Source organism: Strongylocentrotus purpuratus, unplaced genomic scaffold (assembly GCF_000002235.5).
Source record: "Strongylocentrotus purpuratus isolate Spur 01 unplaced genomic scaffold, Spur_5.0 spur5_contig_839, whole genome shotgun sequence".
NCBI lineage: Eukaryota > Metazoa > Echinodermata > Echinoidea > Camarodonta > Strongylocentrotidae > Strongylocentrotus > Strongylocentrotus purpuratus.
The window spans coordinates 1424101-1539115 of record NW_022145545.1 but is presented as its reverse complement, the minus strand read 5'-3'; the positions used below and the strand labels follow the sequence as shown (position 1 = coordinate 1539115).

At 37.8% G+C, this 115015-nt stretch overlaps 7 protein-coding genes across 11 annotated transcripts; 4 read left to right on the top strand and 3 right to left on the bottom strand.

Moving 5' to 3' along the window:
* Nucleotides 1-7302: 7302 nt before the first annotated feature.
* Nucleotides 7303-17955, bottom strand: LOC115924973 (E3 ubiquitin-protein ligase UHRF1-like). The gene is made up of 8 exons (XM_030988034.1): nt 17452-17955; nt 13338-13496; nt 12274-12394; nt 11742-11915; nt 10921-11004; nt 10063-10170; nt 9034-9227; nt 7303-7676 (listed from the first exon to the last, which is right to left on the bottom strand). The coding sequence occupies exons 1-8, from the start codon at nt 17542-17544 to the stop codon at nt 7596-7598; spliced, it is 1014 nt and encodes a 337-aa protein (XP_030843894.1). The 5' UTR covers nt 17545-17955; the 3' UTR covers nt 7303-7595.
* A 6714-nt stretch (nt 17956-24669) lies between these two features.
* LOC582838 (sodium/potassium-transporting ATPase subunit beta-1-interacting protein 1) lies at nt 24670-44717 on the bottom strand. Of its 2 annotated transcripts, XM_011669400.2 has the most exons (8): nt 44497-44716; nt 39025-39162; nt 35317-35400; nt 31688-31888; nt 30889-30949; nt 28681-28774; nt 26223-26231; nt 24670-24799 (listed from the first exon to the last, which is right to left on the bottom strand). In XM_011669400.2, the coding sequence occupies exons 1-8, from the start codon at nt 44548-44550 to the stop codon at nt 24781-24783; spliced, it is 660 nt and encodes a 219-aa protein (XP_011667702.2). In that variant the 5' UTR covers nt 44551-44716; the 3' UTR covers nt 24670-24780. The 2 variants fall into 2 exon arrangements, with proteins under 2 accessions (XP_011667702.2, XP_787869.3); XM_782776.5 differs by lacking the exon at nt 26223-26231 and having other exon boundaries at nt 44497-44717.
* A 4348-nt stretch (nt 44718-49065) lies between these two features.
* Nucleotides 49066-60315, top strand: LOC115918702 (cytochrome P450 2C15-like). The gene is made up of 8 exons (XM_030987412.1): nt 49066-49261; nt 54894-55209; nt 55890-56041; nt 56690-57083; nt 57462-57522; nt 57635-57901; nt 58409-58739; nt 59413-60315. The coding sequence occupies exons 2-8, from the start codon at nt 54974-54976 to the stop codon at nt 59589-59591; spliced, it is 1620 nt and encodes a 539-aa protein (XP_030843272.1). The 5' UTR covers nt 49066-49261; nt 54894-54973; the 3' UTR covers nt 59592-60315.
* A 7827-nt stretch (nt 60316-68142) lies between these two features.
* LOC115924967 lies at nt 68143-69040 on the bottom strand. The gene is made up of 2 exons (XM_030988010.1): nt 68786-69040; nt 68143-68543 (listed from the first exon to the last, which is right to left on the bottom strand). The coding sequence occupies exons 1-2, from the start codon at nt 68949-68951 to the stop codon at nt 68401-68403; spliced, it is 309 nt and encodes a 102-aa protein (XP_030843870.1). The 5' UTR covers nt 68952-69040; the 3' UTR covers nt 68143-68400.
* A 3485-nt stretch (nt 69041-72525) lies between these two features.
* LOC100889167 lies at nt 72526-91106 on the top strand. Of its 2 annotated transcripts, none has more exons than XM_030987986.1 (5): nt 72526-73057; nt 85488-85626; nt 87946-88194; nt 90113-90320; nt 90721-91106. In XM_030987986.1, exons 1-5 carry the CDS (start codon nt 73022-73024, stop codon nt 90953-90955), a joined length of 867 nt encoding a protein of 288 aa, XP_030843846.1. In that variant the 5' UTR covers nt 72526-73021; the 3' UTR covers nt 90956-91106. The 2 variants fall into 2 exon arrangements, with proteins under 2 accessions (XP_030843846.1, XP_030843844.1); XM_030987984.1 differs by lacking the exon at nt 72526-73057 and adding an exon at nt 83462-83698.
* LOC115924964 lies at nt 77921-81372 on the top strand. Of its 2 annotated transcripts, XR_004064512.1 has the most exons (4): nt 77921-78137; nt 78323-78374; nt 79457-79907; nt 81006-81372. XR_004064512.1 is itself a non-coding variant. In XM_030987998.1 (3 exons), exons 1-3 carry the CDS (start codon nt 78029-78031, stop codon nt 79602-79604), a joined length of 309 nt encoding a protein of 102 aa, XP_030843858.1. In that variant the 5' UTR covers nt 77921-78028; the 3' UTR covers nt 79605-80134. The 2 variants fall into 2 exon arrangements, 1 of the variants encoding a protein (XP_030843858.1); XM_030987998.1 differs by lacking the exon at nt 81006-81372 and having other exon boundaries at nt 79457-80134.
* A 3929-nt stretch (nt 91107-95035) lies between the features above and the next one.
* On the top strand, nt 95036-105904 carry LOC115924956 (cytochrome P450 2C15-like). Of its 2 annotated transcripts, none has more exons than XM_030987975.1 (7): nt 95036-95125; nt 96890-97147; nt 98165-98316; nt 102015-102252; nt 102766-103168; nt 103390-103717; nt 104244-105904. In XM_030987975.1, exons 2-7 carry the CDS (start codon nt 96915-96917, stop codon nt 104420-104422), a joined length of 1533 nt encoding a protein of 510 aa, XP_030843835.1. In that variant the 5' UTR covers nt 95036-95125; nt 96890-96914; the 3' UTR covers nt 104423-105904. The 2 variants fall into 2 exon arrangements, with proteins under 2 accessions (XP_030843835.1, XP_030843827.1); XM_030987967.1 differs by having other exon boundaries at nt 96781-97147.
* The last annotated feature ends 9111 nt before the right edge of the window (nt 105905-115015 follow it).

Below are 115015 nucleotides of genomic sequence, written 5' to 3'. Positions count from 1 at the left end.
TCACTTACATGTAAGAAAATCGAAATGAATGCTATAATTGAACAAACTTTCTACAAATGTTATAATGTGTCACTCTCTCCTATATATTTTCTTGTTCCGCCTGTGTTTTAAAGGGGAAAACCAAGCAAACTTTCATAATATTTGTGTTCAATATTTCAAAAAAATAAGTTTCAAAACCTGACAGCATATCTCCAAATGAGGACGATTATCTTAAAATGAGATGCAAACATTCGCAACACCGTCATGATATGTTTATAGTGCTTTACAGTTTTCAAATAGAGCGTCAGAATTTTAGAGATTAATTGGTATATTGTAAGACAGCATAAAGGTTAAGTTCAATGTCAATTGTAATTCGTGAGAAAAAGGTACCGGTATAGAGAAAATCTGCTATCTAATACTGATGTGGACACACTAAGCTATGTCTGATAGCTTCTTTAAGATGGTGATAGATACAATTGCGATATTTAATTTAATTCCTAGATGTGTAAGCTATAAAGAAGTCCCCATTCACTAGCATTAATTGTTCCTGTCTGTGATGGGCAAAGTTTTCCGAAACTGGATGTGCGTAGAGCCCGCCCGCCCCCCCCCCCCCCCCAACTCCGGGGTCGTAATGACCGCATGCGTGTTACCAAAATGTCCAGTAAAGGGGTACTTTTTACGCACCAAAGTCCGGCTCGTAGTACACAAAATTAACTTTACACACCGGACTTAAGGGGTGTTTTCACAAGGAGGGAACACGCATATTCGTACCCTAAATAACGCTGAGTGGGGGGGGGGGGGGGGGGGGGGGGGGGGGGGGGGGGGGGGGGGGGCGGGGCGTAGAGTGGAAAGTTAGAACGGACTGGTATTTTGTTATATGCTTATATTAGATGAAGTTAATTGAGTAAACTTTACATAATCGAACAAAATGATGCAATAAGAAAGCATGCTTAGATATATCTAAAATGTATGTTCTTGTTAGTGCGATGAATAGAATAAAAGTAAATAGAAGTGCCTTATAGCAAGACCATAATCCACAGACATGACCATTTTTGACGATTACTAATTGTCCAAATTACAGGACCAATTTTGGGATATCAAATCTACTCTTACAACATTTTTGCTCGTAGAAAAAAAATGGATGATTTGTTATGTCATAATAACGAACAGAACACCTTAAGTTTTATGAATTAAGCATCAAGAATTGAAATTTTCTCCTGTTTTCTGAGTAAAAACTGGACTCGTTACATTATGAAAAATCTACACAAAACTTCAGATTAAGATAACTTAGGGGGTGATACCACTTTAAATGTGTAGTACATTTTTTTGGTGCCGTTGTTTTTCTCTAAGGAAACAGGCATGTAAATGAGTTTTCATCAATGAACCCGATTTTTTTTTTATTTCCTAAAAATTATAGAATTTAGGGAGCCTTGATGATGGTATAGACATTTTCAAATTTTGAAATGGATTTACACATGTATTTATTTCACAAATGAAAAATAATTTTGGAGGCTTTTAGGACTGAATAATTTGTTTAAATCAACGCAATGCTGTATATTTCTCTCTGTTTCTAAAGTCTGCTTAATATTATGCTTCTATCTCTGTTTCAATCCAGTAGTTTCAGTAATACGAATTTGTCATTATTTTTTTTTTAAATATTACTAAGTACGTGAAAATATAAATTTATGATAGAAGTTAGATGAATGTTCCTCCTATGACCAGCTTCAGTAATCTTTAGACGTGCAATGACTTCTGTATCAAATAGGAATCGACTGCGCATGTGCAATATCTCTGTACACTAATTTCTGTATCAATAAAAAGATAACTTTCTTTACTTTCGATAATAAAATTCATGGTTGGTAAACATTTTTTTGTTTTGTTTTATGTGATGTGTGCTTTGTGCATTTAAAATTTTATCGACCTTTCTAAACATTCCGTTTATTAACAAATAATTGAGCATTGTAAAGATTGATGTTGACCTAATCATACATACCCAATCACAGTTTATACGCTTGTCCCCCCCCCCCCCATAATCATAAGATGAGATCCTATTTATATTACTGCATAAATATTGAACGCATCTGATAACGGTTTGCCCACCGCCCCCCCCCCCCGCCCCCCACAATAAAAAAAATATTAAAAAAAAATCATAAAATGAGATCTTATTTATATTCCTGCATACATTGAACGCTTGTGATGCCCGTTAGCCCATCACCCCCCCCCCCCCAATATAATCACAGGATGAGTTTCTATGCAGTGTACTGAATGCTTCTGATGCCCGTTAGCCCATCACGGGCCCATCACCCCCCCCCCCCCATATAATCACAAGATGAGTTTCTATGCAGTGTAGTGAATGCTTCTGATGACTTTTAGCCCTTGCCCCCCCCCCCCCATATAATCACAAGATGAGTTTCTATGCAGTGTAGTAAATGCTTCTGATGCCCGTTAGCCAATCCCCCCCCCCCCATAATCACAGATGAGTTTCTTTGCAGTGCAGTGAATGCTTCTGATGCCCGTTAGCCAATCCCCCCCCCCCCCCCATATAATCATAGGATGAGTTTCTATGCAGTGTAGTGAATGCTTCTGATGACTGTTAGCCAATCCCCCCCCCCCCCATATAATCATAGGATGAGTTTCTATGTAGTGTAGTGAATGCTTCTGATGACTGTTAGCCAATCCCCCCCCCCCCCATATAATCATAGGATGAGTTTCTATGCAGTGTAGTGAATGCTTCTGATGACTGTTAGCCCATCGCCCCCCTCATATAATCACAAGATGAGTTTCTATGCAGTGTAGTGAATGCTTCTGATGACTGTTAGCCAATCCCCCCCCCCCATATAATCATAGGATGAGTTTCTATGCAGTGTAGTGAATGCTTCTGATGACTGTTAGCCCATCGCCCCCCTCGTATAATCACAAGATGAGTTTCTATGCAGTGTAGTAAATGCTTCTGATGACTGTTAGCCAATCCCCCCCCCCCCCCCCATATAATCACAAGATGAGTTGCTATGCAGTGTAGTGAATGCTTCTGATGACTGTTAGCCCATCACCCCCCCCCCCCATATAATCACAAGATGAGTTTCTATGCAGTGTAGTGAATGCTTCTGATGACTTTTAGCCCTTGCCCCCCCCCCCCCATATAATCACAAGATGAGTTTCTATGCAGTGTAGTAAATGCTTCTGATGCCCGTTAGCCAAATCCCCCCCCCCCCCATATAATCATAGGATGAGTTTCTATGCAGTGTAGTGAGTGCTTCTGATGACTGTTAGCCAATCCCCCCCCCCCCCCATATAATCACAAGATGAGTTGCTATGCAGTGTAGTGAATGCTTCTGATGACTGTTAGCCCATCGCCCCCCCCCCCCCCTCCATATAATCACAAGATGAGTTTCTATGCAGTGTAGTGAATGCTTCTGATGACTGTTCGCCCACCCCCACCCCTCATAATCACAAGAAGAGTTTCTTTGCAGTGCAGTGAATGCTTCTGATGACTGTTCGCCCATCACCCCGCCCCCATATAATCACAGGATGAGTTTCTATGCAGTGTAGTGAATGCTTCTGATGACTGTTAGCCCATCGCCCCCCCCCCCCCATATAATCACAAGATGAGTTTCTATGCAGTGTAGTGAATGCTTCTGATGAATGTTCGCCACCCCCCCCCCCCAAGCAGATAAAGTAGATCGACATGGTAAAATTGTTATATGTAAATTACATATATTTGGGGAAAAGCAAAGAAAAAAACCTCTGATCATCATACACAGATTTATCAGTTAGTAGCTTTCTGAAGCCCCTCCTCTTCTCTTTCTCTATACATGTCTTCCTTACAAATGTATGTTCTCCATTTTGAATCTTTCTCTCTTCATCATCCTACTGCCCTCTCTATCTGAGAATAATCCCTCCCCATCAGTGGCATAGAAAGAATGAGAAAGGGAGAGGAAGGAATAATGAAAAAGTTTGCATCCCCTTACCCACCCAAGCCCCACTTATTGTCTTTCTTCTTTAGCATTTTATTTACTTAGCAAGTCCCCCTCTCTACCTGAAAACAGTATCCTATCATTGGCTGGACTCATGCTACGACACTGATTGCAATACATAAGGAGATTGGACAAAAAATGAAAACTTGAACATGTTGTTTAACAAAAATCATTGAATTGTTTATTATCAAAAGAGACATATAGCCAGAGGTAAAATCTAAAATTTAAAAAAAAATGTCTTCATAAGAACACCCATTGTTATTTGTCCATTGATTGCCTAATTAGTGCATTAAAAGTCACATTATAACATCATAATTCAGCCATGCTGCACAACAAAAATTGGCAAAATTCAAGTAAGAACAAAACAAATGCACTGTATTGAAATGGGGATAAACATAAACCCACGATTACCTGCAGATTAAGTCATAGTCTGTTCTCTAAAAAGTCTGGAAATAAATGTAAAATATTTCAATGGTATTAAAAAAACAAAAATAGCAGAAACATGCACAAACTTCTGTATGTTGACAAAAATGACAATGCAAGATAACCTGGCTAAAATAAATTGAAATTGGGCAATTAAACACCGAAAAGCAAATTACATATTAATGAGCAATAGCAACATATTAAAATATCAGAACCATTCTGTATGGCCAACCTTGGAACTAATGAAAATACAAATTCTTCAGAACAATACAAAATTTCACATAATTATGCATACTAGTACATCAAACAAACTCACATTTAAGTACTGTTTAAAAAATGGTAAAATGTACCTCTGCTTATGTAATACAAAATTCAATCATGTTTGAAATAGCAACAGTTTTCTAAATGTAAGTACATACATGCATACTCAAATATAGTTGAAACGTTGAACTCTTGAACATGTAGATCCACAAGTATGGAAATGGACCGAATTGGATGCATGCACTAAACATCTTATCATTTTAACACAAACTTGAACACCACCTCTTAAAAAATAGAATTCAATTTAACTTGGCACATAAGAAGTAATATTTGGCAATTGTCTTATTTACAACAGTTGTTCTACATCTCAGAGAAACTCTGATTTACCTCCTAAAGTCTGACATTTCTCTACGACTACCAATCATATATTCTGAAGCAGTGTGCGTAACAAATTTGCTTGGAGATGTCACCTTTATGTCCTCTTAGTTTTCAAGAAGTATTTCATATAATTTTAAGTACTGGTTATTACTCTAAGCACCATGATCAACCCAATATGCAGCAACAATAAAGTATGATTCCAAACGTTGCATGAATTGTACTTCGTTGAATTTGAAGTTTAAAATAACAGTTCCTACAACTACTTACTACAGCTCGTAACTAGAAAATGACATATAGAGAAATTGAAAACAAACCACTACAAATCTACTCATAAAATCTACTCATGCTTTATACAGACAATATTTACTTCTTCAAGACTGTACATTTAAAAATCTATTGAAGATATCAAAGGGTGAATAGGCTCATATGCATCAAGCAACAGGAAAGGCCCTCAAAATCATCACCTCCATTATTAAGAAATGGGCTCCTAAAGATAATGACTTATGAACACCAAAGACTTGATAAAATGCATAACAGACACATTGCTTGGAAACATCTAACAAGATCTAATGGTAAACACACCACACTGTAACCAAACAACATTTGGTGCAAGGTGAAATAGATTAATGCATTGTCTAATTGGAGAAAGAGCCCAGTGACTCACCATCATCAAAATTGCTAGAGATAGGGTTCCCCCCATACTAGTCAAGCCCCATTACAACAATTAACAATTCGCAAGATCAATGAAACTGTGATAAGAAAGAAAAGATAATAACCCCTCCCCCTAAAATTGCTATTGATAGGGTTCTCCAATAGTGGTCAAAGGTCCGTAACATCAATTAACAATTTGCAGGATCAATGAAACTGCGGTAAGAAAGATAAGATAATACCCCCCCCCCCCCCCCCCGCTAAAATTGCTATTGATAGGGTTCCCCAGTAGTGGTCAAATAGCCCCATAGCAACAATTAACAATTTGCAGGATCGATAAAACAGTGATGAGAAAGATCAGATAATACAAGAACATTTATCAAATCTTACTTTCAGCCACTGCTTCGTTTATCTTGTCACTTGGGTATACAGTGCGTGGAGCAAAACCTAAACTACATCTACATCTATGTACAAATATACAACACACATTATGTCATCTCCTGAGCATTAGAAGGGCATTAACTCGCATCACTTTACAGAGACTGATTTAAACACCCTTCTAGCTCTCAGCACCGGACAATATTTCAAGAAAACATATCCATAATAATTCTAGTAGTAATACTGGAAGACATGAATATATAACCACCTGGCAGTGAATGGTTAGCTGGCTGAATACAAACATAGTTTATATATATATACATACATTCACAGGATTGGTGTCAGTTACATAGCAAAGATTATAAAAGGAAAGTCCTAAAATTATCAACTAAAAGCAGTGGGTATAAAAGCAAGTGGTATTTATGTAGGGTAAGGCATTTACTTTCCAATTAACTGTTTTTATTTTGAAGAGTATTTTGAAAATATCAGACCAGGATTCTGTTATGATCCCTAATTTCCAGCAAACATCTAACTGTTCATAACTCTGCAAAATTCTGAGCATGACAAAACAATCTACATTAACCCCCCCCCCTTCCCCGCCAAAGAAAAAATGACCCGATTTCATGTAACTGATTTGCCTTGTGTGTGTGCATTGACATGAATGAGTGCTAAATGTATGCACAGTACTGCCTACTACCCTATCTGACTGGAAAGTTTCTGTAATCGTATCAAATGAATCTGGCACCAACCCTGTATCAAGCTACATACGGTAATGCAATTTTTATGAAGGAAGACAATATTTGAAATATAGGTATCTTTCATCATGAGTTCTAAAATAACATACATGTATACCGTAAAAACTGGAAGTTTGGTATAAAATCCAATAGAGACAATATAAGAGAGATTGAAAGAACTGGACACAAAGGGTGAAATAAGAGAGAGAGAGAGAGAGATAAAGATGGTACATAATGAAATTTAGAACAGATAAAATTCAAACACAAATATGAACAATCAGTGGTTGGCATATATTATAGAAGACCCCCTTCCCAACCCCCCCCCCCCTCCTGTTTTCCCCCTTTTTTGACAGGCAAAGAGTGAAAATGAAGGGGGAAAATGAGCAAAAGAAGAGAACGAATCGAGGAACGGTGTAAAAAAAAGAAAATACAACTTCTTACCCATTCCTTTCAGATCCTCATATTTTTGTGTATCTATTAAAACCAGGTCCCCCCCCCCCCCCCCCTCTCCCTCTCCTGACCAAACCTACACTACACTATTGAACAACACATACATGAAACAGAAATTGGAAGACATAATGATCATAGAAAGATTGATAAAATGATAAAAACGCAGGCTTTCCAATAACATCTAACTTACTGTTGATGTAATGATGGCCAATATCAAATAATGATATCATTACTGATTAGTACTTAATTACACTCAACCTAATCATAACACAAACAATTGACCAATCACAGCTGCTCGCTTGCTGGTGATGCCATAACATTTAGACCAATCATAGCTCCATAAATGATGACATTATAACAGTTTGACCAATCAGTGACTGCTCTGAGGGCTGCTGGCTGGTGAGAGTTCACTGATGTCCTCGGCAGTCTCACTACTCTTGTCCTCTTCAACCTGAAAAAATCAAAGAGACAAATTATCCATACAGATCCTTGAAATTCTTCAAGTGAAGCCCACCACACACCTTACAAGCCAACTGTGATCGATTTTGAAAGAAACGGAAACTAGTTTGAAGTAGTATGTAATTAATTGTTATTTTGGAGCCAAAAGAGCATTAAAGAGAGAGTTAATTTCTATTGCAGAGGGCGCTACACAAAATAATTTTTTATGTGAGATAATGAAAAGCTGAGCATCAAATTTGAAAGAACATACAATTTAAATGACAAAATCATCTTTGTTTGATCAAAATAGGTTCAATGACGGCTGAAAGATCCATAAATATAACGATTTCTAATATTTGTGTACCATCACAAATATTTGATAATTTGAAAAAGCTGTTGAAAAAAACGAAATAGCGCCTTTTACTTTGTATTTCAGCCAATGCCGATGTTGGCTTTTTCGTGTTGGTTATATTAAGCACAACCAGCCGGCCCATGTATTGTTATTTTTAATTAATTAATTAATTAATGTTCACCTTTTTTAGTTGAAAGTGGAGCTGAATTGGTATGATCGTAATGGCTAAATTTCACATATTTTGGGGTCTCAAATTACTTTCCTAGCAATTTAAGGTCCTAAAAGGACAGTAGAAATGTCATAGAATAAGAGCAATAACCATGCACTTTGAAGGCATTTGCGGTCTGAGAACAGAACTAACTATCCCTTTAACACTGCATTGAAGTATATGAGTCAATGCCCTTCTGGCTCTAAACAGACAAAATGGAAGACTATTTTTCTTCCTGATCGAAGTCTTGAACTAGCATACGAATAGCAATATCAAAATTACAGGGTGTTGCAAGCCTTCCAGTCAGATATAAGGCCAGATCAACTGAAATGTAGTGACACCATACTAATTGCGCCACTGGCCACCAACTGGTAGCTGATTTATCCAACACAGGAAATATTACATCAAAGGATACAATGAAACACATTAACTAACAAGTGCTTTACCACTAGAAATTATGATTTTTGTAATATTTTTGTAAATTCTGAAGAGTGGTTCTCAAGCTCTCCACATTTTGAGTGACTTGAAATATTCCTTGTCTAACCTCGACCCCCAAAATACAATTCTTAATCTATCACTGCTTTTAAAACCTTGTAATGCAAAGGAATTAAATAACTGCATTTGTTTTGTTAATCAATGACCGAATTGACAGTAGGGCATTTCAACTTCGACACTATATAATCGATCATATCTAACCTTCATCCTAACCTCAAACCCAACTGCAACTCTAATCCCAATACCTTGCAAAGAATAAAAACCCCAAGCAATTCTAGCTGGAGAGAATACTGGGCTATCAACAGATCATTATACCTTCACTTGATCTCCCTCCGAATGTTCTGTGAAGCCACTATCCGATGAACACTCCTCCTTCTCTCTCTTCTCTTCATCCTGATCCACCTCCCATGGGGGCGGGGCCTGGTCGGGACATCGCTTGAAGGCAAACTTGTAAACCCCAAACCCAGAGAGACCTGTGGTGAACCAGAACTTCTCTACGGAGTACAGACCTGGATCGTAAAGAGAGGGGTATAAATTGATAGCTTGAAGTACTTTCAGCTAGATATCGAGATTTGGGGTGGTACTCAAATTGGATGAAACGTTTTCAAAATAATGCTTGAAATAAATCAAACTTTGGGCACAGGAGTAGAGATCATGGTTTTATAAAATTTTACCAAACTACACAAATTTGAAAGGACATGGCCACATTAAGACTGGAAACTATGTGTATTTATCTTTTATATCTAAGGCAGGGATTTTTAATGGTCGTAACAAATCTAAATTGTAAATTTCATTAGTGTTTGTACAGACGACTTCCATATTGGCAGCCACCTATGCGCAGTAATAAAAATGTCTGTCCCCTATGTAAAAGCTATGCCACCCTTGGTTCGTGTCCCCAATAGAAAAATAAGAATAAGGCGAGAAACGTAAGGGAGGTGGGCAGGGAGGATGAAGAATGGTGATGAAATGCCAACTGTTTTAACATTTCATGAAAATTTCCACTACAAATAAAAAAAAAAACAGAATTCGTATCTAGAGTAGTCTAGTATCATATTCTTACCATGCCGTGGTCGAGTGGTAAGTCACCGGACTGTCGATCACAAGGTCTGCGGTTCGAGACCCGCCACGGCACTAATGTCCTTTGGCAAGACATTGATCTACATTTGCCACACTCAACCTAGGTGATGTAAATGGGTACCTGTCAGGAATTAATTCCTTGAAATGCTAGATAGCGTAATGGCAGCACGGATAAAGCCGGGGTAATAATCTCCAAGTTTGGAAGCGCTTAGTGATTGTAATAAGCGCTATATAAAAACTGAGTATTATTATTATTATTATTGTTACCATCATAACGATATCCATCCTCTGGAGCGTAGGGACTTGACGACTTGTAACCTCTGATGACTCGGACAGGATTCCCCATTTCTACATTCTTGCTTAAGGCTAGATTCCCTGAAAGGAAAAATTGAAATTGTAGACGTTAACATCAGGTTCACAAGTTAGAGATCGAAAAAGCTAATTTTGATAATTGATTGAATTAAGCTAATGGCATCATCTTAAAATCTACAAATTAGTGCAAAATGACAAAGTAGGAGGTCATTTTACTTGTTCCTTGTCTTCGCTGATTGAGATGGCCTCCGATCGTTACCAAAAAATAAGTATAATTTGACTATTAATGTTCACATTTTGTTCAAACACTTTTGAATGACCTAATTACATTGTTGCATGTAACCCAAGTTGATCTGCAAATAAATATTATTTGAAATAAGTGAGGTATTGGTCCCAATCTACATCAGTATCACACAGTGTACTACATGTATGTGTAAATGTCAGAAAAATTTTCAGCACGTTTTGTTAGTTATTTTGTTTATATATTGGTCCACCCAACTTTACTACACTGTATGCGGAGGTGTTACTGCTGTGGTGCAGTGGTTCATTCACTTCACTCTCAATCCAAGGATTGATGGTTCAAATCTTGACCCGGCACAAACGTCTTTTGACAAGACACTATTCCACACTTGCCACTCTCCACCCAGGTGTAAACAGGTACCTACAGTAAACACAATTGCAGGGCCTCAAGAAGAACAGCTGATTTTCAGTGTTAAACAAATTGTTGATATCATATTACTATTCAGGATCACTTATTCCTGGTATACAATAAGTTTGGGAAAGATATCTCTTTTTTGATAAAAGTACACCTACCTCTTTCTAAGGTCTGATCCTTGGACTGTGGCGCTGTTCTCAGGTTCTTAGGATTATTCTTGGTACCTTTAAGGTCTCTTCCACCTGATCAATACAGAGAAAGGATCATCAGTATCACAATGAAAGCTTTTTATATATGTTCACTGATATATAGAAATATATAACGATATAACCACTGAAGATCATTTCTGGATTCATAGGCCCGAATTCTCAAAGGAGGTTTAAATTTAACCCATGGTTTCAACCCTCATTTACATAACCCATGGTTTGAAATTTATAAGCACAAAATAAGCGTGACACAAGTCAGAGGTCCGATATTAGATGCACGCCAGGCAAGGTACGCCTCAATTTTCGCAATTTTAAACCATGGGTTATGTAAATGAGGATTTAAACCATGGGTTAGATTTAAACCTCCTTTGTGAATTTGGGCCCTCATCTTCAAAAAAAATATTCAATACAGTAAGAAGCTATTTACAAATCGGAGTGCTCTACAGAGGTTAGGATCATGAATTGGAAATGTGTAGATAACATCTTTGGTGCCAATAATGAGTACAGGTATGTGTGGGGGGGGGGGGGGGGGAGGGAGGAGTGTGTACAGAGAAAAAAGTACCACAGGCAAATCTTGCCACAAGTTATCAACATGGGCACATATCTGTCAATCATTTACTTTCAGCCTTCTCCAAAATCAACCCAAGATTAATGCAAGACCATATTTCACTTGATGTAGACCAAGGATAATAAACTTTCTGCAAAAAAAAGCATGGTGCTACAATATATCTTTTACCAAAAGAATGCTTTTTTCAATTAAACCTATAACCTACCCTGTCCTGTGAAGGTAAAGCATTCACCCATGTCCACATCATCTTCATAGCCACCGGACAACGCGACCGAGTAACAACCATCTTCGTTACCATGGATACCAGAGACGGTAGGTCGATGCACCCCATCCCTGGAGCACTCCATTCTCATCTCCCAAGTTGTTCCAATTTCAATACCTTGAGGGAAGCAACAACAAAAAATGTGTTAATAAGAAAAAAAAATGGATAACATTTCTACAGATAAATTTTCCAATACGATAGCTTTGTTTACACAATTGTATTTCACTTCACCACTTAAAAGCTCACATAAGAAGGCCTCGAAAATGAACTACATCCATGATTAATAGGTTCACTATAAAAGTTTCTCCAAGAATATGAAATCAAAAACCAACTTCCAACACATAATATAAAATTATTCAACTGGGGAAGGGGTGGGTGAAACCATTCAAAAGCTTGTACACAAATTTTAGATTTTAGATGATAATGCCTCTAATGGCAACTTAGTCTGAACCATGTCTTCAAAGTACATTGATACCTGGTATGGATCCAAAGGTGTTATCTCTGGGAGCTCTCTTGACTGGTTTGTAGTCTGCATCTTGGTGATCAAGGCTGTGTTCCAATGCTTCAAGATCAACATCACCACCTTCCATCGGTTGCTATGGAAACAAACACAGAAGGATGTGGCATAGGAATAGAAATATACCTGGGTAACCTGGTACTGTGAAAACAAACGAATCGCCATGTGTGCACGGCTTTGTAGGAACACGTGTGAGATTTAGGTCTGCTGTACTTACACAAAGACTGGCAGCTTTTATTACGTGTTCTTTCATTCACTTAATTTCAATGGGAATCATTGACGGAAAGTCTAAATATCTGGCACATGTGGAAAACATGAGGGTATATTCAACAAGTTTCACTCTAATTTCTTGTCAATTACCAAAACTTGTCAGAGAATGTATACATGTCTTGGATGATATGAGCGCTATAAATATATCCAATATTACTTTTTTATCAAAAAGGCTTAAAGATAAAGGTGAGTTCTGGTTAAAAAAAAAAAGAATTCTCACGGAATCAAACAAAACTTACACTGAATGTTCAAGATTACAAATAAATGTGATTTGCCCAACAATTTTGGTAGAAAATGTATACTGGCTGAGTAAAGAGCATAGAAAGATTAGGAAATCAAGGTTAGTAGCCCCCTGACACCATTTGTGTAGTCCAATACATGTATACATCTTTCTGTGTACAGTGCTTGTTAGTTTACCAAGACTGGGCCAAATTTATTATGATTTTGATGATTCCAGAACTTTGCAGTTCACACCAAAACTTACATGCTACGTGATCAACTTTTTCTGATCCATTCCACACCTTTTTCTTTCACAATGCAATCGGATGACCAGAACTCACCTTTATCTTTAACATTTGTAATGACCATATATTTTGTGTGTGTCATACAATTTCAGTGATATTCCTCCCCCCCCCCCCCCTACAAGCCTAAGAATCCTGGAATTGTCACTGAAAGATCTAGATTCCTAAGCATACAAGTAGATCCTAAGCCTTGGTGGAATGAGTCAATTTTTGTCAGCAAAAGAAACTTACACTTCCCCGCAACCTGCGAGACTGCCTTCTGCCAAAGGGTGAATAGTCGCTGCCTCCATCAGGTCCAGCGTCTGTCAGGCGTGGTGTCTTGGGTGTTCTTGGTGATGCAGTAGATGGACGTTTCCTCTTGATTCCACTTGTCTTCTTTGGAGCAATGAACTGTGGAAGTGAAATAAAATGAGTTTTTACTTGAATTATCTAGTAATAATAATAATAAAATATTGGCCAAATTCTTGACTAATAACATTAATGATGCAGTGCTGACCCTTTTATCTAGTCTAACTTTGTTTTTTGCACACTATCACTATATCAGACCGAAAGCTGCTGTGAATTCCTCAATCATATCAACAGTTTTTCCAACAAGACTGTGGCTTGCTCCACTGACTGCCTCTATAGACTACAACCATTACAGAAACTGAACTTCAGTAGTGCGTTTTGCAGTGCGGTGAGGGGAACTTACGTCAGTGCAGTCAAAGTGTGATTGCTGCATGCATTGGTCTCATCATTCATTCACTACAGATTCATAAAACTGGTACAAAAGTTCAACAAATTGATTGTTCGATTCACACCACCTGTCTGCAGGTATGACAATTAAGGTCCATCCTGTTTACGGTACTTCATGCAGCCATTAGACCCTATAATAATATTAAGAGTACCCGAGACTAGGGCTATTATTTATTGCCGTACTATTTATTTCTTTATTATTAAATGGGAATGCAATGTAGACCGGTGTTTGGTTAGGTCGCCCCCAAGCCGGTCGCCTCCTAAACGCAGTCGCCTCCTATACGCAGTCGCCTCCTAACGTAGTCGCCCCCAAATTATGTGGTCGAGTCGCCTCCTATACACAGTCGCCCCCTATACACAGTCGCCCCCTACGTACAAAGGCAGTACGCTAGCGCAGCGGTCAGAAGCTATTAGAGAAAGTTTCATTCTTTCTATTACTCTAGATAACTATTTTGTCCTAAAGTATAATGTGAGAAACGTTTCATTTTATTTTGATGCAACAGAGATTTACATTTAAAGGTTTTACTTTTTATAATTGTACAGTGAAATTCTTCTCATTTCGACATTATCAGCCGCTGGTTCTCTATTTTGTTCCCTTAAAGGTATGTAAGAGGGGGGGGGGGGTAGAAAGTTGGACGTAGCCTATAGATCCTACTGTATTTATTGTTATGATATTTGTCTCTCCTCCGATCACCCCCCCCCCCCCCCCCCCCCCCGGGCACTGATTTTGTTCTTTAGTTTATCTCTTTGGGTTTGATTATATCATTTTGCTAAAGTAATGTCCGACGTATGTTATAATAATCTCAAGGAAGGGATGATGCCGGCATATACAAGCAAATGGCGGAAAAGACAACATTATGGAAGATGAAGATGGACAAAGATGAAGATGGACATAAACAGAGAGAGGGGGAGAGAGTGGGTTGGCGGGAGATAGAAAGTTGGACGTATTCTGTACTGTATTTAATATTATGATATTTTTCTCTTAATCCTTGCCTGAATTCAGTTTTCCCCTCACCGCGCTGACGTTTCATTAAATTATTAGAGAACGGTTTTCGACTCTTAATCCTTGTCTGAAATAAGTTCCCCCATCCCGCGTGAAGCGCGCGCGGAAGCTTTGACGTTTCATTAATTATTAGTTAGAGAAAGAACAAAAAAGAAGATTCATTGCACCGACTCTTAATCATTGTTTGAATTATCAAAAATGTTTCTTTGTTACTATTATTGTTTCGTCGCTTTTATCCTCCGCGCGCTTTATAATAATGAAGGACAAAAGCGCCGCGACATCAGAAGGTATGTATTTGAAAGAATAACTGCTTTTTATTTAAGCACAGATTAAAATAAAGTGACATTTATACAAAAAACAAACACAAATTATTATACAGGTTAAGGTTGGAACCTACTAGTGCTTTCGAATACTTGAAAAGATGAGCAGGTGTTCATGTTGGTCACGCATGGTCGTCCCTTACAATATTCTTTAAACAAAATCACGCACTTATAGAATGAATTGAGAGTAAAATTAGATAACGTTTCGTTCATTTGGGTCTACCGCCGAAAGCTTATATTTCGATTTATTTGCTTCATAATAAACTTATATAAGTCATATCAATTATAGCTCACTTTTAATTCAATGTAAAAACATTCTCTTCTGTTAGTTTGTTGGGCAATTTATTGTTTATTATTTAATTACATGAATTTTGTAAATCATCTGATGTCCTTTCATTTATACTTTTTGCAGACGATTCTAATTTATTTTATTCCCATAGAAATCCAAATTCTCTAGTCAATGTTGTAAATTCTGAACTTGAAAAAGTCACCCAATGAATAAAAGCAAACAAACTATCCCTTAACCTCCAAAAAAAAACAAATATAGTAAAAATTGGTAATTGTATGAACACACTGCCCAAGAATATCATTTTGACGATACCCCCTTGAGTTGTTTCATTATTTACGTTTTTAGGCATAACTGTTGATAACAAACTTTCGTGGAAATACCATATAGATAATACATGTAAGATCATTTCACGGAATATTGGCATAATATAATATTTATTTATTTATTTAAAATGATTTATTTCATTAAAAACATTCGCGGCCCGAGAGCCGAATCAGTTTCTTTTACAAAGTATACATCAGTGACAAAGTAAAATTACACGTAAAACATTATGCATGGTATAGCGTTATAGTAAAATTGCAATTCTTTTGTACAATTGTGCTTCAACGACCTTGGCAAATTGCTTGGTACAAATATAGAAATCTGAATTGCAATACCATATTTGCAATGAAATTATATATTAAACTTATACAATATGTGAATAGTAATACATTTTTGATATTCAAAATAATTAAATGTTTTGGTTGGAAAGTGCATAGCCAGATGGGTAAGGTATGGTTATGGTGTTTTCTTCAATAACATAAACCGAATCCAGGAATTATAAAATCAAATAGATGCTACAATGATTTAAACAAATTATACATTGTAGGTAAAATGCAGAACATTTTGTATTTGGGCCAATTTACTAAAAGGTACATGTAGAATATTGCATATAAGTTTCGCATAGAAACATGGGTAAAAGGTTGCCATTGTAATATTCGATATAATGTGCATCATCTTGGGAATCATGTTAAACAGTCAAACAGGATTTTGTACGATTAAATCTGATTTAGTTTAAAAAAGTAAAATTATATAGTAACATTATTCAAAAATGCATTCACATGTCACCCTTTTATTTAGGAAGTTATACCAGAGAAATAGAGAGAGAGAGAGAGAGAGAGAGAAAGAAGGAGAGTGAGAAAAGGGAGAGAGAGGGGAGGTGGGAGAGAGATCGGGAGAGAAAGAGAGATAGAGGAAGAGAGGAGAGAGAGAGAGAGAGAGAGAGAGGAGGGGGGGGGGGGACAAAGACGGTGAATAACAAGAGAGTGAGCTAGCCAAAAAGCCATGAAGAGGGTCTCCCTGCTCCACAGGCGCATCACAGCACTGTCAGAGAGGAGACAATAGGGGTATTGAGAGAGTGATCGATGTGGTAGTACGCAAGCTGGTGGAAACTTATATGCAAATATCCTCGAAAATATGCAGTTACAATAGAAAATTCGAGGAAAATTTTCAATATTTAGTAATAACATAGTACTGAGATGCCAGGAACTAAAAATGGCTTGACTTTGAACTTGTAAAAGACATCAAATTACAACAACAAATTAGGGGGCGAAATGACCAAAAAAGTGGGGGCGAGCTGACCAAGAATCCCAAAGTCGGCAAAAAAAATCGGGAGGCGAGATGACCAATTGAGGGCGAATTTGTAAGGGGGCGGGCTGACATTAGGCGACCTGACATGGAACCTGTAGACCTAGTACTAGTAGATCTAGTTCGAGTTGCAGTTTGGAGACTTTGCCTTTGCTTTGGCCATGTTGGCTGATGAGTGATGATCATTGAGCACGAGCTCCTATTCCCAAGACTGTCTAGAACTAGACCCCTATGAATCATCTTTGTTGGATCGTAATTAATGTAACGACATGTTAATGTTATATTTCCGATCTATTCCCATCCGCATACTGACTGTTATTTACTCCTAAAAGTTAAAACAAAGTAAAAAAATAAAATGGAAATTAAACTGACCGGTTTCAGAATGCCAAGTCCAGCTAAAACTCGCTTGTTTTCTTCGATATTCTTCAATCGACGCTTTTCATACTCTGATAATTCTCCTGGCATGATGATTGATTTTAAGAAAAGTGGCAAAGCAAAACAGAACAGAAGACAGAAGTTGGTGTTCAGTGAGATGGAAGCTGCGGATTCAGAGCACTGGACTGCTGGCGTGAAGCCCCCGTTTGCTGATCCGCAAAAGTTTGGCGGGTCTAGTCTCTAGATCACAAGTCACAACAACACGCAAATTTATGTTGACATAAATTTTCAATCTAATTTTAAACTAAAAACGAATATGACACACGCTCCCTGAATACGATCAGGACCTTCCTGGATTACCAGACAAACGTCTAAGCAGAAAGATATAGTATGACAGTTATCAGCATGTAGATTTTCAGAAAACAAATTCAAGACACGTTCTCCGTTGACAGCATCCCACTTGTTTCACCGCGCACGTGTGAGAATGTTGATGTGTTGTTAAATGGAAATTAGCATACAAACACGTTATCAGCTGATCAAGTTTTCGCGGGAAACAGAAAAAAGACTGGTAAAAATCTCTTCTCGTAAACCCCGCTTGGATGCACTGCGCACGCTACTTTTGCTGAAGTTTGATTTCAGTCATTGAACCCTGGACCTCCCTCTGAACAAGTCACAGTGTACCTGGATAAGGGACGTAAATAAAAACAAACTGGGAACACGACGAATTAGTTTACCTAGATTTATTGGTTAAATATCTCCACCACAGCAGGAGTAAATCCAAAATTTGGATTCCTCAAAAAAAAAAATTATAATCTAAGCCACTTTCGGTTAAAATGTGTGCAAACATATAGTTCAATATACCTGTTGTTTCGAAGGGAGGGGTCCGAACCCCCCCCCCCTTGTCAGTTTCTCTCACTATCTCTAGTGCCCCATTTAAACTTTCTTTAAACTTTTTTCAGTGAACGCTATCTAATCATTTTAATTGAACAATCTAGGTGATTTACGATATCAATGTCATTCAATATGTCATTCTCTAAGCTTTAAACTTGATCAATGACTGGCAGAAACGCCATCATCATCCATGGATAGACTGAATTCGACACAACCTGGAAATCCATTTAATAATTACAGAGAAATGCTCCACTCCCCTACCCACCCACATCCCCCCCCCCCCAAAAAAAGACGAAACATTACATACATATTTGTTGTTATTTCTTGGCGATACAGGCGTTCTATGAAAAGCATTTCAGGAGTCTATCTATTCCTTATAATGTTGTCATTTTATTTTTTCAATGTGTGAATCTGTAGTGTGTATACAATGGAACCTCGTTATAAAGAACACTGTTAAAAGAAAAAGAAACTGTCCTTATAATGACTTAATTTGCTGTTCTCACTTCTTTTTTATTCTACCGTTTGGTTTTTTTAAGCCTAAGAGTCTAAGTTATAAGCTACATATCATACCGAAGCTGTGACGCCATAAAAATTTATTTTGAGAATTTCTCAATTTTTTTCTTCATTTTCCGAAAGAGCATAACAAATAACGTCCAAATGTCGAAAACCAATTTAATATGTTGAGTATTGGCTGAGATATAACCATCTGAATAAATATATTTCCTATAGGAACTCCGTGTTATATGCTCTGGCTCCATTAGGTATGATAAAACCGCTCGTGGGCCACTCTGCTAAAACAAAAAAGATAAACAAAAGAACAAAAAAGAACTTTTTTGTACGAATCGATCAATTTATTTTACAATTACATTGATAATATAGAACAATATATACATTTGCATTGCACATTTACATCCATCTGTACAGTTTTATAAAGAGATCATTAAATTAAGATTATGTAAATGAGAGCATGCATACCATGCACGATAAGGTATATCAAATGTCATTAATTTTTTAATTAAATATAAATATAATTCATTCATTCACCCCAATAGGTATTAAATGAATACACAATGCACACAGTAATTGCTACAACATATTTTTCAGTTAGCAACATAAAATACACAAATTTCACACATGTTAAGGACTTCATTCATAAGATTGGAAGTCTGTTTACATTATTAAGAGAATACTACTTATAGTTTCATTGTGGTCGAGTAAGACTAAGAAGTTAAAATGTTCCTCAGTTTACATCTAGGTTAATTCTTAAAAGAGTAAGCAAGCATAACTGGTTTTGTCTTTAAAAAGTGCCTTTTTCACATTTGAATAAAAATCAGCAATGAACTTGATAAGCATACACTACGTTTTAACTGGTTGTTATCCAAAACATTTTATTACAGCGTATATGAATAGCAGTGCTGGTCAAAGTAAGCTGTGAATTATTCATTTGAATGCAGGATGAACCATGTAAAAGCAAAAACAATATTCCACTTACACAGATTTATTTCAGTACAAAATAATAATAATAAAATAAAATCTTAAGGACAATATGTGCAGAGTTTGGAACAAAGTTACTCAATATATCATTTTTTTTTTATTACTACTAATCATTTATGTCAACAAAGTAACAATGTATACTCATTTTGTCAGTTATTGGTATTTGCCTATGATTCAATGTACAAAAAAAAAAGAGTATTGTTTTAAAAAAAATCACACATATTAATGCACCCTTATAATCCCTTGGGATAGCAATATAAAAAGAGCAATACAAATAACACTCAAAGGCAGCATTGAAGCCTATCCTTGTTGTATCAACTTGCATCTCAAATACACATACAATCAAACCTGTCTTAGTGGCCACCTCTCTACAGTGACCATGTATTTTGTCTCCCTTGATAAAGAAATGTGTGTTGTAGAAACTGTCTAGAAAGGCCACCTGTCTACAATGGCCAGTCTTCTGTTGCCAATGGGTGACATTCATAGACAGGTTTGACTGTATTTGTGAACAAAAATCTTTTGCAATATATTTCCTAGCCCTTATTATAAATGATTTGATAACCTATTCTTGATTTTGAAGATGACGAAGTATACACCTTGCCAATAATTGATATATGACAAAGACAAGTATGTGAAACCTAAGTGATTCAGCATTTTCCCCTTTGATTCCAGCTCAAATATTCATACAATGATTGGAAATTCAAATAAATATATATGGCTTTGTGTAAACTACTTGACACCTTTTATTACGACATATCAGTTATTTCAAAATCACAACTACACTAAATTTATATTCAGGCTAGATTAAAAACCTTTTTGAAATTCCTTATTGGATGTGAGCTAAGTGACCTTCACAATTTAAAAAACATATGGTGAATGCAGAGAAGCCTAGATAAATTTTGATGCCGATGATGGTAGCACATGATAATTACATAGGCCTACCAGTGCTGTGAGCTAACATAAGCTCTAAATATCATACGGTACTTGGTCTCACTTACATTGTACGAATACGTCCTTGTCCGTATAAGCCCCACGTGCAATGGAAATTCTGCATTATATTTCTGGTGAATGTTTATGGTGTATCGGTGAAAGCAATTGGTACAAAATAAAAACGAAACAATTAGTGCAAAAAATTACAAACAAACACACACTGAAGCACCATCATTAAAAATACTAATCGAGCTAAACTAGCTAAGCTAAACTTTCACATATAATTTTAAGTCTGTGTAACTACATAAAATACAATAAAAATAATGCTTAGTTTTTATGGTAATGGTACACCACATCGGTCTTGATGTATGTGGTGTATTAAAAATTAAAACTGGATTTAATTTCAGCTCAAGCAATCCAAGGTATACATTTTACCAGATACCCACTTGGTACAGCCCAATTGAGAGACAACTGTAGATAACCTGCCTTGTTTATTAAATGTAGAGGAAGGGTTACTGGTTTCAACCCTCCAGCTATTGCTTAAAGAGAAGGTTGAGTTCTGGGAAGAGGTGAAAACTAATGTGTGAGCGTTATCATTGCTATTATGCAAGGGTGAAAGAACATCAGATAAAACATGGTCATGTTGTTAAGCTTGGCTCTTCAAATGCCTTCATGTTCTAAATATATCATGAAACATCGTAAAAATCTGTCCCGATTTTTACGCCACGTGTTCGTGGGTCCAAGACTTGGCCAAATTTCTTATCATTTTGATGATTCTACAACCTTGCAATACACACAAATTCTTATATGCTAGATGATCAACCTTTTCTGGTCGATTCCACACTGTTTCTTTCACAATGCAATCGCATGACCAGAACTCAACTTCATCTTTAAATTTCATAACAAAGCTAATGTTTGCTGACATATTCATACAATAATATAAAATAATATAACAAAATAAATACATATCCACACTAAGTACAGCCATGAAATCAGTAAATTAACTTACGGTACTATAAAAGTTGACGTGATGGGATAAACTGTGCACCTTACATAATTTGTTTAGAAGAAGAAAAAAATACATTTTTAATTTAAATCAAGGTTTTTACCTAACCTAGCACTATAAAGAAATTGCATCTGTGTGGCAGCTACATGTAATGTAAATATATATATTTCCAAAATAAATAACACATACGTTTGACATCTTAAATCCACGTCATAGAGCGAAATTTGCAAAGATGTAGTCTAATACGTGTACGGTACGTCTAAATATACAAAATCACAAATACACCTGAAGTGCATCTCATCTCTCACATTAAAAAAAATTAACAGGACAAAAATTCTTGTCCTGGAAAAATGTACTGAAATAATACAGCAAAATTCCTGTTTTTAGTTAGTAATTTTTGGAGAAAAAAATACATTTCGAACATAAGTCTTTGTGTGAAATTCATTTTCACCATACACTAGTTCAATTTGGGAAAAAAAGAAAACAACATATTCCAAGCAGCATACAATTTTTTTTTTTTTAAATTGGAAAAAAGAAGAGATGGCGAAGTTTCTGGGTAATACAAACGAGTAAGTATCTCATTGCAAAGGCAATGGAAAGATATACAGGTACTTCTCTTTGTTATGACTAGAGTGATAATATATGTATTGTTACAGCAGTAGAAAGAGATCAAATATCATCATCTCCCAGGTTATGTTACACTTGTAATGTGACCTTATGATAAGCAAGGCATGGTCCTGTTATATTGGCAATGTCTAAGTTCAGGGGCAGATGGGGGTGACCATTCATCAATCATGCATAATTATATTCATGTTTGACAATGCTGCACTGTGTGCAATACAAATGGAGGGATTCCGTTTTTTCAATCATGCATCGCCCAGCAAATTTGAGATCTGCAATTATTTGCCAGGGTAACCTACCAGCAAAATGTTAACAAACATGACATCAAAAGATATGTATCACTCTAGTCACAAACGGTCTGTTAGAATAGAAATTTCCACAACAGTTTTGTTTTGTTGGGGGGGGGGGGGGGGGGAGCGGGTCCATATCAGGATTATAGCGAGAGGTAGCAACAATTTACTATTTTTTGCATCATCCTCAAGCAACCTGAGTAACCTTGAATATATTTCAAGTAATAACACTAATATATTTATGATTGAGGCAGTATTTTTTCATACACTTAAAAATCAGTGTATTTAAACTTTATATCATATAGTATACGGTATAAAGAAAAGTACTCCTATTTGTTTAAGTGTCAGTTGTAAAATCCCTGTAGTGTCTTTACAAGAACTCAAGAACAGAGTTTAACGAGACCCCACAATGTTTATCCTACATCAGGCTAGTAGTTTCCTGAAGACCTTTTGATTTTTATGTGGGTCTCTCTGAGATAGTAAGGTACATGTAGTACTTGTCTTCAATTAATAAGTGATACATTTTGATAATACAAGGCACATTGTGCTCAAGGACATTACAAAAAATAGTATCAAAATTTCTCAAAACCCTGAAAAGATCAGTCAATCTTGAGTATCATTTTAAAGATCCCAGTTATACAACTGTACATTCACACTTTAAGAGAACACCAGTATACAATGCTAGGCAAAACAGTTTTTAAGAAAATATGTATATATTTAAATATGTAAATATTTATATCAAAGGGAGTGTAGCCTGGCAATTACTGGTTAACGCCATCTACGTCTTCTTTTGGACAACTGCACATAAACGAATGGACTTGGTTAACGGTACCAACAACTTAATCTCTACATGGTCAGCGTTTGCAAAATAGACCGAAGATCTCCTCACGCTTAGGTTTCGCGTATGTTGCTTTTTACCGGAACAATTCAGTGATGGCCTTCTTACAGGCAGAGGGGGATTTGTCTTGATAAACCTTCAGAAGCATGGACCTACCAGTGGACATATACCTGAAAATTGCCCTCACAGATAGTTGGTACACACTTATAGAGAAGGTTGAGTTCTGGGAAGAGGTGAACATTATTTGTGAGTGTTATCATTGTATTATGCAGGTGTGGAAGAACATCAGATAAAAAATGTTTTTCGAAAAGCATGGCTCAAACGCCTTATTATTCTAAATATGGCATGTAACATCATAAAAATCTGGACAGAATTTTATGCCACATGTTTGTGTAGTCCCATATACATCTTTCTGTGTACGGTGCTTGTGACGTTACCAAGACTGGGCCAAATTTCTTATCATTTTGATGATTCCAATATCTTGCAATGCACACCAATACTTATTTGCTAGATGATTAACCTTTTCTTGTCCATTCCACAACATTTCTTTCACAATGCAATCGCATGACCAGAACTCAACTTTACTCTTACATGTATGTAAATGAGTGCCCTATTCCTTTTCAACTCCAAACAAATCTCAAATCACCAAATAAGGCTTACATAGATTACCACCATTCTCTGGTAGGGCATTTCCATAATTTCTATAAGCATTTCACGCAGAAACAGAAGATTCCTTCAAAAGCCGTGCTCAAGACTCGAGGTATGATGTCTTTCCTTCAGAGGCCTGTGAGGTGAAGGAGCTGAGGATTGGGCTTGCAGTATGTTCCCACTGCATACATACATGTAGGCAGTACTTTGTTACAACGATCCTCTGAAACGCTCAGAGGTTGGAGAATACACATGGTGTGCAAGTGAGGTGAAAGGGCAGCTGAACGGCAATCCAGAGTGTTTACATTCACAGAAATGTGTTCCCACTGCAGACGTCGGCAATACTTAATTATATAAAATTTCCTCAAAAAAATATTCATCGACTTTTGTCATGAAAGTCATATCATTGCGTTACATGTCAACGCATATACCTTCTTAAGCCAATGGCTGTTCTTTACCTAGCCTCGCTAGGTACACTCAACTTTTAAGACTTTTCATGAAATTGTTTTCAATAATTTGGCAAGCAAGTTGACACTCTTGTAATTTCTTGTTCATTATCTGTCGCTCGGTGCATTCACTCTGGCCGAGTGCCTCACATTTTCAGTTTGTCAACGGAGCCCCCTGTGCCTGTAACAAACAAGAGACGTGTAGGAGAAAAAAGACACAAACATGGGTTACTAAAAAATTGGATATTTAATCAATAAATTAAAAATTAAAAAATATTATTGTGTACTTTACGGTACTCAAATTAATTTTCAAGACTCTTCACACATGCACCAACTATATAAAACAGTATCATCACATTGTGTACATTCGTGCAGCTATGATGACCCGACCCCCAATTCAATCTGCAAAATCCATTAAAGGGCAATCTAACCCTTGTAATAAATTCATATGAATGAAAGCAGTAAATTCAGAGAAACAAAAATGGCGAAAGTTTGAAATAAATCAGGCAAATTTCAAGAAAGTTATGAATGTTTGAAATATATGACCACAACATCTATGCGAACCTCAAATTGGCAATTTTGTCAATGGATTGTGACGTAGGGACGGATAACTCTCCCGTTTGTCATATACAACAATATAACAAATAAATTTTTTTGTCCCAATTGGCTTCACCTTTGGAGCATTATTATGGAGAGTATATTGATACAGGTCCTCTTAAAATTAAAGATCATCCTGAGTCAAACATTTTTGAAAAATTTAAATTTTAGTCATTTTGTGTTTGAACAAATGGAAAGGTTGTCTGCATCACAGAGACATTACCGATCTAGCCAATTTGAAGTGATCGTATCCTTAGTGATTGCAACCATAAAAAAATCATAACTTTCTCATTTTATATCTGATTTAATTCAAACTTTTACCAGTATGCTTCTATAACTGTTCTCTTTGCTTCTAGAGTAGTTTCCTATCAAGGCTGGATTTCCCTTTAAAATTTGAATTAATAAGCCTCAAAGAGTTGATGGTATCATGGTATGAAAAATTGAAAATACATCAAATAATCATTCATATTAATCAATGACACGCTTCATTTGTCAGAATGGACTACTTCTTTTTTCTCTCCCTCTTTTCATTAACAAATAGTGGATCCAATTACACGGTTAATAATTCAGATCTACCAAACTAGCTCCCTCCTTTGTTATTCCAAAGCCATGTTTGTAAACATACTGGCTTTATGATCTTTAAAGTTGCATCAGGGACAAGGAAAAATCTTCCTTTCTATCGAACAAATTTTCGCTTCATTGGACAACTTCAAATGGCCTCTGCAAACGTATATCATATATGCATATGAATATGGAGAGTTCCTTGCACCCATGGAAAAAGGTGCTTTTACATGAGTTAAATGTTATCAATATACATGTAAGTATTATTCATTTTTTAAAAGTTATTGTCAGATACCCATGTCCTATATACATATATTAGGGATGAGGGGTATAATAACATTCCACTTCAATGGGAGGGGGATACAGATAATGGTCAGGAACATGTGAGATTAAAATACTGAGATAAGGATCAAATGTTCTGAAAGTTTTGGGTAACGTCTCCTCACCTGGCGTCTCTGTAGAGATGTATTGAACAAGAGTACAACATCAGCAAGGCAGCAGACAAAGACATGCAGTCATCATGCAAAGAATCACAGCACACATAGAGATAGAGAGAGATAGATAGAGAGAGAGAGAGAGAGAGAGAGAAGAGAGATAGATAGAGATAGAGATAGAGAGAGAGAGAAAGAGAGAGAGAGAGAGAGAGAAGAGGGTATGAGAGAGAGAGAGAGAGAGAGAGAGAGAGAGAGAAATGGGAAAAACAGTAAGAAAAAAGGGAAGAGATAGAGGAATAGACATGCAGTGAGGTTGACGGAACAGAGGCAGATTAAAAGAGAAAAGAGATAATGAAGATGAAGGTATTTATAATGAGAAAGAGGTGAAGGGGTAAAGAGATAAATATGTGATAAATAACCATGCAAAAACCATAATAAAATCATTCACTAGCATTCAATACTTTATGCAACTACATCCAGTAAACTTTTACTTCAATGCATAACGCAAAAGCAAGCTGGCTTCATTAAGAATTCAGTGTTTTGACTTCTTACCCCCCCCCCCCCCCCCCCCCCCCCCCTCTTGAAAAAAAAAAAGAATTCCAGACTCAGCAGTAAGCAGGTATTTTTCTTTTCACATCAAAGCAAGAACCACTGCAATAGCAAATCTAAATATACTTCTTTTTCCTTCCTTCACTACAATAGTGCCTTTAAAATTCATACTACAAGTACATGGACAAATTGTTTGTCTGAATTATTATCTTTTGAATCACTTCCGCATGCACGTAACTTGCGAAATACACAGGACAAGCTGCTTCTAAAGCTATCTCGCATAAAAACTAAAGTAACCCTTGGGAGATCATGCTTTCAGTTGCGCCACTCTATAGCTTTGGAATAACCTGATCCTAGACGTGAGAAAAACCTCATTTGTCGCTGTCTTCAAAGTTTTGTTGAAGACGCACTTGTTTTAGGAGCTTTTTAATGGATTTTTACATTTTATATTGTGATTTTGTAAAGTAGCAGTACATTTATATAGGAGCTGCACTATATAAATTGATCTAATTATTATTATTATGTACTTAGATTTCATTGCATGAGAGGGAATCACTTCTTTTAGCACTGATATTGATTCTTATATTAAAAGCATGGTGCTACCCTAGAAATCAACTGTTGATAAAATCCAAAACTTGATAAAATCATTTTGTATTTTCTTGAGTTTCATTAATATTATTCAAATGACTAATCACTAAGAGATTATGGAACTATTTCACCTTTTTCTCTTTCATTTATAAATACCAGCCAATCAAGGATGCATAAAATCAAAAAGTAAATATTTCCCCCTAATAAAACAAAAATAATATCAAACAAATGACCTTATGTGTGGGCACATTATTTACTTAAAGCACCTACGGTAGCATTGGTAACTATTTGACATCCGGCATGCACCTATTATAAACAACCTAGTAGCTACAATCAAAACGCAAAGCACACAACAACAACTATCTGCCCAAGGGATATTGGTCAACATTCTAAAAAAATATTAGGAATCAAGTTAAAATGAAAACATAAAAATAAAAGATATATTAAGTCCGAATGAAGATTAGTGAAAGATAAGTCAACACATGATGTACATGTATGGTAGTACATGTTAAAAGATATTTTAATTTACATTAAGAACTCCTATTAATAGGAACCATATTACACGCCAGTTAGTTTCAACAAAGGTGGGAGTATATGAGACCAACAGATGAATATGTATATAAATCATATCAAAAATCGAAGGAGGGTGGGCAACATAGCAAAGTTTCATACATTATAGCAGTCATATAAAAATAACTTTATTATCAAATTTAATATTGAATAGTTCCTGCATTCAAATTTGAAAAACATCTTATCGTCTTCTCAAGCAGATATACTCATAACAGTGTATGTATATTACATTAATGAATTGGATATTGGAATAGTATAAAACAATCACACATACCATTTTGTACTGTGTGAATTGTGAAATGAGGACGATTACCCTGATTAAATTTCTATTTCTATGCCTGTAAGATAAATCAATGCAGGGAACCTTACTTGATACTTACCGGTAATCTTTTATCTCAATTTTTATTTTATTTTACCAGACCAGCTTAGTGTCTATTTTTATGACTGTCTTGGCTGCTTCTAAAACTTAGGGATAGATGTGTATGATGTCATTCTAAATGTCGAATAGGACAATAAAAAGCATCCCCAAAACAACAAATTGAAACAACAAAACTACTATTTAAAGCAAAAACGGACAAAACCACAAACCAAACAATACTTACATACTTAAAATATATTTCCCCACACGTTTTCAATGAAAAAACACAAATATGAACTTATATTCTTTATCTGTGTGAACACGCACAAGATTCAAAACACAGAAATATGAAGAAAACACAACTCTGTTCACACCCACGTTCTAAATTGCTTTAATACTACTTACACATAAATTGGTTCCAATTGCATTGTGGCAGGTGGCTTTTGTGCATGTGAGTTGTAGGCAGTGTACGAAGAATCAAAGCCACCGATAAAATCAACTACAAAACGAGAAAACAAAAATATAAAGAAAGGAACCAAAATAATATAGGAAAAAGAAGAGTGCTCAACAATAACATAAAAATGGGGGGAAAAAACAAATCATAAAACATAAATGAAAAGGCAATAAATAATATTCAAAATGGAGGAAAGGAGTGAGGAAATGAAAGGGTACAGAAAGAAAAGTGATGTCAAGTTATAAATCACTATCGTAGTCTATACCCTTGTATGTGAATGACTAGGAAAAGTTCCTTTACAACTAAACAAATTTGTATTCTGAATCATGGAAGTCAAAAATACACAGGGCTTCAAGAAAATATGCAAATAATTACAATGACAATTCTTAACATCATACATGAACATGTACTGTAGTAGAATAACAAATCTGCAGCCATGGGCTCATGAGAACCTCCCCCCCCCCCTTCCCACAAACACAGATTTACACCATATTACATTCCCAAACTACGTCAGATTGTGAACCCATAAAGAAGTGCTATGATTCTATAACTCTATAACTACAAGATTGTTGACTTGAAATATTCCTGTCAATAGCATACTTGATGTGTAATCAGAAAGTTAAGATAATCCCAAAAAGTAGCACAGCATTCCAAAAGACCTATTGGTAAGGTCTAGCATTCAATCCATGCATTTGAGGAATTAAAAGAATATTCAGGCTTTTTTAGAGTTTGTTGAACTCATTCAGTAAAACATTATAAACTGTGTAACCACTTACATGTAAGTTAATAAGACTGCCAATCCCCTAATGACCCATAAAACCGGTCTAGAAAAGTGATTTATGGGGTAAAATTAGCTTTTTTGGCAGATTAAATTAGCCCCAGAAATATATTGAGCATTTGGCTACCTCTAAATGGAGACTGCCTCTGTAACTGTACATGTAGGTACATGTATATTTAATTTTGAAAAAAAAAAAAAAAAAAAATAGGAGAAGTAAAAGAATGAAAAGGAAAAGAAGAAGAAAAAAAGTAGAAGAGAAGAGGTAAAATAAGAAGAGAAAAAAGAGAGAGAAAGAGGAGGAGTAGGAAAAGAAGGAGAAGAAGAGAGAAGAAGAAAGAGGAGGAGAAGAGAAGAAGAAGAAAGAGAAGAGGAAGAAGAAGCTACATGTACATGTACAATGCACCTGTCCAAAATTGTGAGTTCCCTTCCATTAATCATATAAAAAGCTTTATACTAAACATATTTTCATGTACATGTCTGACCTTGGTTTCTAAGTGTACATCCAAGCATTACATTACATACAATTACTTAGTACATCTCGTAAGGACTCCGGTTGATTGAGTAGGTAATTAAACTTTAGGAAGAGCATGCGATTGTGACGCATTACCCACAGACATAAATGATTCCCAGGGTGTAGTTTAATTACAGTGCACATTATGTATGGACTATGGATCCCCTGTATATTTCTTCTGTCATGTTGGCAAAGTTATGTCCTAAATTTATGTTGTTGTTCATAATAATTGAGACACCCCCCCCCCCAAAAAAAAAAAAAAAGAGGGGGGGGGGGGAGAAGGAGTTTGAGGGTTTGTAGGCTTATAATTTCTCATTTATAATGCCCATTCTGATCACTTCTCCTGAATATGGATAAGTGTTCAATCACGCTACTTCTTTATGTACACATGTACATGTTTGTAGGTGACCGACGCAACACATGAAGAAATAGTGTTGCAGAAGGAGGCAAAGATGTATGCATGAATACAGAATTGATACATATCTGCTTGAAAAGGGCAACCTTATTTTTATCAAGGATTTAAGATCATACACAAATTTTGCTACTCTCCTAAAAAGGCTTACAGAATGGACTTGATGTACTGTAACATCTGACACTTACAGTAACTATTCCATCTAAATGTAGCAGAATACTTTTTACATGATTTAGAAAGAAAAAAAATTGATTGAGGTAGTTGTTTAATGAGAAAGAAAGAGCTCCTCCCTCCATTACAATAGAAAGAAAGCTAAAAAGTACAAGAAACTGCACAAGAAAGTAGTCATCTGCAGTGTGCTTGAAAGAATGCATTATGAATGGTTCCACACACAGTATTCATGCAGCTTTCAACAGCCTATGCGTATCTAGTAGGCAAGACGGTATTAGTATACTTACAGCTGTCTTCTTCTTCATTGAATTTCTTTACCATGACCATAGCCCCAGCGATACCCAAGACCTGGATTAGGGGAAGAGGGATGGGAGGAGTAAAGAGAAGGGGGGGGGTAGAGAATAGAAGAGGAGGAGAGAAAGGTCAAGGGGACAGATAGAAAAGAATTAAATGAAGATGAAGACAGTGGAAGAAAACAAGACAAAAAAAATAGTTCATGAAGTTATTCTAGAGTTCTGGTTATGGAATGAAACATTAGTTTCCTCATCTCCCTATGGTTATTTTCAATTTTAATAAATATTTACCAACCAAGCTGTTTACATGAGTAGAACTGCATTTAATGACTGTTCAGAATCAAAAGGGCATGTGTTAAAATATATGAGGTTAATAATATGAGCCATTCTGTTAAATATCACCTGTACTCCATGCTGAGGTTTCAGGATGGAAAGCATTTATTGTTGGAGGCTTCAAATTTCACTTTAAAATCATAATCAAACACCGTAGCAATTTCTGAAGGCAATTAATGGCTCAGTATTTGTGCCACTCTGAAATTGATATTTTCCACAAATATGGAGACAGCGCAGAAGGATCTCTGATATTACAAGAGAAAGGCTGGATTCTGAGAGATTTCTCCTGCACAAGAACAATTTAAAAGAAAATAAATTTTGTGGGGATTTTTGCAATACTTGTAGGCTCACAGTTGAGCATTTTTGTTTTTGTATGGTACAACAGCCATTCCCTTCATCTGGTCCTATTTTGTGTGTGTGTGTGGCAGGGGGGGTGTAGGAACTGTTACATAACACTTACACATAAAAAGCATTGAACTGCAGCATGGATGACCTCTATGTATCTGTAGTCAAGGAGGCAGCCCGTGACTCCTATCCTCTCCGACGTACTGATACCTGAAGGCAACGTGGTGATGTTGTACGTCACAGAGCAGTTGAAACCGTGCTCGATCCACCAGCTTTCACTGCTGCTAGTGTTAAATGTTAACATATATTGGTGTTGCTGCGGAGATAGAATGGGAAGAGAGAAATTGTCATGATTTAATAGTGATTTCTAATGCTACCTCTGTGCCTTCATACATGTACAATATGTACATTGCAATATAATAACAAAGGTTACTTCAACTGTGAGTGCCATTAGTTTGACTAGGCAATCACTGACATGCTAAAATACTGCACTGTTCTACATGTACATGTATGTATCTACATTGTAAATGTTTGATTGTTAGTCCCAATTTGTATTGCTTCCAACAACCACTCCCCCTTCCCACCTACCTCCCCTTCTTCTTGACCCCTCCCCCAGGTAATGTTAGGGAAATATACTACACTTGATTGATGATATTCTGTTTGTATGTACTGTCATGTACACGTAGCTCATATAATAAACACAAACAATACAATTGGTTTGTTTTGAAAAGAGCTTTAATATTACTACCAGACTGAGTCTTACTGCTGTGATAAGGCACAGGCATTCATGGAATAGGTTTATGAATCTTCCTACCGGATCCTCTAATTTGGATCTCATTTAAACTTTGTTAAAAGTTGTCAGCAGTTTGCATGCAAACAAACATGTACATTGCACAGTGATGATTAAGTACAGTATATCTTATGGTTGAGAGATGGATGGATAGCTTTCACTGCCTGTATTATGTTTTGCGATGCTTGTGAGCACCGCTGCCTGTGTTTTATGAGGTATCCCAAGCAGCTGACATTAATATATGTGACAGTTACAAAGCTTGTCTGGGTGACTGAAATGCCAGGCTAGAATGATCCCATTCCTCCTTCACGTACACCGAGCAAACTGAGTAATGTTCAAATCTTTTGGATGCGGAACACTTTAGATTCATTGTCCGAAACTAATTAACAAATTGCACTTTAAATATTGAATTCCACTTTTAAAAAAATATTTGAAATTGCCAAATTATTGCCCATATCTATTTGGTATATGCAACTGAGTCATGCTTGCAGTTTTGGACTTTCAAATGGTTTCACTAAAAGAAAGAAAGAAAACAAAAGAAGATGACTGCTTTGGGGCTAAACGTTTAACCATAGCGTGTATTTGTTTGAGTGACTATAAACCTAAACGGAAAGTCTGAACACATTTGTGCATGTGTATCCATGGCATATCATATGTGGAAATATACCTACAATTGATAATCTACACTGATGTTCTTGAGTGCCTACAACTTAGAAAATGAAACACACTCATATAGGCCTGATTATTCAAGATGCCTGTATTAAAGTAACCCCCCCCCCCCCCCCCCAATACAAACCCATGTACCTTTTAAACGTCTCACTTCACAATTTGCGTGTACATGGTGCATGCAAGAGCATTACTCTCCTCCCGTCCTCCTCCTCTATCCTTCACTCCTCCCTCCCTCCCTCCCTCCCTCCCTCCCTCCCTCCTCCTCCCTCCCTCCCTCCCTCCCTCCCTTTCATCTCGGAGTTCATCTTCCTGATCTCAAAGAGGAATTTCAAGCAGCCTCACAAGCTCAAAATTCATTAATGTCTACCGGTACTGGTACATCTGTTTTCAAGATAGTTGAATCAACATCTGGGGGAAATGCCAATAAAGACTGTCCTGTATACACAGTATGCGTATACACAAAACTTGCCCTGTCTTCTCCAATTTAACACGAAATTGGTTTGCAAACCAATTTTCTTTCAAATATTAGTTTTGCAATGCTTTTGTTGTTGTTCTCTGTGATACAAAGTATTCAGAACAGAAGGTCAATGTAATAGTAACCGAATTCAAAAGCTAAATAGAACTACATTTTTAGCTCATTTTTAATTTATTATCAATTCTTTTCGGATAGAGACTTTGCTAATCATTGTTCATTAATGTCAATTCTTTCTACAGTTATTAGTATCGTTGTTCTGTTTGTTTTGTATTTTTTTAAATTGGGGAGGGGGGGGGGGGAAATTGAGTCATAATGTAGCATACTACGGTCAATTTTCTTTTGCTATGCCTATTTTGTAAAGGCGGTTTACTGTTACATGTGCGAATGATCCCTTGCATAGCAGTTATAATTAGGCAGCCCACATACAGATAATAAATGTGATCTCTACCATCAATCACCACTCTCCTCTACCCACCCCTGATCAAGAGAGATACATACCCCCATGGAATGCACCAGGTAATCTATACTATCTCTCAAACGACCTTAGCCCGGTTCATATGACCTTTCTGCGCTGAAATTTCAGCCTACATGTATGATCTACATTAGTCTGCACTCTGCAGGCACGAGTTTAAATAGACCCTACACTGTACATGCGGTGGCTCCTGCCAACGGCTAGACAAGGCTTTGCTCAGGGCCTTATTACATTTTATACCGTAAGTGCTAATAGGGTCTGTGCTTCAAGACTACCTGGGATCAGCATGGCCATTGCAAGGGAAGGCTGTACAGTACGTACATGTAAGGATTGCCTTCCTTTTCCATCAGTCTATCCGACATCATTATAAATTGTGAACCTTTACTGAAGAACGAGGACAAATTCATTATATCTATTAAGTTCATTGAATAAATTACTAATTGCAAGTATCTGTACTAACCATAATGCAAGCTTCTTTGAGTCATATAAATGAATTTAATTAAAAATCCCTATATAATTGCATTTCTGATTTTCTCTCAAATTCATTATTACCCAAACCCTATCCATTTTTTTTACAGAAGCAGTAAACAGCTTTTCCACCTACATGTAAACTTGTTTAGAAACGGCAGTAATATTTACCAAAATACACACCAAGTTCGTACATGTAGGCACTACAAGGATATTATTTGAATGCAGTATACATGCAAAATCAAGTGTTGAAAGTAGAAAAGTGGTAGAATAATGCATGGTCAATGTGGGTCTGTTAAAATCATCAAATTGTATTGCATTTCAAGCTGTGCTTTCTTTTCTTTGATAGTTTGATATCCGTAACAGTTTCACAAATGTGTGTTTTATCAAACAACGAAACAAACCAAAAAGCCAACCAACAACAACAATCTATGGGAATAAAGGAAGCGGCTGAAAGTAATTCTGCATTTTTTTTTTTAAAGCAGTAAATGGGCGATCCAGATGAGAAAAAATAAAAACAAACTAATAAGATCCTGCTGGAAATCACATTCAATGAATAGCTCAACTCACACTTTTGAGAATGGAAGCATGTACGAACAGAAACATAGCTGTAATCTACATGTACATGTACCTCCCATGCACCAACCTGCCTACTGCCTTATTAACAAGAAGATTATTCACTTTTGACCACAATTTAGTCTTATCTTGCCTAAAATATCAAGACCAAGATAATGTTTTTTTTTTCTTTTTGTCCTGATAAATATATCAAGGGTTGAAAGTGCATTTAATATGAGTAGAAATGAATCAAAATATTCATTTATGATTAGTTTATGATAGAACAGAGTAAAGTATAATAAAAATATATCTTACCTCAAGTGAAAGAATTCCTGCTTCTAAATATAAACATATGATGAAGATATTCCAACCAAGCCACAGCAATTGCCATAGTGAATACTGTAAAGAAATAATGACAAATTATACAAAATGTAATCATTATTTTGGAGAATAATACAAAAATATCCATTAATGTTATGCATATTTAAACATGGGCACACCCTTACACAAGGACAGAGCTGTGACCATATTTTTATTTTTATTTATTTATTAATGTTTTTGGAGGGAGGGGGGGGGGGGGGGGGGGGGGGGGGGGGGAGAGGAGGTGATATTTCCCCAGACCAGGGTTATAATTTCAGGAATCATGTTGGTTTAATAGTACCAGACTCTGACAGTGGTGGTGGGAAGAGAAGAACTACCGGTAGAAGGGTGAAAATAAATCATGATAAAAGGACTTTCTTTAATTGTACCCCCCCCCCTTTCTCTCGCTTTCATCCCCTGACCTGCTTTTATTTACAGGCCTAAAATGTCTATCAAGACTTTCATCATAAGCGCGCAAACTTGCACATGTCCCGCTAATTTCTAAGCCTTTAATTTAAACTAAAAATCAAACAATACCATGAATTTTGTTTACAATAGAAGGTCACAGCTAGTGATTTGCCTAATGTTCAGGAACATTATTTTGATGAAGTTTATCTAGGGTACACAAACAGAGGAAGAAAAATATATGGGTGCAGAGGTTTTCCTCTGACAAAAGCTTCAAAAGAGCTCTGGTATTATTTAAAGATATAAAAAAAAAATTAAAAAAAATGAAGAAAAAAAAGAAGAAAAAAAAAACCCTGCTTCATGTACATGTACATGTATATGTATAAATGTGAAGAATGCAAATCAAGAGAGAGCTGCTCTGAATTAAAACAGCTTTATCGAATTGAGTGCACACATACATTACAATGTACATGTACATGTACAAAGTACAAGGGTACATGTAAATCAAACAAAATAATAAAGGGCCATTCCATGGTAACTCGCGTTACACTTAATGGGTACATTGACACGATAATGTGCCTATATCTTTAGAACTGCTAGGATCTACAAGATACTTTTTTCAAACATGGACAGGGTAGATATAGAACAACTGAATGAAACAAAAAAGAAAATTGAAGAACAAACATTTTTAGATTCTTGGATTATTGAATTTCGGTAACTCGCGTTACAAAAAAAGGACATCGTCAATTCTACGAGACCCTCTTTTCTCCTCATACTAGACAATCTTGAAAAAATCTTTCCTACTTTAATTTGATAGTAGGTTGTGACTTACTAGTATAAGATCACAATATTAAAGATAAGAAAAAATGGACTAGTAAAATGCAGGAAGCAAATATGTCGGTAACTCACGTTACGGTAACTCGCGTTACATTTTGTCCGGAGGCCATTTTTACCCCTATGTAATAGATTAAATATCACAGGACCCCTTAGAATATGGAAATATATTCATCTTTTTCCATTTAGCGAAAATTTCAGGAAAAAATATTACAAGAATCCTGTGTAATCTGCAATAAATTGTTTTTTTTTCAGCTGCAGTCCCACATGTACGTTTTTGATGATAGTTTGAGATCTTAGGAAATCAACAAAAATGAAAAAAAAATTGTATTGAATTTGAAAGGCCCTAATGTTTTATGAACATCCATGGCATAAGGTTAGTGATAAATCAAAGAATTAACATAAGAGGTACATTTCTTTTTTTGATGTCATGTCCTTCTTCTCATGGAATGGCCCTAAACTTGTTATGATTTAAGTAGTGATGACATTTTAAAGAACAACATTCCGTACTGTACAGTGTACACATGTACTGTATTCATACATGTCTGTACATGTTCATGTACATGTGTATTTGCTTTTTTTTCACCTGAGCACAGGAGAGCCAAGGGGACATCAGATAAACAACAGTGGGGTGTAAGAATAATATGGAATGATGATAGGATTACAATACATTTTAAACCTGCACTGTACTATTGTATGGGTCCAATACCAGTACAAGTGTGTTGTATATTCGGGTGCACTGGGACAATTGTTCATTATCCATACCGTGTACATCCAGGATGAATGATTCCTTACATCATTTGAGACATACATTGGTACATGTAGGCCTACACCATGTACTGTATACTAGAGAAGACATTGATACTCAATGTACATGTATACAGGTGTACAGTATATCAATGCCTTCACAGTATTTTAAACATACATGTACATTGTAAGGCTGCGACGGGTAGTCGAATGCTCGAGTACCCGCACGGTTGACAACTACTCGGGTACGATTTCTTGTACCCGAATATTCGGCCGCAAAAAAAAAAAAAAATTAAAAAAAAATTAAAAAAAAAAAAAAATGTCCAGGCCAGCGCTTACCCGTGCCAGGGAGAGCGGCGTCCGCTGGCACGGTACCGTCGGTAAAAATGTTTCCCAACTCAAGCACTGTCAAACTCACCTTTCAGAAACTGGGACCAAATGTCTAGATTTCTGTTTGGACTTGGAGGAAAATGGATTATTCTGCCATCTTTGGTTTTTAAAACAGCATTGTTTACTGTTATTATTCTTATTAAATCGGCACTTTCAATTGCAACTCAAAGTAAAGTTGCATGCGTTTTCAGCGAGGGACCTGAGAAACTGCCGAGTGGTATGGTAGTGGCAAAAAAAAAAAAAAAGAAAAAAAATCAAAAAATCAAAAAAATTCAAAAAAAATCAAAAAAATTCAAAAAAATTCAAAAAAATTTATAAAAAACATGGCGTCCGAATATTCGAGTATTCGCCTGTGAGCCTGGGAGTGTACTCGGGTACCTCATTACACTGTTGTGCACAGCCTTAGTACATTGTACATGTATGCAGGCAATACTCTCCATAGAAATTAATAAAAACATCAATTAACATCGTAGAATTATTCCCCCTATACCAGGATGTAGACCACATCTGTACACTGAAAGCTGTATTACACATCAAAGCTGTATACCTTGAACATAATTCAGCCGAATCACTCCCCAAGTTCATATAACTGCAAGTGTGAGAACTGACGTAGTTTGTGCTATGGTGACTGGTGACGACAGATGCAATCATGCATGTCATCCCAATTCACCTAATGACTTCTCATGACTGTATTGGCAGAGACACAAATTCCATGATGCGTGGTGTATTTTGGACACAGGACCTTTCAGAATGACAATTGGAGCATGCCAACTTGATGACAAATTTGGTCAGCACTTCTCCATCCCTAATTTTCACAGTACATGTATGTCAATGTACTCGTACTTCAATGTTGTTGATATTATCTTCCATGCGTTTGTACTTTTCTTAATGCAGGGCTTGAAACTAAAGCACCTGGGACACATACACTGTACATGTACATACAGTAGGAATCCCAAATCTACATGTGTATGTACTGTAGGTCCAGACTCCCAAAGTTTCTTCTTCTTCTTTTTTCAAATTAAAAAACATCATGTCCATGTAAATACAGACTCTAAAAAGAAAAATCCAGACCCCTTTTTTAAAAAAATAGTGTGGATTCCTGCTGTACATGTAAAGTGTTTAAAGATAAATTTAGCAGTTTCTGGCATTACAGTACATGAGCGGATATCATGAGAAGTACACCTGAATGTACATTGAACTGGTACAATGTAAATTTTTGAGCAATTACCATAAAGTTGGTGGATACCGTTGCTATGAAAGACATCATTATTATCAAAAGATACTTACCACAATCATAAATTTTGGTCTGTACTGATAGGAGCCGAATATGCCGAAGAGGACGAAGATGATATTGAAGAATCCTACCAGCATGGGCACCCACATGAAGCCAAGGAAGTCAAACACAAGTCGTTCCGTGGTAGCGATCTGTGCAAAGAATGGAGAAGAAAAATGGAAGGTGTACAAACTACAGATTACAGAATACTTTGTACAGAATAGAAATACCATAGATTGTCCATGTGTAACATGTCGCAAGAAATTATGCATACATGTACATGTACACCTGTACTTGATATAGAAATGTATGTTCTGAACGACAGAATACATGAACAAGATCTTTTCTCCACACTAGAAAGGTTACAAACTTAAAACAAAGGGGAGAAGGGCCTTCTGTACTACATTGTAGAAATAGGCAATTAATTTGTCATTGAGAAATTTTTCCAGAAGTACAGTACTGAGTACATGTTGTAAGTAGAGAATTGATTTGACTGATCAGATATTGTCAAAAGCAAAGCCATTGTATTTTGTAATGTACACACTGTACATGTATATAGTTTAAAATCTTTTAATATTGTCCATGATGAGCAAAATGATAAAAGGGATACTCCAGAAGACAGTGAGTATTAATTGTCAATACATTTAAACTTCAATCGTACACAATAGAATCTACATTATAAATCATAATAACCCCTATCAATTGTGCCAGGAAATCGAAGAGAACACAATCATTCCTTTCTTAATTGAAAAATACAAACATAAATGTATGTACACATTTACATTATCTAGCCTGTCACGATTCCAAATCAATATTAATACTCAGTAGAGTACACAAGGGCGTGGAACCATGGGTCACGTCATTGATCAAGTGCTTTCAGTATGTACAGTACAAGTGCATGCTAATTTGCTTGTGAAACCAATGGTATAAGGTCCATTCATATGATACAATGCTTTACCTGTCAACACACCTACAATCTTTAGTTTCATTTTTGAAAGTTCATACCAATTGAGCATCATGCTGACTTTGACAGCGTGTGATGCTGATCATTGTACAGACGAAGGCAAAACTACAGAAAATATACATGAACAGTATAACAGGAGTACGTACATGTACTTGTAGGCCTAAATCTATAACATGGCCACATGGGAATACATTTATAATTTTATATCACCCCCCCCCCTCCTCCTCCCCATTTTATCTCTCTTTCTCCATCTCTCCCTCTCTCTTTCTCTCTCTACCTCTCTCTCTCCATCGCTCTCATACTCTATTGATTCAATTCATCAGACAGTTTGCAGTATGTAACAAGAAGATGAACTCAAATATAAATCAGGAAGTCCTATTGTCCCCCTCACACACACACACACACAATTTAACTATTGAAGTCAAACGTGAATTCATGTCCACATAAACGAGGAAGTGTTCATCTAAAATACATGGTACACAATACAAGTAGAACACAAGGAGGGGCATATTTATACCAGCCCAGACTAAAAGGAACCAGACAAGGAATTATAACAAAACTCCTTTGTCAGAAAGGTGTGAAAAGGCTTGGGTTTTAAGACCCGCTTTGCAAACTTATCTCAATACCCTCATGTTAAAAAAGAGGATTATAATCCTCTTTAATTTGGAAAGGTTCCCTATATTTCATTTATTCACCTGTTGGTCCCACATGTACATCATGTACAGTACATGTACATTATACAAATTAACAGCCTAATATTACATGTACACATGCAGCATGTGGTCTAGTGGTGTACATGTACTACAGTACATGTAGGTACAAATTACATACTGAACATCATACAGTGATCCCATCTCCCTGATGCAGGCAAGTCAACATGTATTTTTCGACAGACTGTACAGACTGGATGGACGCAATAATTCAAAATAAATGCGCTATATGAATTCAGATTATTGAATGTAATTTTTACTCAACATTATCAACTTCCAACAGAATGATTGGTTTCTGAAGAAACATGCATTGTTATATTAAGCCTACATAGACATAATATACAGGGTACAGTGTACATGGCATGGCTATCTGCAGTATACTGTGTACTATGAGGATCTGTAAAAGCTTGGGTAAAAGATAAATTCAAATACATACACTGTACATTGTACATGTATAGACCTATAAACAGTGTACATCAAGATTGGTTTGTACACCTACCAATGTACATGTACATAAATGGAACCTAAATAATAAACACCTAAATTGATGATAATTCCTGGCCCTAATGCCACTAAAGTAACTGTCTGTGAGCAGTCAGACAAAAGAGTGCCCTACAAAAGATTTGGCCATTGAGGTGAGTCAGCTGTGAAAGAATTCAATGAATTGGACCTTTCACTATCCATCAGTTCCTTTGTGGGAGGGACCATTGAACTGTTGTTACCGCTCTCTGCACAAAAGGGTTGGTTTACAAAAGCAGGTGAGGAAAAACATCTTTGAATTTAGATTCACACGCTCTGCCAAAAGATCTCAAGTCACTACAAAGTACAGTGTACAGTAAATGTCAGTCTGTCTCTACATTTACATTGTAGGTAGGCCCTTACAAAGTTACAATGTGCTGAGAGACATTTTGTAGATGGACAGTATTAATTTCCCGACATGAAGTCAGAATAACATCTACATGGACATACACTCATACAGGGTACACATAGTCTTAGGTGAATTACACATCAATAATCTGTAAACAGGTCTGAACAACTTCAAATGATACAACTATTTTTTATAACCAATTGATGCATTGTTAGATCTAAGCAAGACTATAGGTACACTACAAGCAATTTAACAATGAATGGCAATTGTACACCATTCCTGAAAGTAAACATCGCTGTCTATGTACATGTACATGTGGGACTAGTTTACAACCATTTAAGCCCTTTTACACTTGTCAATCGTCACATGGGGTCTGAATTACAAGACTGAAAACTGTTCTCTATTGGCCTATACTGTAACTGCTTGAGACACAACCAACGAGGGATCCTCAAAAGCAGTACAAATTAAGGCTAATGGCTTTGTGGAATTTTCTTTATATTGTCAAAATGTTTGAGCCTGCAGACTAAAAAAGTGCAGAGTACAATAGCAGACAGTGGCAGGACAAGGAGGGATGTTAATTCATTTGGGGTTGCCTAGTTACCACTGCTGTGACAATTAAGATATCATAATTGCCCAAATGCATAATAAGGAAAAATATCTAACCTGCCTTCTGCATTTCAATGTAAAAGCTACATGTACCGTACACACTGTACATATACAGTAGTATACATGCATGTAGAACGTACAACCAGAGAAATACATAGAATAGAGCATAGAATACAGTGTATTACCGGGTATAGTAAATAATGTGAAAATGTGAACCTTAAAAAATACATGTATATGTACATGTACATGTAAATTGAAAACAAAAACAAAGGCATACATGTACATGTACATGAAGTGATGTCATAATAAGCCAGAGGCAGATTGTAATTTTTTTAATTTTTTTTTTATTAGGGGGGGGGGGGGGGGAGGGAGAGAACAAGAACACAAGAATCATTCGTAGCCAGGCGTAATAGTACACCAAATTAAACTTCAATGTTATACAGACTAATATCTAAAAACAAACAAACAAACAAACTGTAATATTGGGGTATTAAAGATTATGCTTTTTTTTAAATCAACAGCCCACACGACAGTGAAACTTTGTGTTCAGTAACACAACCCAATCTTACTGTGCTGTACTGTGCTGTAGTCAAAATAACAAGATACAGTATGTACGGTACAACACAAATAAATGACACTGTATGTATTCTGTATATAAAGTGAAGGGCTAAAATTAAATATGCCCCCTTTTTTTTGTTGGTAGGCCAATAAAAGAAAAAATCATAATTCAATAGAGATATCTGGACACCGACTGCACTGATTGTAAATATTTTTGGGTCTAGAATTTTTTCATTTTTTCATTTTTTTGTTGATTGATTTTATTTCATTACAATTGTTTGCACAATAAATAACATAAGTTGACAAAGTAAGATCACAATTATGAAATGAACAAGTTCCCAAGAATAAATACAATCTGAACATTATTATACGTGTTCATGTAGTCTAAATAGTGTGCAAACTACTTTACGCGACTTATTTTATTCATTTATTCAGACCACATGTTTTTCCTTCCAATCGCGAATCATGTTTTCACCCCGCGTATTACAACACCACGAGGTTTCTTTACTCCTGCTACCATCACAGACAGTACAGTCAACAACGGCTGCATCTATCTTGGGTCGAGTCAACATGTCTCTGTGATCTTCTCTCCGCACTCAAGAATTTTCTGTGCTTTATGCACCTCTTTCATGGCACGTCAATCTTTTCTCTGCCCTCTCTCTAGCCTTCCAGTGGAACGTTATAATCGGGACCGGCATGGCGCTTGATTCTCCACTGGGAGCTGCTACAGTGCTATTCACTTCGCTCCGGTAGCTTTTCATCGTCACAAGCTCGACTCACCGTAGCTCGCCTGAACATTCATCACAAGCTCGATTCACCGTAGCTCTCTTAAACATTCACCAAAGTTTGGCTCATCCAACTCATCGAGCGACTTACTGATTCGCATCGGCACCGACTTTGATTTCATTTCTTTCTTCCTTGGCCTCTGACATCGACATATTCACTGCATCGCCATCGAGCACCACACATTACTTCTCTTCTCTTCCGAGAGCTTCATCATCATCATGAGCGTCAGCGTCGACATCGCACTCTTCAGCCACGACAACAAAGCCGCGTCTCTGCCATCAAGCCTCCGCATCATCTTCGCGTGAGCCCCTTCCTTCGTTCATCACCCGTCATCATCTTCATTGGACTTTCGACGTCATTTCTACTTTGTCGTAAGCTTTATTTATTTACAGCCTTTATTCATGTCCATCTCAGTGCAGGTACTCGTTTCTCGTTCATGACATGTCATTTCGGATTTATTTATTTGCCTGCATGACTACACTTGCAAGTAGAAAGCCTATAGACTACCTCAATAAAATAATGAAAAGGGAATACATTTTCTGTGCAATGCAACGAGTTGTGGGATTAGTGAACAAGTATTCCATTCTTTATAGTTTTCAATACACCACACACTAACCATTCTAGACCTACAGACTTGTCAAAAATACAAAATAGATCTACATGACACTGCACACAAATCTCCATTTTATCTAAAAAAATAAGCTTTTTAAAGTAAACTCTGCTTGATGTGTTCCATTTAACCTATCTTTGAATAAAAAATTATAACAAATATTTAAGCTACCATTGGCCTAAAGGCTATTCATTGGCCTTCGCCTAAGCTGAGCCAGGCCAGAGTCGTGGCGGTTTTTAGTAGCCATGACACGGCCAACTGCAGGCGCATGGCTCAGTCATAGTACAGAAGCAGCCGGTAGTTATAGTCTCCTCCAGCTCCAACCTCCTGCATACCGGTAGTTATTGACATGAGATGAATTTCAAAAATACATGGTACACTTACCAGCTGTAAGATACATAATGTTATCATTGAACACTGCCTCGTACAGCAACCCATTTTGATGATGTGCTGTTCCTATTATTTTCCAAAGAATGGGTTGCCCTCATATGAAGAGAATGTGAATTTTAGTCCATATAAAACTCGACTTAGATATCCGCCGCGCCGCATCGATCCGCTATTCTTCCGAAATACTAATTCTGTATGTTAACTGTATGCGCCTCTTGCGTACCGTACGTACTGTCCGTGGTTATTTCCCACATGTGACCGCATCACACTCATTTCATAATTGCTTTTCGAATACTACTTCCGCATTTTTATGTAGTTCTGTCTCTTCTTGCTAACACAAGTGAAGGAGGGATTGGACGGCATCATTTCAAAATTGTGGAAGAATCCCGTAAAATGTTGTAGCTTATATGATCAATTTTAGGTGTCCTAACAGTATGTGTGTGTTAAAATTTAGTCCATCCCGCGGACGTATTTCTCACTCAGTTAATGTGCTTTGTTCGAACCAGCTGATTTTTGTTATTGTTTACATTTGTTATTATATCTAGTATGTGTACCTGTATTTCCGACCGTTTATGAAAATTCGGTACAATTTATGTATATAGAAATACAAAACAGTGCCATCCCAACTTTTTCAAGTACCCCCCCCCCCCAAAATGCCCCTTTTTACTTTGACAAGTGCCCCTTTCCTTTTGTAAGAAGTGTTCTTTCACCCTGTTGGATAAACACCCTTTTATTTTTACACGAGCTCCTTTTTCTTCTTATAACAGACATAAGAAGTGCCCCTTTTCATCTATGGTGATCGAGTGCCTCTTTTAAGGTGCGAGAAGTGCCCTTTTTTCAACTCTAATAATTGCCCTTGTTACTTTGATAAGTGCTCCATTTCTTTTCTAGTCATTTCCTTTTTCCTTTCTCCACAACATGCACCCCTAATTTGAAGTGAATTGGAGCAACTTATTATTCAATTTCCCCAAAAAACTTGCTCGCTGCGCTCTCTCTCTCTCGCGTTCATAGTCGATATAATCATGATACTTTAAAAAGTCTTTCATGATCATATTGCTTGTAATTTTTTGCTCTACGACCTCACAAATCTGAATTTTGTTGCTCGTTCGCTTCGCTCGCTCGCAAGTTAATATTCAGACCATCACACCCATCTGCAAAGTACATGTATGAAGCTAAGCATGTAAAGAGAGAAACAAACATTGAAATCATCCCTGGTAATAAATTGTATATTTCCGCTTTAAGGTTTCCCTTTGCAGATGACCTTTTTTAAAACCAGAAAGAGCCCTTTTTTGATGCCCCCAAATGGCACCCCCTCTCTCTCTCTCTCTCTCTGTATAAAAATACCCATCTCTCTATGTATAAAAATACCCATATTTTTCACACCAAAAATAATAATTTCCCGCAGGAGGGGGGGGGGGGGTGGTTATTTTTCGGGGGTGGTATTTTTCGGGGGGGGGGGGGGGATTGTCCAGGGGTGATACGGTGCATCGCTCTCTCACGTTCATTCGAAGCTACGATCAGGACTGCAGTCTGCATGCGTTCGGACTACAGGGCATATAACGATCGATATTTTTTTCAATAATATTTGAGTAATTCCAATAATTGCCACGGGCGCTGTACTACCTAGTGAAATTAAGAAACGTATACAAAAACGTAGGACTATGATTATTTATAATATAAACTTGCATGCCGGGGGGGGGGGGGGGGGGGTGTCGCTCAAGCATCGAAACCTTTACCCATTTCGAAGGGTCATTATGGGGATGTTTCTCGAAGTAAAGCCCATTTTTCAAGACTTTGAAAAGCCGGACCCATGTGTAGGGATATTGTTGTTAAAAACAGGATGTTTAGGGATTTTTCGTGAAAAAGTGACCCTTGCATTAGAGCGGCACACACCCATATGTCTTATTCTTAATATATGTTGATTAATTAACCGCATATGACCTACGGAATTGAGGTTTGGGGAAGTAATTATGAAATGAACATCAAGAGTTTATTATTAAGCCAAAAGATGGCACTAAGAGTTATAACGTTTAGTCCAATTAGAACTCATTCACAACCGATATTCCAGGAGCTAAAATTATTGAATGTGTATCAACTCCATAAATTATCTATTTGTGTTTTTATGTATCAATTATTGAATGATAAATTGCCACAGTCTCTAATTCAGTATTGCTGTTTCATAGAGCACAACTATGAGACTAGACAAGAGAAAGTAAGAAGTTAATTGTGCCTAAAGTAAGGACAACGCAAGGTAAATTTTCAATGTCATTCAGAGGCACAAGCTATTGGAATGATCTACCCCTTTCTGTATACGGAAGAAAGCATCAGTGTCTTACTTTCGTAGAACTCTTATATCACAAATGTTAATAAAATAGTTGTTTATAACTTAGAACCAAGGCTCTTGCCTTTTTGTAAATATTATGTTATATAATTCTTCATCTTTTATTTAGTGTAAAATACCAAAGCTTTGTATATAAGCACAGAACATATTTACCCTAGATGTAGAATAGTTTGTAGCTTAAGTATGTATTCAATAGTTATTCATATTTATTCATTACATTCTCATTTATTGCTGTGATACTTTTTGTGTGTTAGTGGTACTAGACACGATTAGCATTAAATGCTATTTTCTGGTCCCATTTATCCTTTCAATGTTAATTAATCATTCACATTTGATTGTTATATTAATGTACTTTTTGTTTTGGATAATAAACTTCAAACTCAAACTCAAATTCAAACTCAAACTCAATTAATTTCGCCCATTTTTTCATAACATTTGCTTTCATGGAAATCAAATCGAGGCAAAGGGAAAGCTTAAGAGCCTCATGCAGGCCCATGCGTGCACATAATTATTTTTGCAGTTCTGTGGGCCCATGCATATCCATGCCTAGGCCGCCCCTTAATCTATAACGACTATACAAGGGCGCCCTGACTGTACTTTGTACTTGGAATTTGTATGTATAAATACTGAAACAATATTCCGCTAAATTGTGAGGCAAAGTAATTGGCCCGTATTCTGAAGTCTTGTCTAACTTAGCCACGACTAAAGTTAAACAACTGGTTTAGTTAGACAAGACTTAAACAGGACTTAGACGCGAGGTCGTGTCTAAGTCCTGTTTAACTAAATTTCGTATTCTGAAGTCGTGTCTAAGTCTCGTCTAACTAAACAACTGTTTAAGTCCTGTCTAAGTGGTGTTTAACTAAACAACTGTTTAAGTTCTGCGCAAGTCTTGTTTAACTTTCAATCACGACTTCTGCGCATGCCCAGTAGGCGTTAATTCTGACGATAGACCCAATGCGCATGCGTGCGCGCACCGGATTAATAAATTAACGCGCACAGCTAGCTGTGCGCGTGCCTAGCTGTACGCGTGCTGGTACCATGGTGATGTGGTCGTGACGTAATGACTAGACTGCATGCATGTATTGCCTGTGTGACGTACGTGTACTACACGTACACTGTACACAAACGCACTAATAATATCACTTATCAGTGCCTCTGTGCTCGGAAGAACCAGCAAAGAAACTTCTCCAACAGAATGGTTAGTTTATTATAGATTATGGAATTTCCAAGATGTCACCATTAGATAAGAATAGTTAATATTATCGAGAAAAAAAATCAGGCTACACGAGAAAAAATCCTGCAAAATGTATTTGAAATTGTATAGGATGCACGTACCATCGTTCTCCCCGCAAGTTCGGGGTCAGTAAGTAGAGTGTACCGTAGACGTTAAAAAGCAGCAGAATCGCGCCCTTAAACAGGACTTAAACAACCCCTCGCAGTTGTCTAAAGTTAAACAGGACTTAGACAGGACTTCGTGTTTAACTTTATTTAAACACGACTTCAGAATACGAAACAAGTTAGACACGACTTCGAGTCTAAAGTTAGACGGACTTAGACAGGACTTAGACAACTGTTTAGTTAAACAGGAGTTAGACACGACTTCAGAATACGGGCCAGTGAGTCTACTACTTACTGTAATATGATGGGGGCAGGCGCGTACGCAGGGGGGGGGGGGGGGGGGGTTTGGGGTTAACCCCCCCCCCCCCCTTCAGTGTTTTTTTATGTGTATGTTTTGAGTATGATTTTTGTGAAACCCCCCCCCCCTTTTGATTTTGACAAATTTTGAAATTTCGAGACCAATATAAAAAAAAAGTGTCCTCTTACCCCCCCCCCCCCCCCCCCCCCCCCCCCCCCCCCCCCCCCCCCCCCCCCCCCCCCTCACTGAGCGATTTTTCGGCTGGCTGAGTCGTTGCGATTTTTTTTGGACTCCAAAAAAAAACAAAAAAACAAGTGTCCTCTTACCCCCCCCCCCCCCCCCCCCCCCCCCCCCCCCCCCCCCCCCCCCCCCCCCCCCCCCCCCTCACTGAGCGACATTTTCGGCCGGCGCGATTTTAAATTTTCGGGAGCAAAATAAAAAAGTTGAGTCGTTGCGAAATTTTGGGCCCGATTTTAAACCTCCCCCCCCCCCCCCCCTTAAAAAAAATCCTGCGTACGCCACTGGATGGGGGGTTGCATGTCCGGACACACATAAAGAAGAATAACAATTCTCTTTTGCATTCGGCTTTAATAGAAAATATTCACCAAACAGCACTAACCACCATGAATGTTTGCCTTACAATATTGCCCAACCTAAAGTCTTAAAAGATTTTAACACCACGGAGCTCCGGCGTCGTTGACCTCAACTGATACACAACATGTCCGGACACCCAACGCCTGGGTGTACAGAGTACGGGGCTTGTTCCTCTCTTGTTCTTTGAAAATGTGAGTGATTTGTATATTTTTAAGGTAATTTTAAAAATGTATTCGAACTAATCGAGATAGGGTATGACTTAATAACAATTTTCGGCGGCGCACTTTATTTCAAACACGTCAGAATCAGGTGAGAAATGACGGTCTATTTTCCATATTTCGGGGCGCTCCGGAACAAGGCGGCTGAACTACACGTATGGTATAGAACAATGGACCTACTAGTACTAGGTAGTATGTCCGTGGCGTTGATAGAACCAAGAAGTTACTAGTAAATTGTTGATAGAACTACCGAGTGACATTGCAAAGGTGGCAGATTTCCGCCATTTTCCCCTTTCTTTACGGCGTTATAACGCTCTAATACGGCATTCTAAATTACGGTGTTTTATTGTTTTTGGTTCCTAGCTTCAGTCGATACCTCTATGTTGTGTCATACTATACGGCCGTACACCTGGGAGCGCACAAAGGGGTTTTACAGCATGGAGTTACCATGTTTATAGTGACACACTGGTTATTGATTCTACAAACCTACTTGTTCAATGGCCTGCTTTCAAAAGGGAATGATATATATTATGTAGGAGTATCATCTACTTCGCTCTTTTAAGGGGTATAACATTGGGCAAGATTGGTTAAGGGTGATGAGAATGGGTTGGGCTTGGTGATTTAGCCTGAATGGTAAGGGGCTAGTGGAGGGGGGGGGGGGGGGTGGTGGTGGTTAAGGGGATATAAATTAAAAGGAGTATAAATTACCTACTTGGTTTTAAGGGGTTTATTGATTATGAACATTGGGCAGGATTGTTTGAGGGCAAGGGTGTCGATTTGTATCCGTGGTTGGGGGGGGGGGGGATGATAGGTGCCAAAATATTTTCGGCAATGGATCAAAGCAACCAAGAAGTAGAAGCGTGTGGCAGGTTGCACCCCTCCCCAAGGGCGTAGCCAGGATTTAATTTTAGGGGGGCGGTAGTGAGCACGCAAAGCTAGGGGGTTGGGTGCAGGGAATTAGGGGGAGCTTTCGGAAGCGCGGAAGCTTTGACGTTTCATTAACTTATTAGAGAAAGAAGACGATTCGGTGGACCGTTCTCGACCCTTAATCCTTGTTTGAATCAAGTTCCCCTTCCTCCGCGCTTAGCTCTGACGATTCATTAGATTATTAAAGGAAGAAGGCGATTCGATGTACCATTCTCGACTCTCAATCCTTGTCTGAATTCAGTTTCCCCCCTCCCGCGCGAAACGCGGAAGCTTTGACGTTTCATTTGATTATTACTCTTAATCTACGTCTAAAATCATTTTCGCCCATCCCGCGCGTAGCGCGAAAGCTTTCACGTTTCATTAAATTATAAGAAAAATAAGATGATTCGTTGTATCGTGTACTTTGACGTTTCATTTAATTATAACTCTTAATCCTAGTCTGAATTCAGTTGCCCCCCTCCCGCGCGCTTTGCCGTTTCACTAAATTATTAGAGAAAGAAGACGATTCGTTGTACTGTTCTCTATATTAATCCTTGTCTGAATTCCGTTTCCCCACATGATGTACGTATGGAACGTTCGTTTGCAAATCTTTGCATGCACAGCCCGGATGATGGGTAGCATGTTATCTCCCGGCAGTGCTTGTCGCAATAGCTTCTGGAAAGGATTATTGTATACTACTGTTAGTGTTTAACGGCCACTAATTAGGCCCATTAGTGACTATACAAAATATGCTCTTCCTGGCTATTTGGGAATATGTCAGTTTGCAACTGAAATGGAGAAACGCGAATTATGTTGAAAATCATGTGTTATCACGAAAATTAATAAATCACTTGTATGAAATACGCCAGTTACATAGGCCTACATCAGCTTTTCATAAAATAAAAATAAGTTGTGACATAATATTCGTTTTCCAAAAATGAATTTTTTAAAGGAAATATCAGGAAATAAAATGAGTAAAAAAAATAAAAATAAAGATACAATGACGTGAATTTTTAAAAGGGTGAACGGAAACGACATAACAACTAGTGAACTATCTTATAAGTCATACTAATGTCCGAAAATCTTTCTCCTTGTCTCCGATCTCATCACGAATTTGTCACAGAGTTCATCTATGTTTAAATTATTGTCTGATGTTGCAGATTGCTACTTTTGCGCTTCGCGCTTAACATTTAGCTCGTTGCTTTTTAACGCTGCTGCGTCTTTGCATTTGGCGCACTGCATTTCTATGATGCTGTTGATTGAACAAATTGAATAAATTCATCAATTCCTGATGAAGCCGTATGAGCGAGAATTCAATTTATTCTTGACGTCTCATATACGGTTGTCTCATTTACCTCGTATATATCTATGTATTATGAAAATGAGATAACAAAATGTGTATATTGACGGTCATCTTGCGAGTAATAACCATTAACTACTCTCATCGGGCTCTCATCATAAATTTTTCTCTTAATTTTTTTTTTGAGGGTGAATTATTGGGGGGGGGGGATGATTGTACAGGCCATCCCTCCACCTGAAATATTTGGGGGGGGGGGGATATATCCCCCCCCCCCATCCCCCCCGGGATCGATACCCATGTTTGAGGGTGATGAGAATGGGTTGGGCATAGTCATGTAACCTGGTAAGAGGCAAGCGGGGGGGGGGGGGTAGGGGTTAAAGATACTATGTCCCTTTTGCAGCCAACATTAAATTCTGTAGAACTTTGCAGGAATTATGAATATGTCATGTATGTCCTATCTGTGAAATTTAAACGTTAGCAGTGTCCTAATATTCAAATTATGCAAGGAAACCCGTTTACTTGCCAGACTTCACTGCCAGACACTATTGAGTGACTGACTGGCTTTTTCTTCTTTGGTATATAATACCATATATAAAATGAGCTGTAGAGGGTACATGAGCATTTGTCTACATCAATAACCCACTTCTTGTAATGGCCAAAATCAAAATGATTGAATCTTTGCGCAGCATAAGACGTACGACCATTCGGTACAATGGTCTGAAAATCAGACTATTACTTACTGGCTCTATAGCTCTTAAGTCGATTCGACAACTAATGGTTGGTTAGGGGCTAGTGGAGGGAGGAGGGGTTTCATTTGGCAGCATCCCCTTTATTAATTAAACCACCAATCCACCCTATACCCTGCCAAATCAGAAGAATTTTGTTTTTGTTTTTTCCGTATGTATTTACTCATTCAAATCCCTACACCCCTCCCCCTCTACAGCGTGGGTCTGTAACGGATTACTCCCGAATCACTCTCACCCAGGGGCTGTTTTTGTAGTAGAAGTAGTGGATCTCCGCAGTACAGGAGAAGCAAATAGTTGAGTTTTGTTGCAACTCAAAATAATTTTTGTGTGCGATATTGAAACACTGAGTGTCAAATTTGAAAGAATATGCAAATTGAATGACAAAATCATCTTTGTTTGATCAAAATCGGTTCAGAGACGGCTGAAATATCCTTACATAATAACCATTACTAATATTTATGGTGCCCCACAATAATTATTCGGTAATTTGAACTGTAGCCGCATAGATAATTATGTTGCTGTGTCGGGTCCGCAGTGTCGGTATACTGCTCGATCCTCGTGTACTATATCAATGCAGAAGTTTGAAGTCAGTGAGATAATATTACTATGTCGGTCGGCCGGCAATTTTTTTCTTCCCTATCGGACAAAGAAACATTTTTGAAAATTCAGACAATGATTCAGAGTCGATACAACGAATAGCCTTCTTTCTCAAATAATTTAATGAAACGTCAAAGCTTCCGCGCTTCGCGCGGGAGACGAAAAAAAAATCAGACAAGGATAAAGAGTAAAAAACAGTAGAACGAATCGTCTTCTTCTCTAATAACTTAATAAAACGTCAAAGCTTCCGCGATTGAATTTAGACAAGGATTGAGAGTCGAGAACGGTACAACAAATCGTCTCCTTTCTCTAATAATTCAATGAAACGTGAAAGCCTTCGCGCTTCACGCGGGATGTGCGAAAACGAAGACAAGGATTAAGATTTTTAATTTAATGAAACGTCAAAGCTTCCGTGCTTCGCGCGGGAGAGGGGGGGGGGGGTTACTGGATCCAGACAAGGACACGGTACAACGAATCGTCTTCTTGTTCTTATAATTTAATAAAACGTGAAAGATTGGGCGCAAATGAATTCAGGCAAGGATTAAAAGTATTAATTTAATGAAACGTCAAAGCTTTCGCGCTTCGTGCGGAAGGGGAAAGCTGAATTCAGACAAGGATGGAGAGTATAAAACGTTACAACGAATCTTCTTCTTGTTCTTATAATTTAATAAAACGTGAAAGATTGGGCGCAAATGAATTCAGGCAAGGATTAAAAGTATTAATTTAATGAAACGTCAAAGCTTTCGCGCTTCGTGCGGAAGGGGAAAGCTGAATTCAGACAAGGATGGAGAGTATAAAACGTTACAACGAATCGTCTTCTTTCTCTAATAATTTAATGAAACGTCAAAGTGGGGGGGGGGGGGGAGGGAACTGAATTCCGACAAGGATTAAGAGTAGAGAACGGTACAACGAATCGTCTTCTTTCTCTAATAATTTAATGATATGTCAAGGCTTCCGCGCATCGCGCGGGAGGGGGGAAACTGAACAATAATTTAGCTCCTGGCCCCGGGTTTATAGGGTTGAATTTGTAGACATTGGGACATTGGCATTAACATATTTGTTGTTAATTGGTGGCTAGTTTTACACCCCCCCCCCCCACTGAAAATGGTTATGGTAAAAATCCACATGTTCATTTCATATAATCAATAACTCGTGTTGATTTTTTTTAAAATATACTCATTACAACATTCATATAATCAACTTATATAAGACGCTTATAATAACGTAACAATATCCATATGCATGTGGACAAATCTCTTAGCCTGGTAGTGTTATGAACCGTGACAAAGTGAATAAAGTTGTATGTAGACACAGGGTAAGGGGAAAAGAGGAAGAAACCAAAGACAGAAGAGTAGAGAATAAGAATTAAAATAAGAGAGAGAGGAAAAGGGAGAGTTTTAGAAGAGGAAAAGATAACGAGAGGGGAGATAAAGAGGGAGAAATAGAGTATAACAAAACAAAATATAGGTACGAAGTCATAATATATGGTTCATAGAAGTTCAGATGCATTTAGCAAACTAACAAGATATGGGATGGGGCTCTGTCTATATCATTCCGTTCTAGTATAGGAAGTAATTCTTCTGTCTGGGTAAAGGCAACCAGGCTCTGAAGAGGAGTGAATATCACTTCAAATTATTTTAATGTTTAATTTGCAAGGCATTCTAATATGTAATGGACTGATGTCCTGATATTATTCTTCAAGATAGTTTCTGAATTCTCTCTATTAGGAGTACATTGTTGATTAGTAAGGCCTTAGTGCATCACAGGGAGGGGGGGGGGGGGGGGGGGAGGGTGTCACATGCTAGTTATATTATTAGTTTACAAATAATTTCTTCCACCATTAAACAACTTTTAGTGCTTGCGTGGCTTCATTTACTTTTTAAATGCCAGTTTGACAAACTCAAAGTTCACTATTTTTACTTCCGTTTCTATATTGCTTTAAGTCTGCACATGCAAACCTAATGATTGCCGATCAAAGTCCAAATTTATATGAGCCGCAGGGTTTGTAATTCGTTTCAAGTACATGACATCCTTGCATTTTTGTCCACCTTGACAGTTTTAGATTTGATCCTGTCGAGGAGACTTTGAGATACGAACAACTTGGTGACATTGGATAGCGCACTCTAAAAAACCACCATGTCTTCTGTAGTAAATCTTCTCCTGAGTGTGATCGAGTATATCGGGATAGCCAACCTCCTGACCACCATCACTATCTGCCTTGTGACCTTCTGGTATATCCGCATGAACTACGGGGCGTCGTTCCACTACCGTCTCCCCCCTGGCCCACCGGTCATTCCTTATCCTTTCGATTTCCTCATGGCACTATTCCCGTCAAGCAACCGCTTCGGCAGAATGATTTTCTTAAGTAAGAGGTAAATATCGAAGTTATTCAACATTTCTTGAAGTACTTTAACAATTGTATTTTGAATGATAGATCAATTTATTGTACGCCTGTTGCACAAGATGCCGATTGAGTTATTTGTGCAAATCAAAACTATTTGACAATTCATGTTTGCACACTTTCTTCGTTCATTCTCCTAATTGAAAAAAATACACAGAAATAAAAATTCAACAAACAAAAACAACGACCGACCGATCAGTAGCCTGCTCGGTCGCTGCTGGAATTAGGCATCGCCCAGCGATTAGGTCGGTGCCCGGGCGGCGACCGCCCAGGCACCGAGCGTATTTTGGGCGGCGAGTGAAAAGTGAGCAGGCGCCGCCCAAATTTTAACTCCGCGCTAAAACTTCAGCGGCGACCGAGCGATGCCCTAAAAACGAGCGGTGCCTGGGCGGCCGCCGCTCGGTGGCCGGGCAGCCGCCGGGCAGAATTGGTTAAATACTCGCCGCTCGGCCGCCGAGCAGACTACTTTTGGGTAATGTGACCATAGCATTATTGTCTGAAACTGATTAATTTGTGTTGATCTTGTTTACGATTGTTAGTATTCTTTGAATTTCTAGACATTCACTTTCTGATGGATGTCTCATGGGTTGACAATACAATGGTCATGTGGACTACAAAGATTTCTTCACACGTTTTCCTTTCCATTTTCAGATATGGTGACATAACATGTCTGCAGCTCGGCAGGAGAATGATAATTATGATTTCTAGCCCGAGTCTTGTCAAAGAACTTATCGTGAAACAAGCAGACGTGACATCTAACAGATCAGCACCCCCTTTCTTTACCTCTGTGATGGATTATAAAGGTACATCTCCCACTGTTTGCCATTATTATTACAAACATGATCGCTAGAACTTTCGAGGCATCAACCCAAGGGGATTTCAATACCCTTTTTTCGGTATTCCATGGAAATCATGTTCGGATTATTTAATACGTCATTGTTTGCACACTTCGATGGGCGATGGCAAGGCTAGGCCTATTGAAACTTCCCGAGTTTGATTTTTCGAAAGTCTTTGAGATCGTGTTCACATTAGTTTTATTAATCCAGGTACAGTATGTGGTTTTTGAAAAGATTTCTTTTATATTTCGATGAACTATATATTTTCATCTTTGCTATAATCAGCCAAATATAATTATCAGTAACAAAATTTATCATCCACGACCACACAGGCCTTTTAAAATGAACTTGTTGAGCCAACAAACGCCTATTACCTTTGTTCCACAGATACGTTCATAGTAGTTAGTCTACCATTAGCCACACGATTCACTTTGTTTGGCATGTTCAGCCTGGATCCCCCTCCTTTACACACACATCCAAGCTAAACCCGTGGGGGTAAATTCTACTCATTGACACGGTGGCAGCAGTGGGATAAGCTTAAATGATGTGTACTTCAATCATATTATTTGTTTACATTTTAAAACATCAATAAAAAACAGTTAATCCACTTATTAGGGGGCATCATCTTCAGTGATGGGGTACCCTGGCAGGAGATACGTCGTTTCAGTCTCTCAGCTCTACGCAACTTTGGCATGGGTAGGAAGGGCATTGAGACGAGGATACAGGAGGAGGCCCGCAACCTCTGTAACGCGTTTGCCCAACACTCCAGTGAGGCGTTCGACGCCATGCATCTTACCAACGCCGCCGTTTCCAACATCATCTGCAGTATCACCTTCGGGAGGAGGTTGGAGTACGATGACCCGGTCTTCATGGATATGATCCAGAGGCTGAGAAACGTTACAAGCGGGGTCGGGATTAACCCTATCATCCGGGAGCTGATGATGCGATTTCCCATCCTCCTCAAGACCCCACTTCTGGGGAAACCAAGGCAAACCTTTTGGGAGTCAAGGTAAGGAAGCAAAGCGATATTGAAGGATAGGGGACGGGCCTGGGACCCGTTTCACAGAGCATTTTTTCAATGACAAGTGACAAAAATTAGTGACAAGTCTGCTAATAACCAATCAGAAGCAAGGATTTCAGTAGCTTATAACAAAGACTGTCATATTTTGTCACTGATGACAAGTTTTGTGAAACGGGTCCCTGTTCTATTCGTAATGATACCGCAGCTGCATCTATCTCGTCATTAGTGTAACATGTAAACCTACGTCCTCATGCGCATTTGGTTTTGTGAACCTTTTAATCGGGTCAACTAGGAGGTCCCGATCTGCAGCACTTTATCCAAAGATTTTGATTTAAAGCCTCATTATATCACATTTCAACTTTCAAGACATTTGGCATGGGTAGGGAGGACATCAAGATGCGATGTAATTCGATTGCCCAACAACCCAGTGAGGCGTTCGCAATGGCCATAAGTGTCTGCAAGGGCTATCAGTTGTAGAATTATCCTTTTTTTGATACCAAGTACCTTTCAAATCTTTGTGTATTTGTACTACTTCTCAGAACTTTATAACGAAGGAGGTGATAGAGCACATTGAAAGCTACCATTCCTCTGACATCCGGGACATTATTGATATGTACCTGACCGAAGCAGAAAGACTGGAAGAGGAGAAGAAGAAGGCAAAGGAGGACAAGTTGAAACCATATTTGAACAAAGACGACATCTGGATGTGCGTTTTCGATCTATTCCTTGCAGGAACTGAGACCACATCAACGGCGTTACTCTGGTTCCTCCTCGTAATGGCAGCCAAACCTGATGTACAAGAAAAGGTAAAAAAACCCGCCCAGGTTCTATTTTTATATCTTTCTGTTTCATGCAATATACATTACAAGAGTGAAGCCTAAACCACCGAGAAGGTATATTTGCTGTAGGCCCTTCCTGCAAGTTGATTTCCATCAGGTAAGCTAGTGCCAAACGAGACATGACATGTTAGAGACTTCGTTGAATCAACTTGTTGAGGACAAGAAGACAGGAAATGAACTGGACATTATTTCCGATTAATCTAGGCTTTATTTCATGGAAGGGTTTCCGTTAGGTTTGTGGTTAGGATAAATGTTTCGCAGAGTGTGTGATCCATGTTTTAAGTTAGAAATTTGGTTTGTGTAGGGTATAGTGACCGCAGAGGAATTGTTGTTTGAGCATGACTCTTATATCTGTAAAATGCATTACAGTCGTATATTATATTTTGTTATTTTCCTTATAGATATATCAAATTAATTCTAGAGACCGCCTGCATTTCATGTACCAATTTGTTACATTTATAATTAATGTCACAGGTTATAAGTGAGATCGACCGTGTTGTTGGACGCGAGAGAGCACCTTGCATGGAAGACCGTAAGGACATGCCGTACACAGATGCCACCTTAATAGAGGTACTTCGCTACAGACCTGTCGCTCCGCTTGGTGTCCCGCATGTCACCGCCAAAGACGTCGAGATCGGAGATTACACCATCCCGAGAGACACCGAAATCATGATCAATATCATTGGTATACACCTGGATCCGAGGTTGTGGGACGAACCAGAAGAGTTTAACCCTCATCGCTTCCTCAGTGAAGACGGAAAGACAGTGATTAAACCCCAGGATGCTTTCACTGTCTTTGGTGCAGGTAAGGAAATCTGAGAATGGTGTTGCCTTCATTGACAAGGTTGACAATAGGGGCGTAACAATGTTTGTAGACCAAACATAATATGATGGGCTTAATTTTAAGATCCTCTGTAATGCTACATTCATGATACTGCATGTAGCTGGTCCATCTCGATGTTGGCAAGTACTGCATTAAGATATAAAACGTTTTCTTCCTCAGGCGTAAAGACGAGCCCTAGAACAGACCAACAACAGACCCCCCCCAAAAAAAAAAAAAAAAAAAAAACACAACAACAACAACAACAACAACAGCAACAACAACAAAACAACAAATCTTTGCCATTGAACAAATTGTGGGCGGGCGCCATCATAACCAATTCTCAGGATCTCAGCTGCTATGTGGCAAATCGCTCGTGAAATATATAGAGCTCTAAGTGTATATAAAAATAAAGGAGAAATCACAGGACTCGGCAGTTGGTTGAATTTTTGGCAAGTGGCAGAGTGCAAACAAGTGAGCAACGACAGTTGTATTTGGTATGTTGAAAGCTTTGTTGAAGTATGTTACCACAATCGTATAATAATGGTGCAAGACGCTTACAACGTATTGAACGGTATCATAAAGTTTGTTTTACTGATTATACAATAATTGTTTTTGGTGAAGTCTTCATTGGTCTTATTTTTCCATGTGTGTACAGGTCGGCGTGTATGCCTTGGTGAGCAGCTAGCCCGGATGGAGTTCTACCTCTTCGCTACTACCCTCATGCAGAGATTCCGCTTTCGCTTGCCTGAAGGCGAGTCTGGCGACTTTGGCTTTGAACACTGTCTTGGCACCATTGCGCCAAAGAACTTTAAAATCCTAGCCCAGGAACGATAGGTTCTGAATTTCACTAGGACTTTTGTAAAATGGTAATGCACTGACTTTCATGTTAAGCTTTTCACTCTCGTCTCTCAAACCACGAAGATGTAACAAACACACCCCGTGGAGATATAGCAAAATTATCTACAGTTTTCTTATTTGTATCTTTTTCCTTCTATACATCATGGATATAATTTTTATGATGGTCAGTTATACAGGAAACAAGTTTTGTTGTGTCAAAAAAGGAAATTCAGGCACAACCATAATATGTCCAGCTCTAGGCATAGACGCACTTAAAGATGTTATCTTGGTTTTAATCAAAGCGGAAAATGAGAGAAACATAGCAAATTAGTGAAAGTTTGAGCAATTTCGATAACAAATAGGGAAGTTATGAATTTTTAAAGTTTTCATCAGTGAAATACAAATTGGCAACACTTACGTAGTTAGCAAGCTACTCTCCAAAATGTTGTTAGTTATAGAGTGGTGAAGTGTGACCTCATTAAAAACGAATTTTTAGAATTTCTCAATTTCTTTTCCCCTTCATTTTCCGATAGAGCATAAAAAATAATTTCCAAAATATCGAAAAACCGATTGAATGTGTTAAGTATTGGCTGAGATATAACCATCTGAATAGATAGATTTCCTATAAGGACTCACTTTTTTGTTCTGGTTCATAATATTACGAGCCAGAGCAAAATAACACTGAGTTCCTATTGGAAATATATTTATTCAGATGGTCATATCTTAACATATTCAATTGGTTTTTTTCGACATTTGGACATAATCTTTTAATGTCTTTCGGAAAATAAAGAAAAACAATTGAGAAATTCTAAAAATAGAGTTTTATGATGTCACAGCTACGGTACTCTATTGATGACGGAATAGGCTAGTTTCATACAGGGGTTGTAAACAAAAGCTTATTTGCAGCCATAGTAGTTATATTTCGGATTCATCTATGATAGAAAAAAATTTAAAGGGAATTTGAAAGGGATTTAAAGGTACAGGGCAAATTGGAAGGGACTTCGCAATATATGTCACAGAGTTGCCAATTTATGTTTGATCGATCACACCTTAAAATATTCAAACTTTCTTGCTTTTAATTTGCTTTTGCTCAAACTTGACAGACCTGTTTCTCTAATTTTTCTGCTTCTATCAATGTGGCGGAATTTCCCTTTAACATACTGGGATGCAATGGCCTACGATCGGCTTTTAATTTGTTCGCAAGTCGGAGTCGACGAATAACCGTGGCAGGCATCTACTCAAGGAGGACGTGTCTGTTGCACACGAGGTGCCATTTTTAAACGAAATGTCCGTGAAATTCAAGTGGGTTAATTGACTTCTTCTATTTTGCGATAGATATACATGAATCATTCCTACCACCCCCTCTCTCTCTCTCTCCCTTTCGTTTACTCTTTCTCTCCTATTCCATTTTCATCTTATTTCCTATTTGTATGAAATGTTTTATATTTGTTTATATTATGTTTTTATAGTATATTTTGTGTATTTTTATGTGTATTGTAAGATATTTGAAATGTGATTTGTTTGTTACAGCAGGGCTCCCTTGGAAAGCAGGCCTTGCGGCTTGAATGGGACCACCCTGCTTTTATAAAGAAGACATGAATAAATAAATAAATAAATTTGGTGACGTAACAATGCGTCAAAGACTGACTGGCCCAGTTGTTGACTTGCCCAGTAAAAATGGGAAACGTACATAAATGGAATACGAAATGAACAGTATAAAACAGTTAAAATAAATTGAATTGGTATGGTATGGTATTTATTGAATCCTGCATCGAAGTTAAATATACTGAATTGCACAATGATATACATGTACATTGCGTTTTAAAAACAAGTGTACAATTTAAAACAGTATTATTTACATAATCATAAATACACGTGTACATATTTTTTTTAATTTGATTTCATTTCATTTTTGCATTTTGCCAAATATAATATAACTGAATAACAAACAACGTATCGATGTAAGGTATAATACAACATATACAAACAATAACTTCTTTATGTCAAAATCGCAGCACTGATTAGAGGTCATGAGCACATACAGTGTGTAGCCTAGTACATAATACACAATGTACATAGTTTGTGTGCATCTATTCACTGACAGTAAAGTAGAGCTGACGTGCATGAATGACCATGCGTCTTTGTTGTAGTGGCTTTGTAAACTATGTAAGGCAGAGTATATTATGTTTATTTTAATGTTGATGAGAGTATATACACATTTACATGTACTTAAGCGTTATTAATTGGTTATGGTATTGAATACTGTAGCTGAAGACTAAAGGCTTATAGCTAAAGGGGATATGTTTGAATGATAAGAAATACATTTCTTCTTTTACATAGAATTACTCAATGAATATTGAAGTATCATTGACTAAGTGATATGCATTTATTGTCGACTCTAAATTGTTACATGAAGAGGTTTTGAACATGTAGTTACTGATGTTCTTTCTTTTATTGTTTCTTTTCTGCTTTTGCAGAGGTTTTTCTTCTTTGTATTGAAATTTATGCAGATTAGCTCAAGTAGGAAATAAAATTCCGCTCATATCCTACAACCTCGAGTCGTGTCATTGTGTTCTGGTAGTGCATCCTTCCTGACAACCGCCCCCCCCCCCTTCTCTCGAATTACCAGAATACTACATTAATATAATTGCCTTAATTTGTATTTAAAAAAAAGTGGAAATATATTCGACAATTATTAACTTATAATAAAAACTTTAATGTTATTTGATCCGTGTTCAGGCGTCAGTTATAGTCAATACATTTGTAATACATTTGAACAAAGGTACGCTGTATTGTTATCCATAAAGTTATATACTTCATCCATCAAGAATAACTCATATTGTTTGTTTGATTGATTTTATTTCTGCGTTCAAAAAGATACAAATTCAAAGTACAAACATTCGAACAATAACAAATACAATGAATAAAATGTTTACAAAAATAATTAAATAGAAAATAGTGTACAATTATATCATACGATAAACATGTACGAAGCATACAAATAAGATGAGAAATATTTAGTAAATATTTTTCAATAAATTAGAGAGGTAATTTAGAACGCAGGAGACCACCATCGTGAGCGTTTAGGCCGGAGATGGATTGTCACAAGAAAAGAGGTTCAACAAAAGATATTTCAAATTTATATAGACAACGGTGTATATACGATTTGATTTGTGTGCTATCATCAAATATCCATCAATAAGTTATGAGGTCAGAAAGCTATTGCAAATAAAGTCGAAATCTATATGACGATTATTAACTCGTAATAAAGTTATGCAAATTATTGAGTGCTCATTGCGTATGTTTCTTTCAAGGCGTCAGTTATAATATAAACACTGTAGTTTGAATAAAGTAATGCTGTATTGTTGCACTTTTTTCCCCGAAAAATAAAAAATTGAAAATTTGACCGATCGATATTTCGTTCCGTTAGGGGGGGGGGGGGGGGGGTAAGGTCACCTTTTTTTTGCACCCATTAGCACATTTTTTATTTTATTTAAAAAAATAAAATAAGGAGGGGGGATTTTCTCCAAAACATACCCACACAAAATTGAGAGAGAGAGGGAGGGGGGGGGGGCGTTCGACCCCCAAAACCGCCCCTTGCGTAAGCGCCTGTGAGGGGGTGTGGTGATACTGTAAAGGAACACGTACCAGAGAATGACACCACCAATGTCTTGCACCGGGCCAGTTTTTCAATTTCTCCGGTAGAGCAGAAGAAGCTCAAACCAACAACTACTCCAGGGGAGTGTTTCACAAAGACTAAGATCGACTTTAAGTTGGACCTAACTTTGGCAGGCCATTCATGCGACTGGTTGCTCTCACAATTGGTCTCTCAATTATGATCTTTAGATTATATATTTTTTTTTCAATAATGAACTATCAAAAAATGTTAATTCTGTAGATTTTTGACCATGATTTGTACGTCTCTTGAGAAACAAATGTCAGGAATGGTCAGAGGAACTAGTGCCCTGGCAATGATTCTATGTACACTCGTTGATCCTAGCCTCACGGTTGATACTATACCTTACTGTCTTTGAAAATAAGAGTATCTTTGCATTACTAGATGCAATGCACGTGAACTGCGTGAGAGAAGTGAAGCATGCGTATGATTCCCACAAACTTAATTCAAAACAATTTTCGTTTTTAACAAAAAAAAATCATGTCATATCAGGTATATGGTGACAGAAGTTGGTTTACGGTTAAGGAAGAGGCAGGGTGTCATTTGAATCAGGAGATAAACGTAGATAAATGTGAATTTGAAGCAGGTTCGAAAATATTTCATTTGGATGGAAAGCGCTTTACTGCATGTAGTCAAGAAATTCAGGAGAGTCCCATATACGAGAACATTCAAGAATACTACAACATGAAGGGAACTAACAGGATGCTCCCGGGGCAGAAGGGTATCAATTTAACGGGGGAAAATTGGTCAAGACCAAATTTGAAATCAGCGATTCCGTCAGAGCTTTCAGTTATGTGAAGAAATAGTTTTATAACTTGATATTTGTTTGGATTTGGTTTTTGATAATCCAACATTTAACAAAATAACAACAAAATGCATTAAAGAAAAGAGAAATTAAGAAAATGATAGTCCAAAGATACCTGACTGACGCTCATCCCTTTTTCCGTAATCAGGCCACAATCGCTGAAATGAATCAAGAGTTTCCAAGACCCTTACCACTGCACATGGACAGCTATCTCCTTCATCACCACACACACCAGTCATGATAATCGGATATTCTCCATCGAGAGCCCCAGTTGTCCGTCGACTGCGGAAGCAGAAAACAATCATAGAGGGAGTGAATACACCAAGTGGAACAAGCAGACCTCCATCTCCAGCAACCTCCTTTGTTCAGATGGAGGTAGACGTTCCTGAAAAGGCCGTTCGGAGTCTCTAGAATCTCCGCAGAAAGCTTAACTACGAGAAGGAGATGGAGGTGGCGGCGGCGGCGGAGGAGGAGGAGGACCATCTAGACACAGATGTCAGTATTCAGGAGGTGGAGACGGTGACGACGGAGGCAAAAGACGACATACAATTTCCTGTAGCACCTGTCCTCATGGCAGTCAAGGCACTTTCGGGTCTTATACACGAGTCGGTGCATCAGTCGTGCACAGGATGCAGACTCAACTATCCCAGTCAGAAAGACCACGAAGACTGTTTGTGGCTAGATAAATGTGAATTTGAAGCAGGTTCGAAACCATTTCATTTGGGTGGGAAGCGCTTTGCTGTAGTCAAGAAATTTAGGGGAGTCCCATACGTGAACATTCGAGAATATTACAACATGAAGGGTACTAACAGGATGCTCCCTGGGCAGAAGGGTATCAATTAACGGGGGAAAATTGGTCAAGACCAAATTTGAAATCAGCGATTCCGTCAGAGCTTTCAGTTATGTGAAGAAATAGTTTTACAACTTGATATTAGTTTGGTTTTGGTTTTTGACAATCCAAAATTTAAAAAAAAGAATAACAACAAAATGAAATACAGGAAAAAGAAAAAAGGAAGAAAAGAAGTTAGTTCAAAAATACCTGACTGACGCTCATCCCTTTTCCGTAATCAGGCCACAATCGCTGAAATGAATCAAGAGTTTCCAAGACCATTACCCACTGCACATGGATAGCTATTTCCTTCATCACCACACACACCAGAAGTCATAATCATCGGATATTCTCCATCGAGAGCCCCAGTTGTCCGTCGACTGCGGAAGCAGAATGCAATCATAGAGGGAGTGAATACACCAAGTGGAACAAGCAGACCTCCATCTCCAGCAACCTCCTTTGTTCAGATGGAGGTAGACGTTCCTGAAAAGGCCGTTCGGAGTCTCTAGAATCTCCGCAGAAAGCTTAACTACGAGGAGGAGATGGAGGTGGCTGCGGAGGAGGAGGAGGAGGACCATCTAGACACAGATGTCAGTATGTAAGAGGTGGAGACGGCGAAAGACGACATACATCTTCCAGTAGCACCTGTCCTCATGGCAGTCAAGGCACTTTCGGGTCTTATACACGAGTCGGTGCATCAGTCGTGCGCATGATGCAGACTCAACTATCCCAGCCAGAAAGACCATGATGACTGTTTGTGGCTAGAGTGGCCAGACAGGGTAGATAAATATTTCGATGAGGCCATCACCAAGCTCACCGAGGAGCGATAACTTTCGCTAATTTGTAAACATGGTGTACATCGAGAATGAAATGTTTGAAGAGGAGTAGAATCGACGCTTTTTCAGTTGCGTGAAAGAAACCACACATTTTTTTCATAGTGAACTATAAAAGAAGGACGTTCTGCCATTCATCATAAGCAAACTAAAAGACCTATAACGGCGGAATAACTTTAACCGGAAATTTAAAAAGTGAATTTCGTATACTCATTTGAAGTATGTATCCACGTTTTTTCATGAATTAAAAACAACTAATCTGTAACCGCGTAATTTTTTAACTTAACTAAAGTGCATCAGTCGTGCACAGGATGCAGACTCAACTATCCCAGCCAGAAAGACCATGATGACTGTTTGTGGCTAGATAAATGTGAATTTGAAGCAGGTTCGAAACCATTTCATTTGGGTGGGAAGCGCTTTGCTGTAGTCAAGAAATTCATGGGGGTCCCGAATACGTGAACATTCGAGAATACTACAACATGAAGGGTACTAACAGGATGCTCCCGGGGCGGAAGGGTATCAATTTAACGGGAGAAAATTGGACAAGACCAAATTTGATATCAGCCATGACGTCATAGCTTTCAGTTTTTTTTTTTACCTGACTGCTAAGAAGGCATAAATGCTTGTGAAGAAATAATGTACAACTTGATATTTGTTTGGTTTTGGTTTTTGATAATCCAACATTAAGAAAAGAAGAAGAACAACAAAATGAAATAAAAAGAAAAAAGAAGATATAGTCCAAAAATACCTGACTGACGCTCATCCCTTTTCCCGTAATCAGGCCACAATCGCTGAAATAGTTCAAGAGTTTCCAAGACCCTTACCCACTGCACATGGACAGCTATCTCCTTCATCACCACTCACACCAGATGTCATGATCATCGGATATTCTCCACCAAGAGCCCCGGTTGTTTGCCGACTGCGGAAGCAGAATGCAATCATAGAGGGAGTGACTACACTAAGGGTTACAAGCAGACCTCCACCACCAGCAACCTTCTTTGTTCAGATGGAGGATCCTGAAAAGGCCGTTCAAAGTCTCTAGAAACACCTTGAAAGCTGAACTACGAGGAGGAGATGGAGGTGGAAGTGGCGGCGGTGGCGGAGGAGAACCGTCTAGACACAGATGTCAGTATGCAGGAGGTGGAGACGGTGACGATGGAGGCGACATACATTTTCCTGTAGCACCTGTCCTCATGGCCGTCAAGGCACTTTCGGGTCTTATACACGAGTCGGTGCATCAGTCGTGCACAGGATGCAGACTCAACTATCCCAGCCAGAAAGACCATGATGACTGTTTGTGGCTAGAGTGGCCAGACAGGGTAGATAAATATTTCGATGAGGCCATCACCAAGCTCACCGAGGAATGATATACTTTCGCTAATTTGTAAACATGGTGTACATCGAGAAAGAAATGTTCAAAGAGGAGTTGGACGCTTGTGTGAAAGAAGCCAGGTACTTTATTAAAAGCGAACTGAAAAAGAAGGACGCTCTGTCATTCATCATGAGCAAACTAAAAGACCTTTAGGGGCGGAATAACTTGAATAAAATGAATGAATTTCTTATACCCATTTGAAGTATGTATCCATGTTTTTGTAATGTATTTTTTAAAAACTCTATAACCATGTAAATGTTGAACGTTTAAAAAAAAATATTTACCTGCTTTTTCAGGTTGCAGAAAATGTTTAATAATTTGAATTAGATTTACACTTTTTTTTAAATCTTTTGTAAACGTAAACTTTCCGAGTTATATATAGAAAAGTATTTCTGAACAAACGGAAAATGGGTTCAAACAGCGGTATTCCTGTGAACAATCTTTGAATGTTACATTTACGTGACATTCTGAACATGTTGATCGGAGTGATTCAACCGTAGAAAGTATATGGTACATTCGCTGAACTTGGATCGTTAGCTGTGACACTGAAGTTCAAGTTCCCGACACGATGTTTCTCCGATAAACATGTAATAACAGATAACAATGCAAGCATCACCAAAGATAAAATCAAACTAAATACTGTTTAAGCTGTTGCTGCAATATTGGTGATATTGCCTACATTGGGCATGTTTTCAGACAAAATGCAAAGAATAAAAGCGGAATTCGTTTTGAACTTTTGCCCCCTTCTGGCATTTGCAAGTGTATGATATTAAATGAGACATTTTCATCCAGCGAGAATTTTTCGTGTGATTGCAACACAGTCTCGAGTTTCGTAGAAAATGCATTATTGTCAAGCTGGTCACGCCTCACGACTTACGGGTTTATCTAGCTGGAGTAGCTGGGGTGAATTAAACACTATCCTGACAAAATGCCTCTCATTCGATCCTTGAAGCATGTCATTCACAATCTCATCGAACATATATATTCCACTTACACGAGGCATTATGTCAATCAAAGGCCCAAAACTTAATCTGTGCTAAACTTCTTGTGTTTCTGGCTAAATCTACTTACATTGTACATATAAAAGTATTGTCGGATCTTGGAAGAGTCTCGCTTGCAGGACTCTTGTTGCTTGCAGCATTCGATGATGATGATCCTCCTAGTCTATTAGAGTCACCGCAGTCCTACCAGCCACAGATTGCTTGGATCGGGGTCCGTTGGTGGAGGGTCCACCCTGTGTGTAGTCCATGGAATGGAATCAGGCCGTACATGATGCACCGCTGATGCCACACTACGCCACTGGTTGCTGCTTGGCCGATGGAAGTCGACTGGTGGAAGGCCTGCCCTGCATGTAGTCCCTGATCGTCACATGCACCCTTGGCTGTCCGATAGATGTGGAGGATCTTTGTGCAGGCCTACCATCTACAGCATGATCTGTATTTTTTGTTGATAAACACACGCATCGATTGATTACGATAATGCCGCACACACTTTTGCAATACGTATATGTGAATTCTATATTACTTTTACCGAAGAACAAAAACAAAAACAAAATCAAAAAAAATATTCATGCCTAGATCGAATAAGACATGAATCGAGTATGTTGCTATGTTAGACGTAACCAAAATCATTACATACACGACGATTAGATACATACAAATATAACTTCAACTTACCTGTACTGTTTGTATCAAGGGTCTCCTCCTGTCCTAGATAATACGTTATCTTGGCAAAGATCAAGCAGTGATGATTTGGCTCGAGGTCTTCGTATAACTCATCACGTAAGGCCGACACATCAGCCAGGCATGTACAGGCATGTAATCGCTGTACAAGTTCGTCCATGGTAAATGATGCTGAATGTACGAGTTGGCTAATGGCGAATAAAGTTGGAGCATCTTCTTAAGTGATCGGCAGACTAACTTAAATTGATAGTTTAACAGGTTTGGGCCCACTCCACTCCACAGTGCACTCCCAATCGTAACAATCGTCCAATCAACTGATAGATAAAACTTCTACCGTTACGTAATACCTCACCATCAGCCAACCAGAGGGAAGCACAAGGAAGGAAGAGGGAGTGACCTCATACTTACCACCGCCATTGGTCAGGCATTGTTTCCCTTCCTGGTCATCACTAACTCTATTGTTATTACCCACCCCACTTCCTCTCTACCTGCGACCCATCCCCACGCAAAGGAGGTACACCCTTGATCCTAACAATAGACTTGAACTTGCTGCTTCCCCTGTATTGTCCGCTTATTTCCTCCCAAACAATAGTCTACTGTTCTCAATAGATGAGACCATCCGGCGCAGAGCTGACCAGTCCAACAACAACTATTAAAAAAGGAAATACACGAACAAATACCTTCTCTCTCTCTCTCTCTCTCTCTCTCTCTTTCCTTACCGTATCATCATCATCATCATCAAGGGTGCCGATTTGTATCCTTTGTTGGGGGGGGGGGGGATAATAGGTGCCAAAATATTTTTGGCAATGGATCAAAGCAACCAAGAGGTAGAGGCGTGTGGCAGGTTGCACTCCCTCCCTTCCAAGTTATTAAGTTTTTCAAGTCACCCTCAATAAAGAGAACATTTTAGAGAATATGGGACCCATGTGGGTCCCACATGGGCTTGCTACCTGGGTTAGTATCCTCTCAAGCATATAGGCAGGATTTTAATTTAGGGGGGGCGGTAGTGAGCACCACCTAGGGGGTAGGTGTAGGGAGGGGTCCCCCCCCCCTCACAGCGCGAAGTTTCATTAAATTATTAGAGAAAGAAGACGATTCGTTGTACCATTCTCGACTCTTAATCATTTTCTGAATTCAGTTCCCCCCCCCCCTTCCCGCGCGAAGCGCGGAAGCTTTGACGTTTCATTAAATTATCAGAGAAAGAAGACGATTCGTTGTATCATTCTCGACTCTTAATCCTTGCTTGAATTCAGTTCCTCCTCCCTCCCCCTGCTCGCGCGAAGCGCGGGAGCTTTGACGTTTCATTAAATTATGAGAATAAGAAGACGATTCGTTGTACCATTCCCGACTCTTAATCCTTATCTGAATTCAGTTCCCCCCTTCCCGCGCGAAGCGCGGAAGCTTTGACGTTTCATTAGATTATTAGAGAAAGAAGACGATTCGTTGTACCGTTCTCGACTCTTAATCCTTTTTCTTCCTACGTCCTCTTCCTTTCTTCTTTCTCTCTCTTTTTTTTCGGCGTTTTTTTTTTTTTTTTTTTTTTTTTTTTTTTTGGGGGGGGGGGGGTCGACCGCCTCCACCACCCCCTGGCTACGCGCCTGTATCCTCTCTGTCTCTCATTATCTCTCTCTCCCACTCTCTTCTTCTTTTTTGCTTGTTAACGCTGCGGCTTTGCATTTGGCGCACTGCATTTCTATGATGCTGTTGATTGAATAAATTGAATAAATTCTTCAATTCAATTTATTCTTGTATCATATACGGTCGTCTCATTTACTTCGTTTTCTATTTATATATGTATGTATTATGTAAATGAGATATACTGATGATCATCTTGCGAGTAATAACCATTAACTACTCTCATCGGGCTCTCATCATTAATTTTTTTATTTTTATTTTTTTATGTTGAATTATTGGGGGGAGGGGGGATGATTGTACAGGCCATCCCCCCACCTGAAATATTGGGGGGGGGGGGATATATCCCCCCATCCCCCCCGGATCGACACCCATGATCATCATGCATCATCAACACGAGGTGTTAAACAATGAAGAGAGACAAGAGAGGGTGGTCATCTCGGATCACACCAGTCCTCTCTTACCTTCTCTGCTTTACTGTATACAGACTCATCGTGTGCATCCTTCACACTCCGTATCCCCAAATACAGTAACACGTTGAAATCTCGGTGCGCATGGCGTGTTTTTATCGATAACCATGAAAACTCCCTCTCTTCTGACAATCAAAGATGAAAATGCTTATCAAGACGGAAATCATGAAAGGATTTTTTAATTGGTCTATTGTACTTTTAATTAATGTTAATTAGCTATGGCGCATTGACTCACTAATTATGCAATAAATAGGTGCTAATTAATTCGCCCTGTCTGGACAGATCATTATAGCTACTCATGTTGTTATATTAGTTTATTTTAAGCCAAATTAAACAATCGTTATTCATGTTTTATTCAAGTTTTAAATAAATATGTTGTCATTTCTTACATAATGTATAAAATCTTTGAAAATCAGTGTCATTTATGGTGTATTATTAATGCCATCGTCATTCAAAGTGATAAGGGAAAGCAGAAGATGGAAAATATATGAATGCATCAATTAATATTATTTCAATGAAGAACTATAATTAACTTAAAGATGTGTGAAAATAGCAAAAATGAAAATGGGAATAGAATGAGAACGATATTCGTAGAGAACAAGAGTGAGGATGGGCAAGGGATAGTGAGAATAAGGATAGTAATGAATGAAAAACAAAGATCATAAATAACGAAAGTTAAAGTGTAAAATATTTGCATCAATTTTATTTGCAAATTACCGATTTCACTTTTTCTTCCAATTTTCAAGATTTATTACATGGTACAAATAAAAAAGACTTTATTTTAATTTCGTTAGCTCATATATCTATTTCCGACCCCTCCCAATCCCGTGGATTTTTCACGAATCCTGCTATTTATAAATAATATCTGACGGCCGAAATAAAACTCGGGTTACGGCTCGCTGGGCCAATTTATTTGTAATGGTGATGATCTGGATATGCATAGGCAGAAGTTTTGCACATAATGGTCAGATAGCACCAGTGACTAAGATTGATGTGAAATATGCAAAATGCAAGAGTGAGAGAGAGAGAGAGAGGGAGAGGGGAGGGGGGAGGGGGATGAGAGTCAGAGAGAGAGAGAGAGAAAGAAAGGGATACTCGAAGAGGATCCAATACGCAGCCCAATTCAAATAAAGTCGAGTAGATGAGAAACGTTATCCACATAGATACAATAAATTCAAATAATTTAGCGGGAAAGCCAGATATTGAAAAAATAATCTTTTTGTTTTCTTCTTCAATTTGGCCAGTTACATAATAATTATTGTTGTTATTGTTTATGTTAGGGAAATGGAATCTAAAATCCCTATGTGTCAATGAATTCCTTAAAAAAAAAAATAGGAGTCTATTCCGGGGGGGGGGGGGAGTGGTAGTGTAGCTAAAGAAAAAAACTATTGGGGTGCCTTGTGGTGGTAAATTCCCCAAAGAACCCCCTTTTGTTTAAAGTATAAGCTGGAGCTGGCAGCTAAACTGCTCGCGGCCAGTCAATTCAAGCACGCAGCTACACTCGGCCGTCAGATGTTTTAAAAAAAATAATTATCCTCGAGTACACCCTCTGTTGTCCTCACAATTATGTTCAGTATGTTTCTAATCGTCGTATGTTTGTTTGACGTGGACCTTTCACCATTCAAAGTTTGACGTTCGTATCTAATCCTTTTTTGTTCGTTTGGCATGGATCTTGCACCATTCGAAGTGTAGCTGTTGTTGTTATTGTTGTTTTGGTGTATAGGCGTTTATCATTAAGGAGTGAATATTTACGCGTCCGTATCTTTACTAGTCTTGTCCTTTCAAGACCTAGATTATTTTTTCGCTCTGTTGTGCTAAATTGACAAATAAAAAAAAACAGAACTGCTCCCGTTAACCTCTTTTGTGTTCCTGCACGCTGATGCTGGACGACCATAGATGTCGAAATTACATTACAACTGCGGATCCTTTTGAATATAGAGCCATATTTTGCATTTTTTGAGCAACAAGTGAAATTCATGGTACTCACGTAACTCAAACCTGTGGCCGGTGTATAGGGCGCTTCAAGTACCATGATCATCTAGGATAGTGGTAAATAACATAACATTAATCATCGGATTTGGGGAAATAAGGTTGGTGATATCATTTCCACAATTTCCGTGACTACAACATGGAACACCGGTCTTCGAAACAAGTTTGTTTCCGGGTAAGCTATTTATACCGATATTGTTATTATGTCGCATCATAATTATACCATATCAAAACATTTGGTTCACTGAACAGTGCCTGTTTAATTAGTAAAACATGTTCTTTGGAGAATGACGTATAAAACATGTTTACATCCGTCTCCATTCTGCCAGAAGTACCATTTTTTTTTTTAATTTGACTAGTATGATACGACAAAGACTATGTTTTTTCTAGTAAAGCAAACAAATTACAATTTCATTATGACTTACTATTGTGTTTTTTATTGTTTAAAATAGTCAATTTACTGACATATGTTTAATTTTATCTTTCCAACCATATCAGACTCGTTTTGATTGATCAAGTCTCCAAGATTTAAGAGCATTACATCTTTCGCCCAGCAAGTTGCCCCCTCCCCCAATACAATTTAAACGAGCTTTATTTCTTAATCGATACCATTGATTTACAAATGTTGCTGAAATGACATAAATTTAAAAGATTTGTTCTCACCTTTTTGTAAATGATACTTTCTTATGAGTTTGTTGGAAAATGTCAAATTCCCAAAATAACGGTCAGACAAAGAACATGCTTATCAAGAAGCCTTCATGGCACGGCTTCGCGAAATGGCGCCCCCCCCCACTTTTTTTGAAAAAGTATGTTAAAGAGAAATAGAAAGAAAGAAAGAATAGTGACCTGCCAGTGTCACGAATGAGGTATCTATATATGCTCATCTGACCGTAATCAAATTTAATAAATCCTTGAGCTTTCGGGGGCTGCGTCCCCTGGACTCCACCAAGGGCCCTAAGGCGGGCCCCCTGGATGCACATCTTACCGTACATGAATGCCTTAAACCCCTGAGCTTGTCCCCTGAGTGACCTGCCAGTGTAACAAAAAACGTATCAAATTATGCTTTATAATAAAGGGATAGTTGAGTTCTTGTTTCAGACCGCAAATGTCCTCAAAGTGCATGGTTATTGCACTTATTCTTATTTGTGACATTTCTAGCGCCCTCTTAGGACCTAAAATTGCTATGCAGGTAATTTTAGACCCCAACATTTGTGAAATTTAGCCAATACGATCATACCCATTCAGTATGGTATATTTTCGCTTTGAGATTTCCCACTGTAGGTGCCCTTTTTTCTCTCTCCAGAAAGTGCCCTTTTTGTTGGTGCTCCCCCCCTCACTTTGGAAGTCGCTCGGCCGCCCCTGAGCTCAGGGGTTTTAGGAATTTAATTACGGCAGATGAGCATTCAGGGGTAGAGAAGTAATGTGAATATAATGCCTCGCTTAATTGCCGCGCTGAGATATAACCAAGGATCTTTGCATCTTTAGTCAAATGCTTAAATTACTCGACTACGATACCTTTAAAACTCTTGCTTTCACATGAGTGGGACGACCTAGAGATAAATTGACGGTTGCATTTTTAATTCATATTTTCTAATCCATTTTATATATTTTTCGCAGGGCTATAATATTCTTCTCCTTCTTACTGTGGTAACGATCTCGACTGTGTCTGCATCGAACTCTTCTCCATGCATATCAAAAACAATTGGTATAACTTGCACTTGCCTGGGCCATCCACCATCTCCACCCGAACGTCCACGGTTTTGCATTTGCTATAAAGGTAAATATAAATCTAGTTTCACAGTAGTAGTGTAGTTTATATACCACACTTAAGAAATCCAGCCGTCTGATTGGTCGAAATTGCAGTCGTGATTTTAGCCATTTCCCGTAAAGAAACGAAAAATGCCGAAACCATTTAATAATCCAAGAGTAAAATCCCTGCAAGATTCCAGTTACCGGGAAAATAATACAATCTTGCTGCGTTACTCATTGGTTTACGTGTTAAAATTTTCTTTGAGCGAGTGCGGACATCATACAGTGCTTTTTGTCTGCAATTCCCAACTGATCGAAAATTTCAGTCATTTTTCGGGCGGTGATAAACAGACAGTTTATCAGATTTCCGTGATGTTTTAACCAATCTTTACTCGATACAAGGATAAGGTAAGAATTCTTGGTAGATTTTTTTTGAATTCGGCATATAAAAGGGATATCGACTGCTTTAATACTCGAGGACTGGCTGTTTCTATACTGGCTCTCTGTAAATTTGCCTCCGCTACCCCCTCGGCGTGCCTTGGGGTGATAGCTGCGGAGGCAAATTTCCCTAGAGCGTATATACAAAAACAGCCAGTCCTCTCGTAGCAGTCGATATCTCTACAGTGCGTCCCGGAAAAAACGAAACCAAGAAGTATCGATGTTTTATCATAACTTAATCACAACCATAATTAATGAATGATACATATTTGGAAAGCTTAGAATCTCCTCTTTCAGTTGATGCTACTCACGTGATGCATATTTACGCATGAGTGATTAAAAGCAATTTGAAGGAAGGAAACCGAAAAGTAATTTGGCGGGCGGTATCTGAATTTCAAAGAAAATTTCATATTTCCAGAAAGTTCATTTTCTGCTCTTTCATAATGATACCTCAATCAAGAAAAATGAGACAGGAATAACAAAGTTCTGTTTGTTTAAAGTAGCCCTTACATTTTCATAATTTTAACAAACGAATTCGTTTTCACTGGGTGCCTGCCGTAGCAAAAAGCAGATTTGAGAAAAGACTTAACTCCGTTTCGTTGACAATCAGCCATGCATGAAGACGAGAGTCTACGGCTGATTGTCAACGAAACGGAGTTAAGTTTTTTGTTAATTTCTTTTATTGATACGGCAGGCAGCCAGTGGAAACGAATTCGTTTATGGAAATGCAAGCACTACTTTAAACAAACAGAACTTTGTCATTAAACTTTCTAGAAATGTGAATTTTTCTTCGAAATTCAGATACGCCCGCCAAATGTCTTGTTGGTTTCCTTCCTTCAAATTGCTTTTAATCACTCACGCGTGAAATATGCTTTCCAAATATCTATCATTCATTAATTATAGTTTTGATTAAGTTATGATAGAACATCGATACTTCTCGGTTTCGTTTTTTCGAAGGCTCTTGACTCCTGAATTGATTCTGATATACGAGAAGTCCAAAATTTGAACCTTGCTCGATTCTTCAATCCTTCAACAATGTCTTATCAACGTGTGTTCCTCCCGACCATGATGTATCAAATGGGTACGTTGTAATTAATGCTGGGGTAATAGTAATTACAGGGCCCGCATAAAGAGCAGGTTAGTCTACTTACCCAATGTGCTGCAGATGGGAAGTAACCTCTCGAATGCAGTCACTGTCCAAGGCACCTCACTAAAACTCGGGTAATAGCAGTACTTTGTAGGCGCATGCTGCATCCCCTGAGGCGGATAAGTGTCCTTTATCATCATCATCATAATTATTAATCATCATCGACATCATTCTTATTGATGTTGATGCTATTATTGTTAATGTACTCAAACAACCGTAATCTTAATCAAAGTGGTAAGTGTTTCTACTACCGTGAAACACATTCACATTCTTTAAGAAACGTAGGGGTGTAATTATTTCCTCGATCCTTTCTTTAACGAACGTATATCAATGTAATTGTTTGTTAGTGACCAACCTTACAGAGTCTGGAGCAACCCATGACTCCGTCTCAGCGAGTTGGTCAGCACCTGATGGCGTTTACGACGGCTACAGAGTGACCTGTTCAAATGGAACAGACGTAGGACCACAAACTCTCGATGCTTATGCGACCATGTTTACCTGTACCAATCTAACAACTCCTGGAGCAAAGTACACCATCACAGTCGCGACATTGTGTACGAATAGTCCGAGCGAGCTATTTCCAATCACAATTGTAGCATGTGAGTAGTTCCGTTTACTAGGCAATCGACTCTATTTAACATGTAACTACTACGGTACCGGATTTATAAATTTAGATTTTATATTTGTGAAGATAACTAAATGTACTATGGGACAAATGAACCCTGACCCTTCATTGATTTTGAATAATAAGTGACGTATCTTATTATTGTCTTAGAATAGAATATATTTTGACTCGGTGAGCATCATAACGGTCGTAAGTTCTCTTCAGAACTAGCATTAGGGATTTCTGATTGTACAACAGGATGTTCATTTTATATACCTTAGATATATACATATAAATATATACCATATAACTTTGTTTACCTGTACCAAACTATCAACTCCTGGAGCAAATTCTACCATCACAGTCGCGACGTTGAGTTGGGATAAAGAAAGCGAACCATGTCCAGTTACAATTACAGCATGTGAGTTATTCATTGTGCTGCCAGCTGACATTTACTTAGGTATTGATCATTTAGTTTTATGGAATTTTTGTATGTGTTTTGCTGACATCTCCAAGATGTAGTAAAACATGTCAGTATGCTTTCAACCTTTATAAAAGTTCTTGCTCAAACATTTATTATCATGAAATCATTACATGTTTTCCAGTGCCTCTCAAGGTTCTTGACCTTACCGAGTCCGCAGCAACCCATGACTCTGTCTCAGCAAGTTGGTCTGCACCTGATGGAGTGTATGATCGCTACAGAGTTACATGTTCAAGTGGATCAAAGATAGGACCAAACACCCTCGATGCTAAGGCGACCATGTTTACCTGTACGGATCTCCCAACTCCTGGAGCAAACTACACCATCACAATCACGACGTTGAGTTGGGATAAAGAAAGCGAGCCAAGTCCAATTACAATTACAGCATGTGAGTTACCAATTCTGCTGCTAGCTGCTATTTACTTAGGTTTTAAATATTTAGTTTTATAGAATGTTTTGTATGTGTTTTGCTGACATCTTCAAGATGTAGTAAAACATGTCAGTATGCTTTCAACCTTTATAAAAGTTCTTGCTCAAACATTTATTATCATGAAATCATTACATGTTTTCCAGTGCCTCTCAAGGTTCTTGACCTTACCGAGTCCGCAGCAACCATGACTCTGTCTCAGCAAGTTGGTCTGCACCTGATGGAGTGTATGATCGCTACAGAGTTACATGTTCAAGTGGATCAAAGGTAGGACCAAACACCCTCGATGCTAAGGCGACCATGTTTACCTGTACGGATCTCCCAACTCCTGGAGCAAACTACACCATCACAATCACGACGTTGAGTGGGGATAAAGAAAGCGAGCCAAGTCCAATTACAATTACAGCATGTGAGTTACCAATTCTGCTGCTAGCTGCTATTTACTTAGGTTTTAAATATTTAGTTTTATGGAATGTGTTGTATGTTTTTTGCTGACATGTCCAAGATGTAGTAAAACATGTCAGTATGCTTTCAACCTTTATAAAAGTTCTTGCTCAAACATTTATTATCATGAAATCATTACATGTTTTTCAGTGCCTTCCAAGGTTTCTGAAGTTACCGAGTCTGGAGCAACTAAGGACAACACGTGAGTTACCAATTATGCTGCTAGCTGATATTTACTAAGGTTTTAAATATTTATTTTAAAAAAACTGTTTGTATGTGTTGTGCTGACATCTCCAAGATGTAGTAACTAATGCCAGTATGCTTTCAATATTTATATCCGTTCTTTTCCTGCAAGTGAATTTTCCCTTTTAGCGTTAGAATTAGATATATATATTTATATAAATATCCAAAAATACTCAAAGGAGGGGGGGGGGGGGGGGAGCAGGTTGTACTTTAATTTCAGCTACGCAACCATTATTCTCTTATCCCCTTATCCCCTTTTGCATAATTATGTGTAATTTGAATTCCTATCTCGTTGATATCATTGTGACAATCATGCCTTTTAGAATTGCTACTTTCACAAAAACTATATATATATATATATATATCGTCTTTCATTTGAATTCATTCTAATGTTAGAGTAAAGTTTCACTATATACTGGCTCCTTGGTCTACTACAGCATGATTTTGATATCACCAGATAGGTCGTACCGTCAGGGGCTGATCCAGCCGGCGACAAGAGGGGGGGGGGGGGCCAAATCTTGAGAATTTTTGTTAGCGCCAACTCAGCCGGCTGGTGAATAAGCTGGGGGGGGGGGGGTAAGAGCACACTTTTTTGTTTTTTTTGGGGGGGGGGGTGGGGAGGCCCAATTCGTGAGAAAATATTTAGCAGCGATTATCCAGCCGGTGAATACGCAGGGGGGGGGGGGGGGGTGATGGAAAGGAGAACCACTAATTTTTGGGGGTTTGGGCGAAAAAAAGCTTAAATTTACGTTATTATCCTATATTTTTAAACAGTTTTGGGGCTGGGGGGGGGGGGGGAGGCCAGGCCGGAAAAATCGCCACATGGATCCGCGCCTGCGTACCGTCGTAGTACTTAAAGTAGGGCCTATTTCTGTGTGACAAGTCTAATCATTCAGTGGATGTCCATGCAGGGGAGGTCCGTCTCTCTGCTTTACTCAAATTCATTTGGCTAGCTCTATGTTGCCCTAATTCTATCATCTAATCCATCATAAATACCATTTATGTTGCAAATCTTTTGCTCTTGCTATTTTATATTTTCAGCAACCGATGTCACTCCTCATACTGCAACTACTACTACTACTACTATTACTACTACAACTACTACAACTACTACAACTACTACAACTACTACATCAACTACTACAACAACTACCACTACTACTACTACTACAGCAACTACTACTCCTAGTTATTATACTACTAACACTACCACTCCTACTAATTCTACTACTAACACTACTATTCCTACTAATTATACTACTAACACCATTACTCCTACTAATGATACTACTAACACTACTACAACTACTACTACTACTACTACTACTACTACTACTACTACTATAACTACTACTCCTACTAATTGTACTATCATTCTGTGGATTTCCGTCTCGCTGCTCTACTTCGTTGTGTTCGGTTTGTTCTGTGTTGCCCTAATCTACCGGATGGATACAATAGCCTGATGTACATGTACCCATGTTGCTATCCGCAGGTGATTAAAACATGTTGGAAAACCTCTTCACACCAATATACGAAGATTCGAAAAAGAATCTTTAGGATGAATGGTAGTGATAAGAATTAAACATTAAGAAGTAAGAACTTATAACGATAAAACGTACCAAATGTGTCGTTTAGTAGAGTGGCTTAAACAATAAAAACTCTTTTGAAGATAGCTAGTTCTTATATAGCGCTTTTCAGGACCGAAGGCCCTCTCAAGGTGCTTTGCAGATATATATATTATTACCCGGTCATCGGATTCAGGCTAACCCGCACATAATATATGCACATTCTCCACTCCCTGGGGAGCATTCCAGCCAAGCGTCATTTTTACAAGCGCACACTTGCTAATCTAAGCACATTAGCTTTCGCATCCTACGGGGTACCCATTTAACACCTGGGTGGAGAGTGGCAAATGTAGATCAATGTCTTGCCAAAGGACATTAGTGCCGCGGTGGGACTTGAATTTGTGATCCACAGTCCGGTGACATATCCACTCGTCTGCGACACCTCTGCTAATATATATGCAAAGGTCGTTGGTTCGAACCTCTGCACAGCACTAGTAATGAAATTTGATGATATGTTAACCTACATTAAATTTTGCAATCCTTTGTTGTGGTGTAGGTGGTAAGATGATATCCGTTGAATGCTTTGCGAACCCAAATCGTTGTTTTTCTTTCGTTTCTCTACTTTTTTAGTGCATTTAAGAATTTTTCTTTTAAATTTGAGCACAACATACTCTAATCTAATGTACATATCAGGGGGGTGTTTCACAAAGATTCTAAGTTGAACTTATCTCTAAGTTGGACTTAAAAATTATGGAAAGCCGTTAGCATCTTTGAAAATATTTTGTAAAAGTTATTTTGAAAGGCATAAAATGTTGATTCAAATCATTCATATTTTCTATCATCAAGGAGATTTCATGTTCTGGATTTGGAATCTATAAAAAAGTATAAAATACTTGAATTTCTGCTTCTGAATATATTTCATTTTAAGACTCCAATGGCTGTCCATAATTTTTAAGTACAACTTAGAGTTAAGTTCTACTTAGGATCTTTGTGAAACACCCCCCTGGTGTCATATTTCCTTTTAGTGACAACCAAACTGAATGCACTGAAGAAGGTTGTAAGCCACGAAAGAGGTACATCCATGTCGTACGATAGCCCAACCGATGAAAATTTACGGGACACTGTCCCAGCAGGAGACCATCAGGACTTCGGCACTGTCATATCATACAATGACCTAAACATTGAAGTGACGACGCCATGCTAAGACAAGGATCATTTCATGTTGCACCTATAAAGCAATTTATTGTTTGATATATTACTCATTGCGGATATAGTATCGAAAACAATATCGCTAGTGACATTCGTTTGTCTCGCAATGTATGGTCAACAAGGGATCTAAAAGATCACGACGTTTCGTGTGCCGCTGCTACACTTCGTCAGGGGATAAAATTGTTGTTGGTAATAGTTTAAGGGCGTTCATTCAGTATTGAATGTATATACGCCATATCTTCAGTTTTATAAGAAAATCAGGTATCCATAAAGAAAACTGAAAATACAAATTTATAATGATATAATTAATTAGTCAGTAACGCAATTTATTAGGAGTCTCTGGATGGTTTGCATCTTCGTATTTCTGCTTTTTTTATACGTTTAATCTGGTTAGCCCGGTTTCGATTGCATGGAAATCTAGCCATGCATCATAACTCAAGGCATGGGCACACAGAAGATTTTTTTCTGATGGGGACCCGGGGGAAATTCAATGAATTATTGATAATTTATTGCATTTTCTTTGTGTTTTTATTTGTGGGAACTGCCCCCTACCCTAGTCCCCGCTGCGTACAGTCATGGTTCAGTGGCAAAGCAATGGCCTCGTAACTGTGAGGCCCCAGGATAAAAACCGTGTCGATGTGCTATATTAGTGCCCTTTTGTGGGGCATTAATTCTCATTGTACTGTCATTTACGACTTAAGGGCGTAGGTCCCCTAGTTGATAATCATAGTAGCATACACATGCTTTAGCAGTCACGCAAAACAAACACTGGAAAATTAATAAAATCTGAGAATGTCTACTATTATCTAAATCTATTAGGAATAAATCATTGTCAAAATAATTCCATAAATTGGGGTAAAAAATAAAACATTCCAACTTTATGAGCAACAGTGTAGCCTATATGAATAAACAAACATTCATGAGTGGCTGAACAAGAGTATTGTAAATATACTACAAATTCAAATTGGTAACAAGAATTGCTATACGTTCAAATAAACTGCCGGAAATGATATATGATATTAAGAATAATCAAAGATGGCAACGGCGCTATAGTAACGAGAACCAAGTCCTAGACAACCATGACCGGAATTATGATAGGTAAGTGTGTTGAAATTCCGAAAATGCAAAGAGATACAAGACTGAGTATATTCATTTATTGTGTGCTTATCCGGATGTTGTCATAATGTTAATACATTATTTTGTAAAGATTATGAAACATTTTATGATATGCTTTATACGTACATAATTATATTCAAATAATCAAGAGTTGTGAAATGATACACCTTTTAACAGACGGCTGAGTATTGGTAGTATGTGGTATTATGTGTTCTAATAGTAGATAATGAAATTATTTAACCATTCAGAGGTTTCTTAAAGATATTATGTCTCTTTTGCAGCCAACATCAAATTCTGTAGAACTTTGCAGGAATTATGAATATGTCATCTATGTTCTATCTGTAAAATTCAAACGTTAGCAGTGTCCTAATATTCAACTTATGCAAGGAAACCCGTTTACTTGCTAGACTTCATTGTCAGACACTATTGAGTAACTGGCTGGCTTTTTTCTTCTTTAGTAGTAACACACATAAAATGAGCTGTAAAGGGTACATAAGCATTTGTCTACATCAATAACCCACTTCTTGTAATGGCCAAAATTAAATCTTTGCGCAGCGTAAAACATACGACCATTCAGTACAATGGTCTGAAAAATCAGACTATTACTTTCTGGCTCTATAGCTCTCAAGTCGATTCGACAAATAATAGTCGTTATTTTCCCACTTAAAGACATTTTCAAGCCCCCCTTTTTTTTTAGGGAAGTTCTAAATTAGAATTATCTTTCACATGCCGTTGGAATTTAACCTTTTCATTTGTTTGGCCTGCAAATGGGACATAGTACCTTTAAGTTGGAAACATTGACGTAAATTTAGTAATGTAGGTATCGTGTGATATTATATATTTTAGTTGGTATGATAGCATGTACAGGTTTCACACATGTTATACTGAGAGTATTTGTTGGGTTTGTTTGTCGGTCGATATTTACCTGACTGCTATTAATAAAGCACAGGGTCGGCGATCCCGGGGAGGGGGGAACACGCCCCCCCCCCCCCCCAGGATCGCCGACTATTATTTTTTCGTTGAGCAATAAATGATATTCAATTTTGCACTGATCCTGTAACGTGCTCAATTGAAAATTAACAAAAGAAATGCTCATGTAAACCTCCTTTGTGTTTCTGCACGCTTGGGTGATCACAGATGTCGAAATGACACTACAACTGCGGCTTCTTTCGAACACGAGTATAGAGCCGTATTTTGCATGAATTCACCTGTGTACGGTGTATAGGTCGCTATGTACAGCCACCATGATCGACTAGGATAGTGGTAAATAAGATCAAAACATCGTAAACAAAAGTCATCGCATTTGGGGAAATGTGGTGATATCATCATTCCCACAGTTGCCATGACTAACTTGAAAATGGAACACTGGTCGTCGAAACAAGTTTGTTTTCGGGTAAGCTATTTGAAACACTATTAAATATTTTCCTCAGTTAAAGTTAATGTTGTCAACAAGGAAGTAGGGACGCTAAATGATTTGCAGCATATACACGGTTATACGTGTCCCATTGCAAAAATAGAAGAGAAGAAGAAGAAGGCGAAACAAGGACAACAACACGAACAAGAAAAACAAGAACACGAACAAGAAAAACAAGAACAAGATGAAGAAAGAAGACGGAAGAAGAAGAAGGAATAAAGAGCAGGGGAATTATTTCGGGCTTTTCCAAGAGCAACTGCTAGCGACCTAGCGTAATGACGAAAGTACAAAGTATCAACGTTTCTCAGCTTGATGATTTTTGAATAATGTAACTTCAATTTTATCATTTTAATTCAGCATTTTTTTTCATGTGGTTTGCACAAACTCAATTTACAAAAGCATAATTGAAGAAAAAGTTTGTAGTATGTACCTTGCATGTTTTAGTGCTAATTTCAGTTTCTATTCATATCTTGCAGTGTAATTGACAGGACAAAGAGCAATCGGGATATAACAATACGAAGAAAATTGAAAATATGATATCAAATCAACTTGAGCGCTCATTGTTCATAATATACGTAGGCCTAGGCATACAGATTAGCCTCAAGTCGAAATGAAATATCACGAAGCCCCAAGTATAATGCTTGTTTGTTCAGTCACGGTAACATGAAGCCAGTCATTCGGGGCGGGGGGGGGGGGTCTAATTACTAGATGAGTGCATGAAGTTGTGTGAATTAACAAGACCATCGATTAGGGGAGGATTCTTAATTATCTGATATTTCCTTTCTCGTCTTTACCCCCCCCCCTCTTTTTGTGTCATTCGCTTGGGGGAGCCCCTGTGCTAAGCCACTGTATAGCCTCCAAGAGTCACTGTCTTACGAATCTTATACACAATTATATATATTCATGAATCATGATCATGTAAATGTTGGGCATCCGTATTCGTTATCAGTTGGTATAAATGGGAGATTCCATAAAACAACCACAGTCATAGGTAAAACGTATACATGTGTAGTTGTTTTTCGATAATATTTTTGCTATTTGAGTATGCTAGTGTTGTGAGGTGATGGGGGTGAATATCAAATAATGTAGAACCTTCTCGTCGTAACAAATGTGAGATATTGGATATATTGGATAGGTCACTGTTTGATTGTTGTTAGGACCCTACCCTGATATCCCTACACATTTGAAAGGATATTTCGTCATAGAGGTCGAGAATCATCATCGTTCTCATGAAACTAGACTTTTACATGGTAATGATTATAGTAACGATTAATAATAGTGATAATAATAATAATGATAGTGAAAATGATGATAATAATAATGGTAATAATAATAATTACATTTATAGCGCTTTATATTATGTTTCTAAGCGTTTTACATTGTAATTATTATTTCCCCGTGGTCATTGGATTCAATAACAAATCCCCAATAGTGCACACGCTCCGCTCCCTGAGGAATATTTCGTCCAAGCGCCATTTACAAGCACACACGTGCATGAACGGGCAGATTCAATCATGTTGATGTTCGAATCCAATTTAAAACCTGAGTGGAAAGGATCAGAGAAGCGATGTGAGTATGCCGGGCCGAAATATAACCGACGACCTTCGCATCTTCAGTCAAATGTTTAAATTACTCGACTACGCGATACTTTTAAAACCCATACTTTAAAATGAGACGACCTAGAGATTAATAGACGTAAACATTTAATTCGGGCATTTAATGTTTTTTAAATTCATATCTTCTAATCCATTTTATTTCTTTGTCGCAGGGTTTTACAATTATTATCCTTCTTACTGTGGTAACGACTGTGTCTGCCTCAAACTCTTCTCCGTGCATATCAGAAACAATTGATACGACTTGTACTTGCCTAAGCCCACCACCACGTCCACCTAGTCCATGCTATAAAGGTAAGCATAGGTCTAGTTTCACAGTAGTGGTAAGACATTAATGCTCATTTACCACTAGACTCTGAAAGAAAGAGAGCCAGAAAGAGACAAGTGAAGCAAATCCAATACACCCCAACAGTCAAATAAAGTCTGAGAGTCTCAATCCACACATTTCCAATTAATTCAAATATTTTGCCGGGAAAGCCAAATAATCATTTTTTCCAATTTTTGAGTTATATAATAATTATTGTTGTGTTGTTGTTGATGTACGGGAAATGGTTCAAAAGCACAATATGTCAATGGATTCCTCCAACAAAAAAAACACAGGGACCTATTGCAAGGGGTGGGGAGCAATGTAGACAAAACTATCGGGGAGCCTTGGGAGTGGTCATTCCTGCAAAGGGCCCTTTTGGGGGGAGCCTGGTGACTTTACTCTGATAAAATAGTATAAATCCAGGGTAATAACAGTACTTTGTAGGGGCACTTTGCATCCCTGAGGCGGATAAATGCACTTTATTTATCATCATCATCATATTCAAGGGTGTCGATTTGTATCCGTGGTTGGGGGGGATGATAGGTGCCAAAATATTTTCGGCAATGGATCAAAGCAGCCCAGAGGTAGAAGCGTGTGGCAAGTTGCACCCCTCCCAAGCGCGTAGCCAGGATTACATTTTAGGGGGCGGTAGTGAGCACGCGAAGCGCGGTCCCTAGGGGGTTGTCCACCCCCGCGAAGCGCGGAAGCTCTGACTTTTCACTAAATTATTAGAGAAAGAAGACGATTCGTTGGACCGTTCTCGACTCTTAATCCTTGTTTGAATCAAGTTCCCCTTCCTCCGCGCGTAGCGCGGAAGCTTTGACGTTTCAATAGATTATTAAAGAAAGAAGACGATTCGATGTACCATTCTCAGCTCTTAATCTATGCTTGAATCAAGTTCCCCTTCCTCCGCGCGTAGCGCGGAAGCTCTGACGTTTCATTAGATTATTAAAGAAAGAAGACGATTCGATGTACCATTCTCGACTCTTAATCTTTGTCTGAATTCATTTTCGCCCATTCCTGCGCGTAGCGCGGAAGTTTTCACCTTTAAATACATTATTAGAGAAAGAAGACGATTCGTAGTATCGTGTCCTCCATGAATTTAGTTTCCCACTTCCTCCCCTACCGCGCGAAGCGCGGAAGCTTTAACGTTTTATAAATTATTACTCTTAATCCCTGTCTGTATTCATTTTCGCCCATTCCGCGCGTAGCGCGGAAGCTTTCACGGTTCATTAAATTATTAGTAAAAGAAGACGATTAGTTGTATCGTGTACTCTGACCTTTCATTTGATTATTACTCTTAGTCCACGTCTGAATTCAGTTGCCCCCCTATTAGCTTTGCCCTTTTCACTGAATTATTAGAGAAAGAAGACGATTCGTTGTACTGTTCTGAATTTAGTTTCCCCACTGAAAATAAGTTGTATCACAAATAAGTTGTGACATAATAATCTTTCTCCAAAAATGAAAAAATGTTTTAGGAAATATCAGGAAATAAAATGAGTGAAAAAATAAAAATAAAGATACAATGACGTGAATTTTAAAAAGGGTGAACGGAAACAACATAACAACTAGTGAACTTGTTATAAGTCATACTAATGTCCGAAAATCTTTCTCCTAGTCTCCGATCTCATCACGAAATCGTCACAGAGTTCATTTACGTTTACACTGTCCAGGATTGTCTGATGTGCATTGCAGATTGCTACTTTTGCGCTTCGCGCTTAACATTTAGCTCGTTGCTTTTTGACGCTGCGTCTTTGAATTTGGCGCACTGCATTTCTATGATGCTGTTGATTGAACAAATTGAATAAATTCATCAATTCCTGATGAAGCCGTATGAGCGGGAATTCAATTTATTCTTGTCTCATATACGGTTGTCTTATTTATTTCATATATATGTATGTATTATGAAAATGAGATAGCAAAATGTGTATATTAACTACTCTCATCGGGCTATCATCATTAATTTTTCTCTTCATTTTTTTTTTTTTGATGGTGAATTATTGGGGGGGGGGGGGATGATTGTACAGGCCACCCCCCCCCCACCTGAAATATTGGGGGGGGGGGGATATATCCCCCCATCCCCCCCCCCCCGGGATCGACACCCATGATCATATTAATCATCATCGACATCATTCTTATCGATGTTGATGCTATTGTTGTTAATGTACTCAAACAACCTTAATCTCAATCAAAGTGACAAGTGTTTCTTCTACCGTAAAACAAATTCACACCTCTAATATTAAGGGTTGTAATTATTTCCTCGATCCTTTCTTTAACGAGCGTATATCAATGTAATTGTTTCTTAGTGCCCAACCTTGTCGAGTCTGGAGCAACCCATGACTCCGTCTCAGCGAGTTGGTCGGCACCTTGTGGAGTGTATGGCTACAGAGTGACCTGTTCAAATGGATCAAACGTAGGACCACAAAACATCAGTGCTGATGAGACCATGTTTACCTGTACCAATCTACCAACCCCTGGAGCAATTTACACCATCACAATCACGACATTGTGTAGGAATAGTGAAAGCAAGCCATGTCAAATTCCAATAACATCATGTGAGTTATCTATTGTTCTGCTAGCTGACATTTACTTAGGGTTTAAATATTTAGTTTTATGGATGTTTACTTTTGTTGACATCTCCAAGATGTAGTAACGAATGCCGTTTTGCGCTTTCCACCTGTATATTATTATTATTTTTTTTTTATGCCTTAGTCACACCTTTGCGTATTTGGCTTTAGTCCAGAATCTGCACGGTCCTTTATAATTTCCCTACACTTGATTCAAGCCGTCGAAGATGGCGTTATCAACAAACTCATAATTATGCTCACCAGATTTTCGCCGGGTGTCTTAATTTAATGATCACGCCACCATCGGCTGGTAGCAAGTAAGTAGGGAGAGGTTAGCGTTGGTGTGGTGGAGATCAAAATTAAAGGGGAAGTCCACCCTGAAATTAAGTTAGTTTTAATAGGAGTAGAAAAATGAGAGAAACAAGTCAGTGAAAGTTTGAGCAAATTCCGATTAAAAGTAAGGAAGTTAGGATTTTTGAAGTTGTGATCAATCAAACACAAATTGGCAACTCTATGACGTATCATGCGAGCTCAACTTCCATTTGCTCAGTACTAAAAAAATCTAAAATTTTCATTTTCCCTCAAGAAAAATTTCAACCATACATGCACCCTAAATATAATAATTGCAAATATGTTTCTATACTCCCCCTGCAAGGAACAAATATATATTCCGTCATCAATAACGAAGAAAACATGATTTTATGGAATATTATGCACGAAGCAAATGAAGGAGAGCTCGTATAATAAGTCACAGAGTTGCCAATTTGTATTTGATTGATCACAACTTCAATAATTCATTACTTTCTTATTTTCATGCAGAATTTGCTCAAACTTTCACTCACCTGATTTTCTTATTATTCTACCTCTATCGAAACAAACTTATTTTGGGGGTGGACTTTCCTTTAAATAGGCCAGATTCTGGACTAATTTGGCTTGCGTATTGCTGCGTATTTATGGCAAGCCGTTTTAATATTTATTCCCATTTCTTGATATCAAGAAATCGAAATCGAATTCTTTGTATCGGTTCATTTCTTGATATCAAGAAATGGGAATAAAATTAATGTTAAAACGGCTTGCCATAAATACACAGCATTGCGCAAGCCAAATACACAAAGGTGTGACTGAGGCATTACCTCAACAATTACTATTCACACTTATTGTAATTGAGTTGTCCGTTGTGCCGTTATAACTAGATATATATATTAAAGTGTAATTATTTGCAAAAAGAATCCAAAAGGGACGACATCAGGTTGAGATTTGATTTCAGATATGCAACCATTATTCTCTCATTTCTTTTCGCATATGTGTAGTTTGAATTCCTATCTCGATAATTTCATTGTGACAATCCATCCCTGCCTGCGCCTTCCAGGAATTGCTACCGTAAACTAGATTGTATCACAAAAAATATTAATCTAACACGTGCTTTACTCCTCATCTCAGTAAATAGGTCGTAGTACTCCAACCATACCAATTACAGATCATTGCAAGTAGGGCCTATAGAGTATAATCATTTAGTGGATGTCCATCTCTCTGCTTTGCTCAAATGCATTGGGCTGGCTCTATATGTTGCCTAGACCGAAACGGATTATTTCAGCCAAGTTAGTAAGTGGAACCGATGTATTATAGCCTAGGCCTAATTTACAATTGGATATACACGAGGTAAAATGACATTTTGGGGGATTTTGGGGGCATAACAATACGACCTGAAATGGCCGTGGCGTTATCAAGGGAATGTGTATAGACGGTTTCCGTCTCTAAAGAGAGAGCCGACCCTACCCCAATAAGAGGCTAACGAACGAAAGAGACGGAAAATTCGGTCTATATGTTGCCCTAATCCTACAACCTAATCCACCGCAAATACTATTTATGTCGACAATATTTTGCTCTTGCTATTTTATCTTTTCAGTATATAATATTACTCCTCCTGTTACTCCAGAGAGACAAACATCCGACAAATTTCCGTTAATGTTCGTCTCTCTGCCCTGCTCCCTCGTGTTGAGTTTGATCGCTGTTGCCCTAATCAACAACTACAAAAAGCCCACATACCAGGTGAAGACAAACATTTCAACCTGCACCAAGGACAACGCAGGGGTATTCCCTGTTGCTAACTGCAGGTGGGTCAAACATGTTGGAAAAACTCTTTACCATTAGACGAAGATTAGATTTTTTTTAAGGATGATTGGAAGTGATAAGAATTAAACATTAAGATGTAAATACTTAATACGATAAAACATACCAAATGTGTCGTATAATCGAATTTAAAAAAAAATCATCTAAAAGATGCAAAGGTCGTTGGTTCAAACGGCTCAGCACTAGTAATGACACTTGGCGAGATGTTAACCTACATTTGCCATCCTTTATCGTGATGTAAGTGGTGAGATGATATTCATTGAATGCTTTGAGAACTAAACTCATTTTTGTTCTTTCGTTTCTCTACCTTCTAGTGCATTTAAGAATTTCTCTTTTTAAATTGAGCACAACATACTCTAATCTAATGTACATATCTGTTGTCAGATTACCTTTTAGGGGCGGCCAAAATGAATCTACCGAAGAAGGATTTAATGTCACGAAAGATACAGCCAAGCTCTCCGTAGGTGATGACCAACCAGGTACACGTACTTCATGCATGTCGTACGATAACGCATCCTACGCACATTTACGGGCCACTGTCCCAACAGGAGACCAACAAGACTTCGACACTGTCATGTCATACAATGGCCTAAACATTGAACTGACGATGCCATGCTAAGACAAGGATCGTCATCATCAGGCGCGGATCCAGAGGGAGGGGGGGGGGGGCGAGCTGGCCTTGGCCCCTATGCCCCCCCCCCAAAAGAACAGAATTTTCCTTATATTTTTTGCCAGGGGGGATTTTCAAATTGCCGGGGGCAAAACAACAAAAAAACAACTACAAAAGTAGTGCTCACTACCCCCCCCCCCCCGCCACTGAGCAAAATTTTCAAATCTCAGCACACTAAATTTTTAATTGATTTCAAATTTGGGACTCCCCCTAAGAAATCCTGGATCCGCGCCTGGTCATCATTATGCAATATATATTGTTTATTCGCGTTATTCGTGTTAGATACTCATTCATTGATGGCGGTGACGGAAACAGAGTTTTAGAATACATGTAGAGCCTTTTGGCACAAAATGTATGCGGATCAATAATGGCTCGAGCTCTGTCCTGACATGCTTGTCCAGTTTAATCAGTATAAGATTATTTTTTTTCTTTTCTCTCTCCCTCGAGTTCAGTTTCTTATTACGTATAAGACATATTCTTTAGTAACATGTGGTGTCACTTTATTATACTTCGGTTATGGTAATCGGGAGAGAAAATAGCTCTCATGCAATTTAATAATGTTTTGATATCGAATATTGATGAAATTACCCTTACAAAATTGTACCATGGTAACCATGGTACTTTTGTCCAAGTTACCATCCACCATGGTAACCATGGTTTTCATGGTACCAAAACAATGAAATACATTGTTTAATGACCCAATGTATTTTATTGTTTTGGTACCATGATACCCATGGTTACCATGGTGGATGGTAATTTTTACAAAAGTACCATGGTTACAATGGTACATTTTTGTAAGGGTGATGGGGTGGGAACGGCGCTGGTACAGAGAACCAAGTCCTAGACATGACCGGAATTGTGCCAGATAAGTGTGTTGGAAATTTAGACAATGCAAATAGTTACAAGACTGAGTATATTTTTTCATTGTGTGCTTAGCCAGATATTATGTAAAGATTATGAAACATGTTATGGTATGCTTTTAAATATAATATACATAGATATTTTCAAATAACCCAGATTTGTGAAATGAAACACCTTTTAACAGACAGCTGGATAGTGAGAGTATGTGGTATTATGTGTTCTGATAAAAGATATTGAAATTATTTAACCATTCAATCGTATTTTAAGTTGGAAACATTTACGTAAATTGAGTAATGAAGGTACAGTGTACTAGTACTTTAGTTGAATGGCACGTATCTGTTTCACACATGCTATACCAAGAGTATTTGGTCGGTTTTTACCTGACTGATTATTAAGCATGTGTATGCATGTAAGTAAGCAACCAGAGGTACGACGGCTTTGATTCCTCTCCAAAGGACTTGGCTAGGGCGATTAATGCCTTACCAAAAGGCACCAGCGCTTGGCTCAATTGATTTCGAACTCGGGACCGTCTGGTTACAAGATCATTGCTCTACAAAATGATATATCTAAAGCCACCTGTTAGTTTTGTCAATATTACCCTAGGTATATAACATTGTTTGTGTAAACGATTCCTAAACCATGGAGGAAGAAAGCATGTAATAACGCCAATATTTATGTTACAACATGTGTATTTCTGCGGTTACTTTGTCGCCCTCACGCGGCTTGCGATCGCTTATAAATTACCGTACATCTTTCAAAATAATTTTAACAGATACTGAAAGATAGAGATTCAATATTATCTAGATTTCGCTTGGACTTTCAATAGAGAAACAATGTTATCAGAATACAACTCCGATGTGTAGAAGCCCTTTTCACTGATAAAGTATTTTCATTGTATGTCCTAAGAAATTTAGTGTGAAAAATGGCCGCAGTGAGCTTATAACGAAATATGAATTCTTTTTAATTCTACAGACAAAATGTTTCATTATAATGAAGTGAAGCTCATGAAAACTTATTTTCATTTTTTTTCCTTATTATGCTCCCTATTCTTATATTTCTTGCAGATTCTACGCTTTTTCGATGCATATTCTTTTTTCTCTGTTCCTTGGTAAATGAGTAACACATACGTGACGGTACACATCGACTCATACTCAGATTTCTAGATTCAAATGTCAAATTATAAAATTCAATTATACAATAATGAAACTGAATTGAACTAATGAGATGAGAATCTCATCTCAACTTACGTACCCTCGTAAGTTTCACTTCAGAGAAAAGTGACATTTGGTGTATATTGTACGTCTTACCATGATTATGTTAGGTAGTTATGTTTGCCAAGTTATTCCTATTTTATGTAGTCGTTTAATTCACTTTGTATTTCCTTGTTAAATGAATAAAAAAGGAAGCGATATAAAATTGTGTCAATCGTTAATGCTTAATGTTTATTAGGCAGCATAAACCAATTAAGTTTATTAGTGCCAAAGTACAGATACAGACAGGGTCACAATTGGGAATAAAATGGGGCCCTTTATCGTCTTTGGGAAACCAACAACTCGTACAAAGCTTTTTATTTGAATGGACTATGAAGATTGTTACAGGTAGTAGCGTAGCTACAGCAGGCACGGAGGGCCAGTATACGCCATCAAATGGCGAAAAGGAGAGCGATGGAGTGAGGGAGAGGTGATTGAGAGAGAGAGAAAGAGAGAGAGAGAGAGAAGGGGGTATGATTAGAATATTCAACGGCGTGGAAATTCAAACATCCTCCTTAATGAATTGCTTTCTTTATTTGTATTTTATCCCTCGAAGGTTAAAAGGAAAATCAAACCTGATATTAAGTTGATTTTAGTAAAAAATTAAAGCATAAAAATGAGAGAAGCATGTTAGTGAAAGTTTGAGCGAAAACCAATTATAATTGACATTTTTAAAACGTTATGAATTTTCGAAGGTGCGATCAATCAAACACAACTCTGTGACGTATCTTGTGAGATCTCATCTCATTTGCTCTGTACTAAAAAACTTCATAAATTTTTAGCTTCCCTTAAGACAATTTCCAATCATACGTTATCCCTTTATACAATTATTGCATATCACCCCTGTATGAAACAAATCCATTCCGTCATCAATAACTAAGAAAATAAAAGTTTATGAAAGTTACTTCACAGAGCGAATTGGAGAGGAGCTCGCAAGATACGTCACAGTGTTGCTAATTTGTCTTCACAGATGACGACTTCGAAAATGTAATGACTTTCCCATTTTTTATCGGATATTTTTCAAACTTTCACTTATTTTTCTGCTTTTATTGAAACCAACTTAATAATTATATCAGGATGTACTTCCCCTTTAAGAACCGATTGCCATCAGTGCCCCCGATTAGAGTCTATTTGTACAGTGCATCTACCTCGAAAGATGCCGGTGCCCCCTCCCTCCCCCCCCCCCCCTAATGGTCTGGACCTGCACTAGGCCAACGATGACTGGAGTTAGGCAACATATACGAAGGCATTTGATACCAGAGATTTATTAAAACCCTTACCTTTCATTTCAATTATTTCTTTACATCCACTAATAGAGGAGAGAGAAAAATCACCGCAGTTCTTGTCTACCAGTGCCATTCAATTTGAGAAAACTTGTCCGAACTATAGTCTAATCAAGGATTTGGAATGGAATCATGGGTTCAATTAATGCAACCACCATTGCAGAGAGAATAGAAAGAGAAGGAGTTATAATATTAGAAAGGTAACAAACAAAGTACTAGTGAGTGAAAGGAGAGAGAAAAGTGTAGAGTGAATAAGTAAAGACAGACATATAGAGAAGGAGAGAGAGAGAGAGAGAGAGAGAGAGAGAGTCAGGATATAGTTGTTGTAATGCCCTTCTACACGTTTCCCGGAGGCGTGCATGCTCGCAGTCGTGTGCTAGCTGGCCATGTTCAGGCACCAGAGTGCACCAGAAACAACTTTCATGATCGAGGGCAAAGGGTCACAGCAAAATAATATCCCTCAATTTTTTTGTTTAGCACACAAGCTCGACCGACGGCTGTGTGCACACATTTTGGCAAGTTCAAATAGTGTGAGTCTATATACTTCCATGCGTCTGATGTTTGAGCATTGAAACGGAAAGATATTGTCGGTACAATAATATATCAGTCAATCTAAAATTAAAACCATTTTCATGTGTACGTGTACTGCAGCTGCAACATTGCATTGTTAGATTCAGTCTAATAGAAGTTCTCGGGCGGGCGAGATCTCGTTGAAATTTTACCAGGTACTTTTTCAAATTCATGAGTTTTGCAGCCTCTAAGATGATGTTTTTTATGATTATTTATTCGACGTATGGTGATCTTGATAATGGTAACAGCTCATCGACAAACTAGACAAGTGAAATGCATGCATTCACTGTTGACTAGGCGTAATTTAAAGTCAAAAGTCGTGCTTAGTTTTTGAGTTGGTTGCTACTGCTTGACAAACACAACTTGTTTATTAAAAAAGATTTTATCACAATAAGCAATATTTTAGAGGTAACCCCTAAATCGGAGGGGTCGTCCAAAACTAGAGGCCCTGTAGACGAAAAATAATATTATGTTAATAATATTGTAAGGAAGCGTTGAATCACCACGAATTTGATGTCTTATGAAAGATAATAAAATTGTCTACACTCTAAAAACTGAAATGTAAAATCACCATTTAAAAGGGCCAAGGAGTGACCACTCTTTCAAAATGGTAGTTAACTCTTTGAACATGCTGGATCCAACACTATAAAGGTTGAATCAAGCAGGTTAAAAGAAACAATCTGACATTTTGAAAGAGTGGTCACTCCTCGGCCCTTTTAAATTGACATTTAACATTTCAGTTTTTAGAGTGTACGTTTTGATATCAATTTTAATGGAATAGAACCTATTTAATCTCTTAGTAAACAAATTATTTTGTGATTTTTTTCCTCAAAAAATGGCATTTCACCCCCCCCCCCCCCAAAAAAAAAAATGTTCATATATCGAAACCGGAGAGGTGTATTACTTTCCAGAAATTTGCCTATGTTCAAGGACAATGTCATGTGCGAAATAGAGGCATATAATTCTTGTCAGTGAAAAGTCAAAGCAACACAATGTTATTGACTTGATTTCAACAAAAAACTAAACTTTTGCCCATACGTATTACTGGACATGTGTGTATTGATGGCGTGTTTGGTGTGTTTGAATCGAGTTTCAAATAATACTTTTAAGTAAAACCTAAAATCCTCATGGTTTTGGTGTCATATGATGGATAATTAAGTAACCCTTAAAGTTGATATCAATTTTATTGAGTTATTTAATGTGTGAAATATAAATTTTGAGCCTAATATATATATTTTTTGGTAGATAACCCCCCCCCTTATTTCGGCCGGTGTCTTTGTATATTAACTGGACGATAGCTCAACGGGGACACATTTAATAATGCAGAAAGTTCAAGTTCCAAGGTTTGATGACTAGACCTTCAGTATTATATTTTAGGAGACACCCTTCCTAATTAGCTATAGGAGGGGTAACATTAGATATCCAGAGGTTTTGAGGGGAGGGGTTGGAGCAGCATCCTTTTCTGCATCTTTTTCTTCTAGTTGGAATTTTCTATAACATTTCATGATGCAAGAATCAACCCCATAATTACTTCTGCATGAGGTGATTCTTGCAACATGAAATTCTGAGAATTATAAGGAAGGGGCACCACAAACATATGGAATTAAGGAGATGTAAGGATCATACACCCTGGCCTAGCTGGACCCCCATCGGCATTTTATAAGGTGGATTTGGGTTTTAGAATGACGTCTTTAAATCCAATTTGAAACATCGGCTTCAGATCAAAAGCAATACTATAACATTATATTTTTCATTAATAATAAGTGATAGTCTGAAACCTTTCTCCAAATATTTTTTAACATCAATTTAGGTATAATCACTCAACCGTAAAGCACGTGTGATCCAATCGGATATCTGTCCTCATTCGCCTCACAACCTCTCGCAGTTTATTTGAGTACCGTTTTACCATCTATCCGAAGAAATTTACAGTCCGTTCTCGTCATTATGGAAAGCTTGAAAGGGTACGTCACGGATTGGTGGAATGACATGGGCATCATCACATCCTTACTATTCGGCTTGTTCGGAAGTGTCATCGTGTTCGGCATCGTTCGGCAAACCTTCGGGAAGCGAGAGAAACTACCACCTGGACCTCTCAAAATCCCATTCCCGCTCAATATCATCGCCAGCTTGTTCTCAAAGGAGGGTAAAATGGACATGATCCTCTCCGCAAAACGAAAGTAAGATCAAATCTAAATGTCAATGAAATAATTTCCAATGTTTAAGGTTAAGCCGATGCATGCACACGAGGAGTCATTTGCCTGACGTAGAACTGCGTCAGTGGCTGATGCGTCAGTCGCTGACGCATCAAGTCAGGGTGACAACGTACAAAGAGTAAACGCACCATGAAAGAGTGGAACAGTGCAAGCATTGACGTGAATTACTAGCGTATGGAACAATACAGGCTTGATTAGCGTAGGTAACAAGCAATCGAAATGACTCCCCGTGTTCATCGGGCAGTATACTCATCTAGGCCTACGGTGGTACATACTTATAATACACAGCAGTGAGGGCATTATTAAGAATGACCCACATTTGGAACAGTCTAACACGCCCGAGGCGATAGCCGATGGTGTGGGATTGTTTCGAAGGTACCTACATGTAGTTCGAGTAATTTTATTAGTGCCTGAACAAAATGATGTGTATTATTTGTTTTATAACATATTGTTTTATAACATGATTTTACTAATGACTGGTCATTAGCATTTACTAATGACTGGTCATTAGCATTTACTTATGACCAGTCATTAGCATTTACTAATGACCAGTCATTAGTAAAATTACTAGTCAGGCAAAATAAATGCCTGGTCACGTGTATGCTCTCAACCAATCATTTGATTATGATCCGCTTCATCATCTTATAAAAAGTAAATAAAACGCCAAATGGAACCGCTTGTATATTTTGTACGGACAGATTCTGTCCTCGGACATCGTGTATAGACAGTTTAAACCCCAAAAATGTTTCATTCCACAATAAGCTTTATGAATGTTATTCCAATCAACACAATAAAATGAATCAGTTGAATTAAAATCTTATTTCAGGAGATGAACAAAGTCAAAACTCAGCGGCCATTAATTCGGGTTTTATTTAACCAGTATGAATTGTGCTTTGAGCCAGAAGAGCGTTCACACTTATCTTTTAAGACAGAGTTAACGCCCTTTGACTCCTTACAGACTTTTTGCTCAACCTTTTACAGGTACGGAGACCTTGTGAGTATCGAAATCGACGGACAGCCGAAGATTCTCGTCGGGTCTCCCGAACTGGTTCGGGAGCTCTTCGTAAAACATGGTGACGTCTCATCGAGCCGAGCCGCTTCGAAACCATTAAAAGCTATGATCAACTATACGGGTGAGAGAGAACGATTTTCTGTCATTCAGCCTTTCTGTCGTTACCACAGCAACTGATTCCAATACCACAAAAAAAAGAAAAAGAAAAGCAAATCGAAATTTAGAAACCACGTATACGGGTCCTGCATGACCAGGAGGGAGGTTGGAGTCATGTAGGCCTACACAGTAAAAACGCTGTTTAAAAAAGTGATGTTCACTTACAGTTGTACACTATCTTAAACAACAGTTGATCAAATTGTAAACAATGTTGCTCGAAACAGAAGTAATTTTGTTAAACATTCGTTGTTTAAAATTTAATGACTGCTATATTTACTATACGAGAGCTTTTAGACAGTGTTGTTTACATATGACGTCATGTGTCTCGTGCCAGTTAAGTGCGTGTTGGCTAAAGGCTTTATTTCACATTGTTATGTTTAGAAACAGGTTCCTTGAAACTAACATGCAATTGAAATTGACATGCCACTTAGAAATGCAGTGCAGCTGTTAAGGCACAGCTCATTGTTATTCATATTAGATGCATACACACAATGCAAGTGTATGCAAGGGCCTTTTGTTGACTACACAGATTGATACATATGTAAAAGCACATGGACATTGAGTCTGGATCAAACTACCAAAGCAACCACACGTGTTTCTGCAGGCTCCATCTTGTTTGTCTCTATACTTACATTTATTTAGCTTAATAGTTATTACTTTCCAACCCACAACACAACATCATGGCCGACCAAGCTACCGACGCGCTTCTAAGTGACTGGGGATTCAATGGCTTAATTGAAATCACTTTTCTATTAACCACTTTGAAGTTTTTAACTTATAGCGTAAGTTCACAGTTAAAATTTTCGGTATCTGTACGCAAATGTCAGAATATTGGTAGACTTAAAATCGTCGCGTCATGCAGTGCGGCACTGATCGCGCACTCGGTTATAACGTGTGCTAAATTCCTTGCCATAGAGATTGCATGCATCCCTATATATGCAGTTTATACGTGCGTGCATGCGCGCTCATGCAAAATGGGCACTGTTTTGGCGCTAATTCATGAATTGCAGAATGACCCTAGTCTTCATATACCTATATAGAGACCCAGAAGTAGTGGTGCACTTATTCAGAGTATCAAACCCAAATTATACCCCATTATACAACCCTTTTGCTGTAAACAACCCCCACTGAACAACAGCTCCTTTTTAAACAACTTTCTTTAAACAACCCAGTTGGTTTAAACAACCCCAACTGAACAACAGCTCCATTTTAAACAACTTTCTTTAAGCAACCCAGTTGGTGTAAACAACCCCCACTGAACAACAGCTCCTTTTTAACCAACTTCCTTTAAACAACCCAGTTGGTGTAAACAACCCCCACTGAACAACAGCTCCGTTTTAAACAACTTTCTTTAAACAACCCAGTTGGTGTAAACAACCCCCACTGAACAACAGCTCCTTTTTAAACAACTTTCTTTAAACAACCCAGTTGGTGTAAACAACCTCCACTGAACAACAGCTCCGTTTTAAACAACCGTCTTTAAACAACACCGGTTGTTTAAATTGTGATTTTAAACAAGTTGTTCAAAATGTTGATCAACTTAGTGTTTAAACTTTAAACAACTCGAGTTGCTTAACATTTTAAACAACTCTTAGATCAGGTCACCCGTTAATCAAGAGTTGTTTAAACTTTTAAACAACTTGTTCACAAAAATTTTAACTGTGTATATCAAACAGTATTTTGTAATTTTGTTTCAGTTCAGAGGAAAGTAAAATGGAACATAAGTGCTCTGTCTGCATGTGTTTCTCGTTTCCAATGCTTAACATCCCGAAATGTGACAAAGTTTGTGGTCTTACACAGTTAAAATTTTTGTGAACAAGTTGTTTAAAAGTTTAAACAACTCTTGATTAACGGGTGACCTGATCTAAGAGTTGTTTAAAATGTTAAGCAACTCGAGTTGTTTAAAGTTTAAACACTTAGTTGATCAACATTTTGAACAACTTGTTTAAAATCACAATTTAAACAACTGGTGTTGTTTAAAGACGGTTGTTTAAAAAGGAGCTGTTGTTCAGTGGGGGTTGTTTACACCAACTGGGTTGTTTAAAGAAAGTTGTTTAAAAAGGAGCTGTTGTTCAGTGGGGATTGTTTACACCAACTGGGTTGTTTAAAGAAAGTTGTTTAAAAAGGAGCTGTTGTTCAGTGGGGGTCGTTTACACCAACTGGGTTGTTTAAAGAAAGTTGTTTAAAAAGGAGCTGTTGTTCAGTGGGGGTTGTTTACACCAACTGGGTTGTTTAAAGAAAGTTGTTTAAAAAGGAGCTGTTGTTCAGTGGGGATTGTTTACACCAACTGGGTTGTTTAAAGAAAGTTGTTTAAGAAGGAGCTGTTGTTCAGTGGGGGTTGTTTACACCAACTGGGTTGTTTAAAGAAAGTTGTTTAAAAAGGAGCTGTTGTTCAGTGGGGGTTGTTTACAACAAAAGGGTTGTATAATGGGGTATAATTTGGGTTTGATACTCTGAATAAGTGCACCACTACTTCTGGGTCTCTATATAGGTATATGAAGACTACAAGACTACAATATGGTAGGGTAATACTGCAATTCATGAATTAGCGCCAAAACAGTGCCCATTTTGCATGAGCGCGCATGCACGCACGTATAAACTGCATATATAGGGATACATGCAATCTATATGGCAAGGAATTTAGCACACGTTATAACCGAGTGCGCGATCAGTGCCGCACTGCATGACGCGACGATTTTAAGTCTACCTTTATTCTGACATTTGCGTACAGATACTGAAAATTGTAACTGTGAACTTACGCTATAAGTTAAAAACTTCAAATTGGTTAATAGAAAAGTGATTTCAATTAAGACATTGAATCCCCAGTCACTTAGAAGCGCGTCGGAAGCTTGGTCGGCCATGATGTGTGTTGTGTTGTGGGTTGGAAAGTAAAAACTATTAAGCTAAATAAATGTAAGTATAGAGACAAACAAAATGGAGCCTGCAGAAACACGTGTGGTTGCTTTGGTAGTTTAATCCAGACTCAATGTCCATGTGCTTTTACATATGTATCAATCTGTGTAGTCAACAGAAGACCCTTGCATATACTTGCATTGTGTGTATGCATCTAATATGAATAGCAATGAGCTGTGCCTGAACAGCTGCACTGCATTTCTAAGTGGCATGTTAATTTCAATTGCATGTTAGTTTCAAGGAACCTGTTTCTAAACATAACAATGTGAAATAAAGCTTTTAGCCAGCGCGCACTTTACAGGCACGAGACACATGACGTCATATGTAAACAACACTGTCTAAAAGCTCTCGTATAGTAAATATAGCAGTCATTAAATTTTAAACAACGAATGTTTAACAAAATTACTTTCGTTTCGAGCAACATTGTTTACAATTTGTTCAACTGTTGTTTAAGATAGTGTACAACTGTAAGTGAACATCACTTTTTTAAACAGCGTTTTTACTGTGTAGTTAACTCGGAATATCTAAATCATGTTGAGTACGAAACATAAGTAAGCCGACAACGTTGCTCCGGAATTGCTTCGTCTAACGGTTTTAGATATTGCCTAGACTTGGGTTAGGTATATTGTAGGGTTCTAGGCTGAAGCTAGGAAGTGATTTGTGAAGGAAATTATCGCGAACGAGCAAGTGTCGTGCGACCAAGTTTAACTTAGGAGTAAAAACACCGACCTCATATTCTTCGATCCACAGGAGGAATAATATTCGGGGATTCGTGGCAGCCGCTTCGAAGGTTTAGTCTCTCTGCCTTGCGGACTTTCGGCATGGGAAAACGAAGCATAGCGTCGAAGATTACCGAAGAGGCCAGGATATTCACAGATGGATTATGGGAGAGTCAGACCGTAGAGGGTGTGAACCCTAGTGGTCTCCTGAACAAAGCGATCTCAAATGTTATTTGCTCAATCACGTTTGGGAAGAGATTCGAATACAGGTAACCAAAGCTCTTTTTTTAAAGGTGTGTGTGTCATTTGGTTTTTACAGGCGTGCATCCGTGCATCAATCAGATATGAATATTTACGTCTGGGGACCGACCTTTGACGATCCATCCGACAGACGTCACTCATTTTAGAACCGGAGTCCGCCTGAGCCATTTTGTAGACGTAGACAAGTACTGCTAGACCAACTCCTTAAAAAAAGGATTATACATAAGCTTATACATAAGAGTGGTTTATCCAGCATACGACGAAGTGACGTTGTTTAAAGGCAAGGTCAAATTGCTATAATGGGTCGACAACACTAGGGCTCTACGTGTATATCCATTGCTGGGTATACATGTACAGTGTATTGGGCCATTTACATCGAGATTTTTTTACTAAAATCGTGATTATGGTGGACGTTCCAACATAACATCAGGATGTTTGGCGTGACGAAGTGGGCCTTATGCGAATATGATTTGTAACTTCTGTTGATAGCAAAGGTTCACTTTTTTGCCCGTTCTTTCCAGCGACCCCGATTATATTATACAGGTGGAGAACATCAAGAAAATAATGGCAGGTGGTAATATTCCGCCTGTGCTGCGGATCGTTGCTCAACGTTTCCCGGTCATATTCCGCTCTCCTCTTTCCAAGAACGCAAAGAAACGTCTTCAGAGTCTCAAAGACTTTATCGTCCAACAGGTGGACGAGCACGACAGAACATTCGAAGGTGACGACATCAGGGACATCGTCGACTCATTCCTAGCAGAATGCCGACGCCTCCAGGAGAAGGGTGAGCAGGAATGTTACATTCGGAAAGAAGACATATGGATGTCTGTTTGGGAACTTTTTATCGCGGGAACCGAGACAACAGCATCGGCGCTTGCATGGTTCTTTCTCTTCATGGCTGCACACCCGGACATCCAAGAACAAGTAAGCACACAACAAAATATTAAATCTTAGCCAAAGAATTGACTATGTCATGTCATGTAGCCTACGACAGCTCGATTCTCAGAAGCAGGATAATGTTAAACAGGTCATATGGTCCTTTGATAATGTAATAAGCTGAATGAAAGCTTACTGTCCTGGTCTTAGTAATAGTTTTTCCTTCCTGAAATTTTAATTTATTCTCCTCCTTTCTCATTATAATTCAGGTATTTAAGGAAATTGTTACAACGATCGGGTCAGAGAGGGCGCCTGTCTACGACGACAGAAAGAACATGCCATACACAGAAGCGACACTGGCAGAGGTCCTTAGACACAGACCTGTTGCACCATTTGGATTACCTCACGTTGCCGATGAAACCATACATGTGCGGGACTACGTGATTCCAAAGGGTTCCACGATCTTGGCTAATATTCTTGGGATCCATCACGACCCGGAACTGTTTCCAGAACCGAGCAAGTTCGACCCAAATCGTTTCCTGAGTGATGATGGACAAACTTTTGTCAAGAATGACGCTTATACTGCGTTTGGCCTAGGTATGGTTTAAGTTCCGTGAATTCGTTAGATTGGGATTGACCCTAGCAATTGAAATAATCATAAGACAGTCAAGAAAATCATTTGCTGCCATAAACCATCAAAATATCGCTGCTCTATGAAATAATTAAGTGCTGTACCTATGATTACACCAAAGATTCTGCTTTAAAGACAAAGACCAAATAAGAGATTACTTGCTAAATATTCCAGGTATGTGTCAATTAATAAACACCCTTTGCCGGCGGCTTTCACAGAAAACTTTGAGACACCCCCTCCTTCCCTCCTTCTGGATGCTCTCTCTTCTCTCTCTCTCTCTCTCTCTCTTCTATCCCAGCCGCTCCCGTGGGCTGATGGGTGTAAACATCCGTATGTCAGCATCAATCATGATTTTTTTTGCCCACTTAGTTTAGAATAAAGTAGATATTAGATGGTAACTACAAGCACTCTTCTTCACCCGGGATACATAGGTATGGTTTTGTCTCAGTGATTAATAATGCAATTGTTTGTTTCATATTGTGATTTATATAGGTCGGAGAAGCTGCCTCGGTGAGCAGTTGGCCAAGATGGAATTCTTTCTCTTCGCTACATCTGTCCTTCAGCGATTTACCATCAGACTCCCAGCGGGGGCTACCCCGGACTACAGCATCGGCCATCGAATGATGACACTGCTCCCATCCGACTTTTATATTCATCTTGATAAACGTTAACCTCGAGTCATCAAGGAGCCGCTAGAGAGGCAAAGTGGCCAGGATAATATTATATGGTCAAAAATGAGAGGCATATAGGTTACACTATGTAGTTTAGGGTCGGTGCATCTTCTAATATCACTGGCATTTTCAGGAATAAAACGCAATTTATCGATTCCTTCCTTGAATAAAGAGTACAGTTTTTTATAAATATAATGCTTAAACTTTTAAACATGTTTTTCTCGAAAATGTGAATTTGTGGGTTGACCCACTTTGGTTCTCAGGGGCTCAAAAGAGAGTCGGTCTTGGGCTATCCCCGGCCTTTACATTTGTTGCCGTAGAGTCTAACCGTTCTAAATGTCATGTTAAATGTTCAGTTTTGTAAGGCTAAACATTGCATAAATTGTTTTTTCATTTATTATAACAGTTCACTGTATGCGAGCTTTCACTTATAAGATGTAGCTCCTTGTACATGATCATGTGAGGGATGAATGATTTATAATTATATAATCATTAGATAGCAGTAAGCATATACTTTCCATTGATATTGTAAAAAAAATACACCTACATCTTTATAATGAACGCAACAATTCAGCGCATAGGCTGACATACGTATCTACTGTGAGTTATATTCATATATGTACCTTACAGCATCATTAGACGGACATTATGTAGTCGGAAAAAAGAGTCATTAAGTAGATATGGTCATTAGCAGGACATTTGCGTGTCCTTTAAACGATTGAACAATAGAATTACTGCCCTCTACGTACGTTTGCAGGCAGAGGAAACTCAAAGGCCTCCCAAGAACAATGGGATTAATCATTAGTCATAAGTTTAGTTAGTTATATTGTTATGAATTTAGGGTTAGTTTTAGGGTTAGGGTAATATACCAGTTTGTATGGTGTCCGGTTAATGTGCCACTTTGGGTAGTTTACAGATGTCCTGTTAAAACAACATGTAGGTTTATATAAGACATTTCCACGTTATGAAAATCGTGCATATATAATTTAAATGTTCAATTTCTCATAGATTTCCAAAATGTTTGTACAAAAGATTTACCAATAACAGCAGAATACGCAGAATACACAATGACTTTAGTGAGCAGTAGCTATAGGTACTACATGTACGTACATTTCAGGGCAATGTCGTAAATCGAGTAATTGCAATGTTGATGTTTTTGTGATATTTGAGCCTTCTATATACAAGGAACGGCATCCCTTATACAGGTATTTCTTTTTTTATAACCATTCTCCGGTCATTTTTCAACGGTCAACATACAATAGTTATATGAATATTTGAAATTTAAAAACATGTGCACACAGATATGTAGTTGAAAAGGGAAGTAACCCCATTTCTATCAATTGGAAGGACAAAATACTTATCCAGTCCGTAAAATTGAAATTATTTTATTCAAAAATGAATATTGTAGCACCACTAACTAAATAAAGGCGCAACGGAATTATATATTTGAATATATGTCATCTAATAAAAATGGAAAACAAACTTCTCAAATAATGTTGGTATTATATAAATTTGTGTACGCAGTGATTATGTCCACCTATATCCTACTTTATTTTCATGGCAATTCAACTTAGCTGCGCCCAACCCCTTTCTCAGTTCAAGCCTTTGTCTCAATTATCCCCCCCCCCTTCCCCATCCCATTCTCATCAAGGCGGCTCGTGTGTAAAAGTCTCCTTAATTCTCTCTCTCTTGCTCTCTCTCTCTCTCTCTCTCTCTCGTCCTCTCTCTCTCTCTCTCTCTCTCTCTCTCTCTCGCCCCCCTCTCTCTCTCTCTAAATAATATATTGAAGTTGAAAATCTCTTTTATTTATGTAGAAAAGTAAATATATTGCTCCAAAAATTGTTTTCATTTTTCCCCTTACACTCACCCTCCTTTTAATCAGGTGATAATGATTCTACTCGTGTTATGACTCTGCATGGATCGAGACAAAATGAATTCCCTAAAAGAAATCACCTTGACCATGTCTGCCGTCCCTCTACGTCCCCCAAATTTCTTGAAGCCCTCAAAACGTTTTCGCCAGGCACATGTACCCAAGAACTAAACAGCCCCCCCCCCCAAAAAAAACAAACCAAAAACAACAACAACAAACAAACAATTACAAACATAATCGTGTAGAACCGCTCGTGCCCCTCAAACTTGTCAATTGCTGATTACACCATCTTTTGCTAACTGAAATTAAATTAAAGAATTAAACAATAGCAACTTTCTGTACCCCCGATCTCTCACTCCTTTTTGTAATTGTCTACACTTTTTTATTACGACCATGCTCTTCTATCTTTGTCATGTAAAACATTGCCTTGTCCCTTTCTCGTCTCTGTTGGCACCCCCCTTTTTTCCCCTCCTATTTTGTAGTTCCTTTCGTAGTTACGGACTCGTTAATTTAATTATCATTTGAGGTGTTCACACTTTTACAAGCCTTGCCTTTTAGTGGACCCCTCTGTTTCCAGCATTTATGTCTACATTTGTTTTAAATGCTTATAATTGATTTGTAATGTTTTGTTGGAAACATGAATAAATTGAAATTGAATTGAAATTTGTCATTGCTCTTCTAATACGAATTTCTGCGTATTTCGGCCGTAAAGGATCGCAACGGTTTTCAGCTGCCGAGAAGTGGCTTATAAGCTGCCTATCGTAATTTTATGTCAACATGATACCTGATTTACCTTGACCATGTTGCTAGTATGAATCAACGCTCGAAAACATTCGGTTTTATAATACAGATGTCAGGTCACCGGGGTCACCGGGACCTAGACCTGACGACGAACTTCATTGATGCGTCTAGAGACAGAAGAAGAAGAGTAAAAGTAATCCCCTCCACATGCCTAGAATTCCATTCTACATACATTACTTAAGCGAGATTTCATGATTGGAAATCGCCATGGTAAACCCTTTATTTACCCTTGTATTTATTTATGACCTCATGGATGAAAGGCACTCTGTGATTCCCACAAGCTTTTATTATGCCTCCTTCAAGTCTGTCCGGTTGTGTTGAATGCCAATATTGGCTTTACCTGTATGAGCCTCCAGCTTACCTAGTGCCATATATTATTTTAGCGAGATTTCATAGTTGCAAATTGCCATGGTAAGTCCACTAGATTTTATTTATTTATGACGTCATGGTTGAAAGTCATCATTGGATTCTCACAAGCTTTTATTATGCCTTCCGCATGATTGTCCGGCTGTGTTGAATGCCAATGGCTTTACCTGTATGAACCCCCAGCTTACCTAGTGCTGTTCAAACACACCGTCAGCGATCAGTCATAAAATACAAAACACGCTTTTAATAGAATCTTTTCATTGAGATTTTATTAGTAGCAATATAAAATCACATACGCAATCGCATAAAATATTGCACGCCCCTACAGTACGGCTTCCATTGTATTTTCCAGTTCACTTGAACAGTACATACACTTGGGAAATCAGTCCAAAGGTTATGGATGAAGTGAATAGTTTCTGAAAAACAAATTGAATTCTTTTGATCAAACCCATCTGGCCATGATAATTTAGAGACATTTAGAGTTAATCGTTCTATGGTATTAAAAGAATTAAGTTTTTATTTGTTAATGAATATTCTTTTTTTTCCAATGAATATTCCATTAATTTTTCACGAATATATTACCGTACATTATTTCTAAACTAGGACATTGTTGCATTCTGACATCTTGATACTTTGACAACCAATTCAAGCATCATGTATTCAATTCAGCGCTGTATTCCTATGATATATTTTGTACTACACCGAGTCATACTTCGGTCCGAAATCAATACGTGGTGATGAAGTTCTATAAACCTTCAAGTATTTAGAAAACCCCTAAGCCTGGAAGTACTTTATTGCTATTATGTCTGGGAATACCGCTTAGAATGGTGAGACGGGGAATCCCCTAAGAATGATGACAGTATGACCTTGCACGGAAGAAACGCACACACTGCACATGCTGACCGCTGGTGTATTATCAGTATAGTTTTGTAGAGCACCGCGATTATCAAGTCAGATAATATCTCGACGGAAAAAAAAACATTTAGTTGGAGAAATTAAAAAAATACATTTTGACTCTTGCCGGGCTTATTTCAGTGGAGCTAAACGTAGTCCCAACCGAATATATCACCAAATGAAGTAGACCGATTTTAATAACCTACTATAAGCCTCATCAGGAATACACATCTCGTATAGATCTACACAGTCAGTGGGTATCAGCAGGGACATGATGTCCCTGGTATCAGCATATAGGAATATTAGCATCGCTTCTTATTAAAACCTGGAATCGTGCAGATGTTTTTTTTTAAATTGTATCTTTATTATATATATAATAGAACAAGACTTTTATATAAAAAGAAGTTTCGGGTTTCATGATTATTGTGTACTCTAATTTTAATCCAACATACAACTGATATACATGGTACGGATGATTTTTCTTTAAATGTAATGCTGACAAAAGTTTATAGACGTGTACAGTTTTCTTCTTTAGATACATAATTAATGTATACAACGAATATAATACAAAAACATATAGCACACGCGGCATAATAATAATAATAATAATAATAATAATAAATTTATATAGCGCAGCTTTTATACAAAATATATTCAGCTGCGCTGGTTAAGAGCTCCTTTTTACTAAATTCTACAAAATAAGATCACTCAGTTGAACAAATAAGTTTTTAAATTGGATTTAAAAACATTGAGAGATGGAGTGCTTCGTATTTCTATTGGCAAGCTATTCCATAGTTTAGGGGCAGCAATAGCAAAAGCACGGTCCCAAAGAGTTACTTTAGTTTTGCCATGGGGAATCTGAAACAATAATTTATCTGTGGAACTGCGCAGGCTACGACTGTGTGATTGGACTTTGAGTTGAAGTAATTCTTTGATGTAATTAGGGGCTTGACCACTCAATGATTTATAGACAATTAACAATATTTTGAATGAGATTCTTTGACGGACTGGCAACCAGGCATATATATATTCAAAATAATGAAGAATATAAGCACTGCTCGAAGATAACAGAAGCCCTAATTAATTAAGTCTGACATGTAACCAAAATAAAGTGTATTTGTTCAAGTGACTGCAATAACAATGCAATCACCGATCTAACATTATATACCCCCTCCCTCCGCTCTCACCGCCCCCTCCCTACTCCCGTACAAGTGTAGCAATGCCATAACAGCACCAAATCTGTTGCAAACAAGAAAGGCAACATAATGAAAATCTGAGCTTTTTCACATTACAAGTATGAATTGTCATCATAGCATAATTAATTTACATACGGGTTATAAAAAAGGGTTTCCTAAACATGCTGATATGATAATCCCCTTCCACAAGCTGATTAAAAATTAGATTTAGTTTTATTTGTAATCAAACCAGTGATTGTCTCTTCTATCCATTTTCCAGTGCAATACAGTGACGTACCCAGTAAAATCGATAAATAGGGCTACGAAATCCACCCCCTGAGATTACCTTTATTTGATAGACCTTTAGATTTTCTTCGAAGGGGCGGGGCGAAAGTCGGATCCATCTCATGCTGGATACGCCACTGCTTTATCCCCGTTACACATGATACGCTTTTAGTGAAACGTGAAGGCAATGAACCCGTGCCCCGATAATGTATATATTAATGTATATATTAATATATAATGTTTATATATTGTCACTGTACAACGTCACTCTCAGACATGGTACGTCACAAAATGCGCCAGTTAGTGACTCAGTCCAACGTCATCAAATTAATGAAGCCTCATGTTCAACAGGCATTATAAGACCTCATTGGTGTACTTCAAACTATGGAGGAAGCAATCCCTTAGCCTGCAACGTCGGTAAAAGTTTCGCAACGGCGTGCTCGATTGCCCCCTGACGGCTCTTGTAGTGTCTATCTTTCACGCTGGTGCCACTGGCGACGTCCCAAGCGGTGCCATCGTAGACCCATTTGAGCTTATGTACCCTGCCCTCTGCTTTGTACACGATGGTTCGTCCATGCAGATCAAACTAAAAAGAAAAACAAAATCCGGGCAAATGTAATATCATGATGACAAATCGATTTTTGGGGAAGGGCACTGGCGTATGGCCGTAGAAAATGGACAGGATGTAGGGCTCAATTCAATTCAAGTTTAATTTATTCAACCAATCATTAAAAACAATTTTAAATCTCACTGGTACTTGTACAAATACAATATAATGACAGGTTATGGACCCTGAGAAGCAAAGCTTATTAATGGGGCCCATTAACATACGATATTGAAATAAAAATAAAAACATACAATAAAAAAACATATAGGCCTATGTATATTATGCTATAACAAAATAGTTTCAAATATCTTGCAAACACACTCAGCCATACTCGCCCACTCACACGCAATGACATGCACCTTAAAGCAATAGAGAGCGAGCGAGAGAGAGAGATAGAGAGAGAGAGAGAGAGAGAGGAGAAGAGAAAATAATATTAAATAGAAAAGGGGAAAGCCGAAAAAGAAAGAAGAATTGGAAGCACATGCAGAATACGAAACATGAGATGAAAACTTATAGTTCTAACCAGTTTTACAAATTTGAAATAGTTACCTTTTGCACATAACTTTCAATCTTGACTAAGTTGAACTTGATATTATCTCTTCGTTTAAATCATTCCATTTGCTTATTTCCTAAGTTCAATTTCAATTTATTCATGTTTCCAACCAAACATTATAAATCAATTATAAGCATTTAAAACTTTATTTTTTATGAACAGGGAGGAATGTGGCCCCTTGTGTCTCCTGGCTACGCCTTTAGGAGGGGGAGGCTACTAAAACTTAGCAAGTCACTATTATTGTTTGAACAAATAAATGATGACAATAATAAGTTGATGTAATATCATATCACTATTAGCTTATTCTTCGAAGACTCAATCCCTTCAAAAGTATCCAGACCATCAAAATTATAAACAACAACAAGAAAACCACTAAAGGGAAACTACCCCCCCCCACCCCCGGGGGGGGGGGGGAGGGGGCAAACGCGAGAGAAAAACCTTGGACATTTGTCATACCGTGTCTGACAGAGCTCATAGCTTTATATAAACCATTTAAAACGGAACTGACCTGTCCACTTTCGTTGACCAAAGTCTTGATAATCAGTGCAATATCCAGCCCTGAAGCCATTATTGATGTGGTTGCTATGAGAGCGAGAGAGAGAGAGAAAGAGAGAGAGAGAGAAGTCAAAGGAAACTTTCGATGTTTATAGATCATAACACAACATTGATTTACAGAAGGCCATATGCCATGCCAACCTCTGAGTCTGAGCCACTATATACAAATTCATCAAGGGGTAATGTCTTGGATGAAACAGATCTTACATAATGAAGTGTCACTGAAGTAATAAATATGATGACGATAATAATAATAATAATAATAATAATAATAATAATAATAATAATAATAACAATAATACTACTACTACTACTACTACTACTACTACTACTACTAATAATAATAATAATAATAACAATAATTATGATTTTGCTTTCTTTCTTGAATTACTTGAAAGACGATAAGTATGCCCACAATTATTAAAGATGAACTTGAGTTCTGGTAAAAAAAAAGAAAATGAATTATCACAAAATCAAACGAAACTAACTCTGAATGTACAAGATTACAAATAAATGTCATTTGCCAAACAATTTTGGTAGAAAATGTATACTGGCTGAGTAATGAGCAAAGAAAGATAAGGAAATCAAGGTAAGTATAGGCCCGACACCATTTGTGTAGTCCCATATACATCTTTCTGTGTACAGTGCTTGTTACTTTACCAAGACTCATGACTGGGCCAAATTTATTATGATTGTGATGACTCCAGAAACTTGCAGTACACACCAATACTGACATGCTACATGATCAACCTTTCTGATCCATTCCACACCATTTTTTTCACAATGCAATCGCATGACCAGAACTCAACTTTATCTTTAAACAATTTTCTCACAACTGCGCCAGGAGTGTCAATTTTGACAAACATAGCCCATAACCAATGTTCCCCATATTATTATTATTATAATTATTACTTTTCTAATCCTCTATGCCACGACACCTCCTGCTCCAAAAAGGAGTAAGAAATGCAATCTTTTTCTTCAGCAACACAAAATCGCACGGGTAGTCACATCTAGAACATGGCTTATACTACCAGAGAGTCAAGATGCGAAGGAGTTATCACAGCAAACCCCTTGATGTTAGTTTCTTGACATGGAAATCGTGACCCTCAAATAGTGACCATTCCAAGCTTATAACAATTTAAATGTTATTCCGGCAACCCTGATAAAAACAATGTATACAACATTAACACACGAACTTTACTGTTGCAATGTATATATCTTTTGGCACTGACATGACCATAATGAACCCATAGGCCACGGTGACAACTTGAGTAAATATGCATAAAATGCCAGATTCTTACCTAGTAACAAGAGCACTCCTAGAAATTGCCTTATCCTTTCTCCAAAACAAAGCAGTCACAGCCTTTCTAATCTGATCTGCAGAACTCGAGGCACTGTCTATTTATGTGTTTTCATGAGACGTGGACGGTGGTTGTGTAATGATGGAAAGAGATTACAGATTCCCGCTCGGAAACGTGGCTCGTCTGTTGGGGATTTTAGCAAAATGACGTCATGGGGAATCCCCGTTGTCAAAATGGTGATGCGTGTTCATAATTTATGCCGGGGAGGAGAGAGAGAGAAACCTAATCGCAGAATAATAATGTCCGGATGTTGCGTTCATGTCTGATACCCTACCCTACATGTCTGGGCATGCTTCGGGTCTTTCTTTGCCCCTTGCACGCCATTTGGAATAATACATTAAAGGTATTATGTCCCATTTGCAGCCAACATCAAATTAATATGTAGAGCTTTGCATGAATTATGAATATGTCACGTATGTTCTATCTGTGAAATTTAAACGTTAGCAGTGTCCTAGTATTCCAAATATGCAAGGAAACCCGTTTACTTTCTAGACTTCACCGTCAGCCACTATTGAGTGACGGTGAAGTCTAGAAAGTAAACGGGTTTCCTTGCATATTTGGAATACTAGGACACTGCTAGTATAGTATTCAAATAAATTTTCTTTTTTATCGTGGATTATGCGATGCAATTAGACAAGGGTTTAACATTGTACTATTTTTAACAAGGTGCCACAACCTCTTTTCCCAGATACAATAGCTTTTGTTATGAAACGTATTAAAGGATGTTCACATATCTATGCAATGTTATTAAAGAGAAGAAAAGGACTATGTAAAAGTTTTCTTAAATGGAAATGTATTTTCGACCTGAATGATAAGAGTTGGGAAACATATTGTTCTATTGGATTTAATTGTACCATTGATGTGGGCTTAAGATGGTTTCAGTTTAAAGTTTTGCAACGCATATTATATACGAACGATCTACTGTTTAAAATGAATTTAGTCCCAAGAAAAAAATGTACATTTTGTAATGAACATATTGAAACAGTTATACATCTGCTATGTGATTGTACGCATGTTAAACATATTTGGGGTAGGTAAGAGCACTGGATTAATACTGGAACCGGAAATTAATTAACATTTTCATTACAAGATAAATTATTTGGTTTAAGAGGTTCAAATAATTATGCATTGAATTGTATACTGATTGTGGTGCGACATATGGTGTAAACTTGCAAAATAAAGAAACAATTGCCCGACTTTGACAATATTAGAATTTCGATTATAAATTACTTCAAAAACGAAAAGTATATTGCAAATTCGAATTGTAGAAATAATAAATTCACAAGAAAATGGTTTCAATTCAGGAATTTGTTTTCTTAAAATGATATTTTTTCTGTATTTGTATTTCTTTCCATGAGTGTCAGAAATGAATTATTGATTTGTTATTTTGTGTTAACTCAACAGTTCATCAATACTTGTATTTTGAAAAGCCAATTTTATTTATGTTCAAATGAAAATCAATAAAATCCCTGTGGAGGGAAGAAAAAATATGGAAAAAAAAACTATTGAGTGACTGACTGACTTCATTTTTTCTTTGGTAATAACATACATAAAATGAGCTGTCAAGGGTAGGCCTACATGAGCATTTGTTTACATCAATAATTATTCACTAAAAAGATTGCAATCCCTAAAGTTGATTCGACAACTAACGTTCGTTATTTTCCCACAAATAGACATTTTCAAGCCCTTTCGTTTTGAGGGACGTTCTAAAATTAGTATTATCTGTCAAATGCCGTTGGAATTTAACCTTTTCATTTGTTTAGCCTGCAAATGGGACATAGTATCTTTAAGATAGATATTCCGAATCCTCAACTTTGGAATGACCCGTTCGAGGTTTTTTAAAAACTGCTTAAAAACCCTATTGTCGAAACATGGAATTTCTTGCATTTCCCACATTCACCGACGATCACGTCTCTAGGAGAATTTTGGCAAAAATCCCATTACCACTTCCTGCACATTTAGTACTATGCGTTTTTATTTCAGTGTGGTTGAATATCTGTTGCAGTCATTATCTTAATAATCCCACATCAGTCGAATTCATAACTTCAACAGAACACTTGATATCCCTCATCCTAACTCTAATAACCCTAACCCTAATCTAATACCCAGCTGCAACCCTATCCCTA

Bases quoted from the DNA above. Each gene is read 5' to 3' on its own strand.
- LOC115924973 (XM_030988034.1), bottom strand. From the start codon at position 17,544: ATGCCAGGAGAATTATCAGAGTATGAAAAGCGTCGATTGAAGAATATC. The intron at 13,497-17,451 runs GTCAGTTTAATT...TCACTTCCACAG, and splicing joins GACTTGGCATTCTGAAACCG to TTCATTGCTCCAAAGAAGAC. The intron at 10,171-10,920 runs GTAGGTGTACTT...TTTTCCTTTCAG, and splicing joins GGATCAGACCTTAGAAAGAG to GGAATCTAGCCTTAAGCAAG.
- LOC582838 (XM_011669400.2), bottom strand. From the start codon at position 44,550: ATGGGTTGCTGTACGAGGCAGTGTTCAATGATAACATTATGTATCTTA. The intron at 39,163-44,496 runs GTAAGTGTACCA...TTCTTTGCACAG, and splicing joins CATTATGTATCTTACAGCTG to ATCGCTACCACGGAACGACT. The intron at 30,950-31,687 runs GTAAGTGTTATG...CCCCTAATCCAG, and splicing joins CAGTTCAATGCTTTTTATGT to GTCTTGGGTATCGCTGGGGC.
- LOC115918702 (XM_030987412.1), top strand. From the start codon at position 54,974: ATGTCTTCTGTAGTAAATCTTCTCCTGAGTGTGATCGAGTATATCGGG. The intron at 55,210-55,889 runs GTAAATATCGAA...TTCCATTTTCAG, and splicing joins ATGATTTTCTTAAGTAAGAG to ATATGGTGACATAACATGTC. The intron at 56,042-56,689 runs GTACATCTCCCA...TCCACTTATTAG, and splicing joins CTCTGTGATGGATTATAAAG to GGGGCATCATCTTCAGTGAT.
- LOC115924967 (XM_030988010.1), bottom strand. From the start codon at position 68,951: ATGGACGAACTTGTACAGCGATTACATGCCTGTACATGCCTGGCTGAT. The intron at 68,544-68,785 runs GTAAGTTGAAGT...CAAAAAATACAG, and splicing joins CCTTGATACAAACAGTACAG to ATCATGCTGTAGATGGTAGG.
- LOC115924964 (XM_030987998.1), top strand. From the start codon at position 78,029: ATGTTTACCTGTACGGATCTCCCAACTCCTGGAGCAAACTACACCATC. The intron at 78,138-78,322 runs GTGAGTTACCAA...CATGTTTTTCAG, and splicing joins TCCAATTACAATTACAGCAT to TGCCTTCCAAGGTTTCTGAA. The intron at 78,375-79,456 runs GTGAGTTACCAA...TTATATTTTCAG, and splicing joins GGAGCAACTAAGGACAACAC to CAACCGATGTCACTCCTCAT.
- LOC100889167 (XM_030987984.1), top strand. From the start codon at position 83,648: ATGACTAACTTGAAAATGGAACACTGGTCGTCGAAACAAGTTTGTTTT. The intron at 83,699-85,487 runs GTAAGCTATTTG...TCTTTGTCGCAG, and splicing joins CGAAACAAGTTTGTTTTCGG to GGTTTTACAATTATTATCCT. The intron at 85,627-87,945 runs GTAAGCATAGGT...ATTGTTTCTTAG, and splicing joins ACCTAGTCCATGCTATAAAG to TGCCCAACCTTGTCGAGTCT.
- LOC115924956 (XM_030987975.1), top strand. From the start codon at position 96,915: ATGGAAAGCTTGAAAGGGTACGTCACGGATTGGTGGAATGACATGGGC. The intron at 103,169-103,389 runs GTAAGCACACAA...ATTATAATTCAG, and splicing joins ACCCGGACATCCAAGAACAA to GTATTTAAGGAAATTGTTAC. The intron at 103,718-104,243 runs GTATGGTTTAAG...TGATTTATATAG, and splicing joins TTATACTGCGTTTGGCCTAG to GTCGGAGAAGCTGCCTCGGT.